The sequence below is a fragment of the Vipera ursinii genome (assembly GCF_947247035.1).
Source record: "Vipera ursinii genome assembly, chromosome: 1".
Classification (NCBI taxonomy): domain Eukaryota; kingdom Metazoa; phylum Chordata; class Lepidosauria; order Squamata; family Viperidae; genus Vipera; species Vipera ursinii.
The window spans coordinates 148,187,751-148,331,929 of record NC_139512.1 but is presented as its reverse complement, the minus strand read 5'-3'; the positions used below and the strand labels follow the sequence as shown (position 1 = coordinate 148,331,929).

At 39.9% G+C, this 144,179-nt stretch overlaps 3 protein-coding genes across 4 annotated transcripts in view; 2 read left to right on the top strand and 1 right to left on the bottom strand.

Moving 5' to 3' along the window:
* Positions 1 to 13,438, top strand: part of CYTIP (cytohesin 1 interacting protein) — a 15,207-nt gene extending 1,769 nt beyond the window's left edge. The window contains exons 2-8 of the mRNA XM_083350482.1: positions 3,123 to 3,172; positions 4,279 to 4,333; positions 6,609 to 6,696; positions 6,807 to 6,900; positions 7,990 to 8,059; positions 10,702 to 10,768; positions 12,688 to 13,438. Of these exons, the coding sequence (XP_083206608.1) occupies positions 3,123 to 3,172; positions 4,279 to 4,333; positions 6,609 to 6,696; positions 6,807 to 6,900; positions 7,990 to 8,059; positions 10,702 to 10,768; positions 12,688 to 13,151 (888 nt within the window). The 3' untranslated portion in view covers positions 13,152 to 13,438. The remainder of the gene's footprint in view (positions 1 to 3,122; positions 3,173 to 4,278; positions 4,334 to 6,608; positions 6,697 to 6,806; positions 6,901 to 7,989; positions 8,060 to 10,701; positions 10,769 to 12,687) is intronic.
* Positions 13,439 to 43,468: 30,030 nt separating this feature from the next.
* ERMN (ermin) lies at positions 43,469 to 50,689 on the top strand (the record flags this gene model as incomplete). Its single annotated transcript, XM_083350860.1, has 3 exons — positions 43,469 to 43,712; positions 44,252 to 44,332; positions 50,223 to 50,689. 3 exons carry the CDS (start codon positions 43,469 to 43,471, stop codon positions 50,687 to 50,689), a joined length of 792 nt encoding a protein of 263 aa, XP_083206986.1.
* Positions 50,690 to 57,691: 7,002 nt separating this feature from the next.
* GALNT5 (polypeptide N-acetylgalactosaminyltransferase 5) lies at positions 57,692 to 105,078 on the bottom strand. 2 transcript variants are annotated; one of them, XR_014490956.1, is made up of 11 exons: positions 103,040 to 105,078; positions 94,652 to 94,818; positions 92,730 to 92,849; positions 88,945 to 89,080; positions 86,447 to 86,566; positions 85,463 to 85,580; positions 84,126 to 84,449; positions 73,778 to 73,858; positions 67,886 to 68,047; positions 62,862 to 63,253; positions 57,692 to 59,880 (listed from the first exon to the last, which is right to left on the bottom strand). XR_014490956.1 is itself a non-coding variant. In XM_083350448.1 (10 exons), exons 1-10 carry the CDS (start codon positions 104,449 to 104,451, stop codon positions 63,113 to 63,115), a joined length of 2,781 nt encoding a protein of 926 aa, XP_083206574.1. In that variant the 5' UTR covers positions 104,452 to 105,078; the 3' UTR covers positions 57,692 to 63,112. The 2 variants fall into 2 exon arrangements, 1 of the variants encoding a protein (XP_083206574.1); XM_083350448.1 differs by having other exon boundaries at positions 57,692 to 63,253.
* Positions 105,079 to 144,179: the final 39,101 nt, after the last annotated feature.

Here is a 144,179-nt window from a genome sequence, read left to right as displayed (position 1 = left end):
TTAAGGGCAGCCCTTCACCACCATATTTACCATCTCTGCAGCAGATTTCACTTAAGGTGCAACATTAGATATAAGCCCTCAAGAAACCAGTTTTGATTCCATTAACTGTAGAAACATCAAAGATTCAGCACGGCTAAACAAGCTGCTTTACTACAGATGAGAAAGAAGTCATGCACACTTACAAGAAGATCTTGTAAGATCACAGGAGTGAAGGTCTCTATGTCATTCCCCAAGGTTTAAATCCTAGGCCTTTTCCTCAGCATCTTTTTGAGTCAATGGTCCTGAGGGTTGGAGATATTTGTTCCATGTTTCTGTCTAGCCTCAGAATTATTAGTCCTCACCTTTCGAGATTTAGTCCTTCTACCTGGCTATCCTGGTAGTTTTGGTGTTGGAATGATGTTTCATCAACTGGAAATAAATTTGTTTTCCAGAGGTGGCTTCATAAAGGACCATTGCACATAACGTTCATTTACTGTATATCCCGTTAATTGTTCATTATCACAGCAGGTGGCACACATTACCTGGGCTAAGAAACTAAATAGGGATAGAGCTAGTTAGTTCATATAGAGAAAATTTCAGGAAATCACTTTTAAAAAAAATCTCTGAAGAAAGCAATAGAAAATTACAGTTGCATCATTATGAGGAAAACTACAGAGAGGTGTAAAGGTAAAGGTAAAGGTTCCTGTTGTGACTCAGGGCCAGCCTGTGGGTCCGACAGCCGGGTCCGATGTATCGGAGGACTCAGATGTGGGGGAGGAGGGAAACGAACCGGCTGATGATGATTTGGAGACTTTGCAGAGTCCTCAGCCGGGAACCTCTTCTCAGCTGTGTGAGCCCGAGAGTGCGGAGGATGATGACCCACAGCTGGCCCTGTTCAAGGACGCCCGACGCAGGAGGCAGACGAGCAGGGACAAACAAAGGAAGGCTATGGGACTCCTCGGGAGGAGGCACAGGGAGACCACGCCCTGAGCTCTCTATAAAAGAAGTGTTTGGGGAGGGGCTAGTTGCTGAAAGCAACTTTTTCGTTTGAGAAGTCAAGCTCTTGTATTTTTGTAACAGTGTAATTAAAACTTGGCAGAAGCCTTTTGATCTTGGACGCTTTCCAGACTCTTCCTTTGATTAGGGGTGCGAGAAGAGGGCTGGTTCAGAACAGGTTCCCCCGCACATGCGTGCTAGTCGTTTCCGACTCTAGGGGCCGGTGCTCATCTCCGTTTCAAAGCCGAAGAGCCAGCGCTTGTCCGAGGACGTCTCCGTGGTCATGTGGCCGGCATGACTAGATGCCAAAGGCGCACGGAACGCTGTTACCTTCCCACCGTAGTGGTCCCTATTTTTCTACTTGCATTTTTACATGCTTTCGAACTGCTAGGTTGGCAGAAAAACAAATAATAAAAAGGCCCAATTCATACAGTGTCCTGCTTCATTGGGGCTTCTGATTTTCCAGTGAAGAAGGCCCACAGTATTCTCTCGATTTATGAGCATCAAGTGTATGACTAAAGATGCTTGAACCAAGTCCTCCTACGGTCTTTTAAGTAGTGCCAAATTTATCAGAATTGGTAGATTCCAGCTAAAAATTCTGTACAACTAGAATGGGCCCTAGTAAAAGAATCAAAATCTGCAAAAATATAGTCTCAGGTTGTTGTTGCTGCTGTTCTTTGCTGCTGTTGTTCTTTTTTCATACTTCCTTGATATTCTTGAACGAGGAATCTATGTTGATATGGTATTTTGTTCAGGAAGATAGGAGAGGCTGTAAAAGTTTACAAAGAATAAATAAACTGGAGTTTGCGTACTGTCACAAAAGGGGATATTCAGAATCAAATAGAATTTAAAAGGCGCATATATATTTGAACAATTGACAAATTAGCATGTGGTATGTGAATGTTATCAAAACAAATTTATGGCAAAATAAAGGATTTTCCTCACCCATTCGAACTCACTATGATAAGAACTTAATAGATCTGATGAGAACTTTAGAGGACGTTATGGAGAAGAAGCTGTCCATGATAACTGAATGAGATGCCCACATTGAGAAGAAAGGTATTTCTTTTTCAGGGAGGCTTTTTGACAGCCAAAGATGGACCTGTCAGTAGCTACTCAACATAATAACTAGTCAGATGAATATATTTCTAATATATTTCTATGAGACCTGGCTTAAAAACAGTAACTGTGAGAGGGGCCTTAGAGTCCTAGTGGATGATCACTTGACCATGAACCAGCAGTGTGCAGCAGCAGCCAAAAAAGCTAATACAGTCCTGGGTTATATAAACAGAGGCATAGAATCAAGATCACATGAAGTATTAGTACCATTTTATAAAACCCTAGTAAGACTACACCTGGAATACTGCAGCCAATTTTGGTCACCATATCACAAAAAAGATGTTGAGAGTTTGGAAAAGCAACTAAGATGATCAAAGGCTGGACACTAAAACATACAAAGAACAGCTGCAGGACTTGGGTTTGGCTTGTCTAAAGAAAAGGAGAAACAGGGGCGACTTGATAGTAGTATCCCAGTATTTGAGGGGCTGCCACAAGATGAGGGGGTCATGTTATTCTCCAAAGCACAAGAGGGCAGGACAAGAAACAAAAGTTGGAAACTGAACAAAGAGAGAAGCAACCTAGAATTAAGGAGAAACTTCCTCACAGTGAGGAAAATTAACCAGTGGAACAGCTTGCCTCCAGAAATCATGGACGCTCCATCGCTGGAGATTTTTAAGAAGAGGCTAAACAGTCACTTATCTGAGATGGTATAGGTTCTCCTGCTTAAGTGGTGGACTTGACTAGAAGACCTCCAAGGTCCCCTTCCAACTCTATTCTATTCTACTACTAGCTAAAGATGGAAGATAGCTGTTGTGGTTATGATCTGTATGTGGCTTTCTACTCTGAAAAAATTGGTTATGAACAAAATTGGGGTCAATCAAAACAAGATTTCTAACAGTTATACTGGCTGTCTTCTCCTGATGAAGTATTTGTAAAAGCAATTTTCTTGTTTATTTCATTATTAAGGATTTCTATTGGTCTGCATGTAATATTTTCATCATGTTAGTGATTTTATTTGATAGAAAAAAAAGGCTTGTCTGTGTGTTTATGTGATGAACTAATTTCCTGGTTTCTATTTCTATTTCCAGCTTGCTTTAAATAGAACGAGCTCCATAGGCAAATCTTTTGGCCCACACAGGTAATAAATATATTACTTTGCTCTATTCTTTTATTATTTGTTTGTTATCTTCCAGCCTGTAAAGCAACAAATGTGTAGGAAGATAGAGGAACATAATGAATGGTGAAGATGTAAGCATGAGATTACTGCAGTGAAATATGTGGGCTGTACAGAGGTGAAAAGATTAAATAATTCATAAGAGCAACCTCACTGTGAAACCGGTAACAATACGGTTATTATGCCACATTGTGGCAAAATTAGAGAGATTAAGTAGGTATGTATATTAGATTAAAAATATATCTTGAAAGATTACATGCAATATCATTTCCATGGGAAACAAACGGCTGATTGATCTGGTAGCAAATGCACAATGAAGTGACCCACCATTTTCTGTTCTGTTAACTTCACCATCTGATTTATCCAACCAAATCGGAAAGCCAAGTATGTAACCTGCATGGATTGATGCAGACAATAAATATGCTGAATAGACATATTTTAACTGTGTGCCAATTGTCCCCAAAATTATCCCAGGGAGATAAATATAAACATAAATTGTGAGCTGGAGGAGATGTGAGATAACAGCAAAACTTTGCTTTACCTTGATTTCTCAGCTGTGTCCATTGTTAATTTTTTTCCACATGTTGAACTGATCTAGCATTCCCCCTTTAGAATGATAACAGCTGTCTGCCTTTTCTGTTCCCTTATCATGACTAAAGCCCATTTTGAACACAGTAGAATCTCTCAGGTCTATTTCTTTACATTTTTTTGAGTTCCAGCTTGGAGATCCTTGCCTTGCCTTGCATTTTCTCTAATTTCTGCCAATGATTTATTTCATTTATTTCACCGTTATTCTAGAGCCACCTTCTCCAATGTGGTCTCCTCTGGGTATTTTGGGATTTTGTCCTACTTAAAAACTGCTAGAGGACACAAAGCTGGAGAACTATTTGATTTCCTCAATGTAGGAGGTTTCCGTATTACTTTTGTTATCAGTAAAATTTAAGATTATTTCACAAGAAAAGCCCATTCATAAGTTACCATTTTTGTTCACTATATCTACTAATTGCTACTGGTAGTAATGTTAGATGGCATAGCCTAACAAGTTCTTCCTATGTTTTTTTTTAATGCAGAAAGACATTTATAATCTTCAAAGAAGACAATGAAACTTTTGGATTTGAAATCCAGGTGAGGCTTTAACTTAGCCATCTCCATGGGCTAATATGTGGGACAGCAAATAGTAGTTCGAGATAAAAGACTGACTTCAACAAAAGCATCCATTGTTACTGGCTCATTGCTCAACGTCAGCAGGACTTGAACGTTTCCTCTTAAATTTGTACAGTGCTCTGCATCAAGCATTCTGGGGCTTTGTGGAAAATTGAAACAGTGGCTCCTACCTTACTATCCTTGGAGCACTGCTTCTATTGAGTGTGGCGTGAATGACACCGAAGACCCATCGGAGTCATTTTGCTTGAGGAAATTACATACTGGCTGCTGGGGCTTGAAGGAAGAGACTTCAAAACTAACCTCATTAATAAAGCTGATGGAGCAATTTTGGGCCATGTGCTTTTTGTTGTTATTTACTGTATCTTATGTTGCAAGTCTTTAGGGAGAAATCATAATATTGAACAGGCATACCCATGAAATCACAAGAGTTAACTCACCATGAAAGAAGCTGTCCTTAGAAGGGAACAGTGATATGTGGTCATCTTAATTCTTTGAAGGAAACATTCAAAGGGATTGTGTGGCACAGGCAGGCTGAAAATACAAACAAAAAAAAGAGGGAATGCTGATCTGCTTCTTAAGCATCTTAGCTATTCCTACGTGGAGGATGTGTGTGTGTGTGTGTGTGTGTGTGTATTTTTTCCCCTACCACTGAAACATATGCAAAGTTCACTTTTTTTAATTGTTGAAAATATCCATTTTCATACAATTCTGTAGAATTAAAGGAGGACCACAGTGGTGTCCTCTGCCAGTGGCACTGGTGCCCAAATAGCAACAGCTGTTTTATTTCTGATTCAAGTGATGGCATTTCCCTATTGACATCACATGTGTCATGCTTTGTCACCCTGCCTACCACCCAGTTGCCTGTGGAGGGCAATTATGGGGCGATGGTCTTTCAGTTTAGAGACCATTGCCCAATAATCGCCAAGACGGAATGAAAGGGGATTACGTGTTCTTCACAGGGCCAGCCCTACCAGGTGGTAAAATGAGTCATTTACCCCCTGCATCAAATCCCAGGACGTTTCTACACTGTGCTATGGAGAGATTCGTGTGTCGGGTAATTGGAGCTGCTTCTTTAAGTTAGCTTAGTCCCTTCAGATGCAGGGAAAGGTACTATTCCTATCACAGTTGAGAAAACATTCAACTGCTCATCCAATCAGATTTTGTACAGTATGTGGAACAGTAGGGGATGCTACCTTGTCCTCTGTCATAAGCAGCAAAATGTTTGGGCCTGGGTCCTGGTCCTTGCTCCTTCTCTTTCGGGGTGTCCGTGAAGGGCCTGGGGTCAAACAACTCAAGAGAACAGCGACCAATCTGTGCAATGCACATTTTAAAAGTGGGATTTCAGTTGCTCTCTTGATTTTTCAACACTCCATGTTCCCTTTTCTTCCCTTTACGGCATGTCTAAAAATTGAATCTCAGATTGGGGAACAGTGCAGGGAATCTTCTGTGGTGCAAGGGCTGAGCTTCCTCCTAATCATATTGCTGCAGCTTGGTAATCAGTCATATGCAATGCAAGAACACGACAGCCCAGTTGTTGGGTGGGTAGACCTATTTTTTCCTCTGATTGTTCTTGTTACTTTTCTTTAAAGGATAAAAAGAGGAAATGTTTATTTTTGCACTTGACAAGTGAAGCTTTCCATGGGCGTAGGCAGTTTGGTAGAGATTTAAGGCAACCTCACCTTCCTGCATCATGTTAGAAGCTCAGGATCGCTGCTTACACACTGCCAAGAAGAAACACACCACCAAAGAATGAAGAGACTAAGACATCATTTTATAGATGTAATCAATGGAAATTTAAATAACTTAAATTTTATTAAAATACACCAGCCCTCAGTGAGAAAATAGGGGTCTGTAGGAGCCATCTGTTTGCTGAGTCTTGTAACTGTTGGCCAACTTCCAACTATGATGAGTAACTTCAATGGCTTGTATTGGACAATCCTATCAATGGAGGACATTTTCTAGCAGCCTTATCCCTGATTGATTTACTCCCCTTCCTCTGTTGGATTTGTGTGATAAACCATTCAACTGACCATCATCCAGACTAAAATGTAGTTGGCTTCTCAATAAGTCATGTGAATCCAGCTAAAATAACAGGCTATTCTTTGAAAAAGGGGACAGATAGCCACCCTAGTGGTAGCTAGGAATTGAGGCCCAAAACTACAAGGCAGTGTTTCTCTTCTAACAATAATTCTTTTGTTTCATTCTTTACTTTAATTCTTTAATTCTTCCATTTTAGTGCCAAAGTAATCGTTTCATGGAAATTTGCACTTACATTTGCAACGTGAAAAAAGGAAGCCCAGCATTTCTTACTGGACTCCAACGTGGTAACTAGTCTTAGCATTCCTATGGTTTAAGGGATCACATTTCTGAGGATGTAGAAAGATTGATGAACATCAAAATACACTTAATATATTTCATTTTGTAATTGTCCCAGGTTACATCTTGATCAACATCAATGGAGTGAGCACTGAAGGGCTAAGTCACAAAGAACAGGTGGACATGATTAAATCATCCAGGAATATTTTAAGGTAACCAAGAAATCTTGGGCGGCTGTCTGAACTTATTTTAACAATGATGATGATGATGGGAGGTACCTTGGAGGTCATCTAGTCCAACCCCTTGCTCAGGCAGGAAACCCTATACCATTTCAGACAAATGGCTGTCCAGTCTCTTCTAAAAAAACTTCCAGTGTTGGAGCATTCACAGCTTCTGGAGGCAGGTTGTTCCACTGGTTAATTGTTCTGTCAGAAAATTTCTCCTTAGTTTTAGGTTGGAGAAATTTTTTGACAGTTAGAACAATTAATCAGTGGAACAACCTGCCTCCAGGTTGTTATGTATTTGTTATTGATTGTGGTCATCAGTGCATTAATTTTTCACATGCCAAGGAAGGGATATGGCTGTTCTTAGATTGGAAAGCCACTATAAATGGGAACAAACACATCTTTGTACTATACCAGGGTGGAGAGATGGCTGGGGTGACTTTCTGATGGATGAATGAGATATATCGTAACAAATGGATGAGGATTAAATGATAGCACTCTGCCACTTAAAATTACAGTTTTCCCAAAAATCAGAAATAGTGGACAGTCCAGCTGCTTATTCTTTTCCTGAGATACAACTAGACGGACCATCTTTCTTATTGTTTTTCCCTTTGACTAGTTGGAAGCATGATTAAGTGGCATTCTTTTGCAACTACGTCCACTTCTTAACTACTGGCACTTATTTCTTTTAACTACTAGTCAAAAGAACTAAAAGTTTAACTAGTTAAACTATCTTCCAGTTCAGATAGAGGGGACTTGCATCCACAGAACCAATTTTTGCAGCTCTAACTCTATTTCTCTCTCTCTCTCTCTCTCTCTCTCCCCCCACCCCCAATGGGATCATTATTAGAGACCCCCAAAGGCCTTTGTGGCTGGCTACGATGGGAAAAACTTTTCTTGGCCCCCTAAATGATATTTCTTTCTGTAAGCTATCTTTCTGAAATAACTCTTGCTTGCATTCTTAGGGTTGTATTATCATAAAATTGTATAAAACTGATGATGGTGGTGGTGGTGATGATATTAGTAATGCAATTATTGATTGGACGGTGCTGATGATATCGGTAATTGAATTTATAGGTTAGATACTGTGAATGAAGCCCTGATTATGAAAAGAATGGAACTGGAAACCAAGTTGCACTGCATGAAGGTACGATTTCTATGTAAAATGGAAAGCAAGCACGTGTATTGGCTTCAATCAGATTCTAAGATGAAGGGAACCCCTTGGACTGCTCAGTGATGCAAAGCTGGATCCCAGCAAAAGTAGCCCCACTGAATCAGGACTATTGTGAAACTTTGTGAGCAATTCAGTGGACAGAGAAAGAGTCTAGAAACAAAATCCGTATCCAGGTTAATTCCTCCATAAATGAAAACACTTGATGTCAAAGTCGATTCCTCCATTTATCTACTTGGTGTTTTTGCCAGGATTTCTCTCCCTGCTTTATAGCTACAGATATAAGTTTAACCTATTAACAAGTAAGGGACGCGGTGGCTCAGTGGGTTGGGACGCTGAGCTTGTCGATCAGAAGGTCGGCAGTTTGGCAGGTCAAATCCCAAGTGCCGCATAACAGAGTGAGCACCTGTTACTCGTCCCAGCTTCTGCCAACCTAGCAGTTTGAAAGCACGTAAAAATGCAAGTAGAAAAATAGGGACCACTACGGTGGGAAGGTAACAGCGTTCCGTGCACCTTTGGCGTCTAGTCATGCCGGCCACATGACCACGGAGACGTCCTCGGACAAGCACTGGCTCTTCGGCTTTGAAACGGAGATGAGCACCGGCCCCTAGAGTCGGAAACGACTAGCACACATGTGCAGGGGAACCTTTACCTTTACTATTAACAAGTAATGAATTTATAGGCACACGCCTATTTATTATTATTTGTTTAAAGTGCAACATTCACTGAAGCTAGCTCAAAACTCTGTTGTCTGTTTCTATAAAATTGGACCAAGACCAGGGAGACCCAGATTCAAATCCACCATCCACTATGAAAAACTCACTGAGCGAAGCTGAACACCTCATTCTCTTTCAACCCAATCTACCATACAGGGCTTTTGTTATGGAAAAGAAAATAGAAGAAGAAAGTATAAGCTACTGCCTTTTTCTCCTGTAAAAAAATAATAATCAGGCTATCAATCCAATAAATAACAAAGTGAAACAAGGTTGTCCACTTCTGCTCTATTCCTAGCCCTCAAGGTTAGGGGAACAAAGGGCCCAAAACAGAGAAGTCAGAATGATCCATTTTTATCTGCACCATATTACTGGAAACCCAAGTCAGTTCTTTTGTATTTCTTTAGACCCTCTCCGCTTACTGCAATGCTTTGGCTCATTGGAATAGAGAGATTAGGTATCAATTATATACAAGCCACAAAGGTTCCAGAAGTGAATTGTTCCAACATTTGTAAGAAAAGCCCAATCTATGGAAGCAGCACATGGGATCTGCTTATACTCTTGCTATCCCTCTATTGGGATGACTGGTTTGAATGAGATGCCTGGTGCTCCTCACACCCACCTGACCATCAGTGGCTCCCCAGTGCAGATTTAAACCTTGCAATTAACTGCATCCTAAGATATTTCTGGACTATGCTACAGTGGTTTGCTCACCTGCTGATAGCTTTCCTACCAAGTTGTGATGTTTAATAGGACCAAAGTGGCAAATTAGTGTTTAACCAAACTCTTTCCAATTTGGGGGAGGGCAGCAACTGGCCCACTACTCAAAGGGCAGCTGTGGCCCTGAGTCTCCAAGAAACTGCCCATCTAAATAATGCTTGGAATACAACCTCTACTGTGACTTTCTCAGTACAAGTAGTCCTCCACTTATAACCATTCATTTAATGACCGTTCAAATTTACCATGGCACTGAAAAAAAGGGACTTATGGCCAGTTTTCACATATATGACCATTGCAACCTTCCCACAGTTATGTGACCGAACTTTGGGTGCTTGGCAACCGGCGTGTATTTAGCTTCCCAGGATCTTGGGAATGCCATTTGCAACCATCCTAGAGATTTCCTGTCAAGCAAAGTCAATGGGGAAAGCCGGATTTGCTTAATGACTGCACAATTCACTTAACAACTTCAGGGATTTGCTTAACATCCCTGGCAAAAAAGCTCGTAAATTGGGACATGACTCACCTAGCATTTGCTTAGCAACAGAAATTCTGGACTCAACTGTGGTTTTAAGTCGAGGACTACCTGAACGTTAAGTCATTTACTGATACAGTAGAAAACAATTAGGCTCTATTGAAGTAATTTAGAACTGGAGTTACACAAAAGAAAAATTCATATACAGGTAGTCCTCGAGTTACAACCACAAGTGAACCCAAAATTTATGTTGCTAAGTGAAACAATAGTTAAGTGAGTTTTGTCCCATTTTATGGCTTTTCTTGCCACAGTCGTTAAGTTAATCATTGCATTTGTTAAGTCAGTAACATGGTTGTTAAGTGAATCTGGCTTCACAAAAGCTGATCATATGACCCCAGGACATGACAACTGTCATAAGTATGAATCAGTCACTAAGCACCTGAATTTTGATCAGGTGACCATGGGGATGCTGCAACAGTCATAAGTGTGAAAAACGGTCATAAGTCACTTTTTTCAAGGCTGTTGTAACTTTGAACAGACACTGAATGAACGTAAGTTGAGGATTATCTGTATTATTGTATCCAGTCCTGAGATACCTTCAGGAGAAATTTTGCACAATGAGAAATAACTAAAGCATGGAGTCGCTGCCTGATAAAGACTGTGTTACATTACAGTAGTTTCCAAATGACTAAGTGCTGTTTTCCCTTTGACAGAAAACTCTGCAAGATAAGTTGACTGAGCTCCAGGCCCTGTGCTTACGAGAAAAGCACCTAGCTTGTGGTAAGTCTGAATGTCCTGTTGCAGAAGTAAGAAACGGTAACACCCAATTTCTGTATGGACATGACACAGACTCAGTTAATAGTTGTAAAGTTGCTTAGTTTCAGTTTTGTTTGCGTCGTTTGAAGGAAGTTCTGAAGAGGAATAAGAGCCATATGCTTCTTTTATGAAACGTACATTGACGATAGTCTTTGTGGTGGGTGTGCCACATCGAGAAAGTTGTAAAATTAGATATTAAAGTGATTTTCTTTTTAATCTTGCCATTCTGATGGTTATTGATGGCTATCAATTGCTTAGTTTTATTATAGTTCCTTGTCATTTCCCCAATGTAGGCTAATATAAAGATACATCACATGCATTAAATAAACCAGCACTATTTTTACTGTCTGACTCTTATCACTTTGTCTGGCTGATTTGGAAAAAAAATCTCTATTTTTCATGTCAAGGTGCATGGAGTGCTCTAGAGATTTAAAAATCATGCTGCAGGAGACTTTTTTAAAATATGTTTTTATTTCATTCAAAAGATTAAAGATTAAAATACCAAATCCAAAGGAGAAAAAAATTACCAAAGACAAACCAAAACTAATTTTAGTTCGTCTTCGTTAATTTTTCCCCCTTTGGACTCTGCTGAGTTCTGATTGACACTTAGGATTTTCAATGAGTGTGTCATTTATTTATTTGTTTGTTTATTAAATTTATATGCTGCCTCTATAAGGTGACCCTGGTCTTTTTTATTTGTTTAGCCTGGTCAAGCTCATGGAAGGGGATAGTGGCAGAAAAAAGTTGGAATCTGGACTTTCTAAATTATAGTTTACAATCCAGAGACTGAAGATAATCTAAACTACAATTCCCAGTATTCTTCACCATTGACTTTGCTGGCTCTGTATCACGGCAATTTATTGTCTCTTCTAAAGTCAACCAAGTAGTGTTTAGCCCAATGTGTTCTGTACCAGCCTACTACCGGCCCTGCAGAAAAGGCAGGGACAACCCCTTTACAAACGGCAAGAGGCTGGAACTAAGCCTGCCTAATTTATTAACATAAAACAGAGCAAAACAAGACACGAACCATGAAACAGGAGCTATTCAAACGGTTGTCTTCAGCAAACCAGCCCTCCCACACATTCCCCTTTTAAACAGTTCAGGGCATGGCTTCTCTCTGCCTCCTTCCGAGGTGCCCCATTGCCTTCCTCTGTTTACTCCTGATTGACTGCCTCCTGCGTCGGGCATCCTTGAACAGGGCCAGCTGTGGGTCATCTTCATCCACGCTGTCAGGCTCACACAGCTGGGTCTGTGTCGTAACCAGATGGGAGGGGCCTGGCTGAGGGCTCTGCGGAGCCTCAAGGCCATCATCAGCAAGCTCTCCAACACCCTCAGCAAGCTCTCCAACACCCCCCCTCCTCCTCTGAATCGTCCGACCCAACTGCCGAACCCACAGGCTGACCCTGAATCACAACACAATGTTTCTCAACCTTGACCATTAGAAGATGTGTGAACTTCAACTCCCAGAATTCCCCAGTCAGCATAGCTGGCTGGGGAATTCTGGGAGTTGAAGTCCACACATCTTCAAGTGGTCAGGGTTGAGAAATACTGATTTAGGCCAAAATGACACCAATGAGAATAGGCCTCAACAGGGCTGAGTGATACTAGGAAAACTTTACCTGCGATTACCAAGGAAACAGCCTTAAAGGTTGCTGGGGATTGTAACTCGGCAACATGAGGAGGCTTTCAGGTCACCCTCGTGTCTGTTCAACATTCACACTCATATAGAAGAAGTCTCACAGAACTCTGGAAACTAACCTTTTGCTCCACGTGTAAAGGCTTCCAGTGTCTTCATAGTAATCAAATGGTACTTTTGGTATTCTTCTGGTACAAAGAAACATTTCTGAGAATATAATGCTTGTTTTCTTCCATTTGCTCTTCAGGAGAACTGTGCTCACTACCAGATTCTGCAGGATTAGAAGGACCTAACATCTTTGGTGATCATGCTGGATTAGAATCTGCACTGGGCAGTAAGCCCCGATTTTCCAGTGAAAGCAGCTGCTTAAGCCGTTTTAGCTCAATGACTCTGGATAGTGAGGACAGCTTTTACCAATCCAGTGTTTTCGAAGACCCCGCTAAGGAGGTTTTTAGCCGACAATCAAGCACAGAAGACGACTGTTTTCTTCCAACTGGTAGTAACGAAGTGAAGAAGACGTCACTGAGAAGGCATCGGAGTATCAGTGTGACTAGCAATGTCTGTAGATCTCCTTCAAAGAATGGAGATAACTTCTCAAAGATCTTTGGGACTCTCCCACGGAAAAGCAGAAAGGGAAGTATTCAAAAGAAGCTGTTGACTTTCATTCCTGGCCTTCACCGAGCTATGGAAGAGGATGAAAGTCGTGTCTGACAATGGAACAAGTTTAGAATGACAATAGTTCACAGAAACCTTGGACTGCAATTTGCATTTTTGAAATCAAATCAGGCCTGCATTTCATACTTTCAATCAGTAAAACAATGGCAATAAAATAAATAGTTTGGATTGATAGTTTTGAGGGGTTTTTTTCTCATATAGTTTCTAGACAATTGGATTGATAACATACATTCGGGTGTTATTTGTGGATTTTTGGCGGGAAGCAGGAAAGATGGTGACTAGACTTGTTGCCTAGTAACACTATAACATAGGCCTGAAACAATGAGGAGGCAGCAATTTGTAACAACTAAGACTTCATGTACACCTATAAGTGCTCAATTGCTAGCAAGACATGTATTTTTTTCAGTGCTTTTTTTCTAAAAAAAAAAGGTGCCGGAACTCTCATCTTGGCAGGTGCAGGAGGCAGGGGGGCAGGGGGGTGGCACTGCTGCGGTCATGGGTGCGAGGGGTGTTGGTAGCGGGCTGCCCCCTGGGGCTGGAGATGGTGTGGCTGGTGCTGTGGGAGCAGCGCGGCCCACTCTATATGGCAGGGCTGCGCAGGGCAAGCGGTGGAGGCGGTGCGGGCCAGGCGATGCAGGGCGGCCACTTAGGGGGAGGCGACGGTGGCACAGGTCCAGCAACAGGTAGGCCACCAGCCTGGCTGACACGGGTGAGCACAAGTAAGGAGTGCACATGGACTCTGCAGAATCCACCTCCCACTCCTTGCCCTCTCTTACTTACCTAGTTAAGATGGTGTAGTTGGGTAGCAGGGAGGGATGCAAAGTTCCTGCCAACTCGCCTTCGCTGCAGACAACTTGCTAGTGCAAAGTTTGCCGGCCAGGTCTTTTGGCACGGTCAGCAGCAATTCCTATTGGCTTTCGAAAGCCAATAGGGTTTTGAAAGCCAATAGAGGGAGTAGCATAGCTTGCGCAAAAGCTTTTTTTTGTGTGTGCAAAAAAGGGTGCCAGAACGCCATTCTGAGCGTTCTATGAGAAAAAAAAGCCCTGCTTTTATGTTTTAATCTTATGATTTTAAAAATATTGTAAGTTGCCCCAAACCTTGCCATGTGGATTGCGTACAAATATTATATAATTGGTAAATAAAGGTAGAACATATGTTAAATATACATCAAATGATAATATGCTTCCCTACAAAGTCAATTCTTGCTCAGTGACAGACCAAGGAGTTAACTCGGAAAGGCAAGAGGAAAATCTAGAAGAGGTCTGTGCAACTTGTAGAAGGGAAAGGCCCACATTGATAAATTAAAAATCTTTGTGGTCTGCAAAGGAATGCTGGTGGGCTAATCAATGATTTGTTGACTAGAGGAGCATCTACAGTGTTGGAGTTCATGGTCATCGTAAACCATGGAGGTATTAGGCAACATGACTTTCAGGGCAGTGGTGGTGATTTTATTACTTTTTTTTTTAAAAAAAAGTCTGTGCTCTGTCCAAGGGTGCTTGGTAGGCTGCATGTACAGGCATTTGGAGCATTCAACTATCTAGAGAAGGCATGTCAAACTCATTTTGTTTGAGGCAACGTCTTATAAAAGAATTGCCATTAATTTGTTTTAATAAAATAATTTAAATCATTTTTTCACTTGATTTCAAATTAAATGAATTATATTGGTTGACAATGAATTTTTTTTAGTACAATTGCCAAATGCAATAAACTGGTTTTAGGTATATGTGTGCACTAATTATTTCAACACCAATACATGTTAACAACATATTCTATTTGTAAAAGAATGCAAATGCAAATTATACAATTTTTTGTGCAAAAATAAAACAAAACAACATATTTAAGAACTGTTATCATTAGTTATCCTTAGATAAAAAATAATTCCATCATCCAAAACTTTGTTATACTGTATTTAACAAACAGGTGCTTTGGGATTAAAAAACAGACTGACTACATTTGATTGTGTATCACCATGGCATTAAAACAAAATTCGAACAGTGTATAAAAAATAAAGGTTCCCTAAACGTCTGCTGGCTATATCTATACATTTTCCTTGATAGCACTCTATTGCCTTCTTTTTAGCCTTTTTTTCAACTTCCCAGCTTAAAAAAGGCAAGGCACCGGGAGCTGAAAGTTACAAAGACTGTTTAAGCAGGTTGCTAAGCAACCTGTTCACACTCGGCCCTTCTTACCCTCCCACTTTTAAATTAGCCTGTATGGATCGCATTTCCTTTGATCTGAGCCATCTGAAGGCCCGTCGCTGCGATGCATTCTGCTGCTCTGCAACCTGGCTGCCTGAGGAGAATTTGGCTCTCTGGAACAGTTTCCTTCAGCTTTTGTTTGTGTGCGCAAAAAAAGGTGCCAGAACGCCGTTCTGAGCGTTCTATGGGGAAAAAAGCCCTGGATATATCACATATAATTGAAGATTGTAATTAGTTGCGTGTGCACATTCAGCAAGTGTGATGTATTTGTGCTGGCATTTCTAGGCTTCTTTCCAACCACACCCAGAAAAATTTGTAACAAACATTGGAATTCTTAAGGCCATGTTTAGTATTTTCCAGCAATCTGTTACTGGAAGGAAAAAGCAATCCCTGCTGCGTTACTGATCCCAGAGAAGCATTTGCATGTATGCAGGTATCCTTAGGGTGCCATAGTTATGGATGAGAAATATTGGTTGCAAAGTTGGCATTTCTGGATGTAATACAGATATTTTGGACTTATTTTTGTTTCTTTGCATGTTTGATATTTTAAAAAAGGCATATGCTACTGACTACGCTTATGCACATATGTAAAATCTTTTTCTAGGATACATGACCATTGCTTTTCCAGCATGTGAAAAGTGAAAGATTGTGACTAAGCAAAATTTTTAATGTACAGATAATACCACCAGAAATTATTTTAGCCTTTTTAATAAATGTTGTTATTGATGTTAAGCTCACCATGGAAAACATCATATATTGTTATGTATATACTAGGTTAATTATTTAAAGACTGAAGTGCAACATAACTAGATTCTAAATAATCTATTTTTCAAAACACACAACAGTCCAAACAGTAAAAGTAAAGTCCAAATTAAGAATATTTCATTCTTCAGAATTGTTTAATTTAAAGTGGTTTAGTTGTAATAGATGGTTAGATTCAAAATAGTTTTCGAGAGTATGTACAAAAGATACTATTTTTTTCTAGCATCAGCTAAATTAGACATATTACATTGAGAAAAATGTTTCTCATTTCTTTCGTTACCTTTATTAATTTCATTGCAGTGATGTTAACATAGGAAATAGATTATTTTGTTATCTAATTTTACTTTCCAAAAGACAGAAGCAGATGAAAAATGTGAGGTTCTTTCCTGTTGGCTTTTTTGAATTAGCTGTTTTAGATTCTAAAAGTTTAGTTCCTAAAGAAGTAACCCTGTAAATAATTTTAATGTCCTCCTCCACTGCAGGCTCTTTTATGACTCAAGGACTTCAACTCCCAGAATTCCTGAGCCAGCATGGCTCAGCTTGGAAACCTCTCCCTTTCACCTCAGCATGGCTGGCTCAGGATTTCTGGGAGTTGAAGTCCACGAGTCATAAAAAGGGCCAAGATTGCCTAGCCCTGCAACAATAGGCTTTCAGAGGGAGCTTTTTTTTTTTTTTTTTGCAAAAAAAGGTGCCGGAACGCCATTCTGAGCATTCTATGAGGAAAAAAAGCCCTGATATTTTTTAAATAAAAATATATATTGTCTTGGTTCCCCAACATCTGACTCACACCTTGTAAATCTGGTTGATGACTAAGCCAACATGATTCCCCTAGTTTGTGTCACTCTAAGGTTTGAGGTAGGCAAGTGAAGCAGTAGAGGTCTTTGCCCAAGGACCCATACTGGTAATATAGGTACCAGTTGGGATTTGAACCCAGTCTCTCACATCAAAGGTGGCATTCTAACTGCTGTCTAGTCATGTGAGGGCAACATTAGGAAAAAGGATTTATGAGAAGCTGGAGAAGTACCAGGGCCTGTAGGGAGGAGCTAGAGAGGATGTGGAAAGTAGAGGCCAAAGTTCTTTTTAACTGACTACAGGGTTAATTTAATATTTTTTTAATTTGGTTCTTAATTTTTGTATTTTGGATTTTTAATTCCCTGTAAACCGCCCTGAGTCCTCAGGGAATAGGGCGGTATATAAATATAACTAAATAAATAAATAAATAAATAAGACTGAGGAAGATACAGACCACCCATAGGGATGAGAAGGATTTTTTTAAAAAAAAAATTATTGTGATCAACTGATATATTTTAAATTATGATCACATGGAAGAAGAACCAGAAATCTGTGTGAGTATGTTCAGAGAAATGCAATGATTTTTATGATTGGAATAGTTTGGAAGAATATAAACACCACAAAGCCAATTGCAATAAGGATGAGAATTAAAACAGCTTGACAAACTACTATACTCATCTAGCTATAGTCCACACAGCGGTGGGATTCAGCTGGTTTGCACCACTTCAGCAGTACCAGTAGATAATTTTTTGTTGCCTAGGCCCAGAATGGACTTCCGGAAGCAGCATCTACACAGAGAACCGGTTGTTCACATATTTGAATCCCACCAGTGAGTCCACACCTTACTTCTTGTGGAGGAACTGAAGCTGGAGTAGGCCCAAAGGAAACGTTGTTAGCATACTGAATTACGATAATAGCTACTGCTTTTAGATTTTTATATACTGATATTTCCTGTTCTGTGAACTCCCCCGCTTATTACAGACGAACTCAGCATTGAAAGAGGAAGTGCTTCAGTACAAAGACTCTACCTCTTCTTTTTTTCTCTTTGTAAATATAGTCTGAATAATAATTTAACCCATGGGTTAAAATACCGGTGTTTTAAGCATTCAAATTTTGTATTTATAGGCCGCTGTTTTGTGTTTGAATTGGTTGAGAACTGTGTTGCCTTAATATGGATGCTGAAATTCCAGTGAACTCTTCAAAAATGGAAACACTGGAAATTTGTCATCAGGCTGGAAAAAAGAAAAAAAAAAGAACAGGTCAAGTGGATTGAAAAATAAAATGTCAAATATCTATATCCTACTTAAAAAATAAAATAAAATAAAATAGGTAACATTTGGATTTGTATTGCTTAAAGGTGTTTATATGGTTCCAAGGATCTTTGAGGTAAAATGGTTGAACTGGCAAACTTCCTGAGAGTCCAGTGTTTGGAGACTGGATGTTTTGGGATATTTTTTTCTTTCTAGGCAAAATGTTCCCTTTCATAAATCAATAAAATAAACGCTGCTATGCTAGTAATAATTAGAAAATTTCTTGCGGTTCTTATTTCCTTATTCAAACATGGAGGGTCCTGTTAGGGGACTGATTCTGAATGGACATACCGTTTGCATTTCCAACACAGTAGCTGAAGCAAACTTTAATTTAACAAAGCATGCTTCTCAACTGATATACATGCAAACAAGTCAATCAGCTAAAATAATTCTCCATCACAACCTCCAGTGGAACCTTGTGGGGCAGTTGCAGTGTTGCAGCCAGTACGTTATTACCTTGAGAGCAGCTGAGACTTTCATTTCTCTTTCCAGTGAAAACGCTTCACACTTGAATTTTTCTGCAGTACAACCTGAAGCTGCTTCATTCCTGTGTGTAAACTGTCTGGAAATGAAGCCAGCTTATGAAACCCCTTTCTGGATTTTGGATTTCAGCATCTTTCTCTACTATGGTCACAGTCCTGGCCCTTTATTCTCTTTGGCCGGCAGCTACTTAGTCCTCTAGTGAATGGATCTTCCTGTTTTTTTACTCCTCCCATCCTGGCCATGAAACAAACTGTTGTGTTCGGATCGACGACGCACACACAGCGAGGTATACAGCAGTTGTCTTTATTGATACACGTGGAGTCAACTGGGGATCCCCGTCCGGGTGGCTCAATATATGTCCGGCAGCCGCTGGATGCTAGCCAACCCCCGGCCAGGAATCTCCCGCCACAGGAAACAACACCCAACCCAGGCTCGTGGATTTCCCGCTGGTGGGAAACCACTCCCCTGCTAATCTACCTATACAACACCCCTTCCCCCCCAGATAAGAGTTATTATTATCTAACGTAATCTTTTAAGTAAGTGGGTGGCTTGTGAGCCCTAGCAGGATATCTCCCCGTTGGAATGTCAGCTCTGTTGTTCGTTTCCCCGTTGGGCCTTGCAGCCTGTTGGGGTGTCGCTGCAGGTGTCAGGTCTACAGGTTGTTGTGTTATTATGAGGGCTACTGACTGTGCAGCCATGTTCCCCTGAGGTGGTGGTTTTGCTCGCCTAGGGTGTGTTCCTGTTCCCCTGCCCAATGGTGTAACTACCCGCCAGTCAAGACTATTGTTGTTGTCTTGTGTTATGGGGTCCCCGCTGGTCGCCCCCTGAGTGAACTCCGGAGACCTTTTCCTCAGCTGATCAATGTGCCTCCTGATCTGCCGTTCCCCTTCCCCCTCTATGATGTATGATAGTGGCCCCGTTTTGTCTATGACTACCCCTTGTGTCCACTTTTCCCCCAGTCCATAGTTCCTGGCCCACACTAAATCCCCAATGTTCAAGGACCTGGTTGCACTGTCTTGTTCTGCTTCAACGGGCAGCCGGTCTGGGTGGAGCCTGTCTAGTTTTGTTGTCAGCCTTCTGCCCCACCTCATTTCAGCTGGACTTTTCCCTGTTGCAGTGCAAGGTGTTGTGTGTTGGGCCAACAAGAACTGAGCCAGTCTCTGTAGCCAATCACCTTGGATGATCCTTTTCAATGCATCCTTGGTGGTCCTGATGTTCCTCTCGGCCAATCCGTTGGAGGAGGGGTGGAAGGGGGCCGACGTCACGTGCCTAATCCAGTTGGCCTTGAGGAAATCCTGAAATTCAGCAGATGTGAATTGCGGGCCATTGTCAGAGACCAGTACGTCAGGTAACCCGTGGGTGGCAAAGAGTCCCCGCAAGACCTGTATTGTCTTGGCGGATGTCATGGTCTTTACAGGCACGACCTCCAACCACCGGGAGTAACTGTCCACTACAACCAAGAAGGTCTGTCCCTGGAATGGCCCCGCGAAATCTATGTGTATGTGGGACCACAGGTTGCGAGCCACCTCCCACCTGTGTACTGGGTTATGTGTCAGTTCTGGCCTAGACTTCTGGCACTGGTAACACCCAGCTACTCTGTCCTCAATTGCCTTATCCAGTCCCGGCCACCATAGATGACTTCTGGCTAAAGCCTTCATGCGCACAACCCCTGGGTGCCCCTCATGCAGTTCTGTTATGACTGTGTTCCTTTGTACCTCTGGTATAACTACCCTGTTCCCCCACAGTAGCCACCCCTGATGTGACGACATTTCATCCTTCCTCCTGTAGTATGGTGTGAATTTGGTGTCAGGGTTCACATTAGGCCACCCCCCTTGGACCCATGTTGCTAAGAAAATAGACCATCTGAGCATCCTAGGAGACATGATCTGGGGTGTCTGTCTGTCTGTAGTGAATAGGCCTAAAAGGGGTTTATGGTCTGTAAATATTGTGAAATTCCTGCCATAAAGATAGTCGTGGAACTTTTTAACACCAGCCACGATGGCTAGTGCTTCCCGGTCTATTTGCGCATAATTCCTTTCTGCTTTGGTTAGGGTTCTGGAATAATATGCGATTGGCCTCTGAACCCCCTGGTCATCCATGTGGCTTATCACTGCCCCCACCCCGTAAGGTGATGCATCACAGGCAAGGTAAATTGGTTTGCCCTCGATAAAATGTGTGACAGTGGATCTGCTGGACAATATGTCCTTCAACATTTGGAAACTGTGTTTATGTTTTTCCTGCCACTGCCACGGGGTCTTTTTATCCAACAGTCTATGTAGAGGCTCGGCTATGGCCGCTTTATGTGGCAAAAATGAGTGATAAAAATTTATGAGACCTAAGAATGCTTGGAGTTCTGCCTTATTTTTAGGTTCAGGTGCTAATTTAATTGCCTTTATTTTTCCTTCCGTGGGATGAATGCCCTGAGCATCTATCCTGTATCCTAAAAATTCAGTGGATTTAACTCCAATGCAACATTTTTCCCTTTTTAACAAGTCCTGCCTCCCTGAATTTTTCCAGTACCTTTTCCAGCCTGTCAGCAAGGATCTCCTCAGTTTTTCCAGCCACCAGGACATCATTGAAGTAAGGGCATACTCCAGGTATGCCCTTTAAGGTCCTCTCCATCACTTCTTGGAAGATGCCTGGTGCTGCAGTAATTCCAAATTGCAGTCTGTGGACTCGAAACGCCCCCTTGTGGGTAACTATCATTTGAGCCTTGGTGGCTTCCTTAGACACAGTGAGTTGCAAATACGCCTGCGCCAAGTCGAGCTTGGCAAAGATGGTGCCGTCCTGGATCGTCGCGAGGACCTGCTTCACCGTCGGGACCGGGTAAGCATGTTTTTTCATGGCTAGATTAAGGGTGGCTTTGTAGTCGGCACAAATCCTCACGTCCCCGTTAGGTTTAAGGGGAGTGACGATTGGTGTCTCCCAGGGGCCTCCTTCTACTGGTTCCAGCACGCCCTGGCCTACTAACGTTTCTAGCTCGGCCTCGATTTTTTTGCTTAAGCGCAAAGGGTACCCTCCGGGCTTTAAGCCGGATGGGTTTAATCGCTGGATCCAGATTGAAATTAATGGGGGGGGGGGCTTTGTATTTCCCTAAGGAACCATCAAATACGTCTGCGAAATTATCACAGACGGCTTTGAGGGTTCAGCGGTAGACTGTGTTTATTCCCCCCACCCAAATGCCAAGGGCCTTGAACCAATTGAGGCCCACTAGACTGGTTCTCTGGCCCTCTGTGACCAGGAGATCTAAGGGGCCCTTAAATCCCTTGTAGCTGACGGATATGGTAACCTTTCCCTTAATGTTTATGGGTGATCTTTGGGAAATCAGCTAGTTGGATTTTAGTTTGTTTAAGGGGAATTTTCTGCCCACTCTTTGCTTCGATATGTGCCAAGGTACTGCCTGAAATAATTGATACTGAGGCCCCCGAGTCCACTTTCATCCTGCAAGGAATACCCTGCAGCCGGACCTCAATTTTTAATTTGGGGCTCAGTATGTGGTTGATCCTAGGGTTCCCGATGTGGTTGACCCCCACCCCCTTCCCGCAGTTGGAGGGTCGTGCCTTAGGCCTGGGGTTCTCTCTGCCACTCTGTCAGGGGGTTACCTTACCTGAGGTCCATGCGTCGATATCGTGCAGTTGGTTGTCACGTGGTCTACCTCGGAAGATCGCTTGAATGTGTCCCGTTTTTCCGCAGTTCCTGCATTTAGCGTTGCAGAACCTGCAGGTAGCTCGGGGGTGGCTGCTGCCGCAGCTGCCGCACCTGGCGTCGGGGTCTCGCGGTCGGGTTGAGTTCTTCCTCTGGAATCTTTGTTGTGGTAGTTGTTGTTGCCTTTTTGCTCGATCCGTGCCGTCTGGGCGGTTGGTCCTTGCCGGCATCTTCCCGAACCTTCGGGCAATCTCATCGATGTCGGCTTCCCACGTGTAGTCCACCTCCCCACCGTCCACATGGCTTTCCAGATTGATTTCTGCTGCGGCGCCATTGCTTTTGTGGGGGGGGGTCGCGTCTCCCTGTTGATTCGTAGGTGAGGAGCTCGTCCAGCACCTTCTGCAAGTCTCCGGTGGGCTTTGCGATTATTCTATTTTGAAGTTGTTCATCTCGCAAGCCCAGAACCACCCTGTCGCGGATCTGGATCTCTAAATTATCATACTTGCAGCGCAGGGCAGCTTCCCTCACGGCTGCCACGAACTGCGTTATCGATTCGCCTGGCTTCTGGTTCCTTTTTTCAAAGATCTGCCTCCAGTATAGCTCCGATCTCTTCGGGGTGAAGTGAACCCTTAGCTTAGCCAGTAAATCTGTGTACGATACGCTTGCCACCGGCAATGGTTGGCACAGTCCTACGGCGACCCGGTAAACCGGTGTGCCGCTGATGGTGAGGAGTGCCGCCGCCTTTTTCCGGTCGTCCGTTATGCCGTTTACGAGCATGAATCCCTCGACCTGGCCGACGTACTGCTCCCAGTCTTTGGGGTAGTTTGGGTCGAATTCCTTCAGAGATCCGACTTGTGCCATTCCGCTTTTTGTTCACGGCGATCGGCTGCTTTTGGTTGACGGCGATTTGAAATTCCCGCTTTGCGCGTTGCTGGCTTCCGCCTCTTCCTTCGCTGTTCCGCCGAGCGATCCCACCTTCGTCGCCACTGTTGTGTTCGGATCGACGACGCACACACAGCGAGGTATACAGCAGTTGTCTTTATTGATACACGTGGAGTCAACTGGGGATCCCCGTCCGGGTGGCTCAATATATGTCCGGCAGCCGCTGGACACTAGCCAACCCCCGGCCAGGAATCTCCCGCCACAGGAAACAACACCCAACCCAGGCTCGTGGATTTCCCACCGGTGGGAAACCACTCCCCTGCTAATCTACCTATACAACACAAGCTATAATAACTTTCCTTTCTTTGAGCAGGAAACGAAAGAAAGAAAGAAAGAAAGAAAGAAAGAAAGAAAGAAAGAAAGAAAGAAAGAAAGAAAGAAAGAAAGAAAGAGGGAGGGAGGGAGGGAGGGAGGGAGGAAGGAAGGAAGGAAGGAAGGAAGATAAAGGAAGGAAGCAAGGAAGGAAGGAAGGAAGGAAACCACCATACCCTTCTTCCATTCACTTGCACTAGAAATTCATGTGTGTGTGTGGATGCGCATGCATGCACATGTATTTTAAAGGGAAGAAGAAATGGTTTGTAGGTTGAAGTACCCTTAAGAAGGGGACAGCTGGGAGCCCAGGACAAGGTGATCAGACAGGACAGGAAACCCCGGAGGGAAACTTGCCTGACACCCTGCAAGTAGCCAGTTGAGAAGCAGGTGTCTGCCTGTCTGTAAAGAAATGAAAAATAGCAAGCAAATTGGATAGTAAGAAAACACTAAGGTGTTATTGGAAATAAAAGTGATATTAAAGATACCACTTACCCATATTTTAAAACATTAGCTCTGAAGGAGTGTGTGTTTATGTGTGTGTGTGTGTGGGGGGGGAAGAATTAAATGTTGAAACCAAATAGGACAGGTACTATGATAGGTGAGCCCTTTAGCATCTAGATCCTGAATTGGAGATACCTCCCTAATGGCATTTAAAAATAAAGCTAGCTAAAACTTTTATAATAATATAAGCATCTGAGATAACCATGGTCATAAACTTAGAGAGACCTTGGGAAGGATTCCATGGATGAGAATCCTCAAGGGGAAAACAACTCAAGAAGCTTGGGAAATTTTGAAAAGTGAGATAATAAAGGCCCAGTCTAGCACAATACCATCAAAGAAGAAAAATAACAGCTCTCAAAAGAAACCAGCATGGCTGCATAAAGAACTCTCTGATAAATTGAAACATAAAAAGGACAAGTATAAGAAGTGGAAAGAGGGGCACATAACTAAGTCAGAATATCAGCAAACAGCCCGTGCCTGCAGATGAAGTGAGGAAAGTGAGGAAAGCTAAGGCTCAAAATGAACTAAGGCTTGCGACCAAAGTCAAAAATAACAAAAAAGCTTATTTCAACATGTAAAACAAGAAAAAAGTTAAGGAAATGATTGGTCCATTAGTGGGGGAAAGTGGCAAGAAGGTGACAAGCAACAGGGAGAAAGCAGAACTATTTAACTCGTTTTTTTGCATCTGTCTTTACACAAAGGGAAAAAAAAGTCCAACCTACCAAAACCAGTGCCATAAAAAACAGAATAGAAATGCAAGTTAAGATAGGCAAGAAAATGGTAAGTGAACACCTGTCCAGCCTAGACAAGTTCAAATCACCAGGACCAGATGGATTACATCCCAAAGTTCTCAAGGAACTGGCAGACATTATCTCAGAACCAATGAACTATATTGTTCAAAGATCCTGGAGCACTGGGGAACTACCAGAGGACTGGAAGAGAGCTGATGTAGTTCCCATCTTCAAAAAAGGGAAAAAAATAGATCCAGGAAACTACAGACCTATCAGCCTGACCTCAATACCTGGGAAGATTCTGGAAAAGATAATCAAACAACAAATCAGCGAACACCTTGATGCAAACAAAGTCATCACTAAAAGTCAACATGGGTTTGTCAAAAACAGATCATGCCAGACAAATCTTACTGCATTCTTTGACCAAGTGACAAAATTAGTGGACCAGAGGAATGCTGTAGATATAATTTACTTGGACTTCAGTAAGGCATTTGATAAAGTAGATCACAACCTACTACTTGATAAGATAGAAAAATGTGGGTTAGATAGCATCACCACCAGATGGATTCGTAGCTGGCTGACAGGCCGTACTCAGTGTGTGGTCCTCAATGGAACTGCATCTACATGGAAGGAAGTGTGTAGTGGGATGCCCCAGGGCTCTGTTCTGGGCCCAGTGCTCTTCAATATCTTTATTAACGACTTGGATGAGGGGATAGATGGGGAACTCATCAAATTTGCAGACGACACCAAGCTGGCAGGAATAGCCAATACTCCAGAAGATAGGCTTAAAATACAGGAGGATCTGGACAGACTCCAACACTGGGCGCTATCTAACAAAATGAAATTCAATGGTGAAAAAAGTAAGGTTCTACATTTAGGCAGGAAAAATCAAATGCACAGGTATAGTATAGGTGGTACCTTGCTCAACAATGAGAGGAATCTCAGAGTTCTAGTAGACAATCACTTCAATATGAGCCAGCAGTGTGCTGCAGCTGTCAAAAAAGCCAACACAGTGCTAGGCTGCATTAACAGAGGGATAGAATCAAGATCAAGTGAAGTACTAACACCACTTTACAATGCTTTGGTAAGGTCACACCTGGAATACTGCATCCAGTTTTGGTCACCACGGTGTAAAAAAGATGTTGAGACTCTAGAAAGGGTACAGAGAAGAGCAACAAAGATGATTGAGGGACTGGAGGCTAAAACATATAGGGAACGGTTGCTGGAATTGGGTATGTGTAGTTTAACGAAGAGAAGAGTGAGGGGTGACATGATAGCAGTGTTCCAATATCTCAGGGACTGTCACAAAGAAGAGGGAGTCAAGCTATTCCCCAAAGCGCCTGAAGGCAGGACAAGAAGCAATGGATGGAAACTAGTCAAGGAGAGAAGCAACCTAGAACTAAGGAGAAACTTTTTGTCAGTTAGAACAATCAACCAGTGGAACAACCTGCCTCCAGAAAGTGGTGAATGCTCCAACAATGGAAGTTTTTAAGAAGAGACAGGACAGCCATTTGCCTGAAATGGTATAGGGTTTCCTGCCTGAGCAGGTGGTTGGACTAGATGACCTCCAAGGTCTCTTCCAACTTCTTCTTCTTCTTCTTCTTCTTCTTCTTCTTCTTCTTCTTCTTCTTCTTCTTCTTCTTCTTCTTCTTCTTCTTCTTCTTCTTCTTCTTCTTCTTCTTCTTCTTTTCTTCTTCTTCTTCTTCTTCTTCTTCTTCCTCCTATTATTATTATTATTATTATTATTATTATTATTATTATTATTAGTAGTAGTAGTAGTAGTAGTAGTAGTAGTAGTAGTAGTAGATCAGTAGCAGCATAAATAGCACCAGAGTATGATCAGAACTAATCAGTTATCCCAAAGGTGCTTTTTCAAGTGGCAACTGGATTTTTTCTTTGAAGACATTTCACTTCTCATCCAAGAAACTTATTCAGCTCTGACTGGATGACAGGGAATGGAAGGATTTATATTCCTTGCAGACAGCTGGTCATTTGCATTCTTTTAGAGAGTCATTGATGCCACTCTGAGGTTTATCTATGTGAGGGTGAAGATTTGTTCTCAGAGCTTGTGGGCTGGTTTCTGAATCTTTCATTACCAGGCTAGGTAACATCTCTAGTAGAGTTTAGGGAAGTTTATCTGTATCATCAGGGACACCTAAGTAGTGCAAATAGGTTTGGAGCCTTCTTGGAACTGCTGAAAGGACTGTGTTGTAGACAGGAGATAGATGATGTCATATCCCCTCTGTTGAGAGAGGGCTGTGCAATTTTGACATAATAGCTTCTTTGACCCCTCTTTCAAACTACCGGTCCTGTCTGTTCAAAATGTGGACTTTGCTGTCTTCAAAAGAGTGGCCTTTGTCTTTTAAATGCAGATGGCTCTCTTATCTTGATGGGTTTGTTCTCCTATGTTGTGCCATGAGAACAAACCCATCAGGACAAGATTCAGCAGTCCATCTGCATTTAAAAGACAAAGGCCACAGGTGACACTGAGGGCATAGATACCCATGACCTGGATGACTGAGAATCTCCATAGACATTTAGGCCAAACAGTTACTGAGGCAATTTTTTTTAAAAAAGCGTTCAACTTTTATTAGTGGATGTGGGTGGGAAGCCTCATAAGAGATCTTCTACATGTACTGATGCCAAGACCATGATTGAAAATGTTACTTCTAGATTATTCTTCACCAAACACTTTCCAGGTTTGAGTTAGACACTGACATATGAAAAGGAGATAGAATTACTGGCAATGAAGAGCAGAGAAACCTAATATGCAAATACCTGAGGGAATTAAAGATATTTTATTTGTGCTCAAATAAGATGGAAACCTCCACAAGAAGGAAATTTTAATGATGGTTCATGTAAGAGTGTGTGAAGAAATGGTGTGAAACTTGTCAAGAAGAGGACAAGAGAGTGTTGGGGAGCAGTCCCACTGCATCTCTTCTTGCTTCTTTGTAACAACATTAGTGTGTGCAGAGCTCTGGAATTTGTAATATTTTTGTCCTGCGGTTGACATGTGAAACAGTTCAAGCACAATCCACCCTCGCAACATGAATCTGAAGCTGATCTGCAGGCCCTGCTTGTTTACAATGCTAACATTACTTAGGTGGGTATGTTGCCTGTTTCTCTGCCTAGCAGGAGAGAGAGGAAGTGGTTTTCTGTGGTGTTGCTATACACCAGCCATTGCCACAGTAACTTTGGCTTTGCAGTCTTCACGCTGATGATGTGAAAAACTTTCAACTGCCAGATGTTCTTTCTGAAAAAAGTCCCTGAATAAATAAAGACCCGTGCTACTTATATGGCTTCCAGCCCAACAGAAATACAGGTTGAAAAAGAAGAGCAGCATGGCTAGCCTTTCCCTGAAAATTTACCCCTCTCTCCCAATTATTTAAGCCTTAGGTATTCTGATTTATTTTCTCTGAGCAGTGTGAAAAAAGAAAAGAAAAGAAAGAAAGGTCAGACTTCCGAGCCTGATGGGCTAACAAGCAACTATATGCAACTGAACAATTTCATTCCCTTTTAAGTGGCAGTTACAGTCTTTTTTTAGGAGGGAATGGTAGTTGCTCCTTTGTGGGGTTCTGCAGAGCCCTTCCCCCCCTGCTGTTTATTATTTACGTGAAGCCACTACAGAGGTCATCTGTTGGTTTGAGGCATAATATCTTCACCAATAGTAATAGCTATCGCAGGCCAGAGTGGAGATGTCATCAAAATCCTGGCCTACTTTAGTGTGGGTGACGGACCTCTTGTATGGTGTTTTGGTCTATTAAACCAAAGTTTTTTTGGACTTTTTTTTTCTTTTTAAATGTTTTGCTGTAGCTTTTTTTGTCCTATCCTGTAGGTTGCCCAAAGTTGCAAAAAATTGGAGGATGTAAAAATTACCTAAATACATATTCAAGAGCCATGATAGTGCAGTGATTAGAATGTAGTTTTGCAGGCAAACTCTGCTCACAGCTAGGAGTTTGATCCTGACAAGCTCAAGGTTGTCTCAGCCTTCCATCCTTCTGAGGTCGGTAAAATGAGGACCCAGATTGTTGGGGGCAATAGGCTGACTCTGTAAAGCACTCAGAGTACTGTAAATCATTGTGAAGTGATATACAGTATAAGTCTAAGTGCTATTGCTATTCCAGAGATTACCTCCTAAAAGCACTTCTTTTCATACTTCATGTAGGAAGAGCTAATCTGGAGAGAAATTGAACATTCTGGAGTTCTCTGGAACATTCCATTCCTGGACTGATGAATTTTACACATTCCTTTTCTTAAATATGCCTACTTAAGGATCCAGTAATTTCTCTGATCTTCTTAAAAACAGCACCCATTTCTTTTTTTTATTCATAGACTTTATTGATTAATACTCTTGACTGAGATCCTTTTTCTTCAGTTTCCTTGCTTGAAAAAATAAATAAATCTGAGTTTAGTTACTGACTGTACATCTTTGTTGTTTTTTTTCCTTTTGGCATAGGTTTTGTCCTCCATGTTTCTCTGACTATCGTATTAGCTTTATTCTGAAAGCCTCTTGAATCCGAAATTTTAAAAGCATAATTTTTCTGCTTTAGTTTTCACAATGCCTTTTATCTGTAATCTGTCCCTGGCATTGATCCTACATTATGACTGTATATTGTCAATGGCACACAATTGTCATCAATTTTCTCTCTTTAAAGTCTGACTTTTTCACAATGTGCACCTGGCACTATCTTGGCTAAGTAGCAATTCAGCGCTGCAGTTTTGGTGGGTTTATTTTAATATAGAATTTTTTTTAAAGAAAGAAAAAAGACAAAACTTCAGAAATTAAAACAAAAAAGAGATAGAAAGCAGCAGTTTCTAGTTTCCTTTGCAGCAAATATAACCATGATTACAAAGTTATCTTTTATGCTACGGCTATAAAAACAGCTTGCTTTATCTATTTTTCCCCCCTAATCATCCATCCACAAGTTATACAGTAAGTGCATTTTTTCTTTGTTTCATGCAAAAGAGCAAGAGGTTTCCAGTCAGCCACAAATGTAGATATTATCTTTTCTCTAATCAAGGAAGTCAGTTTAGCCATCTGCAAATTCTTCACCAAGCATTCTTCTGTGGTTGGTAAGGTCAAATCTTTCCACTTTTGAGCCTCTAGTAATCTCCCTGCACTTGTCAAATATATAAAAGATGGCTTTTTTTCTAACTATCTGCCTATTAATCCCAAAAGAAAAGTCTCTGGTTTCAATTCTACATTAGTCTTTAAAATATCCTGAAATAGTGTATTAATCTGCATACATTTTTCCCACTTTTTAATATATCTGCCATACATGATAAAATATCCTTTCTTGTTGTTTTAGATAACAGTTTTTCAAGCACTAGACCAGGAGCTTAAACTACTCAATCTTTGTTAGAGATTAAACTTGATTTGGGTGACAATATTATATAATGGAGTAAAAGCACCTTTAAGGAGTTAAACGGCCTAAGGGTGTGGCTGTAATTATTCCACATAAAAGAGAGTTAGATGTTACACATAGTTGCTCTTGTATATGTGTTTGATGTTAGTGTTTGGATACCTCTTGTTCTCTTGTTTGCTAACTTGATATTTATTCTCTCAAGAATCAACTGCTTGCTACAGTGTATATTGTTTTTGATATTGGTAAGCAGCTTTTGTATTTTGATACTATGTTTTTATGGACTGACTTTTATGTGCATGATACTGGATTGATACTTGGACTATTTCTTACTGTGTTTCTTTTTGTTGTCTGAGTAAAAATAAGTTATAAAACTCGTGTTAGTGCATTACTGTTTGCCTAAAAGTCCCAGTACAACTTCCACTGTGTATTAATAATACTCTGTTAAACAAACCATTTTTTCAACAACATACTCTAACAATCTTTCAAGAAGTTCTTTCTTAGATAACCAGGCCCCATGCTATGATATTGTTTTAATTACATTTGATTTCTCTTTTTAGCTACATTGATAAAGTAATTCCTGCCCTAGTTAGCTACCTCTATCTCAACAAATAATTATTTTTAAAAATAGAAATATTGAATACAGATGTTTAGGATTTTGTATTTCTCCTTATGTTTACACATGTACTAATGCTTACTCCAAATATTTTTTTAAAAAAATATTTGCTATTGTGTAGTCTCTATTTTTGTTTTTTTATTTCAGTTTTTTGCTTTTCCGTGTTTTGTTCATCTTTTTTTTTAAACAAATGAAAAAGCAAATAAATAACATAGGAATTGTACATTTAATGTTTTTGGGAAAGTAAATTCCAAATTTAGGACAACGTGTATATACCAAAAAAAAAAAAGACATTTTAATTTCATTTCTTACAAAGTTCACAGGGAAAAAAGGGGAAAGAACAAAGTAAATGATATTTGGCTTGATCTGTCAGTCTATTCCTGTCCAGAATAGATGTTTTGCATCAAACTGAGTTAATGTTGGCAAGGAAATTAGATTACATTCTCCTCACATCATAGCATGACTCGTAAATCAAGATATTCAGAGCTTTCTGACGTGCTCAATAACACAAACAGGAAGTGGCTGCTGGAGTGATATGGGAGGGCTGTCTCACTTGAAATCAGGTTTAACCACAATATGAAGGTTATCTATAAATGCCCTCAGGACAGAGGTAAATATTTGGATACCCTCACTGACCCATGTAAAATTTTATGATATGCATCTTCGCACATATTGGGAGACATTCATTCCACTTAAGCTTTGTTGACTGGGATTTTTAGTCTTTTGTGGTGCTAAAGAAAGATGCAAAAATTGGGCTAACAAGAGAACCTTCTTCACAACTGAGTGTGTATTGTAAGCAGTAGTGCCTCTTTGATACCATCCTCGGCTTTCTTAAAAACACTTGCCCCTTTCCACCCTCTTGTCCCGAATAGTTTTTATCAGGAGATTTATTTCCGAATAGACACAAAAAGGATTTCAATAAATCTGGAAAAACCAAGGGACTTTTATTCCTAAGAGTTTTCAGATTGGTTGCTCCATTGTTTCTTTGCACCTATAAGCTATTTTGTCCACAGGGACAAATGGGGTCACACAGATAAGGTCTTCCCATACTGCCCCATGTCTGTTTCTCACTTGATCTAATTGTTAGTCAGAGGAGAATGTGTTTAAGAGGCAAAAGAGAATTTTGTGCATGTTGTATATCTCTTCAAGATAGAAGTGAGATTCTTGTATCCTCATGTATTTTCTAATACAGGGGTCCCCAACCCCTGGTCTGTTGGCCAGCAACCAGTCCACACAAACAAGGAAAGCCCCACCCACAGGATGCAGGCAGCACACAAAACCACACCCCCTCCGGTCTGCGGAAAAACCTCTCTCCACAGAATCGGTCCCTGGTGCCCAAAAGGTTGGGGACCTCTGTTCTAATAAATCTCCTTTTACTTAAAGTGCTGTGAATATCCATTAGCAATTCACATTTTCCCTCCAGGACAGCTTGATCCCAAGCAGTTCACTTTTGCAATGGGATGCCTTGTGACCAAATTACTTTATGTAAGCTCTGCTTACGTTCAGGAGCATTTCACTTAACAAGGCTTCTGCTGAATTCAAATGTACAATACGTCCCGAATCTTTCTGTCTGTTGGACCAGCAATCGTGGCAGGGGGGAGGAGATGGTTTCACGCGCATACCTGCCACTTGCACAAATGGAGCTTTGTGCACTTGCCACCACTTGCGCAGCCCAGTTCACAATGGGCCGTGGACCGGACCATCCATGGACCAAGGGTTGGGGACTCCTGCAATAAGGGCTTTCAGTGTTACATAATGTATGAGCACAATTGGACTGGAATTTCCAATGCTAATCAAGGCAACAGTTCATTGAGTTTCACTTGATTTTTCAACATTTTTGCCATTGTTGTTGAGTGAATCATGCGGTTGTTAAGTGAATCTGGCTTTCCCCATGGACTGCTTGTCAGAAGTTGGCTGGGAAGGCTGCAAAAAGACCGGTTTTAAGTCACTTTTCTCAGTGCCACTGTAACTTTGACTGTCCACTAAATGAATGGTTGAAATCAAGGACTATCTGTGTTACCTAAGTTAACGCTGATGGTTTTTCCCTCGTAGAGGATGTTACAATAAGGTTCTTGAGCTCTTTGCTAGACATGTGGTTTGTCTGCAGTGAGGATACGGGAAGTAGTCTGCAATGAGAAAAACAATGGTTGAATGAACGCAAGAGGATGTAAGAGGAAATTATTAAATTCTGTGGCCCTTTGGACTTAGTCCTACCAGATGTTGACTTGGGTGAGCTTAGGAAGGAACAAAGAAATGGATGAAGCAGGCAATAGGAGGGCTGTCCCTGCCACTGACATCCTTTGTCTGTTCAAATGCCAGATAAAGTGGGAAGTTAGGGGTCAATAACAACAGTAGTGGAAGATGGGAACTGTTGAAAGAAGAACTTAGTGCTTTTCTCCTATTGGAAATACCGCCCTCCCTAATTTATGACTAACAAAATTGAACAAAACCAGTTAGTATTTTAAGAGTAGGGTCAAAGCATTTGAGTCATAACATTTGAGGGATGTTTATCTAAAATTGGAACAGGTGGGTCAGGTCACATCTGTGATATGGAGGAAATGGCTGACAAAGTCTTCAGGTGTGTTCTGCATTATAGTAGGAAAGAGTTTCTCTACCGCCTTCATGGAAATAAATCAGATTTTTAATTTATTTGTTCAGATAAAATTCCTTCACTGAAATCATTGCTCATCATGAAACTTTGGGACAAATGGCTGACTTTCTGGAGCTTTTTAATTAAGTGGAATTTTTGATTAGATGAAATCTGTTATTCTGGCCTGCAGGTGGCAATAACGAGCCCTGGGCCTGCCTTGTTCCATTGAAAAGTTCACAAGATTATTGCACTTTTAGGCAATTGCTAAGTGATTCTGAGAGATGATTCAGTTTTAGTTCTAAGAAGTCAGAGAGATGGGGAAACACCCATCCTCATCCTGATTTGGTTTTATAAATTGGCCTGCGATTATTTGTTAAAGACTAACTTTATTTGTATTGGATGGTGACAATTTACTGGGACTTGGAGCTGACTTGGACTTTGAAGACCAAGCAGGAATTACTGCTGGTACAAAAGGCAGCTATCCAGATACTTGCAGGACACTCCCAATATTGTCATGCGACAACATTGCTGTTGTGGGAGTTGCCCTGACTGTCTTTTTGTTCCCCAGGGCAAATGTGGTTCAGGGCTTAGAAACCATCTCTGATGGTTAGACACCATCCCAAATGCTGAAGCTAAGATGAGAAGGTGTATAGAGACAGGCATTCTTTGGGCCTGCTCCTGTCAGCTGCCACCTTTTGCTTGCTTGTGCTTTGCTGCAATGCGATACAGACTGCCATGAACTGGGGGGGAGGGGGAACGAAGGGGAGGGAATGCTTGGGGAAATGAAACTAAGGGCTGTATCCCTTTGAGATGCTGCTTCAAGGTTACTCATCTGGAAGGAGGAGGGAGCTGCATACCAAACTATGCTTGGACTGACTGTTATGAAAACATCTTGCCTGAACCTAATTGCTTACACGCGGGTGGGCAATGAGAGACATCAAAGAGAGGAAAAAGTTTAACTTAGGGATTTTGGCACATGGTTCTCAGTTCTGGCTTTGCATTACTGCAATACGCTTGACTTCTAATAAAACTATGCCTTTCTCAGCTGATGGAGCCAAGGGTCATTTCTATTTAGAGGTTTAAGTTGTGGCAGGTCTAACAGCTCTCCTCCTTTGAAATAGCAGGAATAGTTTCCTCTCAGCCAGAAGTCCCAGTTTTTCTGGAAAGCATTTAGAGATCAATACAGGAATTTAAGCTGCATCACCACAGTTCTTGTTTCCGTCTTGCAACGTATCTAGTGGTATTATTTTCTTCTGACTTTATTGCTTTGAGGCTCTGGAATGGCACAATCATTACAAACCAACAAACTATTTTGCAACAATTAAGTATATAAAATTAGTTCTTTATCTGCTTTTCTTATTAAAGCATTAGCTGCTTCGGTACTTTACTCATTCTTCCCTATACCTATGGAGCATTGGTGCTTTTTCCTCCTATTTATCATTTAGGATCACATTCTGTAGCATTATCCTCCATCCTCATCTGGATAAGGTATTGACTTTCCCCTCTCCTAATTAACTAATTAAGATAAAAACACTTCTGAAATATCTGCTATCACAATTATGAATTCACATTATTGGAGGCGTCACTATTTTCCGCCAATTGTTCACTGAAATACAGTAGATTTCTATCAGCTTGCGTATCTGGGCTATAAAAATACTGCATGGACAACTAAACCACTAGAGAGGAGCAAAGTGACAGTGAAGACTCTTTACTGCCATCTACTGGTCATCAGAAGTTTTGCAAACCAAACATGATTCGCACAAGCAGAGATCCTGGTTGATAATTAATATCAAAGCCATTTCTGTCTACCTGGAGCTCATTGGAAAAGAAAGATAGTACGGTAGATGAGTAAAATGAAATGATTCTACTTGTTGGGCCATTTGTTAAACAGACAAATGACTTCTTGCTTAGGAAAGACCCATCTTCTCTTTCATAGGTTTCACTCTTCACAAGATTGATTCTTCCATTATATTCATAAGGTTTCACTCTTTGAGAAAGAAACAAGACTGAAAGTAATTAGGCATACACAGAGAAAATGAGAGAAAATCAAAGGGGAACCACAAGTGAAAAGCAGTTTAAACTTCTTTGTATAAAGAAATACACAAAAGCATATGAAATCTAATTTTATTTGTTTGCTGCCCATCTCACTATCAAATGACTCTGGACAGCTATTATCCTACATCACTAACTTTACTTCCTTGCTGTAGATTTCAGTGGTTGCATTCTGATATTTAATTTGCCTTAATTTGCCATGATGCCAAGCATTTTTTGCAACATTATTGATCATAAAACATCTCCCAGGATCTAACATCTGGAAAGTGATCTGACTTGAGGCCCCCCCCCCAAAAAACTTGGATTGATAGGCTGAAGTTTTGCTGAGGTTCAATTTCGAAGACTGAAAAGGAACATATTCACAGAAAAAAAAAAGCTTAATTTGTACATTTGTAATTGATAACTATTATGTACTGGGCTTTTGGTACCACACCACGTGCGTTGCTGGAGAGCTAACGGCTCTCCAGCAACCTAGACAGGACGTCTCCAGTCCTGCAATTGGTCAACCTCGGGCGGCAAGCACGGGTTCAATCTGATTGGTTGCTACCATAGGGTTTGGCTATATATTGTGACGGGGTGCACCCCAAGTCCCAGTACAGTTCCAGCTTGAATAAAAAAATGAGTTTCTCTGTACTCAGCTGTGTGTCTTCATTCCTGCTCACCAGAGCTCACGACATAACTGTGGCGACGAAGGTGGGATCCTGCTTCACTGCCTAAAGGGCTGAAGTTCACAAGGGGTCGGAATTACACGCTGGAGGGAAGAGGCATCTTCCCCCCCCCTCTAGGCCAGCTAGTAAAGCTACACTAGTGGCTGTGTGCTCAGTGGATGCATTCCCTAAGCCCAAGAAGCAGGATCCAAGAACGCAGGAATCGAGGAAAGATGCCGAAGGTCGGCAAACTCAGAGAGTTAGATGTAAAGCATCCAGAAGAATGGCCGTCTTACCTCTCACAAGTGGAGAACTATCTACGAGCAAACCAGATTGCAGAGGAAGGCCTAAAAGCTGCCACATTGCTGTGCATGTGTGGGCCAGCGACTTTCGATCTAGCGGAAAATCTTTTCGCGCCAACGCTCATCGAAGCAGTATCGTTTGCAGACCTTAAGAAGAAGCTGACAGGGCATTTTCAGCCCAAGATGTCAGAGATGGCATGGCGTTTTAAATTCAACCAAAGAGTGCAGCTTCCCAGAGAGACAGCTTCGGAGTTTATCGTGGGCCTAAGGCAGGCCACACGCCTTTGCAAGTTCTTGAATTTAGAGGAACGACTGAGAGACCGACTCAACTGTGGCCTTCGAGACAGAACCCTCCAGCAGAGACTGTTTGCCAGACCCAATCTCACATTCGCCAAGGCACAGGATGAGGTCACGGCTGATGAAGCAGCCGGATGTGCAGTGCAAACAGTGCAGCCCACAAAATCTTCAAAAGTAGAAGATTCTGTCCATCTTGAGGTTGCCAAACGCGTTGGAGAATCATCAGAAGACGAAGAACCCAAAATAAAAAAGCTCCAAAGGCAGCCAAATGTGCAAAACCACGGCAACCACCAATGAGAAAACGATTACAAGGCAGTTCTCTTACCTAGATGTAAGAGGTGTGGAGGCAACCATTTCCGTGCCAATTGCAGATTTCGTTTGGCCACGTGTAGAGCTTGTGGAAGGACTGGCCACATCGCGTGGTGTGCAGAGCCTGCCAGAGAGACAGGCCACCCAAACACCAGTCGGAGGAACCGACTAGGAGAGGTACTGGGGCCCAGGGTCCAGTTAGTGTGGGGTTCTTCAGAAGCCGGAGAAGTGTTTGCCACAACTGGGGCTCATCACCCCCTTAAGCCTAAAGTCAAGCTCTTTGTAGAGCTACAAGGAGTTCCATGTAAGATGGAGTTGGACTCCGGCTCAGCGGTATCGATCATCTCGCATGACACATTCAACTTTGTGTGTAGATGCAGTAACCATTGGGCTAAACTAAGGCCCTCAGATATTATTTTAACAGATTTTCAGAATGCTCACGTTAAAGTTAAGGGTGAAGCAACCTTATTGATAAAATTTAAAGGGTTTTGGGCATCTGGATGTCATAGTAGTAGAGGGCCAAAGAACAAGTCTTATTGGACTTGATTGGTTTGAGGCTTTAGGCATTCAAATTATAGGCATTAACCGGACACAAACAGCATACCTCATGACTGTTTGCAAGGAATACGTGGATGTTTTTGAGTCAAAACTGGAACTTATACTGGCCCACCAATTTCTTTTAAATTAGATCCTCGCAGGGTCCCCTTTGCCCTAAACACAAAATTGATTCCAAAATCAATAAGTTGGTAGAATAGGGCATATTACAGCCTGTTGATAGGGGGCAGTGGGAAACTCCTATTGTCACCCCACTAAAGTCCAACACTTACCCACCGGGTAAGCTAGTAGACCACAAAGTGAGTGGAACTCCAAGGAGTTCCTCCAGGCCACACAACCCCCCCGGCATATCTTACAGACTATATTGTAAAATAAAGTGATGTATAATGTTGTGACAATTGTACCACTATCTACAGAAATTGGGGCAATTTGTAACTGCTGGCAAGCATGTTCATTGAGACATTGTTTCATCTCTTTGTAGTCCTTACTGCATTGACTAGCCATTTAACCGTTGTTTAATCTTATTGTAGTCCATACTACAAGGCATGTCTGTAAAGGTTGCGTAATGTCATTCTAACCACCTTGAATTAACAAGCATTATTTTTTGTATTATTTTGTTATTATGTATTTTGGTTGTTGGAGTGATTCATAGTCTTGACTATTGTCAAGTTTATTAAGGGGATTATAGCCTAATCTTAGGAGGGAGGGGTGTTATGTACTGGGCTTTTGGTACCACACCACGTGTGTTGCTGGAGAGCTAACGGCTTTCCAGCAACCCAGACAGGATGTCTCCGGTCCTGCAATTGGTCAACCTCAGGTGGAAAGCACGGGTTCAATCTGATTGGTTGCTACCATAGGGTTTGGCTATATATTGTGGCGGGGTGCGCCCCAAGTTCCCAGTACAGTTCCAGCTTAATAAAAGAATGAGTTTCTCTGTACTCAGCTGTGTGTCTTCATTCCTGCCCACAACTTAACAATAACCATATTTATTAGATAGCTATCTCACCTTTCCACCACAAAGCACACTCAACAACCTCCAAGCCAACACAACACAAATGCACATTAATAAAAAGCATGATGAAATCATCACAAAAATAGAACATGAAACATTTGTACAAACTAAACACTATCCCCAAATGTACTTCAAAACCTAAATGAAAGAAGTGCTTCTTAATACCCTTCCTAAAATCAGAGAGAAGGGGACCAGTTACAGTGAATTGCACTTCAGGAGCAACACAGTTGTGAACGCAAACCACAATCCTTTGGCTCCACTGCTGACAGGAGAGAGCTTTGACACACCTGTGTTTTCTTTGTCGCAGGAAGCAGATACATGAGGAATAAGTGGTGCTGAAAAAACAGGTTCTGACTGAGTAAAACATCACTGAAGGCATTATATACACGAACATTAATTTTAAGTGGAGATGCATCCTTCTAGCACACGGCACACTGGTTACCACATGATAAGCCATTTGCTGAACTGCATGATTAATTGGTAGACAAGCTGAACAGGGTATTTATGTACATTTCCATATGGCATGCTGCAATTAATCAATGACATGCCACAGGATTTGGAGAATGGATCACAGCCTAGTTCCCTTCAGTCTGCCCCCCCCCCCCAAAATAAAAAATCCCTACCTCCTTCCAAGCAGCATCTCAATGAGATACAAATTGGCACAGGAAAGAAAAGGGAGGATATTCTGAATAATAATAATAATAATAATAAAGCCCTTTTTTGGTTCCAGATGGTTTTAATTATCTTCAGTATCGAAGAGATTATTTCCAGTTGTTCTGTGATGTTACATGCACAATTATTAATAATAAAATAACCAAAGGCCTTTGTATACTAAAATTATCTCCAAGTTAGGGTTGGAATGCATTCCGTTTGACTGAAATAGATGCTGGTGAGGAAGAACAGTTTCCCTTCAAGTTCTTTAATCTATAGCAGGGGCCTTCAAACCTGGCTGTTTTATGGCTTGTGGACTTCAACTCCCAGAATTCCTCAGCCAGGCACACTGGCTGAGGAATTCTGGGAGTTGAAGTCCACAAGTTATAAAAGGGCCAAGTTTGAAGACCCCTAGTCTACACAGCCCTGGGATTTCCCATCAAGTCTTAACTCTGTTTAGCTTCTTGATATCAGCTAACATATGCTAAGTGCTGCCATCTGCTGCATCACTGAAAAAGTGCATCGTTTTCACCAGCAGGTGCTGCTGCCAATAGCAGAATTATCTAGAAATCAGACTGTCAGAGAAGGACATTTAATGGCTAACAGATGTATTTCCTTAGCTTCCAGCTGGATAATACCATTTTAATTTCAGAACAAAAGACCAACAGAACAGTGTTGCTGCAACACAGTCCTAGAAAACCTGGAAATGCTCGCTTTTAAAAATTAAAATATTAATTATTCCTTAATTTCGTATCTCTGTATTTGCAGCTCATATAAATATGCTGGTTCTTTCTTAATGTGCTTCTACAAGGATATGTTTTCACTATTCCAGAGTTTGCCTCCTAAAAGCACTTCTTTTCATACTTCATGTAGGAGAAGCCTTCCATCGTTTTGCTGAGTGGTGGACTGAGGGCTACAAGTAGACGCCTGATCTGCAGTCTCAAGAACCTTTTTTGATAATGTCCTAAGTCTGGATCCAATGGGAATTGATCAGATATTTAATATACTATATAATACTCCAGGAAAAAAAATAGTATGATGGTAAAAGTAAATGCCCTCTGGGTTGAACTAAGTGTCTGGTAATATCATACAGTTTTCTTAGAAACTAAGAGGCCTTGAATTTTAGTCTTGCCTTGCTCATTGATTTTTAGCAAATCATTCAATTTAAAAATAAGGCTATAGCAAACTAATTCTGGAAAACTGCATAGATTTGTCCCCCTGGTCAACAGGAGTCAAGGTAGACTTAATGGGCCATTAAAGGTAAAGGTAAAGGTTCCCCCCGCACATACATGCTAGTCGTTTCCGACTCTAGGGGCCGGTGCTCATCTCTGTTTCAAAGCCGAAGAAGCCAGCGCTTGTCCGAGGACGTCTCCGTGGTCATGTGGCCAGTTCACTCTAATGTCTAGACTAGAGCATGAGTGTAAAACTTGCTGTGTCACGTGACGTGTCACGACATGTCACGAATTTGTTTGCATTTCCAGAGCTGGGGTGGGCGCAGCTTCCGCATGATCCAACTGGCCTACGGGCCAGCAGTTTGACACCCCTGGTCTAGAGAAAATTACCCACTTCTCATGCATTTATGTATACACTGATTTCCCTGCTAACAAGTCTTGCACCTGTTTCAGCACCAAAGAAAGAACATGTCCCAAATGGCTTGAAGATAGGGAGAGCTGTACCCTTAGGCAGAGTAAAGCAATAATTTCAAGCAGTAGATGCTGAAGACTCCCAACTGATCCTCCTGAACATTTTTGTTCTGACCTGTCCATCATATCCATAGTTACCCATATGCTTAACTGCACACTGCCCAGAGTCACTCTGTGAGTGAGATGGGTGGTCTTCAGAGTTGATATATAAACAAATATCTACCTTGTCCCATGACACTAAGCTAACTGTTATCTCAAATCTAGAGGAGGATACCATCCCATCATCCAGGTTGAAAGAAGGTTCAACTGTTGTCCAGTTCTGTACAGTGGCTGAAAAAAAGAAGCACTATCTAGTCTTTCACCTGAAATAGCAAAATAACTAGAAAACAATGTAGGCTCCAATAAGAAGAGTCTTAGGCTTCAGGTACAAAGGATGCCAGATATAGAAAATGTCCTCTTTCTTGAAAGTTGGATTTATTGGTACCAAGGTTTTCTAAACAGACAAGTATTGGAGGCAACCAAAATCTTATATTTGGTCATCACCATTTGAATCTGATGCAATAGTTTCTGATGCAATAGCTTGAGCTAGGGCATGTTGTATAAACCCAGTGGCGGTATTGATAAATCAATGGCTCTCTATGTGTGAATCCCAACTGTGGTTTTACTTAGCAAATTATGACCAATAAACACAACATGAAAACCTTGTCACAGATTGCAAACTGAGCATGGTAATGTAAGGAAGAAGGCAATTCCTTGGGGAGGTGACTTTCAGGCAATGCCATTTTCCTACAACAGACAAAAAGATCTCCTGCATGAAAGTTGTCAGGCGCAAGATCTATCGCTTAATGACACATTTTATTTGCACACACAGCTAAGGCATTCATTGACTACCTCCACTTTGTTTCTCAGTGATGGCTGACCATCAGGGATTAGATATTCGGTAACTAGAAGAATCTCAGTGACCACCTAAAGCTTCTGGGCTTTTTTTTCCATTTCCCAGTGTTGGACCTGAGCCCAGCAGGTTGACTGTGGAAGAGGGGAGAAAAATGGAGAAAAATATAACACATAAATCTTCAATGGGAATATCATTCAACTTATATTGTTTTTTGTACAGAAGTAGAACAATGTTTCCCTTTGCTGAATTTTATAAAATAAGTACTTCTAACATTCCATACTGTTTATTCTGTCTCTAAAGCTCATGAACTAGATGGCAGAAATGTGAATATTCCACTTTTGATGGGAAGCAAGAAAAAAAAAAGCTCATATCTGCTCTTCTGATGGGCTGGGGCAAGATGACAATGTTGGATGCTCACATCCTTGACAGATTGCTAGTGGGCATTTTCACATCTGAATAGGACAAGCTAGGCATGCAGCTGTAATGCCTTGGAAATACATAATAATATCCAACAGAAAAGTGTCTTGTAGCATATAACTGGAGCTTATCTGGAGAACTGCCATACACATACACATAACATTGCAAATGTTACTGGTTGTTGTATAAGGTACCTATGCCAAATAGTCTTTGGAATCTGGATGAGGAAATGTAGTGTGTTAAGAGTCTGATCTGAGGTTTTGTGGTGCAGCAATGCTGTAAATCAGTTTCTGATATTATCTACTAGGTCCTGGGATGGAGAAAAGACACTTGAGTGGCATCCTTGATCTGTAATGACAGAATTGTTCAGACAACTCACTGAAACATTTAAGAGCATAGAGAAATAGAACTGAAGACAGATCTTCAAGATCTACTTGACAGTTGTGTCACTAAATGGCAAACTCCATTTTGCTGCCTTGACTCAACAACACTAAAAAATGTCTCCTTTACATCATCAATAACAGAACTTTACGTTGTGGCTATTTTTTCCCAATACATTGATTTTTAAAAAAGCATTATTACCTTATGTAAGACTTTATTTTAATTTTTTTTTAAAAAAATGCCAGGTTAAAAATGGGGAGAGGGCAGGAGAGATAATTATACTGTACCCAGAATAACATATCTTGGGGGGAAAAAGTGATGCAATCACAAGCAAGATTATCCAGTGCCCACTTTTATTCTTTCACAAATGTCAAATGAATTCTTCGTCTAATCCAGGAGGATATCAAGGTTTAACCAGAACATTTAACCTATTGGGGAATGTTAATCTGTTTATACTGCACTACTGTGCCTCAAGGTGGTCACTTGGTGCAGATTAAAAGGTTGGGACAATCACACTCTTGTTTCAAGTCAAGTGGACAAAGAAGCTTTATAGTGGATAGACAAAATCTCTGCTTATTTCAATGGGGCTGATATGCGGAAAGCTCAGCTTTACATGCCAGCACAAAAAGCTCTGTTGCTTGTAGATTGTTTGTTTATGTAAATTGAAAATAATGCATTTATTATGCAACAGAAAGGCTAAGTGACAGGAGAGCTACTGATTGGCTGGCTTCTTGTGAGAGCTCGGACAAATCCAAGTCAAATCTATTCTCTATTTTGGTTGCAACAACTTGAAGGGAAGGGAAGCTTGTTGATTCTTCAACAATTCTTTATTCAACACATAAACACACCTACACAGAACAATTGGTTTGAATATTGCAATAATTGTACGATTTTTAATTGCCACTGGATACAAATCTGCCAGGAAGCATCTGGACACGACTTTAATCATGACAGAAGATATCCAAGCTCCGGCCAGTATGTCTGAATTTAATCGGAACATGTCTTCTGAAAAACCTCAGCTCCAGGTTATTGATATTATTGATCAGATAGCTAATTCTTCTGAGATACTTCCATATGAAATTACAGCGATCAATCCCAGCTCTCCTTTTGTAGAAGAAAATCAAGAAGGTGCCAAACATTTGGCAGAGAATTCGGTACACCAAATTTCAGAAGCTGCAAAAGAACTTCAAGGTAAAATTATATTGGCAAAATTGTTCTTTCCAGTAGCTTTAGGGAAAGAATGATAATGAATTTGCATTTTGTTTTAATTTTTTAAATTAAATTAATTTTTTAAAGAATATTTCATTTTTTAAGAATGAAAAATAGTAACCCAAGGTTACAGAGGCCATGCAAAAAAAAAATATCTGAGCTTTTAAAAATGATGTAAACAAAGAAATACATTCCATTATTTTAGATAAGGTCTCAGTAAAACTAACTACTTTTAATTCTAAGTTATTTCAAATTCAAGAAATGTAATCATGTGTACCACATGTTCTTGTTGAAAGTAGCCTGATTTAAAAGAGTTGTATTTTGGCTGAATTTTGCCATTAAAATTCATTTTAACTGACTTTACTTACAAGTCCTCAGTCTTAAAAAACAGTTTAATTCTAAATTCAGTTCCCTTAGAGTTCCAGCTGAATTGTATGGTGAAGGAATTAATAACTGCAAGTTATAATCACTAACCCCTGTTTTTAGGGAAATATCACTTTTATACTTTATATCTTTTCAAGGAAAGCCAGAAGGAAAAAATGAAGAAAAAAATTGTCTCATTTACCAGGAGTCAAGAGTCTGTGAAGAAGAATCCAGAGACGGTGAGAAGTATACTTAGTTTTTGGAATTAAGAAACATCATGGATATTGTGAATTACAGCATGATCTAACCTGATTTAAACTTTAACCTGGGTTCAAGTTTATTTTAATAGGTTACTTAGCATGTTCACCCTGCCTCAGATTTAAATTAATTAAAGCTATGCTCCATCGAAGTATGAGGATTTCACTGTAAGCCAAACTTTGCTTTCTAACAGCATCTCTCAAACGAATACTATTTCAAGGACTCTTTGCAATGGCCACGCTCGGCTGGAGATATGGGGTTATAGTAAGGATCCAGGTTGAGAAAGGCTTCTTACAGGAATAGACTAATAGTGTACATTTTTGTTTTTTCCTGGGCTGGAGGCCAGACCTAACCTTAGTGGAAATAGCTACAACAGATATGTGAGAGTGGGGGAATCAAAACAGTCATGGGAATGGTTAAACTTTGTCTGTTGTTGCAGTTTTGGTTAAGATGATCTACTAAAGCCATGATTAACCTTGGAAAGGAATATTTCTCCAGCCCTTATGTGGGAATCTTGATTGTGGGTATTAAGCAGCCTCTATGATGGGAAAATGCTTATAAGGAGAGTGTTGGAGAAGAGATAGTTAACCTGCGGGTGATTGACCTCTTGTGTTTTGAAACACATGCCCATTGCTTTCCTGAAATTAAGGAATGTATAGTTTGGTTCATTTACACAGAAATGAATATACTGAACGAAACAGGAGAGCTTCATTTATTTTATCAATTTCTATCCTGCCCCAAATGAACCAATAAATGTTGGCTGGAAAATTCTAGCTAGCTTGTATCAGCATTTTTGAGCTGACTCACTATAAGCATCAATGACAAGAAGTCATATATCTAGTCCACATTTAAGCCTGTCAATTTTGTTGGACTAGAGACACATTTGTAATTTTTAAAACACATTATAGGTACTTTCACAAAATGGTTGTTATGGAAAAAGGGCTTGCTTATTCACAAAATGGCTGCCATGATCATTCATAAAACAACACTTTCTCCAGGACCCCCAAATTTCTGCCCAGTTTATCTTTGGCTTCCTTTCAAGCAAGTGGATATGAGGGGGTTTTAGAAACAATTTTCTAAGAATGCCTGAAAGACACGTTCTTTACCAGAAATTTGTAGTATTACAAGATGATCTTATAGAAGCAGATGTTTTGTTTTGCATATTGCCACCATGTTTCCTGTTGATATTTGGTAACAAACAAACAATGTGTATTAAACTCATAGATGAACAAAGAGGAAAAAGGACCAGAAAAGCAAAAACTGCTTAAGAGTCAAGGCTATCCTATCTCTTGAGTCAGGGAGGGCCATTGTTCCATAAGGCAGGCACCATAACTAAGAAGGCCTGACTTCTAAGTTCCACAAGATGATTTCCTAATAAAAGGGACCTAGAGAATGCCAATTGTGCAGATTTTGGTGGGGAAAGCATAATGACCAGCGACAGATGCTCTCATGAGTTTTCTGGTCCCGTGTCATGTAGGGTCAACAAGCGCTTTGAATTGCACCTGAAAGCCAACTGGGAGCTAGTACAGCTCACAGAGCTGAATGAAGGCAAATCCCATGTAGAGCCCATTGCAGTAATCCAGCTGAGAGACGACTAAGGTGTGAGTTATCATGTGTTGGGCCTCTTGATCTGGCAACAGGAACAATTGGCACACAAGATGAATTGTTATAAATCTCTTCTAAACTAAGGCTGTCACCTGTTTTTCAACTATAAACGATGAGCCCAGAAAGACCCCCAATTTTTCACCAACTCTGATTGGAAGAGTGTTATTGCATTCAGAAATAAAAAAAAATCATCCAATTGGGCATGGTCAAAACTCACAGATACCTGATCCTACTAGGATTAAGCTGAAGTTTGGTCTTCTCCCATCTAGATCCCCACATCTTCCAGACACACAGACAGAATCTTGACAATGTCCATTTGGCTGGCCAAGAGCAGAAATATATGGGCATCACCAGCACATTATAACTTGGCCAGTGTCAATGGATGATCTCCCACAGGGGCTTCTTATAGGTATTAAAAAGAAACAGGGAGGTAGTAGAGCAGACCTGGGCATTTAAAAGCCTGTGAGCTACATCTGGCCCACAGGCTGTTTCAGTCTAGCCCACTATGGTGGGCATGGTCATTGGGAAGATGGGCCATCATTGTTGATGGAAGGTAGGATGCCATCATTGTTGGAGCTGTGGGAAGCAGGGCATCAGTGATGGCAGGCCTTCACAATTGTCCCAGTTTCTCATGTGGCTCCTTGGGAAAATTAATTGTTCACCCCTGTAGTAGAGCCTGGAGAAATCACACAAAGCAGGGGCCTTGAATTTGATTGCTTCCCACTGACCAATATGGCTAGACTGTTTTTCACAGCTACGACCTCTGCAGCATCCCCATGATCATGTGATCAAAATTCAGACACTTGGTAACTGGTTCATATTTATGACCGTTGCAGTGTCCCAAGGTCATGTGATCCCCTTTTGCGACCTTCTGACAAGCAAAGACAATGGGGAAGGCAGATGCACTTAATAATCAAGTTACTAACTTATCTATTGCAGTGATTCACTTAACAACTGTGGCAAGAAAGGTTGTAAAATGAGGCAAAACTCACTTAACAAGCGTCTCACTTAACAACAGAAATGTTGGGCTCAATTGCAGCCATACATTGAGGCCTGCCTGTAATCCCTAAAGAAAATATTAACAAGTGTTCCTACAGTGGAGTTTTGTGCTTCACAGAACACTTTGAGAAGATGGTGTCTCTTCACCTACACAAGAATTTGGCAAATGGTGCTTAGCAAACATTGGCGAGGCTCCTACATTGCACTAGCCATGGCACTCTCACTGTCTTACCAAAAGAGGCTAACCCAAACCCAACACTTTGTGAGTTAGCATTATGGATGAACCCAATGCCTGTCTTGAGAACTCTGCAGATTGGTACATTTTCCCCATTTATGTCATTTATCTCTATGCATTTTTATCTAGGGATAAAGTAAGGGTCAAGCCCCTGAGAGGAAAGCACAGTCAAGGAAGTAAGAATCATACAGACTTTGACAATACATGTTAATGCATGAATTATGAGCTGAGTATCTTGGGAATTGTGATAGGACTCTCCACCCCTCATGGATTTATGTGAGATCATGAAGGTGGGATCTCTTTGAAAAGCCAACTCTTTTCTTCCTGTGTTTTCTGCAACCTGGACTGAGATTCCATTTATTAGATAAGCCACTAACAAACTCTGCCATCTATTGATTGTTTATGTCTAGAGGTAGTCCTGGTTTATTTTCAGGCTCTTCACAATCTTTCCATTAAGGGAAGATAGGATTACCACATTAAACAGGATACTGTTTAATGCCAGGATACTGGAATTAAGTATCTTCACTGTTCTGTTTATCCCAAAATGATTACACTTCTTTCTAAACATAGATTTCTTCAAAATTATCAGGGGTATGGTACATCCTGACATAGAGATTATCTCCTACTGAATGAAAAGACTTTTAATGCTACTTCTTCCCCATGGGCTTTGATGCACGAGGCTTGTGCAAATCCCATTTTACAAATCAGGTTGAGTTAGCTTTGTTCAGTGAAGGCTTTTGCTTCCGCAGTTAAAGTGGCTTTAAATGATTGGAATGATTTGCCAAGCTTAGTGATGTGAAATGTGAATCCTGGGCACTAATGCAGTGTCTGATTTCACAGCCTTCACACTGCATTAGTGCCCAGGATTCACATTTCACATCACTAAGCTTGGCAAATCATTCCAATCATCTAGAGCCACTTTAACTGCGTGTCAGAAACCATACTCATCCAGTGACACAAAGGGGCACAAGAAAATGCAAATTTCTGTCTCTCTTGCAGTGCTGACATTCATACACCGAACTTTTACAAAGTGACTTTGGGTGAACACCCCCAGAAAAGTCTTCAATGTATTTATCTTCAAACTTATATTTTTGAGGGAATCACACCTAGAGGTTAGTGTTTGCTGGCTTGGTAATCAGGGGAAAAACACAAAATCTTTTTTCTGGTTCCTGAGAAAAATCTCCTATTGATTCCCTTCCTCACCACTTATAAAGAATCAAACAAAAAAATGAGAAAGTGGAGATAAAAGCTTAGATAACTGTGCATGGATTACTATATTGTCAGGAAAAGAAGATATAGATATTTATGTAACATTTCACATTGACTGACCATTTATACGTACAAGCTACAAAAAACCCCAAAATTATGAGGCCCACTTTTGAAGATACACATATACTTATGACTGCACTATTAAAGATTTTCTGTGTTGCTTGGTAAATTAGTCAGGGTGGCTGAGAAAATGAGATTGATTTGTATTACTGATAAGGTACCTATTATAGTAGATGCTTTTAATTGCTTCCGAGAAATCATTGTCCATATCATGGCCACTTGGTTTTTTAAGCAAGTTTGTTAATATTTCTTGGGTGTTAAAAGTTCCCTTCCTCAGAGTCTTTGAGAACTAACATTTCTGAATAGATTGGTGACAATGGTGGCTGCCAGTTTTCTCTAGAATATACACACATATGAACCCAAATGCATAGTGTGGGAAATTAGCTGTTATTTTAGAGATCCATGTTTACAACTATTGAGTATGTCATTCCTAACATGGTTAGAGACCAGCCAGATCCAACTTGGGAGACCTTCAGAAGTATTTGATTTCAGTACTCATCATCTCCACTGACATGAGTACTGATTACATTTGTTAGAAATAATGGAAGTTGCATCCAGCAAATCTGGAAGTTGCATTTGGCACAGCTGGTAGAGGGCAGGTGCCCCAATCCACCATGTGTTACATTTGAAAATAATGAGGAAGATTTAGAACACTGCTGCCTTGGTGATAATGTAAGGTAGACAGAGGCGGATAAACACAACACATTAAAGCAAAGGTTGAAAAAAGCTTGTCAAAATGTGTCCAAAGAGCAAGACAAATAGTTTGAGAAAGAAATACATCTCTAATTCAGAGGTATCATCATGAAGGAATGAAAGGAATCCCTGAATGGGCTGTTGGATATGAACTCTTAATATAGAACCCATAGACCAGGGGTGTCAAACTGTCGGCCCATGGGCCAGATGCATCACGGGGGAGCCGTGCTCTCACCATTGTTGACAATGGCAAAACAGTCCCGATACGTTGCATGACATCACGTGACGTTGCGAGTTTGACATGTCTACAAGAGTCAATGACTAACCAAAAAGACAAAACTTTAGTGTATGTGCTAGGCATAAAACTAATCAAGGATGGGATTGTCTCCAACAGACATGGGAAACATAAGGCTAGTTTTTCCAGCAATTCAGTAGTACAGTCAGTACAGCCAATTTTGGTGTGGTGATTAAGGTGCTGGAATAAGAATGAAGAAACTATGTTCTAATTCAGCCTTAGGCATTAAAGCTGGTTTGTGTGTGGTGGATGATCTCAGCCCAAGAAAGAAGACATGCTGCCTAGATCAGAGGTCCCCAACCTTTTGGTCACCCGGGACCGGTTCTGTGGAGAGAGGTTTTTCTGCAGACCGGAGGGTGCGTGGTTTTGTGTACTGCCTGCATCCCCCAGATAGGGCTTTGCTTGTTTGTGCGGACTGGTTGCTGGCATGCTGTGGCCTGGTACTGGTCCATGGACTGGGGGTTGGGGACCCCTGGCCTAGATAACCACATGAACCTGTCCAGGCAGTTGCCAGAAGCCAAAGCTGACTTAAGGTTGGTTTTTTTTTGTTTTTTTAAAAAAAAGCTGTACCAAAAGTTAATAATATAGTAAGTGATGATCCTAAAGTCCCTTAGTAGGGGGGGAATCTTAGTTAACTTATGAGTTGAGACAGACAAGCTTGCACTGTCAGCTTGTTAGCATACTGCTATATTGTGAGTGTTGTTATTTGTTACAGGGCTCCATGAGAAGACTGCTACTTTAAATACAAAAGAATTTCAGGGGGAAGAAAATGTCCCACCCAAGCTTCAGGATGAAAATATTGATAGCCCTACAGAAACAGAGGAAGAACAAGGAAAGATACAGTTGAACGAGACCTGTGAGCAAATTAAAGAAGAAACCCTGTTAAAAGACAGCGAGAGCATAACAGAAGAAGACTGGGAAGATGCAGATGATGAATCTCAACAGGAAAACAGTGTGGCTTCTCATAAAAAAGGGCAAGAAAACAATGATATCCAAAGCCTTCCTCCCAGTCCCAGCTGTACCTCCCAGACTGAGGAATATGATGACCAACCAGGTGCCCTGAAAAAAAATGATATCTCTCGGCACAGTTATTCTCGTTACAACACAATATCTTATCGGAAGATCCGGAAGGGAAACACTAAACAGAGAATTGATGAATTTGAGTCCATGATGCATTCATAAACTGAGGCAGAGGACCAAATAGGCTTGCTAGGATTCTTCTCTTCCACCTATCTCCACTCCAGATGTTTCTCCATCTACAATATCGTGTTATTGTAAAATCTTTGGTGGCTTCCATCCAACTAAATATAGTAGTCCTGACTAATGGTGTAACAAGAGGCTCCCTTGCCACTTGGGAGCTAGCCGCATTGACTGCATGAAGGTTTACTTCTAAATCAATATATATATATAAGAACAGGCTGCATGATTGCAATCTTATACCATATGCACTTAACTGGAAGAAGTCCTACTCAATGTAATGTAACTTACTATGGCAAGTACGTACCTACATATCTTGCAACAAGCTTGTGATCTGACTTCTGGCCTACTGATTTCAGTGGACGTAGATGCAACTGATTGTAGCTGGATTGGGGCATCGAAATTTCATTTTAATGTATGCCAATTAGTGTACATTCAAAGTGACAATAAAGTTATTCTATTCTATTCTATTCTATTCTATTCTATTCTATTCTATTCTATTCTATTCTATTCTATTCTATTCTTCTATTCTATTCTATTCTATTCTATTCTATTCTATTCTATTCTATTCTATTCTATTCTATTCTATTCTATTCTATTCTATATTGGTTGGTTATATACTTAAACAGTGTAACTACTTCTATTTTAAAATGACAGTTTTAGGGTTTAAGTCAGTAGTATGACCAATTTACCCTAATTTGATTTTAAAGATGCATTTCAAACAAAATGTTTCTGTCCATTTTTGGTATGTCATTGATTCTTTCTTCTGTTTTAACAAGGTTTTTTTTTGCCAGTTTTTCTATAGTGCTGTCCTATCACATCAGCATTTCACATCAGTCTTAATAAATTACATATACTGACTAATTCAGTCCTGTAGCATCTTTCCAAGAGAGCAGTCTAGTTCACTCTCATTTGGCAGCCAGAATATAGAAAAACAGGCTGCTTTGAAAATATGACTCATCGGGGTTCTATCAACTCCAGTCCTACCGGTATACACATGTACCATCAGGTAGAATGGTTCTTAGTTCAGACTAAACATTCCAGGAAATGGGCATATTCTTTAATTATATAAACATAAATATATATATATATATATATATATATATATATATATATATATATATATATATATATATGTGTGTGTGTATGTGTGTGTGTGTGTGTGTGTGTGTGTGTGTGTGTAGATCTAGAGTCTCGGGTTTCTTCCCGCGTTCCTTTCATCTTCAGAAAGTTGTGGCGACGTTTCGACGAAATCCCATCCGTCATCATCAGGCCGGAGTGTTCCTCCTGCATTGCTCCTGGAAGCAGCAGGAGGAACACTCCGGCCTGATGATGACGGATGGGATTTCGTCGAAACGTCGCCACAACTTTCTGAAGATGAAAGGAACGCGGGAAGAAACCCGAGACTCTAGATCTACACATACAGAAACCCGCGAGAATCTACGAAAACACACACACACACACACACACACACACACACACACACACACACACACATATATATATATATATATATATATATATATATATATATATATATATATATATATATATATATATATAAAGGTAAAGGTTCCCCCGCACATGCGTGCTAGTCGTTTCCGACTCTAGGGGCCAGTGCTCATCTCCGTTTCAAAGCCGAAGAGCCAGCGCTTGTCCGAGGACGTCTCCGTGGTCATGTGGCCGGCATGACTAGACGCCAAAGGCGCACGGAACGCCGTTACCTTCCCACCATAGCGGTCCCTATTTTTCTACTTGCATTTTTACGTGCTTTCAAACTGCTAGGTTGGCAGAAGCTGGGACAAGTAACAGGCACTTACTCTGTTACGCGGCACTCGGGATTCGACCCGCCAAACTGCCAACCTTCTGATCGACAAGCTCAGCGTCCTAACCCACTGAGCCACCGCGTCCCTCTCTTTCTCTCCCCCCCCCCTCTCTCTCTCTCTCTCTCTCTCTCTCTCTCCATATATATATATATATATATATATATATATATATATATATATATATATATATATGATTTGATTATGTCCATATTTGCTATGAAGACACTTCATTGGTTTCATTTGCAGTGTGTTCTACATAAAAATATGTAAGATTATGCTGCATTTAAATTTATTAATAAGCATTCTTGGTAGGCTATAATGTCAGAAGGCAAATTAAAGAGAGGATAAGGCTTCTGTACTTTTCACAGCTGTAGTGAAAATCAACACAATGCTGTGTTATCTGAAGGTATTTAAGATAACCCCTGCCCCCCCCAAAAATAAGAATAATCAAAATTAATAAAGCAGACAGCCAAAAACTCTGAGCAAAGCCCAAGTTCCTTCCCTTTTTAATATAGGTGTTGACTACAACTGAAACTAATCCTGAGGCATTCCTACTTCCCAATAATAACATGCACGTGTCACAATTATGTATGCAGATGTGTGTTGCAAGAGGCCATACTGCAAAGAAAAAAACAAACTTCTCCAGGATCAAAAAATAAATTAATCTTCTCCAAATTAATAACCACACATTGTCTATAAAATAAGACAACCTCTTTATAGGATTAGTTGATCCTTCTTGTACATATATCAGCCATTCTCTTTCGCTCTAATAGGGGAAAAACCTTGGGAGAATTGGGCAAAAAAAATGCCACCTGAGGAACCAATGAGATAAGAGTCGGCAGAGCCTCCAGCTGGACAGCAGGTGGGGCAAGAGGCTCTGTGTTTAAAACATTAATCTCGGTTCATCTCACATATCTTTCTCCTGTAGTTTGTTTGGTTTGGAATGAAATGCATCTGAAGAAACATTGAAACCTGCTGCACTTTTTCAGGAAATAAATTGTGGAGAAACAGTGTAAATGCATTGAATGATAATGTTTATTAAACTCGATGAAGTTCATATGCTTTGAAGGTATGGATCAAGCAACGATGCAGATACAGGCAAAAGGGTCTTCAAAAGCTTCAGGTTCTGCAAATCCCTGATAAAATAAAGTGGGTGGCTGCTTTAAACCATGAAATCACCTTTGGAGAACTTGGGGCACCTTATATGGTTTCCCCAAAAATACAGATGATCATGAAATGGCTTTCCTAAGATAACCACTCCAAGCAAGCAGATGTGCATAACAGTTATGTCTCCATTTCAACCATTTGAGAAATGAAGGGAAATTGTGAATAGTAGTTTCCATGTCTATCTCCTGAAGGTATTCAACAGAGTAACAGATCATAAGCCACCATATGGTTAGTTTTTGATTTAGCAAAATAGATGTATCTCAACAGACCATGATTAAAATATCATGATTTAATGTGATCTGTGAACTGATTTCTTAAGATCTACAGTCATGGGGGGGGCAAGGAGAGGGAGAAGGTATTATGTAATTAAAGTTATTTTGTAGAGTTGAATGTGTTGGTTGTTTGATAAAGTTTTTAGCAGGATATGTTACTTTAAGTGACTCTTTATAAATAGGTGTGATGAAATTGTGGAAGCCACGCTTAGCTCTCATTTTAGGGCTACCAGATCTAGGCTGCAAAAATCCAGATGATCACTAGATGGCAAAATATAATCACACAGATAATACTTGCTTATCAACGACTATTTGTTAACCCTAACCACCCATATCTTTCTATTTATCTGTGTCTGTCTGTCTATCATTTATCAAATTTATTTAATCATTTATTTATTATCAAATTTATTTGCTACCCATCTGGCAGTTCAGGCTTCTGACTCTGAACGTAAGCCTGTAACTATGACCAGTCTTCAAAGTTATGGCCGTTGCAGTGACCCTGTACTTGTGTGATCAAAATTAAGTTTGTTCCCATGTTGGGCTACAATAAATGCAGGAAGACACTTGTGGACAGATCAGGAAATTGTTACAGCAGAGCCAAGATCAGCAAGTATACAGAGATAAATGGTATTCACATGAAGCCATTCCTCCCCACCTCTTATATATTTCTAATTCAAAAGTTTAGGCCAATCATTAATAATGATAGTATAAGGCATAAGCTCATGAATTAAGATTTCTTAGCAAGGACCCCTTATGTGCAGTCCCCCACCTCCTATTTATGGTTCACTGCAATGGCTACTGTAAACAACAACCCCTACGTTTTTAATTTTATTTTCAGGCAACTTTTGCAGAATGCTTATTTACCCAGACAGAGCTACTGCTCATTATAACCTTTTAACTTTTTATCAGTCCTTATGCTAGTTTAGGTATTATTGTAAACAAAATATTCCAACACTTTGCTATTAGATCTCTGAATATAAGTCAACCAATGTGAAGTCTGCAAAATAAATGTCACACTACTGAACCATCTCTCATCAATTAGCAGATTGCCAAAATTCTCAAATGCAGTTTCCAGATAATAGCAATAGCACTTAAACTTATATACCGCTCCATAGCGCTTTACAGCCCTCTCTAAGCAGGTTTACTGAGTCAGCATATTGCTTCCATCCATCTGGGTCCTCATTTTAACGACCTTGAAGGCTGAGTCAACCTTGAGCCAGTGAGAATCGAACTGTTGGCAGTGGGCAGAATCAGCCTGCAATACTGCATTCAAATCACTACACCACACCGGCTCTTACCTTATTTGCAGCCTTGTGTATACCATGTTGCAGCCATTCAGTCTCGAGGCTTCACACTCCAGAAAGGGTTGCTTTTGAAGGACTGGGCATAGCTTGGAAACAACACTCTTGTTCATAGCTTTCAGTTGCGAAGGACCTGTACTTCGTGAGGTTCAACAAACTGCAACATTATGTTCCTGGAATTCCTTTCAACTTCTTTTGTTCTGCCTCCAGACTGCAGGTTTCCTTAGCCTTTCAAAGCACAATCAAAGGACAACCATCTATGCCAACTCATTTTCCACAGGAAAAGTTGCTCAGTCAAAGTCCAACTTAAGAAGGGTTCTGTTAGTAGAATGGGCAGCCAACACAAATCTGGACACAATCTTTGATCTGGCTTTCTATTTAAATTATATCTAAATTTGCATTTAGATGCATAAATTGGATCACACACATTTATTCAAATCTGTTTATCAGCATTACGCTTGTTTCTTTTTGGTGTTGTGTACGTGGTCCACAAAGGGGTCGCACATATTGACTTCCCATCCAGATTCTATCATTATAAATAGATAGGCATCTACTTCAGACTGTGCATATATTACATTTGCAGGTCTCTTATGATGGATAAGCACAGCATCAGGGACATCCATGAGGGGTCAACATCTACGTGACAGGGACATCTGGGCAACTGAAGCCCCATTCGTTTTGAACATCCTTTGTACCGTCTGCAAAGTGGGTCTTTGATTGCCTGAGTTGTGGCTTCTGTTTTCATGCTGCTAAGGGCACCGCTGCTCTGCAGCTGCCCTGCAGTTGCCCCTGCCCAGTCAGGTCTTTATCATTTTTATTAAATTTCTTTTGCACTTGACTTAACTGAACATCAGGGGTAATAAAAAAACCCAGGAAAAGTGAAATGGTGCGGGGATGGAGCTGTTACAATGCCACTAAAGTTTAGAAATGAAAGAATGCTTTAGGTTTATTTTTCACGTTTTGGAATTTATTTTTGTTCATCATACTTCTTCATTGTTTAAATGAATAAAATGACAGTATTGTACATACTAAACACAAACCTCATTGTACCAAGGCAAGTTGTTTATTTGCCCCATTAGTCTGTATGACCCCAGAGGATATATTTGCAAATAGTAGGCTTCTGTTTATGATCCTTGTCTCCAGACAAATGCTAAGAATTCAGTCAACATTTCATCTTCATTCTGAGAACACATTACTTTGTGTGAAATAAAAATGTGTGTGTACGTGCACAGATTTATTGGAATTAATATTTGGAAAGAAATAAACTGAATTAAGAATCTACTTTGCTCTCCAAAGTTGTGAAGTAAACATCTCATTTTTATCCCAGCTATATTCACTAGGTATAGTTTTTATTTGTTGCATAATGAAAAAGCTGACCATATATATGCAGTTACATACATAGTCACATACATACATTGTTACATACAATCCCCCCTCACACACATACACATTGCAACAACACATAGCAAGATTCTTAAGATCTGAATTTTGTTGCAGAGAGTTTCCTTCCAAGAATAGCTTTCAAAGTGGTCAAGATTGGTACAAATATCTTTTCTTTCTGAAGTCTGGTAAGTGGTTCCCATCACCCACCCTGTAATCAAATTGTAATTAAGCTTGGAGTATCGGTTTTCCTGGTTACTTTCCATATATTCTAGTGCAAACATTTTAGTCTCAAGCCTACAGACTTCAGCAGCTTTGGTGAGCTTTTGTTTCAATAAATGCCCCTGGTAAATGTCTCATTATCAAGGCACAATTTGGGGGTGTTTTAAATTTGCTTACAACAAAAACTGCAGTTGAGTTGAAGAAATCAAAAATCTGGGTGACGTCAGCTCTAAGCTGCTTAGTAGCTGCCCCTGTTGATTTCACACACAAAATTGGTGTTAAAGAACCAGATCCAGAAAAAGGGTCACTTGCTTTATACACAATTAGTGATCATTATTTTAATGTGAGTTTTGTATTCCACTAGAGAAGAAAGCAGAAAGACAAGGGCCCAAGTGCACAGGTGCTGAATAGGTAACACCTGGCTCAACCGCCGTAACTGTACGAGGGATCTAGGAGTCCTAGTGGACAATCACTTAACTACCAGTATGAGCCAGCTGTGTGCTTCAAATAACATGCAAAGTATTTTAACAGAATGTTTTGATCTCTCCTGAATTTCATCATTTGCCCAAAAATTTTAGGGAGCCAAACATTGCAAAGGTGTACAGTATTCAAGAAACCCTATTTGACCATATCAAACTCTCAGTCATGCAATCATTCATGGAAAAAATATTGCACTTCAGATGCTGAGCTACATCTGAGAAACAACTAAATATCCGTGGCGCTGCAAAATTAAGATGAGGAGGCAGTAAAACACACAAACCATTTTTATATAGCAATTTTGGTATTTAATAGTTTTCAAAATTAAAATTTTATGTCAAACATTATCAACAAACAGCATCAAGGAAGGGACATCTTATATAAATAACATGTGCTCAAGTTTGAAAAAGTAATCTCTTATACATATCTATTCTGCAATAATTTCCAGAGAGTTTAGTGAAACTTACTCCAAAGTAAGCCATAAGGGACTGCACATTAAGGCACGTCTTGTTAGTTCAGATATTTAAATCACTGAATGGTTTACAAGGATTTACAAATTCTATTGATTTTAATAAATCTACCTAAGCATGAATAAGAATCAAATCCAATAATGAAATCCAGTAATGATGGGAGGAGCCTGTATACAAATCTGTATCCAAATCATCACAATAATATACTTAAATTCACCAAAGAAAAGATTAGCTCTTCTCTGGATGCTAATTCAGCTAAAAAAAAGAGCAGCTATTAAACTGAAACAATTTTAACATCAAGAGCATAACATACAACCGGAACAAATTATATTTCATATAAAAATAGTGGCAGAGTTCATACATTGATCCCTAACGTTCCTGCCTTTTGCTGTTTCAGACACAGATCTGTTTCACAAAACACGGGAGTCTGCCTAAAACAGTTTACTGAAGAAGTCACAATTGCTAGGTTCATACATGCATACATACAAAGATGAAACAAACAATATATTAGGTTAGTGTGTGGCATGAAGCCAACATGGTGACATTTAAGGCTCCCTGAAATAGATATTAGGGATTCATTTTGAATTCCCAGGATCAGTGAAAAAGAGAACGGTTGCATCAGTATCAGCACCTTCATTCATCATGAGTAATAAATTTTGATTTAACAGAATGGTCCATATTTTCAATAAATGACCTTTTGATCCAAGACTTTGGTAATACATCAAAATACAGTAATGCAACATGTTCCCTTACTGCACAAATAGCTGCTGTTCAGGTATCTAGCTGTGTAAACTCATTTGCCAGGTCCGCATGGATTTTTTGTTGTTGTTCTTAGGCAAAACCAAGATTGTGCTTTAAGTAGATAACAAAGGGAAAATAACTGCAGAGAATTTGCAATCGTTTCAGTGAAGCTTTATCTAAATTTAGGTTTATAGGTGCAACTTGAGATTATTCTCATTTCAGAGTTGACACCTATCTTGGAGAGACGTTAAAGATGTCCATGTTTTGTCACATGTACTACAGATCAACGTGGAAGGGTCAGATTTTCAATCTAGGTGTGCTGCTGTTATGATGTATCAGTGCTGTGCCAAATACAGAAGTTATCCATGCAGACAGGATGGACCACTAAGTCTTTTTTGGCTCTCTTGTTTTCTATATTTCTATCTTTAATGGGCATTTCATTCATTAATGCAAAAATCATCACAAGCACACAGTTCAGTTTCATTGGGCTTTACAGAAAGTGAAAAGTGATGGCAGGCTGCACTGGCAATTTATTAACATTATCAAACCAATTTCACATGGCTTCTTTAGATATTTTTAGACGTTCGGTGCCAGGATCTTAAATTACGGTGAACATGAGGCACAAACATGTGACTGATACTTGTTCATCAATCTATTTTGTAGGGAAAAAAAAGTGTAAGAAACATCAAAATTGGATTGTGATTTTTTTTTAAGAGCCGAGAAATGGATTGGATAAATTCAAACAGTAAAAAAAGAATATAGTCAACTGTATTTGAAACTTTTTGCGCAAGAGACCAAAGCAGGTAGATTCACTTAAAAACATGGGCAGAACCAAATCCTAGAGCAGGGGTCTTCAAAGTTGGCCCTTTTATGACTTGTGGACTTCAACTCCCAGAATTCCTCAGCCAGGCATGCTGGCTGAGGAATTTTGGGAGTTGAAGTCTGTAAGTCATAAAAGGGCCAAGTTTGAAGACCCCCTGTCCTAGAGCACATCTATATCTTGGCTTGATTCTGAAAACAATTACACAAAGAGCTGCAACACACAGAAGCCAAGGAGGCAAAGTAAATACCAACTCAGAGCTAATGTAAGGATGAGGGGCTTATTTCTTTTTATTTCCAGATATGAATTCAATAATCAGGGTGGGAGAATGAGGGAAGATTCTTTCTGTCCTCTTCTACACTGCTTGATAGTGACATCCAAAAACGCGACATCGACTTTCTAAATCTGGTTTGTTTTTGGAATGCATTTTTTGTAATTTTCACCAGTAAGCAAAAAAGATAACATATGGTTGCAAACTGTAGGGAAATAGGCCAACATGACTACTTGTTAAAGAATGAAAACAAGAAATCACAATTGATTGTAAAGGGATATTTGTGCCATTTTTTTAAAGCTTGCGAATGCTAATTGTATCAGATACTCTGCTTTGGAATGAAAGGAATTTCACAGGTGCTCATTCTTATATCCTGGACTTCAAATTTTTATTTGGATATTGAGCCCCAGATATCTGTTTCCTGCAAGAAAACCTGGGTATAATATTGCATTTTTTTTTCTTATGCTGCTTTGTTCCCCACGCTGCACAGAGAATACAGAATGATTTTTAAAGCCTAAATTAAACCATCGCTGAAACGGACATTTCGGAAAAGGAAGAGTGAAAATGCAGTGGGACTGATGTGAAATACAATGTGACTGTTATGTACGGCCTCTCTATGGTTGGCTAAATGAAGAAGGATAGAATATCAGCACACAAAATGTAATGAAATTAATGTTTTAATGTGATCATGAGATCACAGACAACATCTGTGTAATTTTTTTGATAGTGCCCGCAGGGTAGCAATACTAAATGATATTCAAGGGTAATTAGAAAGACAGTTGGGAATGAAACTGGGATGTCTGCTAGGCAAATCAATATTTTGGCAACTTTGCTTCGCCAAGCATTGTCAGCACTATGTGAAATTAGGCTGTTATTTGACAGAGACCCTCTTAAGACACCAAATAATCTTGTAACCAGCTGTAAATATGACGGCTGATGAAAGCTTGGCTGCCTTCTAAGCTTATATTACAAAAACATACAATAATGGTTTTAGCATAATGTTCTGAGACACAAGATGTGAATTTTAAATCTTTTACTCCAGAGCAATTCACAATCATAAGAATTCTTATGCTGATAAGCAGCTAATTAACTCCAGAGTTACCAGTGTTCACTGCTCTTAAATTAATATCTTGAGAGTATTATTGTTAAATGTGTTGGTCCTGTCAAATAACAGCCTAATTTAACAGTGGGCGTGCCACAACCAACTAAGAGGATGTAGGGAAGCAGGACCAGACTTCCTCAGGACCCTCAAATCCTGAGAAACACACATTTTTCATATTGTTTAAATGGAATGTGCTATAACAAGGGTGTCAAACTGCCGGCCCGCGGGCCAGAGCGTCATGGAGAAACCGCGCCCATCCCATTTTCGGCAATGGGAAAAAGTTCCGATACGTCGCGTGACGTCACGTGATGTCGCAAGTCTGACATGCCTGTGCTATAATGTCAGGTATCCACCTAATGGGGAAGCCTATATTTTATTTATTTGTACCCCTTTTATTATTTTTACAACTTAAGGTGGGGAAAACATCCCAACACATCATCTTCGTTCTATTTTTCCTACAACAACCTTGCGAGTTGGGCAGAGAGTGAGTGACTAGTCAAAAATCACCAAGCTGGCTTTCACAGCTAAGATGGGACTTGAACTCACGGTCTCCTGCTTTCTAGCTTGGTGCCTTAACCACTAAACCAAACTGGCTCTAGGTCCTTAATTAGGAGTTTCAATTCACTAAATATAAATATCTCGAGATAAAGTGGCTGCAAGCCAGGGCACAGTCCCCTTGTGCTATGCACAAGTATGCTAAATGCAGAGAAGTATATTTATAGTGTGCAATTATATACTGTATAAATAATTTCATTATACTGTTGGGCAATGTGACTTCAGATAGTAGGTGGATAACTCAATGGTGTTTCTCCCAACATCAAAAAATGTAAGTTCACATATTGACATTTGGAAAACACAAGTATTTGTCTTTTTAGAAGATGACAAACTATTTCAAGATGCTGGGATATGTGTGAAATTTGACTATGCTTTTGGAAAGATTATTTTCTGTTAAGTTCTGTCTGTTTCAGGGGATTATGCCGAGAGTGGTGGGACCCAATGAGTTCTATTCTTAAGTAACATCTTTTTTCGGAGATGTTCACTTTGAGCCTTACATCAGGAACATCCCAGTCCTTGTAGATTGTGAAAAATCACTAAAATATCATAGAATATTAACTTATATGATGGCAAGTTCCAAAGTGCACATCAAGCAGTCTTCTGAAAAATGTTTCTGTGACCCAAAGAGTTGCAGGCATGTGGCAATGCTTGAATCTCTGTGTGTTTGGAGGCTACAAGCATCTGGCACTTCATGCTGTCAGGAACATTACACTTAAGTTCCAAATTTGCTATCAAATAGTAAATGCATGACAGATTCTTCCATCTGGGAGTGCCTTATGATAGTAATACGAACTGCTGGAGGAATTACCCAATGTGAATTTATGTGGTTCTTTAATTTTTCACGCCTGGTGAAATGAATCACATCATTGACATATATGAAGGAATGCTGTTTCAGATAACACTCTATAAGCTCTACTTCATGAGTTCTCTCATTTTGCCCTCTCCTCCTGCTGAATACATGCTTGTCATCATTCTGAAGGGATCACACCTTTATGTCCACAGTTTTTCTAAAACAAGGAATGTGAATTCTTGTCACAAGAAGGAAATGTACACAGAAAACTCAGCCAGAGTTGTAAATTATCCCAAAAGAAATTTCAAGGCAAAATAAAGTATTTTAAGGCCTCCAATCCTGTTTTCAACATAGCTATGGGATTCTTCTTTCTCCTTCCCATCTTGGATGATCTGAAAGGTGACGAAGTGACCATAATTCTAGGAGAAAGGGTCACTGAAAAAGTTACTTCTGAACTCTACCGTCAAGTGATTTCAGCCTGAGATTCTAGTGCATTTTCTTGAAAATGACAACAATAAGACTTTTTCTGCTAGACTTGGGAAGACATTTTCAACCTTCTGTACGTGCTTTTGAAACAAAGGTTTTTTAGATATTTAAGACTACAAGGTCTGCCAAAGTTTTCCAAGAGAGAGAGGGGAGGGGGAGGGAGGGAGGGAGAGAGAGAGAGAACACTAATGAACTGAAATATTCATAACGACTTCCATAATAATATCAAGCATAATATTTCGTTGTTAAGTTTACTTTTTATCATGGAAAAAGATACTCAAAGTACTTCCTTTTTGTTGAACTTTTTTTTTCCTGCCAGATTTCTGCCCAGCTTCCTTTGAGGTAACAGCCCTGGTTGGAATGATACCACCTTAAACCAGCTGTGCCTTTCTCCATCTCTGTTGACTTCCCCATATGCTGCTTTTAAATTGTGGTTCTGAGAAACCTTTTGTACATTTCTAGAATTGACGTTCTTGAACTTATCAGCGTACTAAGCAGCTCCTACATATAGCTTGCTTGGCTTCTGCTTCACTCAGCATAGTAGTTTTCAAATTGCCACTTCTGATGGATATTGCTTGGAAAACAAATGTTAGCCCTCAGAACTTTCTGAGATTGATCTATTTCCAAACATGTAGCCCTTGAAAGGTGCTCTGAAACAATGTGATCCATCTAAAGAGAAGAGAGAAGACGGTGACAGTGGGTTATACACACAAACCTGAAAGGTAAACCATTGATTTAGTACTAGAAAAGCTTGGTCAAAGTAAATCCTGCCATGTTTCCCAACAGAACTAAGGAGAAACTTCGTAACAGTTAGAAGAATTAACCAGTGGAACAACCTGCCTCCAGAAGCAGTGAATGCTCCAACACTGGAAGTTTTTAAGAAGAGACTGGACAGCCATTTGTCTGAAATGGTATAGGGTTTCCTGCCTGAGCAGGGGGTTGGACTGGATGACCTCCAAGGTCCCTTCCAACTTTACTACTATAATTATTATGATAAGCAGAACAGGAAGTGTACAACATGTCTATTTGTTCTTGGACTTCAAAGACAATTCTTCCCATCTAAATACTAATTGTTATGTAAAGGACATTATACCATGTGGCCTTTGCAATAATGGATCATTTAATGGCAGGTGATTCTGCTCTTCAGATTGCAGTATTACCCAGCTGATGAAATAGGGGACACATCACAATGAAAGGGGGTTGGATGCCTTGTTAATTGTCAAAATTATGTATAAATTCATGAAAAGGTTTGAATGAGCAAAAATCATATTCTCAGGTGCAACTAACTTAGGTGTCTAAGTAGGTTTCCTAATAGTAACGTAACTATTCTCAACCGAAGAAATAGGCTTTTTTAAGAAATAAGTTTGAAGGATCTTTGATAAAAATAGATATTTAAAAGCTGAAAAAGTTAAGGAAATGAAAAAAATCTGCATTGCCACTAATATTCAAAATCTAGAGATTCATGATGCAAGTAAATGGCTGATCTTTGTAATGAAGGGACTTTCAGCATTCAAGATATAACACTGGCAATAAGAACAAAAAGAAAGCAATTCATTAGCATTGCATTCATTTCTTGCTAAATAAACTAAATTTGGGAGTGCGTGGAAAGAAACCGCCCAGAATTACCCCGTGGTAAGATAGGTGGCCAATAAACTTTACAAATAATAATAAAAAAACTTTTTAGCATCCCACTTCAGTGTTTCTCCCATCAGATTCATATCTTAGACTTGATGTCTGGCCTATCTGTGTCAAGTTGCATGTGTGTACATAGATGTAGGCACAATATTGACACTAGAGGTTGTCCTTACTTACAACCATTCGTTTAGCGGCTGTTTGAAGCTGCAACGGCATTGAAATGACTTGTTTTCACACTTACGACCACTGTAGCATCCCCCATGGTCACATGATCAAGATTCACACACTTGGCAACTGGCATGTATTTATGACAGTTGCGGTGTCCCAGGGTCATGTGGTCACCATTGGTCACCTTCCCAGCTGGCTTTTGACAAGCAAAATCAATGGGGGAAAATCAGATTCATTTAACACCTGCATGATTCATAATTCATTTAACAACTGTGGCAAAAAAAGAGTCACGAAACAGGGCACAGCTAACAACAATTTTGGGCTCAGTTATGGTTGTAAGTCGAAGACTCCCTCTACTATATCCAGAGAGATGGAAGCAGGTATCTTTCAATACCTGGAAACCGCCTAGAATTATCTTTGGCAGGATGGGCGGCATACACATTTAATAAATAAATCCTTCCTCTTTGCCCTTCCATACAAAGGAAAATGAAGACGAAGTTTCTTATGACTAACCCCCAAAGAGTAGGCTGCTCTGCTGATTTTTCTTTATTCTCAATAGAAGCAGCCATAAAAGGGCCTTGTGAGTAACAGCTATTACTTTCATATAAAAGAAATCCGTATTTTGGTTTCCTATGATGGAGACAGCTTTAGGCTGCATTTCTCCCTTAAGGTTTATATTCTCTTCCTTTAACATCCAAAATTCTCATAAAAACTAATCTGATCTTTTACCACAACAGATAAAGGTGTATACCTCAGTTTGATGTTAATTTAACATTGTATGGATGGATGCAGCAGTATGTATCCAATTGTGTTTAATTAGTTTTTAATGGTTTAGAGGAGGGAAGGAAGGAAGGAAGGAAGGAAGGAAGGAAGGAAGGAAGGAAGGAAGGAAGGAAGGAAGGAAGGAAGGAAGGAAGGAAGGAAAATACTCAAACATCTTTGTGATGACAAGGATCCATCTTTCATATGAAGACAATTAGAAACTGGCAAACTATTTCATAGCTTAAATGGATGAAAATGTTCTTAAACTTTTAGGAACCCTTTTCAAGACAATACATTTCCTTTTTTTAAGGAATTCTATTCGATGGAGGAATAAATGGAAGGCATCTCTATACCAAGACTAGATACATGATTACTGATGAGATATTCTAATTGCTGTAATTGACCTTCCCCACAAAACCAAGAGATTCTACTGACATATTCTATCCCCGTTCCAATTTTAGATACAGGAAAATCATTCTAATTTACTTTAGCATTTTCTTAGCATTAAGATCAATTTCTAGGTCCTATAGTTATGGAGGATAAAAAAATATATATTTTTGCTAAAACTATTTTTGGATCCTAAATGAGCAGTTTATGCTCTATGCCACCTAAGGTAAATATATTTGAAAGGTTGCAACTATAGCTTTGACAAGCTTGTATCAAAGCAACAGGAAACCAAATGAGATTATTTTTCAATAACTTCAATAAAACATTGGCTGTTTAAAAGACTTTTTAACACAGCCTAATACAAAACTGGATGCATGTACTCCAATTGCAACAAGTTATTCACTGCTGTAGTTTTACACTCTTTTTTTCTTATTTGCATTTACATTCTGCTTTTCCTATTAATAGCTAAAAGCAGATTACATGAGGTTCATAATCTTTCTCCCACAATCCTTTGAGGTAGAATGGCTTGAGAAGGTGCGATTGGTTCCATGATAAAGTGGGGAGGGGCCTCTGGCTCTCCTTGTTCGACTCATCACTTCACATAACCTCTACACATATTGTCATCTTCTCTATACTATAAGGAGCAACTTTTGCACTTCATCTAACCAATGTTGTTTTATCTGATGGAGAGTTTCTCCATCTTGTATAGAGACATTTACTTTCAATATGAGATTTTTTTTAAAAAAAAAACTATCAATACTGAATCTGGAACATATCCCATTCAATAAACATCTCACAGTGTTTTGTAAGGCTGCTCTTTTGGTGCCCTTTGTATCAATCCTCATTTTGGATATTACAAACATTACTTAGTGCAGGGGTCTTCAAACCTGGCCCTTTTATGATCTGTGGACTTCAACTCCCAGAATTCCTCAGCCAGCGTGCCTGGCTGAGGAATTCTGGGAGTTGAAGTCCACAAGTCATAAAAGGGCCAAGTTTGAAGACCCCTGACTTAGTGGGGTTTTTTTCCTGCTTCACTGTTTTCACTACACCTTTGTGGCCATTTGGTTAAAGTAACAGAATAATTTATAGTACATGGCAAGCCCTAGCCAAATTTGGCCGGTCTTAAAAATCCATGCAGGGTTAGTGAAGAAATTACAGGGAACTTGGCAGAGGCGTTCACAGTCCCATTGCTTTCATCAGAAGGATGAATCATTCAGAATGGTGAAAGCAGTCTTGCTTCACAAAAACTCAAGCTCCGCCCCTTTTGTACATGCCTGCAACATCATAACTTATGTGGAAAAAAGGTAGACCTTGTATCAGCCACCACCACCATTACCTATGTTTGGAATTAAAAAAGAAGGAAATGACAAATTGTTTACATATGGTTGACAAGAAAGCTGCACAGAGGTGTCCCTAGAGTCAATTAGTCATGAAAAAGACCATGCTTCGGAGGGCGGGGGGGGGTGAGTTGCAAAATGCACGAGTCTCTCTGATCTGTGTTTGATGTGAGCTGCCTATGAGTTATATTGGTATTAGATTAGGGTCTAAATCTGATGGTTGCCTATTATCTTTTAGCGTTTATTAACGTGTGGGTTGTAAATTTTTGTTTGGCAATTTTTTTTAATGACAATATTCCAATTTGGATATCCTAAAGAACGCGTCCCTGCTGAAATAAATAGGAAGTGATATAATGGAACAGCATTAAACAAAGGGCACAATCAACAAAAATGTTTCCAAATTTATTTTTGTTACTCCACTTTTTCACTACAAAATGGAGCATGGAGAGAAATTCCATGACTGGCAAATAATAAAATTTGGAGTTGAAAATATCTGTTAAGTGTAACTCCAAACCCTTCTCTTTTTTTGACAGGGGTTTCATTTTACAAAATTTGATACTAGCTCGGTAGTCCTTAGACTTTCAGTCAAGACTTTCTATTTGCAATCCTGGAGTTAAAAGTGTGAGGTTAGCACTAGAGAGACCCGTGCCCAAATCCTGACTAAACCATTAAGCTCACTACTGGAGGATCCTGAACAAGCATAATCTTCAGTCTAATGTTCAGATCAGGGGTGTGGCGAAGAGTTAAGTGCAACGAGAATGATATACACTGCCCCAGACCACTTGGCGGGAGCTGATGATAGATTAAATATTCACTGATATTACTTCTCTACCTACAAATGATAGCTAAGAGTAAACCTTGCATAAGTCCTCTCCTTACTTGAATGACAAATGTCTGCATGTCTGTCATTGCCATACAGAGGGAAATGATGTAGCAAGCTCTCTTTGTTTTGAACCGGTTCCACTTTAGCCACAGTGAGAGGGGTTGTTATTTGCTAAACAGCCGCACTTACGAGTTCTGGGTGAAAAGCAACCAGTGATTTATGCAACCATTTCTGGCTATTGTTTCTTTTATCGCAAGGGTGCAGACCCAGGGTCCCTTCGGCATCAGTAAGTGCCACGCAGGAGCCTTCATGTTGGATTAGCCTCAGCCAGGTGTAGTTGAACTTTTGGTTCTGCACATAGAAAAGAATTGGAAAAGATAAAAGATTCAATCAGAGTTTTCTGAATTAAAGAGTTGATTCTCTGTGACTATGCCCGGGATTGTCTAAGATGCTCTTCCCAGAGGTTACTCAAATACTGACCAAAGGGTCAGTATAAATAATACAATTCCCTTTCTCAGTTAGACCAATGCTAAAGGCACACATAAGACCTATTTTCAAAACTTATGATCCATTAAATAAAAGACTGATTTTTTTATTGTTCCCTTCCCCCCCCCCTCTCAACACTTACTCATTTTGTTACTTTGAAAATCCATAAAACTATGTTTGGGTTATTAAGTTGAAAATGTAGGTTATTCAAACAGTAAGTGTACATTTATTTTTTTAAATTCACTTTAACAGGTTAATTTTTGTTACAAATGGACCTAACAAGCTGCTTCATTTGTTCCTTTCCTTTAATAAAGTTATTATTGAAAACGTAAGCAACTGTCAATTCACCTAACACAAAGGAAGTTGCATATTCAGAGCATATGCAAAATATTATTTGGATATGGAAAATATTACTTTTCAGGGAAAAATGTTGAAGGGGGACAATAAGATTCAAAATACACATATTGCTACATGAAAAATGATCTAATCATATTATTTTCTGCATCTGAAATACTATTGCTCTCACCATTTCTGCCTTTTAATTTTATTAAAGGTTTGCCTATACTGAGACAAATTGGTATGTATTTCCAACTACCCCCTGTCAAAAAATAAAAAGTTAGGAAATAATTACTCATCCATTTTTAAAAAATTTCTTGGGGCAAACATGTTAAAAAAGACTTCTTAAACCTCTTCTCCATAACACTGCAACTACTTTTCCCCCCCCCTCAATTTTCTCCATTTTTTTTCCTCATGGGTCCTCATGTCTATTAACCCTGGCAGAACTAAGAAGAGCATTAGTTTTGATTTGTGAGTGCGGAAAGCTAGGAAGCATGAGCAAACCTGAAAGAGAGCACAATCCTGCTTTGTCTGGATGCAGACAGTCTTTACTGAAGTGCTGACACTAAACTAGGGATTTTCCTTCAGTGTTCTTTGTGTTCACAGCCCTACCCTACTCCTGAGCACTTCCCAAAGCCACCCAGCCAGGATCAGGGTGCTCTTCTCTAATTTCACTTCACTCCTATTCCAGGGTGAGTCTTCTTAGACTTCTTCTTGGGGCCATCACGAGTGGGGGGGCCTGTGCTCAGCTTTCTCCAAGCAGCTTGACTGTTGCAACCCTTGTGTTTCTTGTAGGAAAAGGGACAGAGTATTCGAGCAGAGCCCATTCAAAGGGACCCCCTATCTGAAGAAGGAATTCTGGCCACAATTCAATTTTGGGCATGCAAGCCAGATGAATCGCTGCCACATTGTAATCCCCTTCTGTCAGCATCGCTGGGTACATCTGGCCAGGAAATCAACTCCACAGGAAGGCTAAGAATATTATAATTGGGACTGGCTATAACAGACTCTTCCAAGTCTAATTGTGATGTACTTCCTCCTCCTATTCTTTATAGCTCAGTGAATTAGGGAATTGTCTGCCTGAATAGCTTCTAAAGGTTACCTTCTTCTGCACTTATAAAATACTTCAGCCCCCTTTTGTCTACGTAATGGTTCTTGCAGGACTCTTTCACGGTAATCTGCCTTACCCTGTACACCCAGGTTTCTCAACCTTGGCAATTTTAAGAGGTATGTTGTGATTCAGGGTCAGCCTGTGGGTTCGGCAGTTGGGTCGGATGACTCAGAGGAGGAGGGGGGTGTTGAAGAGCTTGCTGAGGGGGTTGAAGATCTTGCTGATGAGAGCCCTCAGCCAGGCCCCTCCCACCTGGTCACGACAGAGACCCAGCTGTGTGAGCCTGACAGCGTGGATGAAGATGACCCACAGCTGGCCCTGTTCAAGGACGCCCGACGCAGGAGGCAGTCAATCAGGAGTAAACAGAGGAAGGCAATGGGGCACCTCGGAAGGAGGCAGAGAGAAGCCACGCCCTGAACTGTATAAAAGGGGAATGCGTGGGAGGGCTGGTTTGCTGAAGGCAACCGCTTGAAAAGCTCCCGTTTCTTGGTTCGTGTCTTGTTCCGTTTGTTTTTGTATTAATAAATTTGGCAGGCTTAATTCCAGCCTCTTGCCTTCTTGTAAAAGGGGTTGTCCCTGCCTTTTCTGCAGGGCCGGTAGCAGGCTGGTACAGAACAAGGTATGGACATCAATTCCCACAATTCCCTAGCCAGCATGTTAGTAGGGGAATTCTGGGAATTGAAGTCCATGCATCTTAAAGTTGCCAAGGTTGAGACACACTGCTCTACACCTTCTGTTTGGATAAGCTGACAATTGGATTATCCAGACAGAAGTGGATTCCTTTTGACTGCAGAAGGTCTTTTACAGAAGGTCGCCCCCGGGGCTCCAGGGCAAGTCGTGGGAATGCCTATTCCCACGACGTTAGGGAATGGCAGCAGGTGCAGGAACAGAGGGCCGTATCGATCTCAGGGAAGGCCTCTCCGCTACTTGCAAGCGGTGAGGCGTTCCGACCCTCTTGTTCTGCCCCAAGGTCCCGGGAGTGAGGATGTGCAGCCTCCTGAGCTCCGGCTGGTGTACTTGAATGCCAGGTCTGTCGTTAATAAAGCTCCTCTCGTCCGTGACTTGGTCAAGGGTGAGCAGGCGGACCTGGCTTGCATCACGGAGACTTGGTTGGGCCCAGAGGGCGGTATTCCTCTGGCTGATCTTTGCCCACCAGGTTTCCGGGTGCTACACCGGCCTCGGGCTCAGGGTAGGGGTGGGGGAGTGGCTGTTGTTATGAGGGAGACCTTAGCTCCGCGGGAGGCCACCGTTCCGCAGATAGTCGGGTGTGAGTCTCTCTTCTTGAGATGCGGCCCTGGTGCGCAGTTGGGCTTGCTGCTGGTGTACCTTTCGCCTAGTCATGCAGCAGCAGCCCTGCCTGAGCTTCTCGATGTCCTCTCTGGGTTGGTGGTTGAGTTCCCGAAACTTATAGTTTTGGGGGACTTCAATCTACCATCTCTGGGAGGATCATCTGAGTTGGCTCGGGAGTTCATGGCTTCCATGACGGCCATGGACCTGACGCAAGTAATTTCAGGACCGACTCATGAGGGAGGCCACACCCTTGACCTAGTTTTCTTATCTGGTCGGTGGTTAGATGATCTTGGTGGGGGCTCCCCAATTATTATGCCCCTGTCATGGACCGATCATCATCTCCTGCGGCTGGTCTTCCGTTTTGCCACCCCCCGCCGTGGGTGTGTGGAACCAGTTAGATGGTACCGCCCCAGACGCTTAATGGATTCCGCGAGATTCCAGGCAGCGCTGGGGTCCCCACCTGCCTCCCCTCGGCAGATGCCTTAGTGGAAGCTTGGGAAAGGGCAGCCACTGAGGCTCTTGACCGAGTTGTACCCTTGCGGCCCCTGACCCGATGCAGATCCCGTCGAGCTCCATGGTTCTCCGGGGAGCTCCGGGAGATGAAGCGCCGGAGACGGGGCCTAGAGAGCGGTTGGAGGTCCAGCCGATCCGAATCTGACCGATTGCGACTAAGAACCCATATCAGGTCTTATCTCGCTGCGATAAGGGTGGCGAGGTCTAATCACTTCGCTACCCTTATCGCGTCCGCAGATAATCGCCCGGCCGCTCTGTTTAGGGTGACTCGCTCCCTCCTTAATCAGGAGGTGAGGGAGGAACCCTTGCAGGGTCGTGCCGAGGAGTTTAACAATTATCTGTCGGACAAAATCACTCGGATTCGGACCGGTTTGGACTCTGACTGGGCAGAGTCTGGCGATCAGGACGTGGGTGGTCTTGTCGATATCACTTGGGAGGAGTTTGATTCTGTGACTCCGGAGGAAGTGGACAGGATTATGGGGAGACTGAGCTCCACCACATGTTTATTGGACCCGTGCCCTTCCTGGCTGGTTTATGCAGCCCGGGAGAGGACACGCAGCTGGTTCCAGGCAGTTATATCAGCTTCTTTGAGTGAGGGTAGCTTCCCTGCCGTCTTGAAAGAGGCGGTGGTGAGGCCCCTCCTCAAGAAGCCTGCCTTGGACCCAGCTGTATTGAACAACTTTCGTCCGGTCTCCAACCTTCGCTTTCTTGCAAAGGTTGTTGAGAGTGTGGTGGCGCATCAGCTCCCTTTGGTCCTGGATGAAGCGGATTATCTAGACCCGTACCAATCGGGTTTCAGGCCCGGGCACAGCACGGAGACGGCATTGGTCGCGCTGGTGAATGATCTCTGGAGGGCTCGGGACAGGGGTCATTCCTCTGTTCTAGTCCTATTAGACCTCTCAGCGGCTTTCGATACCATCGACCATGGTATCCTGCTGCGGCGTCTCAGGGGATTGGGAGTGGGAGGCACGGTTTTACAGTGGTTCTCCTCCTATCTCCAGGGACGCTCGCAGTCGGTGTTGACAGGAGGGCAGAGGTCGACCGCGAGGTCTCTCGTTTGTGGAGTTCCTCAGGGGTCGGTCCTCTCGCCTCTCCTGTTCAACATCTATATGAAACCGCTGGGTGAGATCATTCGTGGCTTTGGAGTTGGGTATCATCAGTACGCTGATGATACCCAGCTTTTTCTTTCTACCCCAAACCACCCCAGTGATGCCCTCAACGTGATGTCCCGTTGCCTGGAGGCGGTTCGGGTCTGGATGGGGAGGAACAGACTTCAACTCAACCCCGACAAGACCGAGTGGCTTTGCATACCTTCATCCCGGGTTTATTCGGATATTCCATCTCTTTCTATGGGGGGTGAATTATTACCCCCCGTAGATAGGGCTCGCAACTTGGGAGTCCTCCTAGATTCGCGGCTCACCTTGGAAGATCACATGGTGGCTGTGACTAGGGGGGCTTTTGCCCAGGTTCACCTGGTGCGCCAGTTGCGGCCCTATCTAAGCCGGGATGATTTATGCACGGTCACTCACGCGCTCGTGACCTCTCGTCTAGACTACTGCAACGCTCTCTACATGGGGCTTCCCTTGAGGACCACCCGGAGGCTCCAACTGGTACAGAATGCAGCCGCGAGAGTTGTGTTGGGAGTCTCCCGATACTCCCATGTGACACCTCTGCTCCGTGAGCTGCATTGGTTGCCAGTTGTCTTCCGGGTGAGATTCAAGGTGCTAGTAATGGTGTTCAAAGCCCTCCATGGCATGGGGCCGGAGTACCTCAGGGAACATCTGCTGCCGGCATCAAGCTCCCTGCGCCCTGTGCGTTCCCACAGAGAGGGCCTCCTCAGGGTGCCACCGGTCAGAGAATGCCGACTGGTGGCCCCCAGGGGGAGATCCTTCTCTGTGGGTGCCCCGGAGCTATGGAACCAGTTACCGGTTGAGCTCCGGACGGCGCCCGATCTGCGCTCCTTTCGCCGCGATCTGAAAACATACTTGTTCAAGCAAGCCGGCCTGGCCTGAGGGGGATTGGTGGGGTTTTTTATTATTTTTACTGGGGGTTTTTACTATGTATCAATTGTATTTTAATCGGGCATGCATTTAATTATCTTTTAGTTTTTGTAAATTTCTGTGTTTTATTCTTGCCCTGTACACCGCCCTGAGTCCTCCGGGAGAAGGGCGGTATAGAAATATTAATAAATTAAATTAAATTAAATTTACAACTAAAAATAATACAAGCATCACAGCTGGGTAGAGAACTTAATAGCTTATATAAGATTAAACCATATCCAGTATTTTGAAGACGTTTTAAAAAGGGTTTAGCCTCTAAGAATAATGAGAAATAATTCCATTTACCTTGTTATTAATATCACATGTTTCCAAGGTAAGACTAGATCGATTCACAGTGACGCACTTATCCAATGCTACATTAACAATCTAGAACAAATAAATGATTGAAACATATTCAGGAAAAAAATAACTTCAAATTACCAAAAAGGACAATTGTTGACTGAAAATGTTGAAGCAATTCAATTTTATAATGACTATTTAGCATTTGCAAGCTGCATCTGATTGTATTTTATTTGTGGAAGAAAAATATTATGCACTGAGTATGCCAATTTATTACCAGCATAATATATTTGTATGCCATTGATTTTCCCAGGGCAGAAAAAATACTACTAGAAGGCTGAAATGAAAAGAAGTCCGAAAGGATCTTAACGTTTTCACGTAGGGATAGGAAGGCAACCGAATCAATGGAAGGCTGCATTCTGCAACTGAACCAAGATTCAGATTGTAATATTTTTCACTACTAGCTTCCAAGAGAATCCAAATTAGTATATGCACATCACACAACACATTATGCAATGTGCAAAGAGGAGAAAAGAATAGTAAACAAAAGAAATTAAAGACATGAGAAAAAGAGGCAGAACAGAAATTGTATCTAAATCTCATTTACACAACCCTATTCATTGTATGGCTTTGCATCTCCCTATTCTTGCAAACTATCCTTGCTTTCCACATTCCGACATATACCGATTCAAACGCTGACATTCGAGATTGTCACCCATCTTGGATTGAGCAACTCTTCAAATCCATTCAACTGCATCTTTTATTTCCCTTTCCTTTCATCCCATTCATTCTTTCTTCAGATATTGATTTGTGATTTGATTCGCGATCTGATCTTCATTCATTTTTCCTATATAAACAAACCACGTCAACCATGCTTCTTCTATGGGTATTCAGTCCACACTAATTCATTCTTGACTCCATCTCTTCTTGTTTTACTATGCACACTTAAGTATCCAGTCCTATTGCATTCAACTTACTTTTATGTTCTTTCTGAGATACTGAACGCTGATTACCCGAAATAAGGCATAAATACACTCCTGTACAGTGACTTTAATTTCTTTTGAAATACTATCCATTCTATCAGCAATCAGTTCATTTTAAAATTCTCATTCCACTTTTCTATTTCTAGTGAATGTTTTCTGAAGCTGTTCACTCACTTCCTCTAGTTCTTTATAAAATTTATTGACAACCTGCAATGACTCACTCCATTTTCCCTGTCAAACATGGCAAAGGTATGTCTGTCTTTGATATGTTATTTTTCTACAAAGTCATACATGTCCCACACTGTACCTTGCAATCTACCAGACATTCACCTCAAATATTGTGTTTCCAGCCAACAAGGCATCATTCAAGGTGCTGGTTATCACCTATAAAGCCCTACATGGCCTGGGTCCGGGTTATTTGAGGGAACACCTGCTGCCGGCATCAAACGCCCTTCGCCCAGTGCGCTCCCACAGGGAGGGTCTGCTCAGGGTTCCGCCGGTGAGAGATTGCCGGCGGGTGACACCCAGGGATAGGGCCTTCTCAGTGGGAGCGCCTGCCCTCTGGAACCAGCTGCCGGTAGAGCTGAGGACTGCTCCCGACCTCCGATCATTCCGCCGGGGCCTGAAGACCTGGCTCTTTGAGCTCTCGGGCCCAGGCTGAGGAGAAAATTTTAACTGGGGTTTTAATCTACAGGGTGAATTTAATGGTTTTTTAATTGGTTTTAACTTTTGTATGTTTCGATTTTAATTCCCTGTAAACCGCCCTGAGTCCTCAGGGAAAGGGCGGTATACAAATGCAAATATTAAATTAAATTAAATTAAATCAGCATCCAAAAATTCACATTTATGTCCCTAGCCAAGAAACCTCTATGCCAACATAACCACTTGTTACATTTTTACTACAAATACATTAAACAACTATGAAAATGTTTCACATCCTTGTCTTTATTCTATGCTCAATGCTGAACAATTCCCCAAGCATTCCATTTGTTTTCTCACAAGCTTTACTTCCATCATAATCAGGTCTTATGACATTAAGCAATTATTCTCCAACTTCACACTTACAAAAATGATTCTGCAATTCCTTCTGATAGGTGAAAATGTGAAGCTGCAATAAGCAAAAAATTACACTATCCCAGTCTTCACCATGTCGACTTGAACTTACGGTAATCTCTTACCAGTGTCCAGTCACCTCTACAACTTCCTACCTCTCACTCAAGGCATCTTGTCCTCTGCTTTATTTCCTGCAGCTCCTCATATTATAAAAGTCTTGCTATGAACTATTTGTACAAAAAGCACAGTTTGTATCATGACTCTTTGATTGACTCTACCCTCCTATTTCCAGTTTTAGGTGAACATACAAAAGTACTTTAATTTCTGTTGATCAAAGCTAATACAATTCCTGAATCTTGTGAACAATCCTTGGCTGTCCAAACTTAACTTTCCCTACTTCAAATGCTGTTGTTCAGTTTTTCAAAAGGGAGTCTCCACGAGTTATTTCTATTTGTTGCTATAGCGTATCAGCAACCTAAGCAGGGACAGGTAAAAATGTAATTATCCACAGCTGACCTTTTGCAGTTAATTTGGTTGCCCAAACCATTGAAACAGCAATCTTCTACTTTAAAATTAGTTGGTCTAACCAAGACTAATTTACAGTTTTAAACAAACTCTTCCAGATTAATGAAGTGAGCTGTAATTTGTTATTGTAAAGGTCAAAAAAAATAAATATAAATAAGTGGGTAAGCCCTCCTGCTGTTATAAGATCTCAGTTTGCTAATGGATTTGGAAGATGAGTGACTGATTATATATAACATTTTTTTCAGTACTGAGATTTAAGACTTATCAAGAATCCCTTCTTCCCCCACTTCATAATATCGATTTTTGTGATGCTTGAATTCATGGATAATAGAACAGACCCTAACCCATTCCTTGCCCTTAGAGTAAGGAGATTTAGAAGAGGAAGGACTCCTATACAAATTCAAAGTTGTGGTGACAAATGGAATCTCAGGAGATGTTCTTATACCAATTACGAGGGTAATTCGGAAATAAACCTCCATTTGGTTATCAATGACAGACACTCGCAGATACAGAATTTTTATTATACACATTAGAACACTACAACATTACATTACATTTTGGCATAATCGCCATTCAAATTGAGGCACTTGTCATAATGTTTTACAAGGTTTGAAATTCCTTACTAGTAATCCCTCGGCTCTAAATCTGGGCTATGGGGGGGGGGGAATGATCAAAAACATCCCAATGGAACTGCTTGAAAAGTTCTTAGGTGTGTCTAGTGGTGTGTGGGCAAGCATTATCGTAAACCAACATCACGATAATGCCCCAACCCTTGTTATGGATGGCTCATCTGAGTTTTTGTTTCACAGTAGACTTCTGAATTGGTGGTTGAACCACACTCCATGAACTTCACTAGCAGTAATCCTTTGGCATCTTCATATTTGACGAGATTTTCTATGGCACCACTTCTGATGTGGTGTTGGCTCACGATAATGCTCACCCGCACACCGCTTGACGCACCCAAGAACTTTCGAAGTAATTCTGTTGAGATGTTTTTGATCACCCCCCACTGTAGCTCAGATTTGGCGCCGAGCAACTACTACTAAGGAATTTCAAACCTTGTTAGATGTTATGATAAGTGCCTCAATCTGAATGGCAATTATGTCAAAAAGTAATGTAATGGTGGTAGTTTTCTTTTCTTTTTTATTGAAAAGTTTTAAAATACAGTTTTCCTTTAAAAAACCCCCCTTCCCCCTCCCTCCTCCCCTCCCTACCTCCCCCCTATCTCCCCCCTTCCCCCTCTCCCTCCTCCCTCCCCTGCCTCCCCCCCTACTTCCCCTCCTCCCCCCCTCCCCCCCCGACTTCCCAGAGCAAAATACAAGGTATATATCTAAAAAGCAATCATAAACAATCATATACTAACAATTATAAACTCTAAAATCCATCACTCTCTAGCTTATATAGAGTAAACCAATCCTTAATAATACTAAATATGTATAAAGAACTAAAATAAAAGAAAACTAGCGTCATTCCCATCTATGTTCTTCCACAATTCACTATTACCTAAACATATTCTCATTTACACATCACAAGCACCTATCCCTATTAACCTCTCTAGCCAAAATAGGCTATAATAGATAGTTCTTACACAAATTAACCCGCATCAACCCACAAAACTTTCTTCCTCTTCCTCTGTAGTAAATTGTCCATTAATTCCAAATTGAAGATTCTGTTACCATACATATCATCCCAAAACTCTTAAAAACACAACTACCACTTGACTGTAAGTATATTGTGGAAGTTCCATAGATTTCTACTGGTCTTATTTTTTTATCTTTTTTGAGCGTTTTAAGGCAGCACGCGTCACCCTCTGTTCTCTAGGATCATCCAAAAGAGTTGCAGCTTGATCTCCTCCTGTACCATTCTCGTCTATCTGTCCATCTTCATCCTCTTGATGTTCTCCTTCTCCAGATCCCTCTGCAGCTTCCAAAAGTGTTGATGGGGTTGCTTTTAAGACATTGTTGTAAAAATCATGCGCTTGCTTCACAGTACCCAAACAGTACCTTTTGCCATCATACATGAAGCTCAACCCAGCTGGGATCTCCCATCTGAACCTTATATCTCTTTGCTTGAGCTCTTGCACAAGAAATATAAAGTCCTTCCTTCTCTTTAAAATCTTTGGAGGAATTTCTTTTAGAACCAAAACTTCTTGACCAGCAATCACAACTTTAGTATCATAGGTAGCTTGTATAACTTCATCTCTAATTTCCCTTTTTACAAAATAAACCACCACATCTCTAGGCAACTTTCTCTGTTTAGCAATCCACGAGTTCACACGAAACACTTTGTCCATGCCTTGTTTTATTTCAGATGCTGGATGGTTCAATACCACCTCAAAAGCCTCAGAAACCAGCTGCTTTAAATCTTCCTTAATATTCTCTTTTAGGCCTCTAATTCTAACAGCAAACTGCATCTGGTAAAATTGAGCCAGACTCAGTTCGCTATCCATTTTGTCTTTTAAATCTTCAATTTCCAATACTTTTGCTTCTAATATAGCATTCTTTTGAGTCAAATCTTCCACTTTGTCATCCAGCACCTCCACACATTTAGCTACTTTATGCACTGAGGACAAAATGTCTACCTTCATCTCTCTGAGTTTCTGTTCCATCCTTTCTTCCATTCTCTGCTCCAATTTCTCCAATTTCTCCTCCATCTGTACAAATTTAACACCCATTGACTCCAAAATTAACTGGGTATGTTTTTCAAGATCCTTCGATGTCAATACATCGGGAGAATGCAACGCCTGCAATAATGATTGTTGTTGCACCGGAGAATTTCCAGCACTCCGAAAAGTTCTAGGGGGAGGTTTAGCCGCCATCTTTTACTTACAATTGTGACGCACTTTCACTTTAAGTTTTAAGCAAAGTCCATCAAGCTCGAGAGTAAAATAAAATAATCCTCTTCATCTCTTCATCTTTCCCTCTTGTACTGCTCTGCCTGCTCTTTTCCTTTCATAGTCTCTCCTTCAAGCAGGGATGGTCGCAGACGCCTGGCTCTGCTCCATAAAGTCCGGAGCAGAGACACTAGCCAGCTGGGAGCAGCCCAGGCTACGGGGGAGTTCAATCCTTCAGCCACCCAAGCTCCAAGCTCAGGCGGCCCTGGAGAACTCGACCCCTACCTGGGGGCTCACCCCCTCCTCTTCTCCCGAGGAGGGGGCTTCAAATTCGCCCGAACAGCTGATCGGCGCTGTTTCGGGCGAAAAATCACACAGCTGAGCCGCGGGCAGCCCGGGAAGGCTGTCTCCGGCGCCGCGGAGCCACCGGAAGTCCAATGGTGGTAGTTTTCTAATGTGTGTAATAAAAGTTCTGTCATTGATAACCAAACGGAGGTTTATTTCTGAATTACTCTTGTATCCTAGAATCCCCTCTTTTACACAACTATTATAATGCAAGAGTTCTGAATTGTTTGATCAGGTCACCACTCAAGTTGTTCTGCAAAATTTGTCACTATAGGAAAAAAAAAAGATGAACATTATCAGAAGCAAGGTCAGTTTTTTCATACCCTTATAACCTATCATGTGATATATGCAGGGACTAGCCTGGGATAGCAGGAGAACATTGATGGAATATGTTAGAACAGAAGGTCTGGTAGAAAAAATAGGGTTTCAATATGGCCTTGGTCTTGTGTTTTCATGATGTAGCTTTTTCAGCATGCCCTGGGGCAAGGTGGATTATGGTGCTCGTGGTTAAGCTACCTTTTATCATACATGATTAATTCTAACATGGGCTTTAGCAGTTTTATTGTTATTTGCTTGATTTGTCCCGCCATGTTGTTGCTTTAATCCTAATATTTACACACTGCAAGCCATTTAGAGTTGTGAATGCAGTCCAGACTAAATAGGGTGCTTCTAGAAGTAGTCCTTTTAACTTGGGACTGGCAACTTGGTCTTAGTAATGTGTTTGCTAAGTGACAAATAGCAAGTGCAATTGTGCTTATGACCTTATATGGGGCAACACATACTTACTGTAATACTGAACATGTGACACAGAAAGGCACTGCAAAGGTCATAGCTGCAGAGTTACTTTTCATCACTGTCTTAACTGGGAATGGTTGCTAAATGAGGGAATCACTGAGTGATGACTAATGTATCTGGCACAGATAACTGAAGTTTTATGGTAGCAAGAATCCACAGAGGAGCTCTATTAGGGCAAATATCACTTCAGCAGCAGCCCAACTATGAAGATGATCCACGAGAGATGTACCTTCAAGATGTACCAAAAACTGTAACCATAAGAATTACAGTTCCATGTAATTGTTGACATGCAGGATGCTGATATCATGACATCAGGGTTTTTTAAATTATGCCTTATTTATTTTATTTATTTTATTTTAATCCCATTTATATCCCGCCCTTCTCCGAAGACTCAGGGCGGCTTACAATTTAAGCACAAACCAATGTGCTTAGCAATAGCCTTCATTCTATGTATATGCCTGCTTATTAGGGCTTTTGGGCCCCCCAAGCGGCATTATTACAAAGTCAGCTTATTGCCCCCAACAATCTGGGTCCTCATTTTACCTACCTTGGAAGGATGGAAGGCTGAGTCAACCTTGAGCCTGGTGGGATGCGAACCTGCATTAATTGCAGGCAGCTGGTGTTACTTAAGGAGGCATTAGCCCACTGCGCCACCAAGGCCCTACAAGGACTGTGTGTTGTCCTATTGTTCCATGGATTCAGGGTGTTGAAACGGATTCCTTGCTTGAGCATCTTTCTCAAGCTATCTTTAGTGATGCCAAGTAAAAAGGCAGCTACAGTAGGAAAATGGCATTTGATATGCTGTTTTTATATATATCACAAATACAAACCAGAATGTGCTTCAGGCCTGATTCGTTTATATAAAAATGGCATATCAAATCAAGCATATATATATGCTTTTGGAAAAAGGAAGCCAAACAACTTCCTGCCATCTCCCGTAGCTCATAAAAAGTTTTATGGCTCCACTTCGTAGTTCCTGAGAATGCTATTCTAGAGAAACTCATAACACATTTCATGTTACGATGGCTATCATTTACAGCTGCTAAATTATCTTTGCAACTGGAGAATGGATATTAAAAGTTCCTTAAGATGCATAACAAAATTTTATAGATGGTGTTGGCTTTGGGACCCTACAGAAACAATTCCTATTTTATTCCAGAAAGGAATAAAATGGATTTCTAGTGCACTCTAGTGGTTGTAAATTGAAAGTATGAAATCCTTAAGGATTTGAAGTGAACAAGTTCTACAATTAGGTTGAATATCTGAAGTATCTGCCTGATATCAACACATCTCATTTAGGTAATAGTTATATAATAATAATAAATTATATAGATTTTGGAAGGTAAGAATAAGAAAGTTTTATGTTTACTGAAGGAGAATCTGTATTTGGGGCTTACGAATTTTAAATATTTCCCCATTTTGTTAATTTACAAATATTACCCTAAGGATCTACACTAGTTTCCTATACAATTTTTTTTGCCAGTTAATTCTGGGGAAAAATTATAAAACATACCGTACTGCTTTTTTCTCTTCTGCATGCCAATGTACTGCTCGGAATGCATAACTTTCCACTGACAGAACTACTATCTTTTCTTTTTAGTTATCTGATTTCAAATCAGAGATGTTGCACTATAATAAATAAATATCCAGGAGTAGTAATAGAAAATCTTGCTAAAAGAAAAAGCAGTGCTTAAGAAAAATGCAGATTTAGAGAAAAATGCAGGAATAGCAATAGCACTTAGACTTACAGCCCACTCTAAGCAGGTAGCATATTGTCCCCAAAAATCTGGGTTCTCATTTTACCGACCTAGGAAGAATGGAAGGCTGTGCCAATCTTGAGCGGGTCAGGATCGAACTACGAAACCGCTGGCAGCTGGCAGTCAGCAGAGGTAGCCTACAGTACTGCATTCTAACCACTATGCCACCACGGCTCTTAATTCTGCAGCATTAACTTCCAAGACTTCAAGCTAGGTTAGCATAGGGAACCCACCACCAGTAGGTTGTGCTTCCAAAAACTAGAAATGATAAATGGCTGTCTATGTATAACACAGATACACTCATTAATCTAAGCCATAAAGGAGTTTACTTCTACTGTAGTTTTGTGTGTTGTGTAAACACATGTAACAGTGTATTATTGAACATACATACTCATCACACTATTTCCTTTCAATAAACAGAATATGTTACATGTAGCAAAGCAAAGCAAGAAATATTAACCAAATAGACATTAAAAATGTGAAAACATGAAATAAGACAAAAGATACAGTTACATCTAGTTTATACGAACACAATTCACTGTATCTCTCCATGCCTTGCAAACTATCCAAAATCTGTTATATATTGTACTTGCAAACTATCCTTGTTTCTACCAATTCCACATCTTGATTTATATATTCATCAGCTTTGTTCTTCTCAGCTACTTCTTTCTAACATCTCATAAATGCTATCCAAATACAATTTTGGGGGTACTTTCCCTTCCTCTCAATACATTGTTTTTTTTATAGAGATTTACTTTGAAATTCAATCCTCATTCACTTTCTCTATATGACCAAAACATTGCAGTATATTTTTTTGTACTGGTCACTCACTTTCATGTTCAATCCACCTTTATTCATTCTTGACCCTAGCACTTCCTCTTACCACAGATTTCTTAACCTATTCCCACTGCATTTTATTTTTTTAAATTTGTCCTGACATACCCAACGTTCACCATTATTATGTCAAAGAGAACAAAGATACCAGAAATATCCACCACCCACTCACAAATATGTTTTCAATCAAACTAATTCTCTAGAGCAGTGGTTCTCAACCTTTTCTTCACCATGGACCCCCTTTTGTGGCCATGGACCATGGCCACAGACCACCAAGATTTAACTCAAGATTTAAATAATAGCATTTCTTCAAGCATTCGTGAACCCATGATGACATCACGCCCCCCACAGGGATCCGTTGACCCCAGGTTGAAAACCATTGCTCTAGAATCCAGCTGGATTGAAGTGACATATAAATTTCATAAAGAAATAAGATTTCATAATTATATAAATTCTAAATGTCCCACTAAGAAACTTCAGTATTAGCTGGTCATCAAGATCTTTTCAATAATTTTATTCCTAACATTGATTTCTTTTACCTGAAACCAACAGAATCCCAATTTTTCCAGCTATGTATTTAAAGAAGCAGAACTTCAACAAAAAAACAAGAGCAATATCTGTGGCCTATCTAGTGCTATACCAGTGAAAAAATACCATTACCCTTTTGTCTATCCTCTGTATATTACCTGAATGTATCCTGGCAACTGTGTGATGTCAAAGAATGACACCAAACTTTTTACAGTTGTCATCTGACAATTTTAGTACCTTCATGGAGACAAGTAATGATAAACTCTGTGAAATGTTTTTCTATGTTTTACTTTAAATAAGCATATTGACATTAGAAGGTCAAGATACAGTATATTCATGGATTTGAGAGTTAAAAACCACCCAGTAGTGATGTTCTTTGATTTTTATATTGTGGATTTTACCCTCAGGGTAAATTCAGTAGTGATTCAGTATACTACACATACAGAAGTCCATAATGAAGTTTTTAAATTACTATAAATTATTAAAACAAAACTGCATTATGGAAGAAGGTGACATAATAAATCAACCAATTCACCCACCCATCTCTTTAGAACTTCACCTGATGGGAAATTCAACTAACATAACTATTTTGCTGCTACTAACATGAGATTTTTATAGTGCACAAGAAGAAAAGAAATTAAGCTAAAATCACCATTAACATAAGCACATAGCAAAAACCTGAGTTGGTAAAATGAACATACCAGCCCATTAGCTTTAACAAGAGGGGCCTCCAAATCAGGATACACGTTTTCTAAATACCATTTGAAGTTCTTGCACTGAAGCTGCTTCCTCAGTTTCTTCTGTTGAGTTAAATCTCCAATGTCCAAGTTTTTTTGAATAAGGTGATAACCATGTCCATAGAAAAGATCTTTGTATTCATCCAGCCAAACTTCTGCCACCCGGGCCAAATTCCGCTCTACTGTAGTGAGGCGATCTTTAGGGAAGGAGTAGGGGTTATCATTCCTAAAGATATGGCCTACTCGGGAACACGGGATAATCTCAACTTCTCCGCCACACATCCAAACCTAATGAAATAAAATCACGCCAACAATAGATACAATTTCTGGCAATTTTATTCCATAATCTGCAGTGTGTAGATGTCTTAACTCCTGCATATGTCTTATTATGAGAAAATCCATATCTACTAAGTTGACAAGACGTAACATTATGATTTGCATCCACCATGTATTTACAGCACAAATAATGGCTTGGAGTTCCAAATTCCTGGATAAATCGTGGTTTAGAACACCTTCTCTAATTTCTACCACTCAAGAATTACTTTCTTGTTGAAATCTTCAGAAGTAAAACAATGGCCATAATGGTTGTTTAGCAAATTCAGAAATTACACCACTTATAATGAGCACAAATATTAGTTTGCAAACTCTTTTCATAACTTTCTTTGGATGCAAGCCAGTGATGAGGCCTCAGTCTATCATTTCTGACTGAGACTTCAGGCTTAATCGTGTTACAACTTCTTTGATCATTGTTTTGTAATAGATATTGCATGATTGGTTAGCATTTGGAGCTTTATGTCTTGATTGAAAGGGAAGCTTAGGATTTTATAATGTAAATTATATTTAGATAATACTATATATATTGCTTAATAAACCAGGAATTTAAAATGTTAATAGATTATTAGTTATAGAATTATAAATAATACTCTTATCTATATACTAGGAAAATTCAATTTTCTTAACTTTGGTGCACTGACTTTGTTCATAATAGACAGAAATAACAAATGATATTTTATTTACTACATTTGTTTGCTGACTATCTTGCCTAGAGATTTGCATCATCTGTACAGCCATAATAATATACTTTTGATTCACCAGGCATTGGGGTATTATGGATATCCACTTCCATATATACAAATAAACATATCATAATGACATTATACTGTTTATTTTAATACACTTATTCCTGATCATCCATTGTTAAGAGACCTGGAATACATATGCACAATTTAGCTACTGACAAGAGAGCATTAATTTGATAATCAAGTACAAATTAGAAACAAATGAAAATATGTTTAACATACCTTGAATGAGATCTCCATATTTTCACCTCCCCAAACATCAAGGCCAGGATCATATGCCCCAAGCTCAAAAAAATACTTCTTATCAATAGAAAATAGCCCACCTGCCATTACAGGACACCTAATGATTGAACCAGACATAACATGTAAATTGAGGTTTCGGAGGGCAAATGAAGATTTTGTATTTTGAGACATGTCCTTTTGCACACAAACGACAATTGCTATATTAAATGCAAGCATACCTCAATGTTCACAACATTAGAAACCTAGTTTGGCAATAGTTCAATGTTGCCATTTGAATATATTTTACTATATATATTGCTTAAGAAACCAGGAATTTAAAATATTAATAGATTATTAGTTATAAAATTATAAATAATACTCCTATCTATATACAGGGAAAATTCAGTTTCTTAACTTTGGTGCACTGACTTTGTACACAATAGACAGAAATAACAAATGTTATTTTATTTACTACATTTGTTTGCTGACTATCTTGCCTAGAGATTTGCAGCATCTGTGCAGCCATAATAATACACTTCTGCGACATGTCCTTTTGCACACCAATGACAATTGTTATTAAATGCAAGCATACTTGAATGTTCACAACACTAGAAATCTAGTTTGGCAATAGTTCAATGTTGCCATTTTAACAGATTTTTACAAAATCTTATAAAAATCTCTTGATTTATGTTAGACAATAATTTAAAGCAGAAGCAGAGAACTTGTAGCCACCTATTGCCAAGTTACAACTTCCACGGACCAGAATGGGCAGAGACGTAATTCAGTAATATCTAAAAAAATCAAAGTTCTTTATTCTGCTTTAAAGTAACATCTTTAGTTGAATAACAGGTCATGTTTAACATGTTAGTTTCCATCCAGAAAGAAGAAATTTGCAAATCATAAACTATGTGTCATTCTACCATGTTGAATATTTATTACTTAAAAAGCAATTCTGTTCACAAAACTTTATCTTCATATACTTACCTAATTATATCAGCTTCCTTAATCTTATTTTTTTTAATTACTTCTGAAGGAATTGGTTTCCACCCAAAATTCATTGGCCATGTAAAAACACCGCGCTGAAAGCTATCCACGGTCATGTAACTAAACGTTGGAGAACATGTAAAGAATTAATTTAAGAATCAAATGCTGAATCAGAAGTTACAATAAACTGAATGGCATCTTTGAGGTTTGGGGCTAGTAACATCAGACTAAAAACAAGAGCTTGCAAAATTATGAACTATTTAACATTGTGAAATGAGCTTTGTGTTTTCTTACTTTATTTTGAATTAAACTTTACAACAAACAAGCAAAGATCTTAAGAAAAGATGTTCTATCAAGGTAGAACTGTGTTTTGCCCAAATGAGGGCAGTAATTTGTGTTGGAGTCCCAAGGCTTCTCCTGCTGTCACTCCTGCTTTAAATGTGTTTTGAAGGAACATGCCTAGAAGAGCCTGTCGGATCATGTCCTTCAAGATAGAAGAGCTGAATATTAAAAGGACAGAGTCAGAGTACGTTTATTTATTTATTTATTTATTTATTTATTTATTTATTTATTTATTTATTTATTTAATTAATTTATTTTATTGCATTTATATACCGCCCTTTCCCTGAGGACTCAGGGCAGTTTACAGGGAGTTAAAAATCAACCATACAAAAGTTAAAACCCAATTTAAAAAATATTAAATCAACCCTGTACTATTAAAAACCCCAATTAAAATGAATGTCTCCTCAGCCTGGGCCCGAGAGCTCAAAGAGCCAGGTCTTCAGGCCCCGGGAGAATGATCGGAGGTCGGGAGCAGTCCTCAGCTCCACCGGCAGCTGGTTCCAGAGGGCAGGCGCCCCCACTGAGAAGGCCCTATCCCTGGGTGTCACCCGCCGGCAATCTCTTACCGGCGGGACCCTGAGCAGACCCTCCCTGTGGGAGCGCACTGGGCGAAGGGCGTTTGATGCCGGCAGCAGGTGTTCCCTCAAATACCCCGGACCCAGGCCATGTAGGGCTTTATAGGTGATAACCAGCACCTTGAATTTCACCCGGAGGGCAACCGGAAGCCAATGCAGCTCGCGGAGTAGAGGTGTTACATGGGAGTATCGGGAGACCCCCATTACAACTCGCGCGGTCGCATTCTGCACCAGTTGAAGCCTCCGAGTGGTCTTCAAGGGCAGCCCCATGTAGAGAGCGTTACAGTAGTCCAAACGGGAGGTCACAAGCGCATGAGTAACTGTGCGTAGGGCGTCTCGGTCCAGATAGGGACGCAACTGGCGCACCAGGCGAACCTGTGCAAAAGCCCCCCTGGTCACGGCTCCTATGTGATCTTCAAAATTGAGCCGTGAATCCAGGAGGACGCCCAAGTTGCGAGCCCTATCAACGGGGGGGTAACACCTCACCCCCCATCGTTAGAGGTGGAATAACTTGGTTAACCCGAGATGCCGATATGCACAGCCACTCAGTCTTGGCGGGATTGAGACGAAGCCTGTTTCTCCCCATCCAGACCTGAACCGCCTCCAGGCACCGGGACATCACGGAGAGGGCATCGCTGGGTTGGTTCGGGGTGGAAAGAAAAAGTTGGGTATCATCAGCGTACTGGTGATACCCCACCCCGAAGCCACGAATGATCTCGCCCAGCGGCTTCATATAGATGTTGAACAGGAGAGGCGAGAGAACCGACCCCTGAGGGACTCCACAATTGAGAGGCCTCGGGGCGGATCTCTGCCCTCCCGTCAACACCGACTGCGAGCGGCCCTGGAGGTAGGAGAACCACCGTAAAACGGTGCCTCCCACTCCCAACCCCCTGAGACGCTGCAGCAGGATACCATGGTCGATGGTATCGAAAGCCGCTGAGAGATCTAATAGGACCAGGACAGAGGAGCAACCCCTGTCCCTTGCCCTCCAGAGATCATTCACCAGCGCGACCAATGCCGTCTCCGTGCTGTGTCCGGGCCTGAAACCCGATTGGTACGGGTCCAGATAATCAGTTTCCTCCAGGAACAGAGGGAGCTGGTGCGCCACCACACTTTCAACAACCTTCGCCAGAAAGCGAAGGTTGGAGACTGGACGGTAGTTGTTTAAAACAGCCGGGTCCAAAGCAGGCTTCTTGAGAAGGGGTCTCACCACCGCCTCCTTCAAGGCGGCAGGGAAGACACCCTCCTTCAAAGAAGCAGTTATTACTGCATGGAACCAGCCTCGTGTTCCCTCCCGAGCCGCATAAGCTAGCCAGGAGGGGCACGGATCCAACAAACAGGTGGTGGTGCTCAGTCTCCCCATGATCCTGTCCACATCATCAGGGTAAACAGGGTCGAACTCAGTCCAGATAACGTGAGACCATGGAGGCTTGGCCAGTTCAGTTAATTATCAGTGTGTTTCCTCTGTGAATTGGAGGACCATAATCACGATATAATCCTGGAAAAAGCTATGCTAAACTCCCTCTCTGCCCATAGTTCAGCCCCATAGCTTCAAGGGAAACATGGAAGAATAAAACTCACCTCATATCTTTGTCACTGATCACTTCAATAACAGGACAAGCAACTTTTTTTCTATTTAAATGAATTCTGTCCAGTAGAGGTTCCAACCACCCCACGTTGCATTCTATATGAGAATCTAAGAAGGTCAGGACATCACCTAGAGCAGCAAGTAAATTTGCCATTATAACAAGGAGACAGGCAAAACTTGGAAAGGTTTACAGTATTTATTGGCCTCTTAAAAAAAATTCTATCTGCTTCCCATTGTGGATAACTATTTAACATATAATCCATACATAAAAAAGAAGTTCATGGGAGACATTGTTTAAACAAATTATATCTCTTCATTATTTATTCAAAAACTTCCACCTTGCCGCAATATAATGTTTTTTTACTGTTCACTTTGTCAAGAACCATAAAAAGATTCCACACTAAAAAGTAACTTGGAAATGCTAATTCTTAACTGTATCTTAATCATACCATATACTCTTTCCAACACACAATTTTTATATACCACTGGGAAAAATGTCCTTTATGGCATTTCACTAATTGATAAGAATGCCTCCGCTGGTCAGCACCATATTCACCTACCGGTAATTAGAAATTTCTCTAGAGTAGTGAAATTGTGATGTGCTTTAAGGCTTCATTAATATATATGACATATGAGTTGGAAAACGTGTTAATAAAAGTTTTTCATTTTATTAACAGAGACTTCCAAACATTGCAGTGGTGTAATAATGAAAAGGTATATTTACGGAAGGACAAATTTTATTTCATGCAGAACGATCTTGAAGGTGCTTATTAGTTCTATGTGAGCAATAACTGGTCCTATCACCTGCTAATGCTTCCATTGCTGCTGCATATTTGGCAAACTCAAAATGAAGTTGCTATATGCATACTAATATGCTAATACTAAGGTCTTTTATAACATAATAGATTCTTTCTTGCCTGGATGGGATCTTTGCACATAAGCCCCTTATGATCATAAAACATATGTCTAATGGTTACATGACTTGGGCGTGTAGTGGTAGGATTAGCCTGCACAAATTTGCAAGACTTTCATTTGTTTTTAACATGTAAGGGAGGCCGTTGAACACCCAGATGTGAAAATCAATCACTAACCAATATAGGTATATTATCTAAAGCAAGGAAGATAAAGAGTTAAGTCAAAAAGTTTCTCCTCCTTTTGATGACTTTTGGTATTACCTGTGAAAATATTCACCTCTCTCAGAATTTACTTTCCCTCAGTGAGTTTGCATAATTAAACCTTATTGACTGTGTAATGTAATTACCTCATTTTCTCTGGCTACAATTAACCCAACCAACTCATTAAAGAAGCATTGCGTTAATTCACATTTCATTTTGATAGTCATCAGCTTTCAAAACTTGGAGACTTTATTAATTTATTTGCATTATCCTATCCATGTCACGATTTCCAATAGACCAGGCTTGTGTGGATAAATTATTAAGGATCCTGAAGGGAAATACTGTGATAGAATGCACAGAAAAAGGACACAAGGATGCCAAATAGAAGTTCCTTTTTACAACTCTATAATCCTTTAATTTGGGGAACACAGATTATTATTTTCATTAAAAAAGAAATTTTCAGAAAGTATTTCTAACACACATCTCAAAATACTATTTGAGTCCCAAAATCAAAGCAAAAATTATAGTTTCAAGCATATCTTCCATAAAATGTCTCAGAATTGATAACAGTAACATTCAGAAGAAAAACAATTCCAAATATATAATGATACTGAAAATTGGTAAAGTATTAAGAGCCTGTGTTGCAAGAGCTATTAAAGTAGAGGAGATTTTCATACTGGAATATCAGTAGAGCTGGCCTCAAGGACAGTTCCTGGCAAAATCTTTATATAAACTTGCTACTAAAATTCTATCTTTAGTGGGCAGAAAGTTTTAACATTTTAAATATATGTGTAACACTTTCTGCTAAAAATACCAAGGTGCTGCATAGCAAATAAAACAATATCAGATTCATAAAATACTACATCAACAGGAGAAGTATTTAAAAATTAAAAATTAAAAACATTGCCACTAAAATCCTTAGGGAGAAGGGCGGTATACAAATCAAATTAATAATAATAATAATAATAATAATAATAATAATAATAATAATAATAATAATAATAATATCAGATTAGAAAAACATTCTGGAGTGCAGGTGAATTAATGCTAATTATACTGCGCAGGTGATTTTAAAAATATCTGCTTGATTTCAATAAACTTAATGTACAATTGTTGAAATAATACTATGTTATATTACAGCATATAAACCCAGGCAGTGATTTTTACACCATCTAGGTCATGTGTAAACAGCCAGTGTTGCTAAATCAACAAATTCTTTGTTATCACCTTTACAGTGGGGGTACTGGAAGTTGTTTCTAGTTTTTTCTCTAACATTAATTTGAATGTTGATTTGATTTTAATTAAACAATTTAATCATTTTATGGAGTGGTGTTGATAGTCTTAAGTTTTATGATTCTTATTCTATTCAAAAAGTAGTAAACATATATTTTTTTTATTTTAATTCCATTTATATCCCGTCCTTCTCCGAAGACTCAGGGCGGCTTACAAGCTTAGCATATGTAGTTGCATATGTAGTTTAAGGTTGAACTGATGTTCTTGCTGTTCTCTGAGCTTATAGGCAGTCCTTGATTATTAACAATTAGTGCAGGTTCGCATCCCACCAGGCTCAAGGTTGACTCAGCCTTCCATTCTTCCGAGGTAGGTAAAATGAGGACCCAGATTGTTGGGGGCAATTAAGCTGACTTTGTAATAATGCCGCTTGGGGCGTGTGTGAAAGCCCTAACAAGCAGGCATATACATAGAATGAAGGCTACTGCTAAGCTTGTAAGCCACCCTGAGTCTTCGGAGAAGGGCGGGATATAAATGTAATAATAAATAAATAAATAAATAAATAAATAAATAAATAAAAAATTTTTTAAAAAAAATAAAATAAAATAAAACAGTAATTAGGGCTGGAATTTCCATTCCTAAAAAATGCAGTTGTAAAATGCAATATCATGTCACTGTACCATTTAACAACAGCATTTCTGGCAGTCTCCGGTTACTGTCATTAAGCTAAGACCGTGTAGGTTGCTAAGTGAGCAACTCACGAGGATTATAACTTCTGATTTCCTGCCAGCTTCCCCATTGAATTTACTTGTGGGAACCCAAGACTACAAATCATGTCAACGTGACTGTGAGACACTGGTGACAATTGGCAAGGTGGCCAGTTGTTAAGCATTCAGATCATGATCCTCTGACCATGGGGAATTGTGTCATATGGAATTCTGAGGATCAGTTTATTTTATTTATTTATTTTAGAAAATTTATATAGCCGCCCACTTGCTCACATGACCAGGCAGCTTACAGTAATAACACAAAATAGAAAAATAAAAGTAAAAAACAAACAAACAAGTATAATTAACCGAGTTGTAAGTACACCTCGGCTGTACTTAACTTGGTTGTACAACTCGGTTATTGCTCTCACAAGTCAGAACAGTCGTTAAATGAGTACTGCCTATCTTTTGTTGTATTTTTTTAAAACTGTAAAGTGCTTAGAATAATAAGGAGAGAGGATAAAACAAGCCATTACACAACATGTGAACTCAGTTAAGAGTACTGCATGTTAGCATCTGCTCCCAGCTAACCAAAACCTAGGAACATACTACTTTATTCTAATGAAATTTAAATGAACAAATTTCATTTAAGAAACTAGATTGTTCTAATTATTTCTGTACCTTGTAGGGTAACTGCAATTAATCAATCAATGCCATTTTGCTTACCTTTGGCGATCTCTGCTCCAGCTAGTCTTGCTCGTATTAAGCCATGCCTTTCTTTCAAATGAAGGATACGGACCTTTGGAAACTGTGCCATGTATTTGTCTAATTTGTCCTTCAGGTAAGCTAAATTACAGAACAGAGGAGAATCAAGTATGTGGACTACAGATTGTACCTATTTCAAACTTAACTGATAAAATGGGTCATCACTCCTCGAATATTGCCTCCAATTTATAGAGGATTATTAAAAAATACCAAAAAGTTGTTTTCTACCGACTGTAGGGGCTAGAAACTGTATATTACTATTACGTATTAATCAACTGATTATACATCACCCTTACTAGGTAGAATTGATCCAGTAAAATGCTCACAAAGATGCACTCATACAAAATACCTATTTTTCATATCAACTGGTCTATCCAGAAAAAAGCAATATTCTTGCAATCTGAAAAAAAGAAAACCTTCTACCTGCCAAGCAGCTTAAAAGTGTCACTGCAGACCATTTTAAATAATAAAAACCAAAGATCCTCTAATGAAAAAAGTACTTGGTTAAAAGCTATCTCCAGATTTGTAGTATTCTTTATGTCCCACAAAAAGGAAGGAGTAACATAGCACTTTTGAGATGAGGAGGCCTATGAGGCTGTAGAGAATTGCTTTTCCTGAAGAGAAAAAAACTGAGTTGCCAACATTTGAAGCAGTCATGTAGATGTACCTGTCACCAATCGGCTGCTTCTGCCTTACAAAATGGCCTGTTGTCATTTTCTGGGAAATTATTGTTAAAGGAAAAGAGATTTATTTGCACTATCTACAATTGACCAAGTACTACCAAATCTTTCTTCCTCCTTTAAGGATTTCACAGGTTAAAAATGTTTTTGTCATAACATATTTACACAACTTCCCTCTCTCTATAGGCCAAAAGCAAATTCTTTCTATCAGGCTTCAGTGGCATACTTCGCTGATCTCTCAAATCTTGCACACTGTTGTGATTCAGGGTCAGCCTGTGGGTTTGGCAGTTGGGTCGGACGACTCAGAGGAGGAGGGGGGTGCTGAAGAGCTTGCTGAAGGGGTTGGAGAGCTTGCTGATGAGAGCCCTCAGCCAGGCCCCTCCCACCTGGTCATGACGCAGACCCAGCTGTGTGAGCCTGACAGCGTGGATGAAGATGACCCACAGCTGGCCCTGTTCAAGGACGCCCGACGCAGGAGGCAGTCAATCAGGAATAAACAGAGGAAGGCAATGGGGCACCTCGGAAGGAGGCAGAGAGAAGCCACGCCCTGAACTGTATAAAAGGGGAATGCGTGGGAGGGCTGGTTTGCTGAAGGCAACCGCTTGAATAGCTCCTGTTTCATGGTTCGTATCTTGTTTGCTTTTGTATCCATAAATTTGGTAGGCTTAGTTCCAGCCTCTTGCCTTCTTGTAAAAGGGGTTGTCCCTGCCTTTTCTGCAGGGCCGGTAGCAGGCTGGTACAGAACAATATTCTGCACACTTTTAAATCAAATGTAATGTATGGTACATTTGTCTCTAAACTGTAAGGGGAGAAAAAAATGATATAATGTAGAAGAAGAGAGGGCAGAATCTGGAGGCAGTGAAAAGAGGGATCAGACTAGAATCCCTATATAGCCACAATAGAACGAAGTCCAACCCCTTTCTAGAGTTCTGTTGGCAGGTGCCAACTGTTAGTTGAGAGGTTCCTATGCATAGCGATGAGTAACAATAAATCAGTTTAACTGGACCTTCGCTTGTGGACCTGATCTTTTGTGCCTGACATACAGGGATCCACTGAAGCAAAATAAGGCCAATTTGATATGTCAGGGAAATGTATGGGATGTATTGAAGAACTTCAGTAACCTCTATCATGATGAAAAAAATATATACTTTTGTCAAACAGTAGATTATCAAATGACATCTTGATCCTGAGATATCGACTTACCTCTTGTGCTAAAATCATCCACCAAAATGACTTCTTTAATCAATTCAAGGGGGGACCGGTTGAGGATACTGTGGACAGAACGCAGGAGAGTGGACCACACTTCATCAACAAAGCACATGATAATGCTAGTGGTGGGAAGGTCATTGTGGACAAGAAGATCTGAACATCTGGAGCAAAAGAGATTAGCATAGCATAATATAACATAAACAGCTGATACAAAGTTACTGGTAGAAGTGAACATTAACCTCTCCAATTGCCCTAAAAACCTATTTTGCTGATATTTTCTTCCTGAAGGCAAGAGAATTGAGCTCTAAAAAATAAATTCTACTAAAATAATATCTATCAAAATGCAAAGACTTCCTCCCCGGCAATCAAAAGTTGTTGGAAAGAAATTTTAGTGTGTAAAGTAAGGAAAGCTATCACTTGAGTATCTGATTCCAACACAGCTAACACCATCAGCAATCGGCATTGCTAGGCATCTGCTTAATGGAAACTGAGAAATAGTAATGGCATAATCCTATAATACATCTTAACGTAGTGGGGAGCATTGTGAACTGTTAGGCCTGCTCAGTCTGCTGTGCATGTACTCATTAGTTAGGGAATTTGAAGGTTCTTACTCTTTTTTTCTGATAATTTTTTGATCTCAACATTAAAGTTAGATTGCTCAAACTTCAAACAGAAACTGTTACATCTCTGATCAGACGGAGACAGGTGCTTATCTGTCACATCCTCTTCTGCACAGCCAAGCAGATCAGACCAGGTGAAGAGACTAAGTAAATGAGCATCAGGGAGGAAGAGGATCTGTTCAAGGGGAAAGGCCCCGCTTAGAATTCTAAGCTGAAGGCTCTGCCACTGATTCCATGGGCTGACCTTGACTGCAACTGCACGAGTACTATTGTAAAACCAAACGGTGACTGAGTTTCTGACAAAAATATCACAGTGAAAAATCCTGCTATTTACAAAAAGGCCACTTTCCCCCTAATGGGCTGGTTTTCACTGAAATTCACAGATTTTATCCCCCAAACTGGGCCAGAAGTGGAATCATCTCAAGAAGACATGGTCCTTGGCCTTTAGCACTGGCATGTTTTGTGCCTACAGTGTGGATTTGTGCTAGATACAAATCATAAATTACTGTTGCGCTTTCATGCAACACAAGATCCAATTTACATTATATCAAAAACAACAGAAGCTGCTGATGCATAATTCTTTATACATTCTAAAATTTTTTTAAAAAACAAGCTTTTTCTGTCCCTTTTTGTAAGAGCATTTCTCAAGTCCTAATTCAGACACTCACAGTATCTCATTCCTGAGTAAAAATTTCAGATTCTCGTTAATTTCTGGATTGGTCCAGACAGATTTGCCTGGCTCTTTTCAGCTGTCAAAAGAATATTGAAACTAGAGGGATTAGGAGAAGGGGAAAGCTTAGTGTACCAAAGAGCAGATGTAGAACTTTTAAAGTTCAACTTAAAATCCAGATTTGTGGCCTGGTTTGAGATACTTCTTGTTCAGTCACTAAGTCATATCCGATGCTGTGTCCCTGACTCTGTCCAAACCCATGTCCCTTGCAACAATGACACTATTTAACCATCTCATCCTCTACCATTCTCTTCTCCTTTTGCCTTCAATCTTTCCCAACATCTTTTCCAATACGTGCTCTCTTCTCCTTTGGTGGCCAAATGAGCTTTGAGATACATATTGCCAGCTACTAAATAGGCTTTTCAGGCACATCCACATTATAATCTTAAAATAGTTCTTTCCCTTCCTTCCGTACCCACTTCTGAGATTGAATAGAAGATTTTTTTCAAGAAAGTCATGGAGCTTATTTCCATTTGATAGAGTGCTGAAAAAAATAAGACAAAGAATTCTGCAAATGCCATGAAGTTACTACCCAAAGAAAACAACACAGGAACTAATTCTGTAATAAGGTTATTTTTTTTAAAAAAAGGAAAGATCCTTGCCAAGAATTTGTGACTGGGGATATATTTTCCAGTTTCTTCCAATGGTTAACCAAGAAATGGGAAGACTGAAAAGTAAAAACTATAACGAGGCACCATGTTTTCTAAGCATTCTTGCAAGTAACTATGCATTCTTGCAAGGAGGCAGAGTTATTATTTACTTTATAGTATTATTATTTATTTAATAACAATATTATTACTGCTATCCTCAGATAGCTGCAAATCCTTGGAATAGCATTCTTCCATATTGCATCCCACATAAAATGTAACATTTTTCTGATCTGGCATTCTATGAAGAAACATGTGGCTGGAGATAAATATTCTTATACATTTGTCACAATATTCCAAGCTGGACAAAGTCACTCAAAGCATTCGAGTAAATTAAAAGAAGCTAGATTCAGCCATTCAATGCTGTTCTGACCATGAATATCATAGTTAAGATCTACTGGCAGAGAAGGGACCCCAGAAAGGACCTCCAACTTAAGGGCTTTCTTGAACAAGTTAAATTCAACAACAAAGACTGTGTTAAGTTTAATTGAGAAATAACCCATATGTTGTACTAACTGTTGATAGATTTCTGTCTGTATTAATACAGTCTTGTTGCTGGCAAAGAATAGTCCCTAGTGGATGATAAAAATAAAAGATCCAGGCTGCAGCCTGGATTTCTTCTATTAGCCAGTTTCTGGTTTAAAATAGCACCCGCCTCCTGTGATCAAACAGGGTGGCCAAAATAGTCTTCAAATCCCAAAGCACCTACATTATTTTTCCAGAGGAAAATCTTTGTTTAAAAAAAAAACAAGAAGGGTTGGCAATCACAATGAGTTATAAGGAAACAGAAGTCAAGAGAAATGAAATAATTTATGTAGAGCAAACACTGTGGATTTTATTGTAAAAGGAAGCTAGATGTAATGCAAATGTAAACTGTGTGTAAACTGGAAGCATTTAACATCGAAACTAACGTTTTCCAACTGCCCAGATATTACAGCTTCCAGAAATCTCAGCCAACATGGCCCTGGGTCTCCTGGGTGTTTGTAATCCTGATTTAACTGGAGTTATAAAAGAACGAAAAATAGGTAACTTGCTCAAGTATAAAATGGATACCACGCCCATGGCTTATCTAATTTTTCTTGCACTCATCTGTTCTAGATCTGCATTATTGTACAATAAACCTTTTTTTTTGCCAACCTGTAAGACTTTCTAGCAGTCTCCTCCACTTTGGTGCTTCTCGGTACAATTTTGATAATTCTCCATGTAGCTGAGAAATGAGAGTTGTAATCCCAAGTACTGTAACATAGTCGGATTCAGGTAGAGAAAGACTAACAATATAGAAAAAGCTGAAGGTTCGGAAAACCCTATGATACATAAGCCAGAAACATAAAACAACACATATTTTTCTGAGCCTAAATGCTAACTAACATGCCAGCATCAAAACTGAACCTTTCCAATGCTGCCATAACAAAGGTAAAATATTTTTGATTGGAAAAAAAGAAAGAATAATCAAAACCTGGAGATCTGAATTGGGTCTTACTTGGATTTACTCAGTAACATGCATTGCAGCTCCCAAAATTGCAAGCCAGCATGGAAATCAGCTTGGAAAAGGCTGTAGTGAGAAATGCCTCTCAGGGGAGAGGGCAGAACTGCAAAGTGGTTTCATGTGGCCCGCAAAGCCATCTTGGAAACAGTGAGGGAATGGCCCCCTCTGCCTTGGCCCTGGCCCAGAGACCCTCCTTCTGCCAGAGACCCTCAGATCTGTCCCATTCCTGCCCAGGACCCCATAGGCACCCTTGATGCGAACGATGTAGAGCTGGCCATGCCCACCCAGTAAGCCATACACACTCTTGCCATGCCCACCCAGTAGGCCACGCCCACCCTGGCCATACCCACCCGGCCCCCTGAGGGCAACTGCAAAGCTGATGCGGCCCTCAATGAAATTAAGTTTGACACCCCTGACCTAAAACCTTCTGCATCAGTAGGTATCTGAGTGTCATGTGACACAACGTTCTTACAAAGCATTAAATACCTTGGGACTGGAACATATTAAAGAACAAAACATAAATCTCTCAAAAAAGGAACACATTGCAAATCTTGCTATATGACTACCAGACCTATATAAAGCAAAGAGTACTACTGCAGCAATAGGACTGGTATTCTAAGGGGGAGAGGGGGCTCAGTATTATTTTTGATGCTGTTAAGGATGTTACAATAAACCATGGGCAACATAGCAACATAGATTATATCCACCCCTGATCGCAAAGTGCGGAACTAGTAGCTATTAAGTCAAGGGCTGAAGAAACTCGAGAAAGAGGGCCTCACAGAAGTGACAGAAATAGAAAAAACATGGAATTGAGAATTTTATTTTTTTAAAAAACTGTGCTGCCCATTTCCCTTATAAGATAAACAGAAAGCTCGTATTTGGATGACACATACACTTCAAAGTAATCACAAATAAATTTTATGTATCCTGCAGCCTCTAGAAATACAGTAAAACCCATTACAATCTCTGCAAATCTAGAGCCAGCCTTTTTTGAGTGCTCAGTCTTGTGACAAATAAACATGCATGAGGTGGGGTGGGAGTAGACTTGCCTGAAATGAAATATACACACAAAGGATGAAGGAACATAGCAAGTTGCCTTATACTGAGTCAGACCATTGTTCCCAAGAATGCTTTCAACTCAGAAAATGGGTGCATTTAAAGGGCTCCAGAACGTATATTGTTTCTTTTTTCCTGGCAATTCCATGCATTATTTCCCTCTTCAAATAGCCAAATATAGTAAAATGCAGCAACGTCAAAGAAAACAAAATTCACTTATATCCAGACAAGACTTTAATTTCCAGGAGTATTACTAACATTCATGATGTTCAAGGGTTTTGTTTGCATATACTTAGTAGAATAAATTGATTTGTTTGGAGAGCTGGCGCCCTTTAGGAAAAAAAAGAAGAAACTACTTGCAAGGCTGTTTTTCTGTCATGTTGTCCAAATAAAAGCTTCTCTCCTCCCCCACAAGACAGTCAGCGAACACTGAGGTGTTATTGACAGCCTCAATTCAGCAACGTTTCAATGTGACCCACTAAGGCTAAGCCTATCAAAGAAGTACAGCAGAAAATCTGTAGATCTAGCCGGTGATAAAGATTTCTCTCATTTCATTGAATTTGTCATTTTACATCATGCTGGTTTAGAAAAAAAAACAGAAGAGTCAAAGGTTTTGGTCAGGTCTTCTCTGCATGAACAAAAGGCTGAAGGGAAAGCATTTTTCTCGATTTCTATTTGCAATTCAGCTAAGGGTTTGATGGATGCCTTAAGGGAATCTTTACCCCTTAGGCTACTATATCTTCCAGCAGATCTTGAGAAAGCCAGGGCAAGCTACCAAAGAACTCCTCCCACAGAGAATCCGTTCTCCTGATCATTTTTCACCAATGTTTGATAGGGTGGTTGATCCTATCCTCCCAACCTAGATGGAAAACTATTTTTTTTTTGTTCTGGGTTGTTTTGTTGGGAAAATAGTGGACTGTATCTCAATGGGAGCATGCCTGTTTTACATGACAAGGTTCTTAATTCATTGACTGGCATCTCTTGATTAAAACACAGATCAAATAGCAGTTGATGGGAAACATTATTCTCTGCCCTTTGCCATTCTGGGCTTCATAGTTTTTTCAGGTAATCCTGTTGCGTTTGAGAGCCTTCATTTTGCTAAGGTGCCCCAGAATGCTGCCAAAATATTGCCATAATGCACCACTATCTTTGGCCAAACCCAAGGGTATCAATAGGACAATGGTGCATTGTACCAATAATTTGATTTACAAAGTGAGTGCCAAGCTACAGTTTCTGCAGGCAATGTACCAACATGTATCTATGACAACATCCAAGGCAGATCATTTGAAGGCTCTCTGGTGCCTTTATTAATGTGCCTGTGTTTCAAGATGTTAAAGACAGCCTTTGTTGGCCTACCTGCTTTCAACTTCAGTTAGACTGGCAGACAAATGGGAAATGGAAAACAGCTTTTAGGTAGAAGAATTTAACTCCTTGAGAATGAAAAGCGACTTACTGTACCTTCCTCAGCTGCCATATTTCAAAGGCCTCTGAAAATTTTGCAATGGCTTTAACTGAGGTGTCAGATTTATTTATCAGAATATTTCTGTACTGCTCAAACATTTTGCCACACGGGTTTTAAAAAAGGGAGCATCAGCGCAAATAAAAATGGAGCCCAAGTCCAAAGATTCAGGCCAAAAACTTGATGGAAAAGGTTGGTTTCCATAGCTTTGTAAACACAAGTAAGATGAGGGGTTCCCCTCCCCCCACCTCAGAGCCACAATTGTTCCATCATGAAGATGCTGTTTGCGAGGGACAGCATCTCTTGAGTGCCCAGCCCCTTAAACTCAAGTAGGGAGATTGATTCTGCAACTCCACAGTTAGTAAGTCATGTATGCTTTACACAGGTTAAGAGAGCACCGGGTATTTTCTGTCTTAGGTACCAGAAACCAACTGTTTAAGACGCATAAATGCTGCTTTAAATATATGCAATTCCTAAATCAGTGCACTTCTCTCCGTAAGCCGATTATCACGCATGGGTAATACTGTTTTGCATGGCTCTGAAAGCCTGTGTTAAAATGAAATAATGACAGTTTGCCACTGATTTGATTCTGTGGCTGAGTTCACACATCACAGGAAGCTATATTATGGTTCTGCCGTTTTGGGGGGGGGGGTGGTTTATATTGTCTGAATTGTATCACCCAGATTTGTAAACTATAGCTTTCAGCTTAGAACTATACAACTGTTTTCCCTACAGCAGAATAAAAAGATCTAATTGAACATTTTTTTTACAGAAAGTAATAGTAGAATTATAACCGAAAAAATGACATTAAAATAAAGAAAAGGATGCTAAATGCAGAAGCAGGATGAGGACTGGAGCCCTATGTAATGCATTCGTGCCTGGGAACACTATTTGGAGAAAACTAATTTATTTATCAGATTTAACTACTGCCCAGCTCACTCATAAAGTGACTCTGGGCAGTTTACAGAAAATTATGGGTTTCCTGTGACTGGATGTCTGTGACCCTTTACTGGTTTAGCACCAGGGGCAGAGATGGATACTTTGAGACTGGTTTCAAACTTCCTTTTTCTTTTTGAGGTGACAGCTGCCAAAGCAAAGTTCTTCTTGCAGGAAAATTGCTCCTCTAAGGGCCAACTTTGTTCTTTAAAATAATCAGAGAGGAAATCCTTGTGTTCCATATTCAAGGCTACACAAACAGTTTGTATGTCTGTATATGTGGGTGTGTTTACACAATTCAACACATCACTCAGTGTTAACTTTTTTGGTAGCAGTGATATCTAATCTGATGGGCCAGTTTCCAATTTTCACGTGCATCCTAGTATCAGCATGGATATTCTAGTTCTACAGTTCCCACCAAGAAGATTCCAGATATAAAAATCCATAGCTATGTTTCAGCAGTGACACATCATTTTAAGCACACTCATCCCACAAAATTATGTATACTTACCAGAAAATCAGATAAAGCAAATATACTGGAACTAATTTCTGAACAAACTTTAAAAGGATTGCATTGTTCAGTACTTCCGTTTGCCCAGTGCACCTCTATGAAAAATACCAAAATAATTTAAATTGTTCACAGTAGTCCTTCAATAATTTGAGATCTTGCTATTTGAGCTTCCAGGTTAACGTCTGATGTTCTGTAAGATTTTTCAAATATTGGGGGAGGCCTTTTCTGTTTGGTGGCCTCACACATAGTCTTTGTTGGCTTTGAGGAGAACGTTAAAGGTTAATTGTACTCCACATATTGCTAATTATGCTTATTACTAATTTGCTGATGCAAATTTATGTAATGTATATTTACTTGTTTAGGTACCTATGACTTTTGTGAATATTGTATATTTAAAATAATATTTGTTTCCGAAGACTACTGAACCAGGGGTCTTTTCCCTTTTTAATTTAGATTTTGTTATCCTGTTTTTATTTTTTATAAATAATTCAAGGCTGTCAACATACCTAATAGCCCTCCTCTTTTCCCCACAACAACAACCCTGTGAGGCAAGTTGGGTGGCTCAAAGTCATCCAGTCAACAGGAGAGACTAGAACTCAGAGGTTTTGTGGTTTCAAATCTGGTGACTTAATCACTAGACCAAACTGGCTTTTTTTGTTTCATAGACACCTGTGAGAGCTTCACGAAGCCTACAAACTCTTTTTGGGGGGAAAAAGGAGTATTTTTTTTAATTAATCGCAATTATATGTCCACTTTCATACAAAACAACTCCAGGTGGCATATAACACTGAAATGCATGTTACATATTTAAATGCGTACAAATATATAGAGATGGTATTGCAAAGAAAATCAATTCCTGTTCTAGACAAGCATTTGATAAATCAGCAATTGCACCAGCCCAAATGTGTGTTGTGAAGCACAAGTAATCACAGCTTACCCAGCAGGCCTTGTGTCATCAATGGCACGATCAACTGGGATTAAGTCACTGAGGTAGACATTGAAATTCCCTTCATTCCATCTCCTTTTGGCTTCTTCCTCCTTCTCACCTGGAACTTCAGCAGGGCGCCCAAATTGACCGGGCGCTCTGGGGTCTCTTGGGGCCAGGGTCCTATCGATTGTTAACACTTTGTGCAGTCGATTTTTTTCTGCGAAATCCACATTACTCTGATTAAGTTTGGGGAATTGCTCTTTGCCTGCTAAATGGCCTTTGTCAACCTTCCCCAGTGCTCCTCCTCTGGCAAGGATCCCCTCCGCGCTCACGGCTTTAATTAGGCCATCTAGATGGGTTGCACTGGTGGCTTTCCGCTTACGACTGCTTTTCTCACCACCTGGCGGCCGTACAGACTTTCCCATCGATCTAAACGCTCGGGTGCTGACTTGGAGACGCTGAATTGTTGGAAAAACCACAGGGACCAGCTCCTTGGTTATAAAGACCTGTTGGTTCTCCGAAAGAGCATCCTTTGCGGGAGGTAGTTTTGCATCCTTCCTACTATTTGGCAGGTTTCCCGGAGCTCTTTTATTCAGAGAGACTTCCTTCTTCTCTGCTGTTGAGGTATTCAGCTTGTCAGCAGGTAAAACCCACCTTCCTGGGACCTCGGGAGCCTCTACCGTTCTTACTAGCCCCCCAGTCCCGTTTGCTTTGGGAAAACCGGGAATGCCCGGCCATTCCTCAGGCTCGCTTCCAGTGGGGACACCACGTTTAAACCCAGCCCAAGCCCTACTATCTGGGAACTCCACGTGCAGCAACACCTCCGCTCCTCCCGCGGTCCTCCGGGCGGGCGCCTTCTGAGGGGCTCCCTTTGGAAGAGTTGGACTGACAGGCGCTCGCCCTTCAGCAGCTACCGAGTGGGGCTCCTGGTCCCACCGGGCCAGAGCCGGCTTTGTCTGCCGAGGGTGGTTGGTGGCTGCCGCCCCATTGACTTTCTTTCCCGGGGGATGGGAAGGTTCAGCGGGCGGCCGGCGCCGTTTCAGCGGGAGTATGTCCCGCAGGCCGGGGATTTTCCCGGGCGCTGCTTTGGCCGGGGTCGTGCCGGGGGATAAGCGCTGCCTTCTCCCCTCCGCGCCCCGGCCAGCGTCTTCGCTGCTCCTAGAGGGCTTCTCGCCTTGTCCCGGCGGAGAAGCCTCGGACTCCACTCGGGACCACCTCCCCAGGCCACGCTCGGAGTTGCGCCAAACTCGCCGTCGCCCCCTGTCCTTCCCGCCCGTCTCCCCTCGCAGCACTTTGGCGCCGCTCTCGCCGAAGGACAACTTGAGGGCTGCCATGTCAAAGATCAGCCAAACCACCGAGGCTGCGAAGATCAAAGCCAGGACTCGCCCGCTGCCTCGGCAAACCTTCCGGAATTTATTCATTTCGGAGAAAAAAGTTTGCCTGGCCTCTGAAAAGCTTCTCTTCCGGCCGCCTCCGGGCCTCCTTACCTACAGAGGCGGCAAGAGGAGCGCCACGCGGAGCCCTGGAGCGCGCCCGCATAGCGAGCTAGGAGAAGTCGCCTGTTGCGCCTTGCCTGCGTGGCATATTTATAGCGCGGCATCCACGTCTCCTCGGTGTCGCGTGGCCGGCCTTGCAGCCGCATGTCCTCAGCCAACCAGCCCGCTCGCCAGCAGGGGCCGAGCGGCCGGCGGGTGCAACTTGCAGCGCCTTCTTAGGAGTCCCCTTCCTCCTCCTCTCGGCAGCCTGGGAGATTCTCCTCCATTCTACTTGATGGAAAAGAAAAGGAAAGAAAAGAAAAGAAAGGGGCGGCTGCAGATCAGCTGGAGAAACTGATCCCAGCTCCCCGCCTCCCCTCCATCCCAGCCCAAGCTGGTTTTCTTTCTCTGTAATTCGACACCGTCTCGGAGGGAAAACAAAGCGCAAACTTCTTACTGCTCTGGCGTAGCCTCTGCTATCACCTTCCGAGATCCTAGATACTTTTCAAAATCATGCCCAAACGCCAGAAACAAACTTGGTTGCCTGCCTGTGGTCTGTCTTGTTTGTGTGTATGTGGCTCAGGATTCCATCTTTGTAGTCATGGGGAAATTCTCTTCAGAATTTCAGAAAAAAAATGTACTATCTTGAACGATTCTTATGTATATTCATTAACCGCTCACCTTTTTCTGTTCTTTGGCAAGCCATGGTTTATTTGATCATGGTTTATTGAATAAATTTGCTGAGTTCAGAGGTTACACCAAGGCACACAAGCTAAGGTTCACCAATCATAGTTTGGTGAATTTAGCTGACATGCTAAGCCATCAGCAAACTATGTTTCTGGTCAGCATCTGACTGCAGTGGCTGGCAGCAATGGATCAAAGAGGAGGGGAGCGGTTGAGGGGAAGGGGAGAAAGGTCCTCTGAAAGTGCTTGAAAGCAGTTTATCTTACTACTTTTTGATATTTGCAGTAGCAGCAACCAATGAGAAGGTTTTCAAATTGTGCTAATTTCAGGGAGGACTCAATAAAAAAGAAACATCCTGGCTTAAGAAAGACTAGATTACAAATATTCATGCAATAATAAAATAGGACAGAAATAAAAATAAAAAATTCTCCCATGATGGAGCATTTGTAAAGGTAGGTGGAAATGAGCTTCCCAGGATAGAGGCCTACAGAGATAATGTCCCATTGAAAAGGCTGCTTTTTCAGTTAGGTCAGGTTACCATATTTTCCTGTCAAGCAACAGGAGGAGAATACTACTACTACTACTACTACTACTACTACTACTATTAATAATAATAATAATAATAATAATAATAATAATAATAATAATAATAATAATAATACATGGACAACATTTGAAAAACATTGAAGGAAAATGTGTTAACAACTTGACATGGGCATGGCTTAAGATGGGAACCATCAAGAAAGAAATGGAAGGCTTAATACTGGCTGCTCAAGAACAAGCACTACAAACTAATGCCGTGAAAGCGAAGATACAAAAATCTACTGACAATCCAAATTGCTGACTTTGCAACAAGAAAGTTGAAACTTTCACATTTAATATGTGAGTGCAGCAAAACCGCGCAAACTGATTACAAAGCTAGACATGACCGAGTTGCTAAACTAATCCACTGGGCATTGTGTAAAATATACGACTTCCCTGTGTCCGAAAAGTCGTGGGAACATAGGATGGAAAAAGTTGTCGAGAATGAGAGGGTGAAGATCTTGTGGGACTTCCGAATACAGACAGATCACCATTTGGAACACAACACGCCAGATATCACAGTTGTAGAGAACCGAAGCGTACAGCTGATTGATATCACTGTACCAGGATATGCCAGAGTCGAAGAAAAAGAACTGGAAAAAGTTACGAAATACTGCGCCCTGGCCATTGAAACTGCGCGATTATGGGTGAAACGTGTAACAGTGATACCCACTGTCATCGGGGCACTGGGAACTATGTCCAAAAACTTTGTAAAATACATCAAGAAATTGCAGCTTCTTGCAATAACTCCAGCAAAGCTACAAAAAACTGCGCTACTCGGAACATCTTACATTTTAAGGAGATACCTGGTTGATATCTAGGATGCTGGCAGCAACCCGTGTCAACCATTAGTGCCAGTCAATTTGAGTGTTCAGTTGACTGAGTTTCATGTTTAATGAATAAGTTATATAATAATAATATAAAGTGGGTCTTCTGTGGGTCTTACTGTCTGTTGTGAAGCCATGTTCTTCCTTATGTCTTGAGCTCCAGAAAATTACAGTATATCAGCATGGGATTTGCAGTCTCTGTTGCTAGTCCCAGTCCTACTTCTGTTTTAAGTCACTGTAACAAAACTAACATCTGCTCTTGGAGCGACTCAGAAAAAGGGGGGTAGGGAAATGTCTTGGTCATGGATTGATAATGAGATGAACACAAAATCACGGAGCCATGGCAGAAAGAGATGAATGTTGTTGTTAGCTGCGAAGTCATGTCCGACCCATCGCAACCCTATGGACAACGTTCCTCCAGGCCTCCCTGTCCTCTACCATCTTCTGGAGTCCATTTAAGCGTGAGCTTAAACAGATGAATACAAATCATAAAAAGCCCTTACAAGGGAGCCAATAGTGAAGCCAACATTACTTGGTAGAACTGAATTTAAAGAGAACCGAATACCGCCTTTGCTTCCTATTTCCTCCTTTGACTTGGACGGTCTGAATGGTGCACAAACAAGAATGCAACATCTGTTCCAAATTCATGAAAGCAGATATTTGGTAGTTAGTAAGATATGGCTCAGGAAAGATCTCATTCTTGCATCACAGGTTTAGATAATCTAAAGCTGCAATCCTAAATCTGTTTTTTTCTGGATGGGAAGTAATTTCCATTGAAATCTATGTGACTTATATCTGAGTGTAGAAATATGTTGTTGGCCTTAAAAGTTAGTAATTTTTTGTGTAGAATAGAAGTTTTCAGGTGCTATAAAAAGTCATGGAGGAAAGTAGAAAATGCATGTTAATAGTTGTCTTGTAGTTGGAAGAGCATTCTACCCAGCACATTAAATAAAAATGCAGGAAGGTTCACACTGAGCTATCCAAGAGAATTGTGACAGCTGCAATAGAGTGGATCAGGGTCTACAGGTTGCCTTCTTTTGCTGTAAATGACAGCAGCCTTTATGGAATGAGTCCGCAGTAACTCTGTTCATGCATACTGCTAAGCCCAACACATTTTGGCCTGGCAGTATGTATGAATATAGCCAGCACATGAAAACACATGAAAGATTGCTGTTGTTCCTTTGGTGTGGTACAAGGAAAGGAATTTAAAATTGCCATGCTGTGGTTTCAAACATCTGATGCCCCGTTGAATACTAGCTTCTCAAAGCACTAGCTAGCCACAAATTGCTAAGAATAGTTGAATAACAAAGGTTTTTTTTAGCAGTTTCTTCTTCCCCTTCACCCCATGAATGAATTATTGAAAATAAGTGAAAGAGTATGCCCCACTTTTAAACTTTTGTTGCACATTATAAATCATGAAACATTTCACAGCTGGAAATAGCATGGTCAAATAGCCCTACCATAAACTTTACAATGTGGCTTTACTACACAGCAAATACAAATGTGTGGTTTCTGTTTGGACAGACTTGTTCAACACAAGACAGCAGTTTTTACAGTGTGGATTGATTAATTTATTCCAAAAGGCTAACATTAAAATAATACCAAGGCTCAACCTCACATGGACCTTCTTTTCATTCTCTTTTTGAAAAAATATATATACAAAAGTCAAAAGTGGAGATCATGACATTTGATGCTTAGTAAGAAATCAAGCCAGACCTCATATCTACAATAAATATTTAAGATAAGTGCTACAGGATATTGGAGTTAGAACAGCTGCTTTGCACGCAATAATGTGCAAATTTGACAACAAAGATTATAGCAATAACACTTAACTGTAGTTTAAAGGAAATACTAATCCATTTTAAATCTGAAAGCAAATGGCTAACAAAGCTAGGATTTGATTCCTCTGGTTAATGAGCTAATAGTAGTGAGATCTGTAAATCTGCATTTGCTACTTTGCTTTCAGCTCTATTAGTTTGTAATCATACAGAATAGATTATCTCCAGTTCAGTCCTGAGTCAACATTCTACTGTAACTCCAGTGTTGGTAGAAGGACTGGTTCAATTTTGGTCCAATAGATGGGAAGGAATAGTTGGTATTAATTAAAGCACAAAGAATACTATGAGTACTTCCACTTGATAGATCTATTACTGAAGACCATCACCTTGGCTCCAAACAAAACCTAAAACTTACTTCCTTCATATACAAAATTATGTATATCAGGCAGAAAATTGTGCTATGTGCTGAAGGATGTATCTTTCCCCGAGTTAGCAGGAAAACTTTTTCAGGTACAAGAGAGCAGTCAAGTAATCCATCTAGTATTGACAGTTATTACCACTTTACACTGATATATTTTTATTGTTTTTAAATATTTGTTTTTCTGTTGTTGGTTTTCTTACTATTTATTTCTAATGCGCTAGTTTCTTTGAAGAATCGTTTTAAAGTGATATATAAATGACCGTTAGAACATATACATATGATATGTTATTTCCTAGGAAACAGGTATGTCGTAATAGGGATAATCATGAATAGTCTCCTGCAGTTCTTGATCAAGATTTCATACTATTTATGGATACTTTATTGTACATCTGGAGTTTTAAAAGTTTCACCTTTTCATTCCTATTCTGAAACTATTTTTGGCATATGTGAAGGAACTGTGTTTGGCGTGGACTTTTTTTCCTGAATGCTATTTTCTCATTGTTTCAATTACGCTTAATTTCAGATCTGATTCAATCTTCTACCTCAGTTTACTTTTATTAAACTGGAAGCAGAACAAGAGTAAACTATGCAGATTTGCCTCTGATTGGCTTGTAATCCCCATTTGTATCTCATTGTTCAAATCCCAAAATGGTGTGTCAGTGTTATTGCTGAACTATTAAATTTATAAAACATTACATAAGGAATTGTGGTAAGCCTATATCACTTCCAAACCAAACCCTCTGCCCCAAGGCAAAAAGAATTAGGTATGAGATTTTGTGCTTGTCCCTTTAAAAGGTATCAGCAAGTAGTTATCTAACTTCCTGCAGCACTTAAAGGTGTGCCCTAGATAATCATTAGGCAAGGAAGCTTTCATAAATAAAACTGATGTAGCTTTTCCCCCCTAGGCCATTAATATGTTACAAATGCTGACTGAAATCTCTGCAGCTAGGTGATGTGATAGGTGATTTTTAAAACTGTCAAATTAGGGTCAAAACATCTTCACAAATTCATGAAGTATGCTTTCCTTAATGAACACAAAAATAAAAATGTTAGTGGATTTTTTTCTTTGAAAACCTAGCAGCTAATTCCACCTCTTTTTTTAAAAGGAGATGGATTTTAAAGAATCATAAACTAAATTGGAGACCATAGCCAGACGAAGAAAATAGTTTAAATAAAGTGTATTTGTATAAAAGGTCACCTAGGAAATACAAGCTTTATTGTAAAGTATTCAAGGAAGCTGTATGTATCTGAACAATATAATATATGACCAAGCAGTATTACTGTGAAATAAAATAGGACATAGATTATTGCCAGAATAAAATTTAGTAACATTTAATAAAACGAACATTCAAAATCTGCTTATAAAAGCTGACTGGTTGAAACAATTTCAAACAGACCAAGAGGTTAGGAATTAGTATGTTGGATTCATAGCACCTAGCTGATATTGTATTGGGTAATCTTGAAAAGCATAGTTAAGAAAAAGTAAGTTAGACTTCGTTGGTACTTGGAGAACTGTATATTTACTGGAATTAAAAACAAAAACCTTTGAGAAGCAGGGGCAAGTTTATTTCCATGGAGTTGTAAAACCAAGTCAAACCAAGCCAAGCCAAGCCAAAGGCATGTTGATGAAGTCAATCTAGAAATTATATTTGCTTGAATTTTGCTGTCCCTTTTGTGATCTCTGTTCCAGCTTTATTGCTTCTGTTCCCAGTCACTGTCAGTCACTGGACTCTCTTCCAAGACGATAGGTGACATAGCCTAACAGATTAAATGCTCCTAGAGTTTCCCCTTGTTTAATGTCAGAATGAGGGTGACTAAAGCCTGTCTCACTCATGGGTTAGAGATGAGAAGAAGGCAGTGCCTTTGTGAAAAAAGGGGGAAAGATATTGGTAGGACATGTTTGGACAATGATTAAATGTAAGGAAGGGAACTAATTAACCTGATTGTAAAAGCATCTTTAAAAGTGGCACAGTTTAAATCTAACCTGTAATCATGATTTAGAACATAATTCAGAAAATCCCTAATCATTTTGATTGCAATATGCAATACGCAAATGAGAAAAATCCTTGCTGGATTGGTCCAAAGGTTGATCCATCATCATGCATCATTGTGTTTTCAAGAGTAGCAAAACAGTTGTTTTGAGAAAGCCTATGACCAGGATGTGACAGCAACAGCCTCCTTCAGCATCTGATCTCCAGAGAGATATGTCAACTCTGATACATTGCTTACACAGGGATTACATGTGACTGTGTATAAGTAGTCCTTATTTAACAATTATCTCATACTGCAACTATTCACAGTTATGACAGTAAGGAAAAAGTAACTTTGTGACCAATCCTCATATTTATTTATTTAGTGTATGGCATAACATACTCGGACTAGCAATATATACATTAATATTTCATTTAGATTAGTAGAATCCTCATATTTATGACTTTCATGGGTCTGTAAAGCAAAGGAAAGCTGAAATAAAATTCTAAACACCATCATGATTTAACTTAGCGACTGCTTTACTTAATAACTAAGATGCCAGTCCTAGTTGGAGTGACTAAACAAGGACTACCTGTGGTCCAGCTTGATGCACCTATAGCCACAGCATACAATTATATTTGCTGTGCTTTGAATTCCAGCTTTACATGTCTATACCTACGGTATACTTTTCAAAAATAAGAAAAAAAATGGGTAGGAAAGAGGATAACATCTTTATAGGGAGAACTAAGAAGGAAATTACAGAAAGCATCTCTCTCTCTCTTTGTGTGTGTGTGTGTGTGTGTGTGTGTGTATTCTAAACCACCCACCTCCCACAGAGGACACACACACACACACACACACACACACACACACACACACTTGTGCCTTAAAGTCAGTTTTGACTTCTGACAACCGCCTGGACAAGTCCCTGCAGTTTTCTTGGCAATTTTTTCAGAAATTTGCCCTTGCCTTCTTCCTCAGCTGAAAGAAAATGACTTGTCCACAGTCACCCAGCTGGCTTTGTGCCTAAGGCATGACTAGAATTCACAGTCGCCTGGTTCCTAGACTGATGTCTTAACCACTGCACCAAACTGGCAGTCATATACAGTATGAAATGCCTAGTTGGCTTCAAGGCTATAATTTAAAATGCCAGTTATTATCTTATATCTGCCCATCCGGTTATTCTAACAGAATTGGCTTGTTTCAGGTCTCTTCAACTAAGCAAAGTCATGTTGTGGAACCAAGGAAGCAGGCCTTCTATGTCCATTGGAACAGCACCAGTAGTGGGATTCAAATATGTGAACAACCAGTTCTCTCTGTGGATGCCGCTTCCAAAAGTCCATTCTGGGCCTGGGCAACAAAAAATTAGCTACCGGTTCTGCCGAAGTGGTGCGAACTGGCTGAATCCCACCACTGATCCCACCTGACATCTTTATGACCCCTGAACGTCCACCTACACGCAATCTTTAAAAACTCTTTGTTTAAATAAAACAATCCAGCACCAAATGCTGATTAATGTTTAAGAGGGAGAAAAGACACTGAAAAGTGAATGGAAGGAGGAACAAAGAAAGAGGTTTGTTGAAGAGAAAAGTAAATTCAAGCACAATTTTACTACTAGTAGGCAAAGAGAGTTGATCAATGCAACTGATTGTACTCTCATTTTTTTCAAATAAAAAGCACTGTAGCTAAGAGCTAAAAATGAGCATATATATATATATATATATATATATATATATATATATATATATATATATATATATATATATATATATATATATGTTTCAAATGTTAACTCTTTAGATTACCTTGCTAGGCCCCAAACATGGGGCAAATCTTTATTTCCTGTTTTCAGCCTATCTTGAAGGCTATCGAACAGGCAGTAGTCACACCGGACAATTCCTATATTTGTGTAAATTACTAACAAAGAATTAAAGGGAAACTGAAATGCATTTCAGTTTCCCTTTAATTCTTTGTTAGTAATTTACATATATATATATATATATATATATATATATATATATATATATATATATATATATATATATATATATATGGATCTTTGGTTATTCGGGTTTTTCCCCGCATAGAACTAAAGGTGTAGGCGCAACGTTTCGACGGAATCCCATCCGTCATCATCAGGCTGGTGGCTTTAGCTTCCTTCTTCTGGGAGAAGCATGTGGCTGTTTGTTCCTCTTTTTTAAACTGCCAAGAGGGGGTGTGTTCTGTGGAGGTGTGCTCTGATTGGGTGGGGGACCAAGTGTGTTCTGATTGGGTGGGAGTGTGTTTTGAATGGTGGGGGTGTTCTGATTGGGTGGGGGTGTGTTCTGAGTGGATGGGCTGGTCTCAGCTGCCAGCTCCAGACCTGAGCTGGTGAGTTGTGCTGCTTTTGTTCGGCTCCGTGTTTGTGGTGGTGCCATGTTTTTATAGTGGGTGTCAGTTTGCTTATTGTGTGGTTTGGAGGGGTTTAAAGTGGCTGATGTTGCAGCTGTAGTTAGGTTTCTGTTTTGTGGTTGTGCCTCGTTATCATTGTGGGTTCGGATTTGCTTTTTGAATGGTTGTGTGGTGGTGATGTCATGTGATGTTATCATGAGTTTGGGTCTGGTATCATTCTTGGTGGTTGGGCCTCGTCTGTCAATTAAGGCGGGTTTCCAAATGGCTGGAAGGCGAGAGGTATCATATCGTTTATTCATGCTGTGGGGGCGTTTTTCTATCTCAATGGCTTCTCTGATTATTCTGTTGTTGAAATGTTCAATTTTGGCGATAGTTTTGGTTTTTTTAAAATCAATTTCATGTCCCGTGGCTTCAAAGTGTTGGACCAGGGATGAAGTTTGTTCTCCCTTTCTGAGTGAGTTTTTGTGCTCTTCAATGCGTGCACTTATTCTTCTGTTGGTCTGTCCGATGTATGTGGTGGTGCAGGTGGTGCATGGGATTTCGTATACTCCTTGGTTTTCTAACCCAATTATGTCCTTGGGGTTTCTTAGGATGGTGGATATTTTTCTGTCTGTGTAGAATGCTGTTTTGATGTTGTGTTTTTGGAGGACCTTGCTGATTCTGTCTGTGGTACAATTCACCATGGAAACAGAAGCTAACAATCAACTTCCCTTCCTTGATGTCTTAGTCTACAAGAAATCCAACGGCTCCCTAGGACACACTATCTACCATAAAAAAACACACACAAACCGCTATCTGAACGCACTCTCACACCACCACCCAGCACAGATCAACTCCGTAGCCAAGACACTCATCTCCAGAACAAAACACCTAGCTGATGAACAACACCTAAAAACCGAACTACACACTCTCACTAATGTACTAACAGCCAATGGATTCCAAAGAAACACGATTACCAACTTAATCCGAAGAGAGACACCCACAAAAACCCAGGACAGAGAACAAGAAAATGGCAAAGCCCTCCTCCCATACTTAAAAGGGACCACAGAAAATATATATATAGTGAATCTAGAGGCCAGAAAAAGGTTTTCTCACAGTGTTATTTTGCCTCACAAAATTTTATGGTGAATCCAAAAATTGTCATCTTCCAGTGTGGGCAACAAGTCTGCCTATCACTGCTTGTTCAGATTTTCTTCTTACAGCCAGCAAGAAGAAAAGTATAATGAGTGTATAACTGGCAGTATTAGAAGCCATTCTTTTAAAAGCAACTTCAATCTATTAAGGTATTATAAATCAGAAATCCTAGGCATCTCCATTAAATCATCCAGCTACATATTCTGAATCTCAATCTTCTTCTTTTGCCCCTGATTGAAATTACAGGAAATACAATGTAAAATAAAATAATGAAACTTCATATGATTATGGAATTCAGCCATTTGGTCTGAGATTTAGAATAGTAAATAAAAATAAACTAAGTAAATATGCTTATTATTTTACTTACAGATTTTACACACATATTACTTTTGAGGATAATTCCTTGCAAGGTAACTCTCAAACATTGATTTATTTTTTCACTGTAGAGATAAATACCGTATGGAGTAAAGAAGCTAAGCCTTTTTTATCTACAGGTGAAAACTCCTCAGAATAGCAAAAAGCAGCCGAGACTTAAATATACTGAAAAGTTAATACAGCTGCTACCATAGGAAGTCCATAGATTGTTTTTCTTTCCTAGTGTAGTTTCTCTCTCACACTACACTTGTTGGAATTATTTAGTAACTGCTTTGATAATAAGCTAGATAAACAAATCTTCTGGACAAAGGATATACTGATGCATCAATGAATATTAGGTTTGTTTTGAATATTCATGCAAATTTTGTTAAGTATTTCATGCTCACAATTCCATAATTGAACTTTGAATCCAAAGCTTAGACCTGTACGATTCATGTGGAAAATTTGTCACTTTGCAACTTCACTTACCACTTTGCCAACATTTGCCACTTTACTAATGTTTTGTTAGCAATCACATAAGCGGTAATTAGATGTTAACATTCTTGCATGTTTAAAGACTTGTTCCGTGACAAGGAGCAACTAATTACAAGAATAGTTCAATTTTTCCTACTTCCTGAGGAATCCTTGAAAGGCAAATAAGAATGGTTCATTTTTTGGTACATAGCCCTCAGCCTGAATATTTATACAGATTTTAAAATTCTAGTCTTGAAACCAATTTGGACTATCTCATCTAAAGATACACTGATGGAAAGCTATTTGGAAATATCTCTAGAGACAGATGGAGGATGATATCAGCCCAGTGGTCAAATCTCCATATTCTTTCATTAAGTAAGTTAAGAAATTATTACCTTTGTCATTTCAACCATTTTCTGTCATTCTGCTGCACTTAAATAAAAAAGCTCCATTCAGACAGCCATCCTAAAACAGTTCATTAATGAATAAGCACCAACAAAATGTAATAAAGATTTGTTCCACATATATAAAAATATTGTAGGATTGCTTCTCCTGGTAGTTCCTTCCTTATTGGGAACAAATAGGTACATATAGTAGATAGTATTCAGTTTCAGGGAGAAAATATTATTAAATATCACATCAAAGAAATAGGATCTGCCTGGAAGAAGATACTGATAACTGAGACAACTCAATTAGCCATGAAATTTTATTTCAGCTTTGGTGACAAGACAGCAGCCTCTGTTGCATCTCTCCAAAGCCAGTAGAACTGTTGAACTATTATAAGGCAGGGATCCCCAAACCCTGGTCTGTGAATCAGCACCGGTCCACGGCATAGCAGAAACTGGTCTGTGCAAACAAGCGAAGCTCCATCCACAGGATGCAGGCAGCACACAAAACCACACCCCTCTGGTCCACGGAAAAACCTCTCTCCACGGAACTGGTCCTGGTGCCCAAAACATTGGGGGGTCTCTGTTATAAGGCACATTACATGCCTATAAGTTCTGCATTTAGCATGGTGCCCATCTGAGGCCATTGCCTCATTCTGTCTAGTGATAGACCAGTCTTGCAAAATCCCACTAGAGAACTGAAACAGTAAGCTCTTCAATCAATGCTTACCATTTTTTTTTTTAAAAAAATCATTTTTCTATTGTTGCAGAAAAAAAGCAGCTGTAAAGCTAAAGTGCAAAAGTAACGGCCAAATAATGTGTTCATTATACAAGATGGAAAAAGTCAAAATGTACTGTTCACGCTTTCTCTTTAAGCTGGGTTTTAAGCAAAAAAGGAGGGCAGAAGAGAGAAAGGAAATTCATCCTGATCATTGTGATGTATGCATTTTGTAAGATGGGGTGGAGGAAGTGCTGTGTGTGTGTTTGTGTGTATGTACACAAACATACTATTCATATGAAATACCAGAGATTATTGGGAGGAACAAATAATATACAGTAGATGTCCTTCCTTTGAAAATATAAATGCCAACAGTATTTTAGATTTGCCACTAGCACTAACAGGAACACATGGATTCTTTGCAACACAGGTAACTCTAGCTTAACAACTGGTTGCTTAGCAACTGGTCAAAGTTACAATGGAGTTCCCCAGAGCTACTTAAAACCTGGTTCTGGAGTTCCAATAGCCACCTCCCCAGCGGTCACATTATCACATTTTTGTGCTTGGCAACCAATTCACATTTATGGCCATCTGCTTCATCCCATGGTCATGTGATAGCAATTTTTGACTTTTTTTGCCAGTTCCCGGCATCTGCTTCCAGTTTCCAGCAAAAATCGCCTATTGAATAAAACAGTTTCACTTAACAAACTCCTTGTCTGCTTAATGACCACTGCATCTGTTTAACAACCACTGCAAAAAAAGTTCGTAAAATCAGGCACAGTCAAGTGGCAACCCCCTTAACGACCGCCATGACTTACGACTGTAATTCAAGGCTCAGTTACGGACATAAGTCAAGAACTACCTGGAGAATTGTTGCTCTCTGTTGTTCTTGGTGCCATTCCTCTTACACTGTTTTGTGGCAGAGAATTCCTCTTTTGGGATCCCAAGGAAGGCTTCTTTGCAAAAGAGGCGTCATGAGGCAATGCTTTCAGGAAGAATATAATTTTCCTGGCTCTGCCAACTGGCCTAGGCCCCGATGGGGCGTTCCATATTGGACTAGGAAGAAGATTCCACCTCCACTCATAGTATTCTGGTTTTTAAATTTCTTTAATCTCTCCTTATTTAATACTTAATGTTTTAATATTTTGAATTTTGGAGAGGTTCTTTATGTTTGTAAGCTGTCCAGAGTCATTGACAGTGAGATGGGCAGCATATAAATTTAATAAACAAAATTTAGTTAAAGCAAAAATAATTATATAATCAATTTGTTATAAATTTAATAATTAAAAATTAGTTAAAGCAAAATAATTATCTGGGGAGGGAAAGAATACATTTACTGGATATATTCACAAATACTCAAAATGAGAACATTAGGTCTTCTGCAGATTTGCAGAAGAGTCGTGTTTGGCTAATATATGTCCTCTAAAGACAGACAGTGTGTTTTAAATAAACAATGATAAAAACTGTCCTGATAATGCTTTTCAAATTACAAATTATGCATAACATGTTTGTGAAATTAATTAGGAGTTTTATTATGAGGAAAGTAAAACAACTAGTTAGAAAAAAGCAACATTCAGGAATATGAAGTATTTTCTATGCTTGCTAAATATAATCTGTCTCATAAAATGATTCTTTGTTGAATTACTGCTGCATATAATTCATGTATCATATGAACATTCCCATTAATTACTATTAGAGTGGAGAAACCCTGAAAATCTGGTACACATACCAACAAATGCTGAAGCAGATGGTTGAAATTAACGAAACATGATCTGCTGCTGAACTTGTTACCTAATTATATTGTTACATCAAAACAGTTAAACCAAATTTGTGAAGTTGTCAGTAGTGAGCTGGAGATTTGTAAAATCTACAAAATAATCCAACAATACAGTGGAATGATTTAAATGTTTTGTTTTATAAGGTAGGCTTACCTATACCCATTGATTGGATTAATGGTTTAAAAATAAAATCACAGCTTTTTTGGAGGAACATTTAAACTAAATAATGGGGATAGTGAGTTAATTGATACAGTACATCACTGTCCCCGGCAATCTAAGAAAATAGGGGAAGCCAGGCACCACACAAGTTATGCAGCAAGTAAACACAGTGTCAGTCATAAAGGACTCAAATGTCTATACGCTAATGCACAGAGTATGAACAGTAAGCAGGGTGAACTAGAAATTCAGGTAAATGAGGGCAGATATGATATTGTTGCCATTATGGAAACATGGTGGGACGAAACCTACAAATGGAACACACAGCTAGAGGGATTTAAACTATTTAAAAGAAACAGACTAAACAAAAGAGGAGGAGGAGTTGCTCTCTATATAAGAAATAACTTTACCTCTACAGAAATAGAGCACAACAATGATGAAAACTGTAAACCTGAAAGCATTTGGGTCAATATAAAAGGGGGGGAAAATGACATTGCCATAGGTGTATACTATAGGCCGCCCAACCAAGCAGAGGAAATAGATGAACTTTTTGCTAGTCAGCTAACTAAGGTATGTAAGAAGCACATCACAATAGTAATGGGGGACTTTAATTACCCTGATATCAACTGGGAGACAAACTCTGCACCAAGTGGAAGATCAAACAGATTCCTGTCAAACCTAGCAGACAACTTTCTCTCCCAAAAAGTAGAGAAGGGAACTAGGGGATTAGCCATATTGGATTTAATTCTCACTAACAGAGATGAAATGATAGAAGGTGTCGAAGCCACAGGAACCTTGGGGGGAAGTGATCATGCAATATTGGAATTCAACATTCTGGAGGCACAAGCAATAGAACACAGCCAAACTAGAGTCTTGGACTTTAAAAGAGCTAATTTCAATAAACTTAGAGAGACCATGGGAAGAATTCCATGGATGAGAATCCTAAAGGGGAAAACAACTCAAGAAGCTTGGGAAATTTTGAAAAGTGAGATAATAAAGGCCCAGTCTAGTACAATACCAACAAAGAAGAAAAATAACAGCTCTCAAAAGAAACCAGCATGGCTGCATAAAGAACTCTCTGATAAATTGAAAGATAAAAAGGACAAGTATAAGAAGTGGAAAGAGGGGCACATAACTAAGTCAGAATATCAGCAAATAGCCCGTGCCTGCAAAGATGAAGTGAGGAAAGCTAAGGCTCAAAATGAACTAAGGCTTGTGACCAAAGTAAAAAATAACAAAAAAAGCTTCTTTCAACATATAAAAAACAAGAAAAAAGTTAAGGAAATAATTGGTCCATTAGTGGGGGAAAGTGGCAAGAAGGTGACAAGCAATAGGGAGAAAGCAGAACTATTTAATTCGTTTTTTGCATCTGTCTTTACACAAAGGGAAAAAACAGTCCATCCTACCCAAACCAGTGCCATAAAAAACAGAATAGAAAGGCAAGTTAAGATAGGCAAGAAAATGGTAAGTGAACATCTGTCCAGCCTAGACGAGTTCAAATCACCAGGACCAGATGGATTACACCCCAAGGTTCTCAAGGAACTGGCAGACGTGATCTCAGAACCACTGAACTATATTTTTCAAAGATCCTGGAGCACTGGGGAACTACCAGAGGACTGGAAGAGAGCCGATGTAGTTCCCATCTTCAAAAAAGGGGAAAAAAATAGATCCAGGAAACTACAGACCTATCAGCCTGACCTCAATACCTGGGAAGATTCTGGAAAAGATAATCAAACAACAAATCAGCGAACACCTTGATGCAAACAAAGTCATCACTAAAAGTCAACATGGGTTTGTCAAAAACAGATCATGCCAGACAAATCTTATTACATTCTTTGACCAAGTGACAAAATTAGTGGACCAGAGGAACGCTGTAGATATAATTTACTTGGACTTCAGTAAGGCATTTGATAAAGTAGATCACAAACTACTACTTGATAAGATAGAAAAATGTGGGTTAGATAGCATTACCACCAGATGGATTCGTAGCTGGCTGACAGGCTGTACTCAGCGTGTGGTCCTCAATGGAACTGCATCTACATGGAAGGAAGTGTGTAGTGGGGTGTCCCAGGGCTCTGTTCTGGGCCCAGTGCTCTTCAATATCTTCATTAATGATTTGGATGAGGGGATAGATGGGGAACTCATCAAATTTGCAGACGACACCAAGCTGGCAGGAATAGCCAATACTCCAGAAGATAGGCTTAAGATACAGAAGGATCTGGACAGACTCGAACACTGGGCACTATCTAACAAAATGAAATTCAATGATGAAAAAAGTAAGGTTCTACATTTAGGCAGGAAAAATCAATTGCATAGGTATAGTATAGGTGGTACCTTGCTCAATAGTAGTAACTGTGAGAGGGATCTCGGAGTCTTAGTAGACAATCACTTCAATATGAGCCAGCAGTGTGCTGCAGCTGCCAAAAAAGCCAACACAGTGCTAGGCTGCATTAACAGAGGGATAGAATCAAGATCAAGTGAAGTACTAATATCACTTTACAATGCTTTGGTAAGGCCACACCTGGAATACTGCATCCAGTTTTGGTCACCACGATGTAAAAAAGATGTCGAGACTCTAGAAAGGGTACAGAGAAGAGCAACCAAGATGATTAGGGGGCTGGAGGCTAAAACATATAGGGAACGGTTGCTGGAATTGGGTATGTGTAGTTTAATGAAGAGAAGGGTGAGGGGTGACATGATAGCAGTGTTCCAATATCTCAGGGGCTACCACAAAGAAGAGGGAGTCAAGCTATTCTCCAAAGCACCTGAAAGCAGGACAAGAAGCAACGGATGGAAACTAGTCAAGGAGAGAAGCAACCTAGAACTAAGGAGAAACTTCCTGACAGTTAGAACAATTAACCAGTGGAACAACCTGCCTCCAGAGGTGGTGAATGCTCCAACACTGGAGGTTTTAAAGAAGAGACTGGACAGCCATTTGCCTGAAATCGTATAGGGTTTCCTGCCTGAGCAGGGGGTTGGACTAGATGACCTCCAAGGTCCCTTCCAACTTTATATTATTATTATTATTATTATTATTATTATTATTATTATTATTATTATTATTATTATTATTATTATTAAATCAGACCTGGTAGGTTGGGACTAAAATTTATGAAGTGTGTTTCCTTTAACTATAATCTTATATGCATATCATTACACTAATAATAGAGTAGAAATAGTATTGACTTTTATTACTGCCTGTATTCCTTGGTAAGTGAAAATATGAAATAATAATAATAAGATCCTGTGGGAAGTACCCTAGAAAATATCAGAGGACTTCAGCTTTCTGAGAGAGCTGTTAAATTGAGTTGTATATACTATTAATTTGTTCACTCATTAATTTTGCCATCAGCTTTTCTTAGCTTTTATTTAAGTATTTAAAGACATCAAGCTGCAGAAATCCATAATCTTTCTAGCATTGGAGCCCTGGCGGCACAGTGGTTAGAATGCAGGATTGCAGGCAAACTCTGCTCACAGCCTGCAGTTTGATTCTAACAGGGCTCAAGGTTGACTCAGCCTTCCATCCTTCCCGAGGACCCAGATTGTTGATGGCAATATGCCAACATTATAAACAGCTTAGAGAAGGCTGTAAAGCACACTATGGATACAGTATGGTATTCCTGGGGTTGCACCTTTGGAAAATGATTCAGTGAATTTCTGTCCCTCTTCAACTCAGGATCTTAACTGGATGCTGATTCTCATGTGAAAGAAAGTATAAAAAGTATAAAATGATCAGAAAGATGACAGGAGGGAGACTAATGCCATATTTGTATGCACATGCTTCAGCCTTTCTGGTCAGATTGTATGATCTGATGGATCCCTAATTGAAGAGAAGCAAACATTGCCTCTGCATGGGAGAGAATAATCCTCAACACCTTTCTGGAAAATTGAAGATATAGTGCTTATTTATTTTACTACTATTCTTGAATTCTATTGCATGAACCTTTCATCTTCTATTTTTAGTTCTAGATTTTATCAAAAGTTTTCTTTTGGCTTTTTGTGTGCCATCCTAGGACTCTGTATGCAAAAAATGTCATTATAAATGTAACATGTATATATGGGGATATATACACTGTCATGCTCTCTCCCGTATATATCCATAAGTCCAAATGTTTATCTATAGCAGGATTCCCTACTGTTAGCATTCCCCCAGATATACTGCCTGCCGTTAATACTTTCATTTAGCAAATGCTTGAAAGAATCAAGAAATTGCTCAATTGTTTGAAGAGCCTCCTCAGTATAGTTATAGTTATATAGTTTTCATAAGGACAGCCACTCACTGAATGAATGAAATATGCTGCATAATTTGAAAGTACTTATTTCATATCTCAGTCACTATTTTTCACTGGGAACTGTTTCATCAAATCTACTAAGATGCCTTATTCTGATCAAAGGTAATGTTGACTCTGTGGTAAATTACATATCCCTCTTCTCCCATACAATATATTCTGAGGTACCAATAGAATAATATGAGGAGTATTCTCATTAGAGCCTCTTGTTAGGCTAAGAGACATTGATGTTGCCATCCAGAAAACAATGAAGATATTGGGAGGACCAAATAATGAGAAAGACAATAAGCCCTTTAATAATAAAGAAAGACCAGAAGTATTAGATTGGAGCCAAGTAATATAAAAAAACAATTGTATGATAGAGTCATTCTTGCTTGTCATGAATATATTCAATTTTCTGACTCCTAAGTCCAACAGATATTGAAAGTTGTGAATCAACATGCCAAATGTATTTGATGGAGTTAATGGAGTATAAAGAGCACAGGCTATTATAATTCTATCATATCCTTTAAAATTATTGTCTGTCTCTGTCATTTATTAGTCACTTCCATGTCAGACTCTCTAACCTGTGATCTTAAGGGAATTGTGTTATACTGTTGTGTTGTGTTGCCTGTTTAGCAGCATATATTGTTGGTGCTGACTCAAAGCTCTTTCAGGTGGGCTAACTATTGGAAGCTTCCCAATGGTTATTGTCACAATAAAGAAATTACCTGGAAAGCCATAGAATTTCTTTCACTGAAGTCATTTAAATAACACTTGGTGGTCTTGACTGGTCTTGACCCCAGGTGTGATCATAAACCAAGGACTACCTGTAAAAACAAAGTTTTGTGATATATATATATTTTTTTTGGTTGCTCGTTCACTAGTCCCAAAACAAAAACCACTGGTTTCAGTTGTATTATTAACCTTTAAGTTCTTCTCAATTAATGCATGTATTTGTATCCAAAATATTTTGGCTTTTTTACTTGTCAACCAAACATGATAAAATGTCGTTCCATTTTGTTCACATTTCCAGCAAAGATTCAAAATACTTTTATACATTCTAGAACAATGTTTCTGTTGACCTATATCAATGATACATCATTTTGTAAAAATTCTCTTTAAGGTTAGAACATAATGTAAATTTCAATTATTTCATTCACATGTGCTTAATTTAGCCAGATTTTAGCTCATTTTATCATACATTCTTTCACTTCTTTTTCTATCTCATATTTCAATAAACACATACATTTTAGCAATAGTTAGCACATCATTAGTACATAATTCTATTTAAAATTCAGTCATATTTGTTCAAAACCATAAAATATTTTATCCACTTTAAACCTTTCTGTTAAATGCAAATAAAAAAAAACATTGATAAGAATATCCTCCTATTCTCAAATTTTGTCTTGATTTCACTTTACAAGTCCCATGAGAAAAATTCTCTATCTCTTTGTCACTTAACCACTTACTTATTATTTCTCATCTATAAATGCTGAAAAAGCTTATAAATTTCATAAGGAAGACAGAAAGAGAATTTAGTTGCCATGTGAAGAGTCAGCTATTTTCTTATGCTTTTGTGAAGGCAGTCTTAAAAGATACAGTGGATTTAGATTCCGTGGTTATGAAATTTGTAATATTTAATATTTCCCCTTACAAGTTTGTTTATTTATGTATTCAATTTATGTATTCAGTTTATTCTGCAAAGTGACTCTGGGTGATGTACAATTAAAATCATAAATGTAAAAATATTAAAACATTAAGTACAGAGATAGGTAGCAAGAGGCAAGATCAATGTGGTGGCAGCATCTTCTGTTAACCCATCAGCCACTGCCAATATTGAGTGGCCCCATTAGGACCCCAGGTTAACTAGCAGAGCCAGGTTTTAATACTCTCCCAGAAAGCCAGAAGGGAAGGGATAGGTCTTACTTCAGGCAATAAGATATTCCAAGGAGTGGGGGCTTATGAGATATAAACCAAGTTTATGTTGGTTTGATATATTCTTTTTAAGCTGTTTGAACAATAAGGTCATACAATTTCTGAAATAAATACATGTATTACATACCCCCAAAGGCCAATGAAAAACCTTGTGATACATGAATACTGTACAATATAGTATAGCGATAAATGGGTCTTGCAAAAACATCTTGGCTTGGATCCAGGCAAGATAATCATACCTTAATCCTCTTGAAGTAAATGGGAATGATGATTCATTTAAGTGTGACCAAATTTTCAAATGCCTTCGATTTCATGCAAACTATACGGCTTTAAAACCAATTTTCTATATACTTAAATATCTGCATGAAACATTTGTAGATTCACTCACCCAATGTTCTTGCTGAGAAACGTATTTGGCAGAATGTGAGGCTGAAGTGTTGCAAACAGAACTAAGAACCAGTTACAAACCAGAAATGAATATTCATGTGAGATACTTAACAGTTACATGAATTGCAGAAATATGCACATCTATTCATTCTGGATTTTTTCCCCTTCCTTGTCTTTGCTTTGACAAATGCATTGACATTGCTTGGTTTGAATTTTACAAATAACATCAAACAAATGTCAATGAAGAGAATAATGTTCAAGCCATAAGAACTCCAAAAGAAAATACAGAAAAACATAGATGGACTTTTCTATGTCTCACATGGGTTGCACTGCATTGTTTACACACAGACACACAGACAGACAGACAGACACACACACACACACACACACATAGAGGAGACACAAGACACAAGGATTGGGCAAAAGGTCCTTGTGTGTTCCAGAGCTGAGATTGGACAGCATTCGAAGGAAGACGTGATACTCGAACATGGGAATCTATCTTATACCACATCAAGCCATTAATTCATTTAACTTGGAGTAATCTTCATCAGGCATGTGCAGGTTTTTTTTTGTTTTTTGTTTGTTTTCCAGAAAAGGGGCCACATTTGGTTTGCAGTCCAAAAGAAGTGGCTGGGAAAATGAGAAATTAAATGGATGAAATTTGTAATTAAATTCAAAACAAATGAATTAAGTAGATGGTTATTTATTTTTTTCTTTGTATATAAATAACCATCTACTATATAATTATATATATTTGCCTTGTCGCATTAGAAAATATAGATGAATTTTTGGTTAGATTTATGATTTATGCTGAATGAAATATCTGCATCCTATTAATGTGCCATGGCTTCTTCCATTGCATGACAGGAAATACACTTTGGAGATGGACAGAATGAATGAATGAATGAATGAATGAATGAATGAATGAAATCTCTCCAGGAAAATTGTGGTTTCAGTACCCAAGAAACACGGTGAACTGATCCAGTTGATACCACTTGTTTATGTAAGGACACGGATGGTTTCCTGACTGTTCTTGTACTAGAATTCTGAAGGAAGAAGAGAGGTTGTGGCAATCCTTCCTCCTGTACAGCAGCTATTTTTGCAAGCTCATTTTAGCAGCCAGGCTGATCTTGATTACTACAGTCAGGTTCATAGTGCTAACGGAAAACTGCCCTGCATGATTTCCCCTGCTTGATTTCCCCTGCTTATAGCAATGTGCCTGTAACAGCATCCCACAAGTGAATTTGATAATACTGTAATTTGACAACACATACTTCACAGCATATGGAGACCACAATTGCCGAAATGATTGTCTTGAAATTGAATGGCATGCATGTGTGCATATTTTTGAGTGAAAGTTACCATTGGCTGAGGAATATCATTTGAACCAATGGAAATGAACTTTTCGGCGAGTCAGCTGTGGTCTAATTATTTGGTGTCCTATTTCAGGGCTTTTCAACCTTTTCACCCATTGTACCACTTTTTAGGATACGGCAACATCCGAGTACCACCAGTCGCCTAGCAAGGTATCAAAAATTTGATGACCAAAAAAAAAAAAAGGAAAAAAGTGATGAAGTACAGGTAGTCCTCGACTTACAACAGTTGCTTAGTGACTGTTTGAAGTTACAATGGCACTGAAAAAGGTGCCTCCCAAGCTACAGCCGAGCAAGACACCTGCCTGCCTGCCCAGAGGCACTCTTCCTCCTGTCCGAGGTTTTCATTGTTGTGAGCATTTCTGTTGAGGATTGGCAGCGGGGGTGGGGTGGGGTGGGGTATTTGGTTTTTATTCCCCCCGTCTACTGGGTGGTTGCAGCAGGTTTTGGTCACTTGACATGACCCTGGTACACTGTGATTGTCATAAATATGAATCAGTTGCCAAGCATCTGAATGTAAATCACACGACCCTGGAAAGACTGGAACATTCCAGCTGATTGGCGCTTCTTCTGGGCTCAGCAGAAGCGCCAGGATCAGTGCTGAGCTCCAGCTGGAGCCTGGTGCTGATCCTGGCGCTTTCGCTGAGCCCTGACAGCCCTGCAGCTCTAGCCATCTCTCACTCAGGCTTGTGCGGTGCTGCCACCGGTTCAGCTCATTGCCCTTCCCCGCCACCACTTTTCTAGGATGGTCGCCAATGTACCACAGGTGGTACCCGTACCACTGGTTGAAAAGCCCTGTCCTATTTTGTTGGCAACATCAGGAAAATGAATAACTAGGATATACTGTACACTATAGTAGAAACCAGCACATATGAATAGTTATTTACAGGAACGATCTAACCATCATCCCTGCTAGAAAAGAGTCATTATCATTAAAACACTCACCAACTGTGCTTGATACATTTGCGAGCTTGAAAGATTACGTGATGAGCTGAGATACCTTGATAGCACTTTATAGACTTTATTTATTTATTTAGCATGTGGCATGCATAGTTCATTCTGTCCGGTGCCTGTGTGCCTATCCTTGTCGCTCTGCAGGGGGATGAACTAACTTATACCAGCTGACTAGTGGCACTCGGATTGCTGGCTCTTCTGGGCTCCTCCACCAGTCTTGCCTTGCCTCGCCAAGTCCAATGTCGGCTTCCAGTCTCTCTGCACTTATAAATGCAGCTAGGTTTTTTTCACCAAAGTGGTACCCATTTATCTACTCACAGTATTGCATTCTTTCGAACTGCTGGATGGGCAGGAGCTAGGGATTGAATGACGGGAGCTCACTCCGTCTCACGGAACCGGGCTCAAACTGTTGGAGTGCGGACTATTTCTGGCTGGCATCATTAAGCCACTATGCCACCACATCTTCTTACTTTATAGACTAATACTGTGCACTAAGTTGCTCTGACAGTAAGATCAGGGAAGTGATAGAATCCAGCCATAATAATAATAATAATTTTATTTGTATACCGCCCTTCCCCCGAAGGACTCAGGGCGGTATAAGAATATAAGAATAACATCATGATGATGATGATGATATCTTGCTCTGGCTGGTGTCAGCTTTGATGGTGTCCAGCCACCATGTTCTTTCTAAAGAAGGGGTGGGCAATTAATTTTTCCAAGGGGCCACATGAAAAACTGGGACTCTTGTGGAGGGCCCCTGGCCACCTCATCATTGCCCTCCTTCACCACCCTGCACCCAGTGCTGCTGCTGCCATCCCCACAGGCTGGACAAGGACAGTTAGAGGGCCAGTTGTGGCTCGCAGATTGTAAAATGCCCAGATCTGATAGAAAGACAAAGCATTCCCAATAGGTAAAGTGCTTCTTATACTACAGACAACATTGGAAAATTACAGGAGAAACAAAGTTTAAAAACTATTTATAAGCCAATGAGAAAAACCCAAGAAATGCTTTTATCATCTAAGGATGTCAGAAGTCCGCTTTTATCAGTGGGAGTTACCTTGCGGTTGCAGACAGATATATATTGGAACTACAAAAGATAATATTAATACTTGACTAAAGGTCCATGAAATATACTGCTGACTAGACAATTTGAAAAATCAGTGATAGCTGAACATATATTGCTATATAATGAGCATCAGATAAAAACCCACAAGTATTAGCAATCATATCAAGGCATGACCACCCAGAGAAGCTATTGAGGTATAAATATCTCAATAAATTTAATGAGAAGGAACAGAGTTTGAAGATTGACAAAGTTTCCACCTTTAGGTCACACCAAAATAAAACAATCCTTAATTATATATCATCTAAGGTAAAGGTAAAGGTTCCCCCGCACATGCGTGCTAGTCGTTTCCAACTCTAGGGGCCGGTGCTCATCTCCGTTTCAAAGCCGAAGAGCCAGCACTTGTCCGAGGACATCTCCGTGGTCATGTGGCCGGCATGACTAGACGCCAAAGGCGCACGGAACGCTGTTACCTTCCCACCGGAGTGGTCCCTATTTTTCTACTTGCATTTTTACGTGCTTTCGAACTGCTAGGTTGGCGGAAGCTGGGACGAGTAACAGGTGCTCACTCTGTTACACGGCACTTGGGATTCGACCCGCCAAACTGCCGACCTTCCGATTGACAAGCTCAGCGTCCTAACCCACTGAGCCACCGCGTCCCTTATATATATCATCTACCATGGTCTTATTTGAAATAATAATATCCCGGGTCCTTGGGAAGAATTCAAAATGTCAAATCCAGTCTAAACATTTGGTTGGCTGCGCGACCAACCATAATAATAATATATTAGTATTGTGTTTGAAAGACAGACCAATAAAAAGTAGCTCCTTTGGAAGTTCTTCAAATCAGACCAATGATAAATTCACTTAGATGAAGAATCGGTCAGAAATTGGCTTTCCAGAATTCTGTTGACATGGTCCAGTAAGTGATTAGTTCTATTACAAACACCACTACTCATTTAGTTCCTGCTCAGTCACTTGGAGTGTGCTACAGAACCCACTTTATTTCTGAAAATGTCAGTCACAGCTGCTAGTTGAAGTGTCAGAACCACAACCAGTTTGGAAACTCACCACCATTGAATTTCTCATAAAGCCTCAAAATATGCTAAGTTAGGGGAAATCAAAATAATATATTTTCTCCCTTTAGACCACTTAAGTCAGAAGAACCATGGATGTGGTGATTCAAGTATTCTACAGGAAGAGCATTTTGGGCAGCTTCATACGATCATCTATTAAGAGCCACCTCAATCTAAGGCAGTAAATACTACACACATATATTAATATACCAGCAAGTATAACAGTATTTTGTAATTACATCCTTTTTGATTCTCCACATTTTTATTCTGTGTATGAGAAAGGCAAGAGATTCCTTCATCACACACACACAAACACACATATCCAACATTTATCTCATTATCAATCAATCAGAATAGAGCTGGAAGGGACCTTGGAGGTCTTCTAGTCCAACCCCCTGCTCAAGCAGGAGGCCCTGTACCATTTCAGACAGGTGGCTGTCCAGTCTTTTCTTAAAAACCTCCAGAGATGAGCACCTACAACTTCTGGAGGCAAGCTGTTCCACTGGTTAATTGTCCTCACTGCTAGGAAGTTTCTCCTTAATTCCAGGTTGCTTCTTTCTTTGATTAGTTTCCATCCATTGTTTCTTATCTTGCCTTCTGGTACTTTGGAAAATAAGTTTGACCCCCCTCTTCTTTGTAGCAGCCTCTCAAATACTGCTATAATGTCATCCCTAATCCTTCTTTTCTCTAGACTGGTCATACCCAATCTCTGCTACCATTCTTGATATGTTTTTATCTCCAGGCCCTTAGTAGTTCTTCTTTGCATTTTTTCCAAAGTCTCAATATCTTTTTTGTAACGTGATGACCAAAACTAGATGCAGTATTCCAGGTGTGGTCTTACTAAAACTGTGCAAGTTAAAGAATATTGATACGACTATTTTCCCATGAGTTTGACTGTAAAGCAAGTTTACATCCCTTCAGGCATGCTAGGTAAAATTGTGGTTGTTTGAACTGGCACACGTGTAAAAATCAAGCTAGGGTGGGGGTGGAGCTGCCCTATGCACCCCCACCCGCTTACCTCAGGACCGCCGCAGCCAGACCTCCCACACCTGAACACCTGCCTTGCCTCATGGTGGCAGCACCAAGAGCCCCATCTAGCAGGAGGCCACATGGCCAGCAACAACCCAATTTTGTGTACACTCGCCATTGCTTGTGCGCATTGCCCCTGGCCTCCATTTTGTCATCAGAGGCCTTCAGGAAAGGCCTCTGCAGCCCAGAATGAAGCTCCAGGTTGATGTGCGCATGCCCCCCCAGCCTCCATTTTGCCAGCAGAGGCCTTTTCCTCTTCCTGAAGGCCTCTGCCAACAAAACGGGGGCCGGGGGTGATGCGTGCATCAACCCGGAGCTCCGTTCTGGGCTGCAAAGGCCTTTCCTGAAGGCCTCTACTGGTGAAATGGAGGCCGTGGGGAGTGAGGTGTGCGTCAACCAGGGGCTCCATTCTGGGCTGCAGAGGCCTTTCCTGAAATGGGCCAGTGGTGGCCACAGGGGCGCTTGCTGGATGGGGCTGTTTGAAAATAAGACCTGGTCTTTTCTTTTATATATATGTATGTATGTATGTATGTATGTATGTGTACATATATATATATATATATAGGTAAAGGTAAAGGTTCCCCCGCACATGCGTGCTAGTCGTTTCCAACTCTAGGGGCCGGTGCTCATCTCCGTTTCAAAGCCGAAGAGCCAGCGCTTGTCCGAGGACGTCTCCGTGGTCATGTGGCCGGCATGACTAGACGCCAAAGGCGCACGGAACGCTGTTACCTTCCCACCGCAGTGGTCCCTATTTTTCTACTTGCATTTTTACGTGCTTTCGAACTGCTAGGTTGGCAGAAGCTGGGACGAGTAACAGGCGCTCACTCTGCTACGCGGCACTCGGGATTCGACCCGCCAAACTGCCGACCTTCTAATCAACAAGTTCAGCGTCCTAACCCACTGAGCCACCGCGTCCCATATATATATATATATATTTAATTTAATTTAATTTATTGAGATTTTTATACCGCCCTTCTCCCAAAGGGAGAATATGTATATGTATATGTATATGTATATGTACATGTACATGTACATGTACATGTACATGTACATATACATATACATACATACATACATACATATATATATATATATATATATATATGTATGTATATATATATATATATATATATATATATATATATATATATATATATATATATATATATATATATATATATATAATTTTTAATTCCATTTATATCCCGCCCTTCTCCGAAGACTCAGGGCGGCTTACAAGCTTAGCAGTAGCCTTCATTCTATGTATATGCCTGTTTATTAGGGCTTTTGCCCCCCCCAAGCGGCATTATTACAAAGTCAACTTAATTGCCCCCAACAATCTGGGTCCTCATTTTACCTACCTCGGAAGGATGGAAGGCTGAGTCAACCTTGAGCCTGGTGGGATGCGAACCTGCACTAATTGCAGGCAGCTGGTATTACTTAAGGAGGCATTAGCCCACTGCTCCACCAATGTGTATATGTGTGTGTGTGTGTGTGTGTGTGTGTGTATATATATATATATATATATATATATATATATATATATATATATATACACACACACACACACACACACATATGTATATATATGTTAAATATTTGTTAACCGTTAACCGTTAACTGCAACCATCATAAATGTGAGTCAGTCATCAAGCATTCAAATGTAAGTCATGTGACCATGGGGATGCAACAACAGTCATAAGTCACTTTTTTCAGTGCCATTGTAACTTTGAACAATCACTAAATGAAGTGTTGTAAGTCGAGGATTGCCTGTAGATTCCAACAATGAAACTTTTATGTTACTTGAATGAAAAATGTCCATACTGGACATTTTGGATGCTCTTCAGCATCCTCACTAGCTTCACTCTCCAAATTCTTGAAAACAGTTTGAATTTTAATTAATTTAATTTAATTTAATTAGTACACTGAATGCTTCTGTACCAGAGACAAATTCCTTCTGTGTCTAATCAAATTTTGGCCAAATAAAGCTATTCTATTCTATTCTATTCTATTCTATTCTATTCTATTCTATTCTATTCTATTCTATTCTGTTCTGTTCTGTTCTGTTCTGTTCTGTTCTGTTCTGTTCTGTTCTGTTCTGTTCTGTTCTGTTCTATTCTATTCTATTCTATTCTATTCCAGTCCTCTCCACTCCACTCCACTCCACTCCACTCCACCCTATGCTACCCTATTCTTAAAACAGCCTAATCTCTGCATAGGGAGCAGAGTGCTCAAGAAGACGGAATAGGAAAACTGATACCAACCTCTGTAGATAACTTTACACTTCTGGCAAAAACCTGGATCCATTCTTTATCTTTATCCAACTGAAACACATGGGGGTTGGAAATAGAGATGATGTTGTTAAATCCTGCAGGAAGCAGTTTGTGGAGTTTGTGGAGATGGCTTATGTTTCCTGGCATCACCCAAAACCTGGGTGATATTCAATGTTGGTTTAGGTACTGCTACAGGAAAATCCAGCAATCCCTGCTACTTAAGGGAAAGTTTATTTTATTTATTTTATTTTAATCCCATTTATATCCCGCCTTTCTCCGAAGACTCAGGGCGGCTTACAATCTAAACACTAATCAAATGTGCTTAGCAAAGTGCTTTGGGTTCACCAGGTTTTCCACATAAGACTGTATACAAATTATGTATCTGTCTATCAATAGACAAAATAGATATTCTCAATCCTAGTCCTTTTTAAAGATCCACTGTAACTTTTTTTTTTGGGGGGGGGGACCCTTGCTGCATGGAGAAGTGTGACATTCTTTGACCACAAGGTGGGGCTTTTGCTCTCTTGTTCTCTTTCTCAGAAATATATCTCAGTATATAACTGAGCCAAGAAGATATCTAATTTTAAAAGCATATTTAGGGTTGAATACTTTCTGATGTCCCATTACTCTAACGAGTAACATTGCAACTTTGTAATGAAGCCTTGACATAAAGGATTTCCCCCCCCCGTAAATTCCTACACAGTATAAATAAATAAATAATGAAACCACCTTCTTCTGAGTTAACATGAATGTGCACCATGTGTAATTTTATTTATTTATCGGTTGGCAGCTTTCATTGCTCACTATTTGGGCAATAGAAAGATTAATCAGTTAGGCTCTGCAGTACAGACACAGATAGCCTGTATGATTTTCAGTTCTGCTCCTCTGAAATATAAATTTACTGAAATGAAGATCATGCTAGACACTGTTTGCTACAGAAGGATGTCCAAGGGGTTATCCAAAGAGAATAAACAATAGTGCTTCATTCTTGTGATTCTCTGAAAGTCCTGGAAATGGATCTTGGTGCAGAATGAAACTGTATTGCATGCTGCAAATCCATTCTTTAATCCAGGCCAGGATTTCAGAATAATTTGAACTAGATGCAGATATTTTATATTAGACAGATAAGGTGATGACCACTCTATCCACACTCACATGCAATGAAGGAACTAGCAAATAAACTATACTTATGCACTGTTAAATATCTGTGTGTCTGTGTGTACATATGTGCATTCCTCTATTCTGATTTATCTTTTGAAACTAAAGGTATTCCCAAATACTTCCATGATAGCAAGTATCATAACCTGAAATGGGACTTACTTTCCTGTAAAAATATATAGGATTACAGTGACAAGGGCAGGTAGGTTTTAAAATTATATGTTTTTTTTTCTATTCATGGTTCTTGAAAAGCAGAAAATAATGTAGGCTAAATATTGCATTTATCACATCACTTTTTCTACAGTAGATCCACTGATTACTCGATTATAAAAGTGGAGAATTCCACTGTGTAACTTTAATATTTAAATTTAAATTCTTTTGAGTCACCAGGAACATATCCACCTACAGTTATAATTGTATATTATGTTATACAGTATATTCTGTTTACTAAATAGAGCTGTATAAAAGGGAAGATTAAACTAAGGTAACAATTCACAAATCTGTAAGAATTCTGTAAACAAAATATACCAGTAGAAAGTTATGCATTTCAGATAAACTAGTTTAAAATCGAGGCAACTCAAGATATATTGCTGTTTCCACTGCTATTAGACATTAAAGAATAATCTTTGTTTTCATTTCTCTCTCTTTTGGTGCAAGAACATAATATGTGGTTGTGATCAATAAGGATGAAATGCTTTAAATGAAAATCTCTAAAGCAAAAAAGCAAAACACCACAATCAAAAGTGGGAAGTGTTGTTCAACAAAAGGGTATAGATGACACGCCGCATTTGCGTCAAGGCATCTGAAAACACTTCTGTGTTTGCTCTCTGGAAGGAAGTATTAGTAGGAGACGATGGAGCAAATTAGTTCTTATCCTGCTCAGATTTGGTTGGCTTCAGAAGGGATCACGAAGGTCAGTGTTCCAAATGGCACGCTCACTGTGGAAAGGCGCTCCTTTGGGAACGCTGTTCTATTAGGGGAAAGCTTGGTTTCTTTGTCAAGACAAAGCTCTGGGAGCTTGTATGCTCCTCATGAATATGGCTCCTGATGGGGCTGCTTTCTTTCCTCCAGGCCCTAGCCAGTTTTAATGGGCATTTTAATGGAAAACAACTCTGTTGTTTTATGTAAGCAATGAACAATCTAAGTCTAAAGGCTGAACTACAGTTGTGTCTCCTGATTTCTAGTTGTAACTCTTTCCCAGGAACTGGCAGGTTCAAAACACTTGTCTGCCTGAAGTGAAATTGTTGCTACTGCCTTCCTCTCTTGCCTTGTTCGATGGATAAAGGTTGATCTGACTAGCAGATGAATCTTACTTCAATGCTGATGATTTTATTGACTTTGAGCACTTTGGGGAAAAAAGGGAGAGTTGTTTGTTGCTACATCACAGAAGGCAGCCAAGCGTCTTGGACCAGCTTTGGTGTTGTCCACAGCACCCAAGAGAGCAGGACAGCTTTGTGGATCGGAGCAACCTATGTGCCTCTTCGCTGTCCATTCTGCATCCTTCTGAATTCCCTTTATCAGAAGCCATCTTGCTTTGCCTAATAGAAGGGCCAGTTATCTCTTTTCTCACTGAACATAGTTGCTCCTTTATCACATTGTATTCCCATTCACAATAGAAGACAACTTCCCAGCCAACTTAAAACATCACACCCCAAAAGCTAAACCTGAACAGCTTCTGCCATTGACTCACTTATTTACAAGAAGTTTTCCTAGCGAGGTGAAAAGATCCTTTTTAGCAGTTTCCCAGCTAAATGTACCCCAAAATACATCTCAAAAGAATTTTAAGCTGGACAAAGGAGTTGGAATGGTTGGTGGTCTGGAAAACCAGGTGACCAACTGTTCAAGGAGCCAAACCTTTTAAACCCAGTTTAAAATGCTTGTGAGATCAATCTGGGGTTGTTTGACTATTTGCAGATCTAGTCAGGTATCAAGAAACTGAGAGAAATATGTGGCTTTATTTGTCTGCAACTTTGGAGTTTTCAGAGAGTTTTCAGCTGCCACAGCTCATTTTTTCTAACAAATAGTTGAACAAGTATTCACTTGCTGTCTTTTCTAGCTGTCCCAAACTGATGCTTAGCCCTGCTCCTTCAGATTTCACTGCCTAAAAACATCCCAACCTCTCCCCCTGTTGTCAAACAGAAATGAAAATAAATTATTAACATTTCTCTTCTCTTATACTCCAGATGCTTCTGGGCATGCACTGTATCTGTAAACATTTGTTCTTGGATTTATAATAAAATTAAGATTTAGCTTGGGGAAAAAAGTTGTGTGAAAGGAAGTTATTAAAGCAAACAACAAATGCCTTAAAAGTCTTCTCATTAGTCATGGGGAGCAAACCTGCTGTACCATCAACTTTGCATTTCCTTTTTGTCTTAACCATGTCAACATGCTGTTACTTCCTGTGAGATCCCAAAATCTGGGAAGGGAATGATCCAAGAATCCCCTCCTATGGGAGCATCAGCCATCCTTGCAAACTCAAGTCAGTGAGTTTCCCCATTTCCCCATCTATGGATATAATGGCATGAGGATATGTTAAAACTTCTTGCAGTGGCACACCCCAGGTTACAGTCCAGTATTGTAAAATTAGTGGAAACTGTACTTCCTCCAGGAATGCTTCTAAAAGGCCTTCATTTTCCTCATGCTTCATTCCTCTTTTTAGTAGCAATCAAATTTGCATTGTGACGTCATTCTCATTTATGACATAATCTCCTATAAATTCAGATCATGCACAGCAATGAACAACACGAATACATGTGATCATACAATCCAGCTGCAATATTTTGTTCAATAAATGTTATAGTTTCATTGACCTGAGTACTGACTACTTTGTACATAGACCTAACAAATTATTTAACAACTATGATTTCTTCTGGCACCCCACTGCACTGTAGCACCTTGAGGCCATACATCAAGCAGCATCAGTATTACTTTTTTGCCACGCACCTTTTATTGTGCAAGTGACATTAATACTGGGGGAGGGAAGATGCAAATTAAATGAATCAGCTAAAAATTGTGGTCAAGGGTGCATGCTTATATTTCAAAATTAATTTTAGAAATTCTGTTTAAATCTTTACTCAGGAGGAGTACAAGGTAGTATAGGTTCAATTCATGGACTACTGAAAAAACAGATTTGGAGAAATCTGATTGTCCTTGCAAAAATATGATAAGAAACCCCCAATAAGAAACCAACTCTGTCATCTTGAGTGCATCCTGAATTCAGTATTAATTCCTGTAGATAATCCTCTGCTTATAATATAAACAGCATATCTGTAGATGCACATGTCAGCACATATCCTCAGAACACATGATTTTCCAGAGTACCTCAATATATTTTCACTAGTTATTCATTAGGCCTACATAGTTCTGGAGTCAAAAGGAGAATGGTGATTTAATTTCTGTGTGCATGCACGCATGCACGCATATGTAGTCTATATCTACAACTCCTTAAAAAAGTGACTTCTTGGATTCAAAAGGTGGTGGATCTATAAACCCAGGAAAAGATGCATTTGATTTAAGGAAGCATTGATAGGTACCCAAATCAAATCACTTTTCTCATCAAATTCTGCACAACCTTATGTTTAGGAGTGCTTTACCCTGGGAATAATGCAGTGAGATACTCAGCATAACATGAGAATGAAGAGTCATGAAATACTTTATTTTCTATGCCACCTTATATTTCTACTGAAAGATAGACTAGGTTTTCTCTTAAATAGCTTATTTTAAAATGATTTCTCCTTTATCTTGAGTAAATATTAGTAAACCTAAATACATTAACATCATCTGCATTTTGCATGGGACCATTACTGAGGAGCATCTGAAATGCCCAATTGTTTTGTGATGATTCATTGACAGCAGAACAACATCCATGTGATGTTTAGCACCAAAGCAAAATCTCAAATAAGCCTATTTTGATAGATGAGAGAGACAGACAGACAGACAGACAGACAGAGATAGAGAGAGAGAAACAGAGCGACAGACAGAGAGTGACAGAGACAGAAGATAGAGTCAGAGAGAGACAGAGACAGAAGACAGAGATAGCCATCAAGTGAATGTCAAACTTTAGTGAATGTATAGACAGGCCTTCTTTAGGATGCTGTGTCCCCATCCTGACCCTTAAGCTCTTACCATGATTCACTGCTATAATCCAGTGTGCCCATCTTGCTTTCTGTTTCAGAGAAAGTAACTGGAACTCTTGAACCCTTTGTTCAGCTCTTGGTATTTGTATCCAAGGAGTTGGTTACTATTAAGATGGTTGCAATCTTACTTTCCTTGTAAAATAATTAGCTGAAAGAAGTACGCCTACTCAAATCACTGCTCAAAAGCTATAGCCATCTGCTAATCTGCTGCAATTTTCCCTACTTGGTCCCTCACTTCCAGCTATGCCGGATTTTTTTCCAGCATGAAGTTCACTCTAGGATCTTGATGCAGTATCCGTATGTACGTGTGGGTGTACCATTATTCTCGTATCTGGAAACCTGTCTTTCTGGTTACTCACTAGTAAGAATGATGCTCTCCATGTTCTTAGAGCAACGTCTTCATTTATTATGATATCTCTAGGCAGTCCCAGATAAGATGATGCCCCCTTCAACCAAGCAAACTGCAGTAAGATGTGATTTTGCTAATAGCCTTTTTTCTGCTATTCAGAGTGAAGATCTAAATGATTATTTTTGCTGGGTGTTGAAAAGAGCCCTTACGTATTGCCTAATATGTTTTGTAATATAAATGCAATGGAACAGGCTCATTTTTATTTCTACTGCAGTTAAATTAATTTTTTAAATAAGAACCTTTCTTTTTCTTTGCCCAAAGGGTCATTTGCTTTTAAATAATGATAGATTGTGATGTCACATCTTCCTGACATTTGGTGTGAATGAACTGACTGAAAGACAAGGGGAAAAAGCTCAACTTTATATCACATTCCTCCAGCTTATGCTTTAGTATGTTTTGTGTGGCTTCAAAAAGTATCCTATACCATATAGAATCAGAAAACATTCGTGCTTAATGGCTACACTATGTAACAGATAAGGTTTAAACTGCAAGCACAATCACTTTGGCTGAATTCAAAGCTTGTGAGATAGTATTTGTACTATTTATTTATATGATTTACACCCAGTCTTTCTATTTGCATTGGCTACTGGACTTTTAGGTGTATGCTCATTTTTTATTTTACTGACAGTTTGAATCAAATAGATTTGCATACCTACAAAAAAAGTAGTTCTTCCTTTTAGATTTCAACCATTTAGCACTAGTTCTCAGCAATTTATTTTTATCCCAGAACCTTTAGAAGAGCCACAAAAAGAGAACCAGCTGCATAGATATAGTTCCCAATTATAGTAGGCAGAAATGTTAACAGAGATATACAATACTTCTGTTTTAGATATAGTAATGAATTAGATTACTATATCTACTGCCTGCATCTTATTTGAACATACTCTATTAGTCTTCTGACAGCATTTGTTGATCAACAAATAAAGATATCCCAACCATTGCGATAGAAAAGATAGCAAGGATGACATCCAAACATCTTTATTCACCCCGTTAGATCCAGCAAGAGAAGTTCCATCATTGTGGAACTTAAAGAATGCATCTAGTGGAATTCAGGAACAGTGTCTTTTCTCTTGCAGTGCTTGTTCTCTTGAACGTGTTACAGCCCAAGATTAGAAGGGATACAACCTGGTTGGCTTTCCAGAAAGTGCAAAATATGTGGCTGTTTGTCAGTGCCTAAAACTTGGCTGTGATCACATACTTAATGGAGCCCATGTGGCTTTTTGTTAATCTTGATATGATGTCCTTGAATACCATTTTTTGCTTTGAATACATTCGCTGGTTTTATTATATATCATAGTTCTAAACTTTGTTTGGTGCCCAGAGTTGGTTTGGTGAGATGTGTGGCCATATAAATAGAAATGAATGAATGAATGAATGGATGGATGGATGGATGTTTACTACATATATGAAAACGGTTGAGTAGATTTCCATCAAGTTCACATTTCAATTAATTTATCTTTCAAAAATCTCAAGGCTCACTATCGTGGGATAGAATAGACTATTCATACTCAACAGAATCTAACTTATTTTAAGGATGTTAAGAGACAAAGATCTTTGGATGGATATAATAATTTAATGTTTGTGGCATGTCAAAATGTTGCTTTTTTTCTGCCATTGTTATTAACCCTTACCATCTTTTGTTTTACCTCCATAAGTTTTTGCTAATGGTACCACCATTTTGGTTTACTATGGAACCAAAACACATAGATAGCTATAAATCTGGTTCATGTGACATGATAATGAATGTTGTGGTTTGGCTTAACAAGTTACTCAAATCCTGACCATCGATCAGGTTGTTAGAATTGTGGTTGTTAGAATGCCTTAACCATAACCTGGAAAAATGGCTTGATTTTGTAATGTAATACAGTATGTTTTTGTCCAAACCCTTGCTTATGTTTAAGCTATTAATCCCTCCCTCCACCAAATACAGGGGTCCCCGTTGGGAACTGGGCGGTGCAAGATGCAGGCTAGTGCACAAAGCTCCATTTGTGCAAGTGGCAGGTGGGCGCAAAACCATTCTCTTTCCTCCCTCAACACCACCGCCACTGGTCCATGGAGCCGGAAAGGCTGGGAACCACTGGCGTACTAGATCCAAGAACAGATGCAAAATCTTCAGCCCTTTTCATCCCATTGCCCCCCATATTCATGAGCTATTAATCAGAAACAAAAATGGGTAGTCACTGGAACCAAGGATACTGTCATGGCTGAAATGAGATTACAGTTTATTGTCAGGGCACTTTCCCCTGAACCTGCCACCATGACAGGGACCATGTTCAGTCCCCTGCTTTATATAATCCTGTCAGATCCAAAAGAACTATACCTGACCCCAAACAAAGCCCGTAATCCTTCCCTCTCTGAAAAGAAGTATGGGTCGCCATTAACAAAGGTAGCATGAAAATGGCTAGAGGTAGTCTAGAGACACTCCAGTGCAATTGACTAAGGCAGGACCTAATAAGAACATCCCAAGAAAGTAAGTAGGCAATCTGCACCCAAGCTCATTCGTGTTCTTCTGCTGACTGACAAGAGACACCAGCTATTTCCAGCCCTGCTGCCACTGCTAAAAAGTGCCATTTCCCTTAGCAATAAAAAGGCTCTTCACAAGTAATCAAACTTGCCCACTTTTTCCTAGAAGGCCCCAAGATCCTGACAAGGAATCAGAGCCCGCCTAGAATATCCTTCTCTACGGTTCAAAATTCATACAAAAGCTCTTACTTTTGTACTGTTCTCTGTTCCTCTCACCTTGTGAAGCTGGAACCCAAGGACCATTGAAATAAATGGTTGGCTATTTCGCCTCAGTGTTGGGCTCTGTTCAGAATTTTCCATGACACTGTTATCTAGTTTGTTTGATTTATGAGAAGTAGTTATTAAATTTCACATACCGAGCCAAAACCTCAGATTTTTTTATTATTTTTTATTTTGCCAGTGGAAGCTGGCTTATTCAGCCAGAGCAGGAGGAAAGCCTAGAACATATTTGACAGGGATTTGGGCTTTGCACACATAGGGAATGCCAGAGCCTTGACAGCATCACACTTCGGGTTTTGCAGACAGAGTAGGGGGAAAAAAATGTGAATTTGTATTTCCAGTCATGAGAACTAATGAAGAATTTAGTTTCTATATACTTACACTTAATAGAACAAGATGTGCATCATCATAGGTAATCAATGAAAAATTATCCAATTTTTTTTATACCTATAGATTTAGTAGGAGCAGTGGTAGGATTCAGCCAGTTTGCACCAATTCGGCAGAACCGGTAGCTAATTTTTTGTTGCCCATGCCCAGAACGGACTTCCAGAAGCGGCATCCACACAGAGAACCAGTTGTTCACATATCTGAATTCCACCGCTGAATAGGGGGGCTGGATGAAAAATTGTGTTGTAACTCTCTGCATTTAAAACAATGCTGAAATAATATTGGTTTTTTTTAAAGGAAATATTGGTGTTATGATTATTAATTGATTTGATGCAACTAATCCTTTACTTAAGATCACAATAAGGACAGGAAAATTCATGATTAAGAGGTGCAGTTTTTAAATGACGCGTAATTGCACCTGATTTTAACAATCTTTTTTGCTGCAGTCATTAAGAAAAAAAATGACATGATTGCCACTTGCAACCTTTATTGCCTGCTTTCCCTTGACTTTGATTGTCAAAAGCCAGCTGGAAAGGTCACAAATTGCAATCATGTGATCCTGGGATTTTGCAAACTTCATAAATATATGCCAGTTGAATCACTATCATATGACCATGTGGATCTTGCAACAGTTGTATCTGTGAGAACTGGTTGTAAGTCATTTTTTTCTAGTGCTGCAATAACTTTGAACGGTCACTAGACAAATGGTTTAAACTTTCAAACTTTGTCATTTTGAAAGGTTAACAGGATGAATTATTGTATTAAAGCAAAATAAATACACAGAAGCAGCAGAACAGATTTTCCTGATTATTATTATTTTTGAATGGGATGATCTGCAACTCTCATGATTTGGTAAGCAAGTTATGTTGACTGGGAATTATGAGATTTGTTATTCCTCTCATTTGAAGACCATCCAAGCTAGGTAAGACTATATAGATACATTGAGAAGCTGCAGAAACAGCAGTTAAGAGTTAGATGGATGATGGATAAAATAAAAGTTGGGAAGCTCAACCTTTTTCACTATTTGTTCTGCTGAGTCAGCCAATGCTCTTTCAATTATGAGAATCAGGAAATATTTGCTAGAGCTTGTTTCTGCTCCATCTGAATGTACAGGGAATAAATTGATCCTTGTGTGGTTCCATCTTGTACACATTTACCTATGAGAATTCCTCATTCTCAGCAGAAGTTTTTGACCATAAATAATCAAACTCTGTGAGACTTTAGGATATATGGGACCATCTCAAAACTGCCATATTACTTGTATATAATTACCTATGAATGAAATCTGTTGATCTCTACTTAAATGCATTTTTTTCTAAGTCTATACACTACAGGTAGTCCTCAGCTTAGGACCACAACTGAGTCCAAAATTTATGTTGCTAAATGAGAAATTTGTTAAGTGGGTTTTGCCCCATTTTATGACTTTTCTTGCCACATTTGTTAAGTCTGGGGTCTTCAAACCTGGCCCTTTTATGAATTCCTCAGCCAGCATGCCTGGAATTCTGGGAGTTGAAGTCCACAAGTCATAAAAGGGCCAAGTTTGAAGACCCCTGTGTTAAGTGAATCACTGCAGTTGTTAAATTAGTACAGTAACATGGTTGTTAAGTTAATTTGACTTTGACTCTGCTTGTCAGAAGGTCGCAAAAGGTGATCACATGACCCCAGGACACTGCAACCATCATAAATGTGAGTCAATTGTCAAACGTCTGAATGTAAATCACATGACCATAGGGATGCTTCAACAGTCATAAGTGTGAAATATAGTCATGTCACTTTTTTCAGTGCCATTGTAATTTCAAATGGGTACTAAGTGAACTGTTATAAGACTACCTGTAGTCTATATATTAAGATGAAATATAAATAAGGGACACAATAATGCAATGTCATGGAATTTTGCAGAATTTTTTTTTTACTGGAGAAGAGAATGAAGGTAAAAATACTCGTATAAGAGGAATCACATTATTATTATTATTATTATTGGAAAAGCTCAAAGTCCTGTATAGAAAGGAAGCACACTGCAAAAATGAAACTTGGGGTGGGGAAGGCAAAGCAAATGAAGGATGGAAGAGCAAGTGAACCTGAGAGTGATAGGTATTTGCTGACAGGATTATCTGTGATTTTCTTATTTCTGAGTTCGTTATCCACCGTAAACAATACTTTTGTTTTTAAGGTCATTATTTTGTCAGTTGTAAGGATTCCCAAGCAAGGTGAAGTCTGAAAATAAAAGGCCAATTTTCTGAATGCCAAAAGCAAAATTAGGATTGTGTGAGTATTTGCCATGTTTAATGGGTAGATTACAATCACGATGACACAAAAGGATTGAAAAGGTTTTACCTCTGGTTTGAAGTTCAAACATGGTGAATACCAAAGTATTATTGAATGATATTATAGCACACAGTCATCTCTATCACTATTGAGCAATTGGATTTTATCAACTTTTCTTCTTATTTTGCTCAAGGAAAAGTGACGGTGGAATAAAATCCATAAAACTGTTATTGCCGTAAGATGTATGGTTCCAAATCTAATGAAGCTTTGCAGGCAGAGGAGTTACAACTGCTACAACTCTTTTTTGGACTCATTTATATGTGCTTGTGCTTGGGGATGGAGTGGGATCTTCTCCTACTATTACAATTTCACATGGCCATTTCATTAAAAAGCCAAGACTTCCTCCAGTCGAAATGGACTCTTGATCATTCATGGACTCAAACATGTGGTAGCAGCAATGTAGAAGTGGTCAATTGTGCCTACTTCCATGAATTTTTTTTTTAAAAAAAAACCAGACTAGCCTACAGCCTGGGATTTTCTGGTTGGCTTCTATCCAAGTATT

Coding starts and splice junctions, on each gene's coding strand:
- GALNT5 (XM_083350448.1), bottom strand. CDS start 104,451: ATGAATAAATTCCGGAAGGTTTGCCGAGGCAGCGGGCGAGTCCTGGCT. Junction 94,819..103,039: donor GATGACACAAGGCCTGCTGG/GTAAGCTGTGAT, acceptor CTTTTGCTCCAG/ATGTTCAGATCTTCTTGTCC. Junction 63,254..67,885: donor TTGCTTTTCACCCAGAACTC/GTAAGTGCGGCT, acceptor TCTTCTCTTTAG/ATGGATCACATTGTTTCAGA.